General features: G+C 40.2%; 5 protein-coding genes and 1 pseudogene across 7 annotated transcripts; 3 read left to right on the top strand and 3 right to left on the bottom strand.

Moving 5' to 3' along the window:
- Positions 1-2,347: 2,347 nt before the first annotated feature.
- On the top strand, positions 2,348-22,113 carry LOC112572734. Its single transcript, XM_025252565.1, has 4 exons — positions 2,348-2,582; positions 6,091-7,246; positions 13,607-13,728; positions 20,625-22,113. The coding sequence occupies exons 2-3, from the start codon at positions 6,752-6,754 to the stop codon at positions 13,721-13,723; spliced, it is 612 nt and encodes a 203-aa protein (XP_025108350.1). The 5' UTR covers positions 2,348-2,582; positions 6,091-6,751; the 3' UTR covers positions 13,724-13,728; positions 20,625-22,113.
- Positions 22,114-28,208: 6,095 nt separating this feature from the next.
- LOC112572246 (ATP-binding cassette sub-family A member 3-like) lies at positions 28,209-60,350 on the bottom strand. Its single transcript, XM_025251824.1, is given in 27 exon segments — positions 28,209-28,984; positions 28,987-29,083; positions 29,408-29,648; positions 29,921-30,091; positions 30,676-30,863; positions 31,129-31,314; positions 32,257-32,445; positions 38,859-39,025; positions 49,751-49,975; positions 50,536-50,824; positions 51,210-51,518; positions 51,898-52,132; positions 52,358-52,532; positions 52,826-52,974; positions 53,579-53,828; positions 54,042-54,252; positions 54,554-54,713; positions 55,018-55,168; positions 55,332-55,452; positions 55,684-55,721; positions 55,724-55,811; positions 56,248-56,429; positions 56,751-56,924; positions 57,581-57,818; positions 57,952-58,202; positions 58,386-58,608; positions 60,215-60,350. Coding segments are annotated over 26 exon segments (4,749 nt in total). The 5' UTR covers positions 58,525-58,608; positions 60,215-60,350; the 3' UTR covers positions 28,209-28,859.
- On the top strand, positions 37,743-49,515 carry LOC112572245 (methyltransferase-like protein 24). 3 transcript variants are annotated; one of them, XM_025251820.1, is made up of 8 exons: positions 37,743-38,119; positions 41,746-41,830; positions 45,098-45,230; positions 45,828-45,958; positions 47,458-47,586; positions 47,898-47,972; positions 48,645-48,783; positions 49,097-49,515. In XM_025251820.1, exons 3-8 carry the CDS (start codon positions 45,117-45,119, stop codon positions 49,493-49,495), a joined length of 987 nt encoding a protein of 328 aa, XP_025107605.1. In that variant the 5' UTR covers positions 37,743-38,119; positions 41,746-41,830; positions 45,098-45,116; the 3' UTR covers positions 49,496-49,515. The 3 variants fall into 3 exon arrangements, with proteins under 3 accessions (XP_025107605.1, XP_025107606.1, XP_025107608.1); XM_025251821.1 differs by lacking the exons at positions 37,743-38,119; positions 41,746-41,830 and adding an exon at positions 41,984-42,427; XM_025251823.1 differs by lacking the exons at positions 37,743-38,119; positions 41,746-41,830 and adding an exon at positions 43,241-43,263.
- A 12,982-nt stretch (positions 60,351-73,332) lies between the features above and the next one.
- Positions 73,333-92,042, top strand: LOC112572250 (annotated as a pseudogene).
- A 5,353-nt stretch (positions 92,043-97,395) lies between these two features.
- On the bottom strand, positions 97,396-101,451 carry LOC112572908 (UDP-glucuronosyltransferase 2B10-like). Its single transcript, XM_025252896.1, has 2 exons — positions 101,338-101,451; positions 97,396-99,356 (listed from the first exon to the last, which is right to left on the bottom strand). The coding sequence occupies exon 2, from the start codon at positions 99,344-99,346 to the stop codon at positions 97,820-97,822; it is 1,527 nt and encodes a 508-aa protein (XP_025108681.1). The 5' UTR covers positions 99,347-99,356; positions 101,338-101,451; the 3' UTR covers positions 97,396-97,819.
- Positions 101,452-104,310: 2,859 nt separating this feature from the next.
- On the bottom strand, positions 104,311-106,460 carry LOC112572258. The gene is made up of 2 exons (XM_025251838.1): positions 106,177-106,460; positions 104,311-105,833 (listed from the first exon to the last, which is right to left on the bottom strand). Exons 1-2 carry the CDS (start codon positions 106,323-106,325, stop codon positions 105,341-105,343), a joined length of 642 nt encoding a protein of 213 aa, XP_025107623.1. The 5' UTR covers positions 106,326-106,460; the 3' UTR covers positions 104,311-105,340.
- Positions 106,461-114,544: the final 8,084 nt, after the last annotated feature.

The following is a 114,544-nucleotide window of genomic DNA, read 5'->3' on the forward strand; positions in this document are numbered from 1 at the left end:
CAGTCCCTGAATTTTCGGGAGAAGGAACAAATCGAACGAAGTGACCTCGCTCTACATGATGATGATGATCGATGAGGAGGAGGAGGATACGTTTCGTTGGCACTCCAGCAACAACATTTTGACCGCACTGTTGCCTTCCAAGTAATGATAACCATCGGAGGAGGTTTCTTGTGTGTGAGATGGCCGAAGACTAGCAGACATCTGTCTTTAAATGGAGCAGAGTTACCTTCTTCAAATTCTACTTGAGGATTTTATTTTCGTTTGAAAGGAGTCCACAAAGATTTCTTGATGCAATAGAAAACTGTGTGCATTTAACTGGATGTTATATTAGAGGGTGTGTGGAATTTAATCGTGTCAGTATAGTTGTTGCATGCAGGTTCAATTTATGTCTCTTGCACGACTGAGATATTCAATAGCCGGAGCGCTGTTTCAATGTTGAATGACTGTAGGGTCTTTCTACAAGATTTCACAAAAGTATATTATGGCTATGCAAATAACATTAACAGTTCAAAAATACTCACGAGACATAAAATAAAACACAGAGGCTAACCGGAGTCGCGAAAGTCTTGGCCGTAAAAAGACTTTATTTTTAAGATTTAGAAAAACATCCTTAACGCAAGATCTTCTGTAAATTCTTCAGTTATTTGGTTTTTGTTACGTTAACTTTGGAAAGATTACATGCAAGTAAGAAACTAATGAATGGAATAATGTCTAATGATACTCGAGAATGATAGGTTCAAGATAAGACTTGGCGAATTCAAAGTCAGCTGCTCCTACTCTCATGCCACTCCCTACCTCCAACTACAACTACCAGGGTAAAGGAACTAGAAAATCTCAACAGCGTGTAAAGTGAACTGTTAATTTGCTCTCTCCCCTTCTCCATTCCAAATCAATCAGTCAATCGTGTTTACAGAAGGCGCAAGGTACAAGTCAAGTTTGTCTAAGAAATTTGCCCTCAGCTCGTAGAAAACCTACTTACGAATGAATACTACACGGCACACGTTGATTATACATATAAAAATACACATACACGAACTAAACGACACATTTGTGCACATACACACGCACGTACACACGCACGTACACACCCATACACCCCATTTAAATAAAATAATTCTAAGAATATGAGACTACATAAAATATTTCCTGATTACTTATGTTTCTTATAGAAGATGGCGCAAGTGGAGCTTTGTATCGCCGACCACAAGGTTGTAGTCGAAAAGTCGGTGGGGAAGGTGTGTCGGGTCTGTGGTAATATTATTCGCCATCTTCTGTGACAGTATGGTGGTAGGTACAGAGAATGGAACCTATCATCTCACCTGGCTTGTCTGACAACTTTCACTTCGTCTTGAACGAGGAGGCGATGACAGGAGTCAGAGATGTTACAAATAACAAAGGACCTGCAGATCAGAAAAAATGTGTTGTTACTTGTAAAATAAAATATTAAGTGCTTTCTAAATAACTATTCTTCTTCTTTTTGGTTTTTTTTTTGTTTGTTTTTGGTTTTGTTTTTTATTTTGTTGTGCTTTTGTTGTTTCTTGTTTTTGCTTTTTTTGTTTTTATTCTTTTTTTTTGGTTGGTAGTTTTTGGTTTTTGGTTTTGTTTCTTCTCTTGTTTTTATTGTTTTTTGTTTTTGTTGTTTTTATTTTTCTTCTTTGTTTTATTGTTGGTATTTTTCGTTTTTGTTTTTTCTCTTGTTTTTGTTGTTGTTTTTTTTCTTGTTTTTGCTGTTTTTTGTTGTTCTTTCTTGTTTGTTTGTTTGTTTTTTTGCTGTTTTTTACTCTGGTTTTGATGCGAGAAAAACGTATTGCTAGTATTATTATTGTTGGATGGTCATGCGTCTTAGGTATATTTACATATTTTGCGTCTTTTCAATGTCTATGAATATCTCGCTTTCGCTTTGTTCCTCTGTACCTGCCTCTCGCGTGCGCAACGTGGGTCTCTTTTGAAGACGCCGCCCACGGAAACACCAGCCACCAGCCACCTTCCACTAGCCACTAGCACTATCCCATGTCACCACTCAACCATCACTAGCACTAAGTTCACTAGCCATAGCAACTACACCAGTTCACAGCCACACCCAGCCACTAGTCACTAGTCACTAGTCTCCACCCACATCACCAGTCACTAGCCACCAGCCACATGTCACTAGTCACCACCCACATCACTAGTCACTAGCCACCAGTCACTAGCCATCAGCCACTAGCATTCTGTCGTCAGCCTGTACATCAACTGCTTCACCCCCGCCGTCGCCTGCTGCAGCCAGCCCGCGGTGCCCACCACCAGCCGAGTGACGTAACAGTCTGTGGCTTCACATCCCAGTTTCTGAATCCCAGCCCCAGACAATAGCGTATGCGTGCGCACACAAGCACACCACACACAGACGCACACGCAAACATGCGCACAGACCCACGGGCGCTTAAATACAGTCAGGCAGGAGCGTCCTTCTCAGTGCCAGTCTCCCTTTGTGAGGAACAAGTTGCCTGTCTTCGGACAGCCGTTCACCTGGCGCCAGTTCTCTGTCATCAAACATCCGCAAGACAGACAACTGACCGAGTCGCCTCAGGCCCTACATCTACGAGGTGAGCAAACAATTATTTACACCTGAATTTCTGAGACGAGAGGTGATAGGTAGTTATCGGTCTTTTTATTATGATGAATTCATCATCTTGACATAGTTAAAAGAGAAATAAACAAAAATCCACAGAATTATTAAAAGTTTCGTTGTAAATAACTAAAAAGCGAAGACTAATTAGGAAAAAGATGCTTAAAGACAAGAACTCGGTAGTAGGATTTGGCTGCAGTTAATTTTATAATTTTTTTCATTTTGAAATTTTTGTTTTGCACATGCAGTGATACTGAACACGAGCTTTCTTAATCGGGGACAAGAATATTGTTTTTAATACATTCAGTCAAACAAAATATAAAGATAAGAAAAAACCACACATGCTTTACGCGAAAGTAGAAATAAAAGTGTTAGGGATGGTTGTAAAATAGTACATTTTAAAAATATTATCTATCCGCCAGGAAGAAACTCTTACAAACGTATGAGGAATAAATAAATATTTAAGAAAACAGAAAGAATCGAACCAGAGTTGAGTAGGTCTGAGCCGTTTCAAAGGGGAAATAAATAGCAAAGGTCGTCATTGCATCTTCATTATCATCCGTCGGAGAGAATTTGACTTTGACTTCTTAACTAACCAAACCTTTTGGTCTGTTTGCGAAATAATGCATAAAACAACATCAACAATATTTACAGTGGCATCATCTTTGAGATGAGCATTTCCGGTAGTCTATATTAATTTTCTCTATTCTTTTCTGTTGTTAGCTTTTGATACAAATAAGTTTGATGGTTGCCTCAGAGTTATCTAGAAAGACTTGCGTGACGTCATCGATGTACTTCAGCAAACAGTTTTGTGTCTGTAGCTGTCATCAGCAGCACAATCAAACTACATGTGTACATCATAATCAATCTCATGCTTGTATCCGGAGCAGCTTGCTAGAGGGTGCCTCATATTTGTAGCCGTGTTGTCCACTTTGATGGGCAATATTCTGAATAATATTCGCTTCTCTGAAACAAAGTATTAAGATGTTTATATCTCTCAGGCCGTACATAGCTCTTAAAACTAGAATACAGTTTAAATCTTTCACTCATTGTGCCAGTATTATGGGAAACAATCCACAAGTCTTTGTTCTCAAAAACACTTACATCAGATACTTTTGCTGGAGCTGTACATATCCACAACCATTAACACAAAGAAGTTTTCTTACAAAGAAAGCCCATTTCCTTGAAGATAAGATGGCATATTGTAAGCTTTATTGAAAAGTTCGTGTCATCCATATAAATAAGACAAACACTGAATACAGCTCACGTTTTTGTCATCAACAATATATAGCATCCCAGATCGCCGTAGATCATTCTGCTTCCTGTTTGGACAACTGCATGAAAAAATCTCGTTGAGCTTCTGTACTTTTTCAACAATTTCAAACCGGTGATTTTCTAACCATAAATAAGTATCGGAACGACCTGAAAATCAAACATTTAAAAATTCGTTATATGTTCTATTTCCCATAAACATTTCAGGATCTGAGAAATCCTGGACAACATAGGAGAGGAAGAGACAGAAAAAAAAGAGAGACGAAGGTACTTAGCAGTCTCTGTCCATTCTTCCCCATAATATAATGATTCCTGTGAAGCTGAAAATCCACTTTTCCTAAGTCATTTTCACAGTCATTCGGAAATCATTAGCGTATTCTTTTTAAATATTAAGTTGTTTATTAAAGCCGGCAATAGAATATCAGTACATCATCCGCGAAAAGCAGTGAAATGACCTTCACTCTATGATGAGCAGGCTGGACTCCATGACTGCCGTCCTGATACATCTAACGCTAAGCCATTTTGTGAGAAAGAGATAGAGAGAGAGAGAAAGAAAAAAGAAAAACACTTAGGAGAAAACGGGAGGAGGAACAGAAGAATGAGGACAAAGGCAGACGCAGGCAGAGAAAATGCGAAAGTTTTTTTTTTAACAACAGCGGCAATCATTCTGTCGTTATAGTCAAAGTTCACGAACTTTCCTTGGATCACATAAAGGGAAAAGATGATGTGAGCATGTGGAAACAGATGGAACACACACACACGCACACACGTGCGCGCGAGCGGACGCATCTGTGTAACATAAGCTTTACCATGACACGCTGACCTCTCATGTAAGTCTTGATGGGGGACTAAATATAAACAATGTAGCTTTTTCCTTGAGATTTAGCTTCCTTCCTCTATGCTATTTTTTCCACTTTTCTGTCGTTCTTCTCCTTAATTCACTCCTTCCTTCTTTTTGTCCGCTTCATTGTATCTGCAGCTGCGACCTGGCGAAATGTCACGTGACATTTGAGAGATCCTTGATGACATTTGGGAATCATTCGATAGGTGCTTATGAAGCAGAATTAAACAACTTTGACTCGAGGGCGTTCCCACTGGGGCTTCTTACTGGGATGGAACGAGCAGAGAGGTTGATGCAGATCTCGCTATGGAAAAATAGCTTATTAGGAAATCACGTGACAACCCAGAGAGGAGGGCAATGACATTTTAGTTGCCATTAAAGGGCAGCATTCCCAATGTATAATGATTAATGTTAAATGAAAATTTCAATAGTTACAAACGATACTTTGTCGCTTTCAGGCCAAAATGTCGGGCTGTCTATACTGGAACAAGAGATCGTTAGAAAAAAAATTACTGTGTCTTTGTTGAAAGTCTTTTAAAGCTGCTCTGGTTACCGTCCCTTCTCTTTCAATCGAAGATCATTTCCAGGTGATGTCCAAAACGGGATGAAAACAGAATTACTTACCTATGTGTAACAGAAACACAAATTCATTTCCAAAGCAAACGAAAAGATGTTCGTGTGTGTGTGTGTGTGTGTGTTCGTGAACGCTCGATTCTTTGATTGACCTTTGCTCCCAAAAGACTTGCTGAGGCGTGAGATATCTTTACAAGGATTCCAGACACCACCTCTGTCCACTTTGACTCAACAAAGACTGGATGGACTGTATCCCAGAGAGCTCCCCCACCCCTAACAACCACTACTGTTATGTCAGCATCTGAGGCTCAGAAAGTCAGTACCGATAAAGACTATGATCAAAGGACCATAATGAGTCTTCAGGCCGCCCTCGGCAGCCGACTGGTCTGATCAAAGTAAAATACAGTGCTTCCCTCTCTAAGGTATTCGTAATTGTCCTGTTGTATTGTCAGTGGATTTCCTTCATTGCCGTGCAAGCATCTGCAAACGAACACTCCAACATTCTCTAAGTTTGGGAGAGGATATAAGTAGGAGGAAAGGACAAGATGGTAGTAAGAGAGGGGAGGTAAACACGTGCTGTGTATTTTTGTACAATTAAATAATAGTCGATAAATTACCTCCCCCTAAATTCAGGACAGTCTTTTACTGTTAGTATGATCCAGACCACCGTCTTGTCAGCCACAAAGGATGCTATACTCATCATTAGAAGGCAAAGATATTTTCTGCTCCAAAACCTTTTCTTTACTCAGTCTACTTCCGTCCGATCAGGTACAAAATTTTTACTTTCTTTCCTTTCCAGACACATTGGATGAAATGCCAGTTGGATGCCAACAGTGAGCCTTCTCTAACATCATTTTGTGACTGAAGTCCTTGTTTCTTCGTCTGGCAGTTGTCGTCATGACGATCACTTCCCGGGTGCCTGGCAGCGGGTCAAGGTTGCGCGTCTGCGCAGTCCTTGTTGGAGTCCTAGTCTACCTGTCCCCGTGCGTGCAGCTGTTTAGCTGGCATGGTGCTTACACCAGCGTCGTCAGCCCTCAGGGAAGGTCGTCCGTGGGGCGTTCACGCTTGGGACAAGAGCCTGCCTGGTACCCGTCCACCTTCTGGTGGAGAAAGCGCAGGCAATATCCTTCATCCGAGGATGTGGAGGCAGACTTTCTGGGACCTACATCACCCCGGCTGACGTCATCAAGATGGACGGGAAATAGCGAAGCTCCGGTTACGACCTTGCAGGCCCCTTGTGGAGCGTGGAAAAGTCCTCGGACCTCAGCAATCATCTGACCAACGTACCTGCTCATCCTCTTCGCTACCCGCCTGCAAGTTGGGGTTTCTTGCTGCCAAGCTCCACCCGTTTTCAGGTAAAGCCTCTTTTCACCACGTATCCGAGCCAGGTCTCCGTGCACTATGCTTCTCCTCCCACCGTTCCGGTTGACGAAGTTCGGAGAACCCACAGCAGGCGGAAGATGTCAAAGGGGCGCAACCCTAGTGCATATGACAAAGAACGAGAACTCTTAAACAACTTCTTTGACGGTGCTTTCCCCGAATTGCAAAAGTCTGATCTGGACGTCACGCCGGCTCACCACACGGAGTCGGGTCTGCCCACAGGAGGTCAAGGAAGATCAGCAGCATCTCCCACAGACCTCGTCAAGTCGAGTTCTAAGAAAACTTTCGAAGAACCGACTATTCCAAACTCTGCTTTCGAATTCTTCTCCGACGTCCAACCGCTTGAGCATGAATGGGGCTCTTTCGTCGGGTCGCCAGACCATGACTTTTTGGAACGAAGATGTCCAGCGGAAATGTCGAGACTGGCCCCAGAGCTGAGAACCCTCGTCACTTCCGCCGAGCGTGACATTGGTGCGACGTTTGTCAACAACAAGTACCCGAAAGAGATGAAAGCAAAGTCTCTTCCTGACGAACAAGCTTCCTTAGAGCCGTCGGGAGGCTTTCTCTCTGAAGATGTGAGTATTTAAGAGAGACCTGGGTTGGATTTCCTGTCGAGGCAGTAAACTTTAACAGGACTAACAAGCTGAAAATCTTTATCGTGTGTACAACATTGCGTGCGCCCTCACATGACCCCCATTGGCGGGTTCACACGTTTCAGTACAGAGGATAGAGATTATCAGTTCTGACTGGCCTGTAAGCCTCGACCAAAAATCCAGGCCTGGGCAATATGTCAGGCGTAAATAATAAAATAACAATGCTTAAGTAAAAAAAACAAAACAACAACAACAACAACAAAACACAGAAAAACACAAAAATCTGAGTTACATAGAAATTAATTCTAATCTGGAGAGATTACATAAATTACCAGGCATAGAGGTCAACAGTACTGACGTCAGGGTTGTACATGGAAATGCTTGCATTATAAAGTCAGTCAATGGCAGAGCTGAGCCCACATGTTAATTAAGATTGCACACACATAACATTATTATTTTGACCTCTCTTTGTCAAATTCTTTGGTGAATGATGAGATTTCGGCACAAACCTTAGTAGATCGTCTTTAGGGTTAACCAAATATAAAAGTCAGGGAGTGATCGGTTGTCAAGCTGTATTTATGTGTAACAAGACCCACATATGACTGTATATGACTTGAAAACAGCATCGGGCATTCATACTGCCTTTGAATTTGCATCTCTTAGTGCTTATATTGTCTACCACTCTCAGAGCTCATTCAAATCATGGCATGCATGGCATGATGGGAATGCATGGTGTCAGTGTAGCGAAACCAATGTTATGAAAATGTAATCAGTTGTAACTGCTGCAACTTCATCTTATCTATGCCTTTGATGTCACTGATCTTCCGCCTCTCTCTCTCTCCCACACACACGCACACAGACTAACATACACACAATCACACTAAAACACACGCACGCACGCATAAATAGAACATGAAAGTGGGAGAGAACAAGAAATCATATAAAAGGAGGGAATGTCTATGGAGGGTTGTTTAAGACTCCCCGTGATCATTACGAGCTCAGTTAGTTCACGAGCTTGTTACACTGAAAATCAGTAGATGGGAGGATCAATGGGTCAGTGGGCTTACGTAAACCCGACATTATCAAACAGACTATGGAGTACACCGCAGGAGGTTGGCTGCCGTCAATTCTTATTCTTTAGGTCTGAACAGGTTAGTCATACCGGTCTTTTTTCAATAAAATTTCCCGAAAACTTTTTTCTTTTAGCAATTTTGAGTTCGAGGCGTTACTTAGTGCTATGAACGGAATCTTTAGAGCACAATAATGTTTTTTTTTTTCATTCAGTGTGGTCGTTAAAATAGATGCTTGGCGTCCACAGAAGGACAGGATCCACTCCTATAGCCGGTGATGATGTCTTTACGAGTTTTGTGTCTCCCAAGCGTGAATACACGACACTTACACTGACTGTCTTACATTATAAGCAAGGACAAGTACTTCCCTTGCTTAAATGTTCACAGTTTCTAAATACATCAGTTTGACATCATTCACATTCGTGTCTTGAAGTTAACAGTAAGTGGGGGAGAAAGAGACACAGACACACACAAAGATAGAGTAGAATGAATAAACAAATAGCAAGAGATGACACGAAACCATCAAAAAGATAGCATATATACGGGCTGTCATAAGTATACAATTAGTCCGAAGGATTGGTAGAATTCGCTAGTCCAGAAGAAATGTTTTATGAGGATTATTTGACCAAGACAGCAGATGAGCTAATCAGAGGTAATGGTCTCTCGCGATCTCTCTGGTCCCAGTGTCTGCTAATGAAGGAAAAGACTATTGCACTTCATCGCCGCGTCCTCCATTTAACGAAGGATATAACTGGCGAACTTTGATCCATTCATCCAAGGTATCCACAACTATCAACCCTGGATGCTATTTGTTTCTTCTATCTTGAACATGCGCAGAGAGTGGGTGAGCGAGTGTCTTAGACGAAGACACCCCTTTGATACTGAATACTGTTATAGCAATTAGAATTTTCTGTTTTCTTTGAGTATTCCCTTTGATATTCTGCTTCCTTCCTTTCAAATCAAAGCGAAAGGAAGGAAGGAAGGAATAAAAGATGTTACCTTAATTATGCAACTTTGAAGAAATGCATTGGCATAAAATTATTAAGCAAAAAAGGAGAGCAGGAAAATAAACGAATAAAGGCGAACAAGTCTTGCAAACATCTACTATACGAAACAGAAAAAATGACAGTGAGCAAAGCTGATTGGTTTAAGAATTTCTGTCTTTTTTTTTCCTTTGTATGTCTTGATGTCTCCTTTTATATCTATCTTCAGTCGTTTTATTTTTTTATGTGTTGTTTGTCTTTTTTTCTTTAGTATTTTTAAGACATCCACATCAACGAAAATTTATAGTGGTATCGAGCATCCAGCTTGTCAATCTTGCAACCGTTACTACGCAGAGAGAGAGAAAGAAAGAGAAAGAGGGAGATAATGTCCAGACCCTGAAATTACAAATGTGTTACACAGTCAGTGAACAATCGAAAAGGTGACGAACACCGTTCTTCTAAAAACTCGAGACTGCAATAAAAACCAAAAGGTTTTGAGTTCAAATCTCTCCTCAGGACCCATTCTCTGTTTGTGATAGCTGCTTAACCCTCACAGCGTGAAATCCCCACTAGGAGGCAGGATTTATACATATTACTAGAATACATTGTAAGTTGGATCTTGACAGGGACAGAATTTATTTAAAATTGTGCAAATCATATCTTGCTCTGATTTCAGCTCCGTTACTTCAATGTAACGAATCCAAATTGCCCTCCCACAGATCTTCATCCATTTCTATCCCAAATATCGATTGGCCAGTTCTCTCTCCCTCCTTCGTTCCCTCCCATGTTGACCTGCTCCTCCCCTCCACCACTTTCAGACATTTTATCGCTTTTAAAATTCTTTTCATGGGTTTGAGCAGAGAGACCTGGCGACACAAAACGCCGGTGACGACCATTTCGATGCGTATTTAGACGAGACAAAGAATAAAGGGGAGGGACAATCATTTCTCGTTGACACCTTCCTCCAGGGACGGCAGGACCAGTAAAATTAAGAAATATGTCCTGCCGGAGATTTCGATCCCGACAAGACAATCCGTCGGAAACACGAGACTTGTCACGCAGACAGAACGCTTCCAGAAAATGCTATTGGGGTTCGGCACGATAGGTGTTTGCCAGTCTGTGTCCATCCTCCTCTCCCCCCTCGCAAAAGAAAACAATATTTCTTGGATATTTTAATTAGTTTTGTCGGAAAGGAAGCAGCGCCATAGAACCTTTCCCGTTCCTTTTTAAAAAAAAAAGAATGTAAAAATGTGTGGTAATTTATGTTCTTCCTTTTCCATTCCTCAGTAAAGAGTTCAAAAAGGAAGACAATGTTTAAAAAGTTGGATACCACGCTCAGTAAAAGCTGATCCTGAGATAAACGTGTCATCAATAACTTAGCAACACAAAATGTTTATTGAACTACATTCTCTTACACCCCTGTATATGTCATTGTCATGCTAAATATACATAATTAAAACCACCTCTCACCAAACGTTTTGTGATTTCACCATCTAATTTTTTTCTTAATGATCTTAGAAAGTATAAGGACAGTCTATTTAGCTTTCTTTTTATTTATTTTTGGCTTATTTATAAGTTTTCTATATTTTTTCGTCTCTGTCTCTGTGTCTTGAGAACATCGCATTTACGGCCTCATTTATGTAGAAATTTGTACTTTTCTCTAGGTCTTTAAAACATAACACGAACGGCTTCATTCAAAGAAAAAGAAAGAAAAAAAAAAGAAAAGAAAAACACTTATATCAGCAGACAAGGAAACATTTTATGAAAATGTTAAAATATTAATAAATAATTTAGTCTTTTAGTACGGTTTGCCTTTGGCTGTGACAGCAGATTCATGTCTTTGGTAAATAAACCCAAAAACAAAAGTTGTTTTCTTTTAGGACAATTCTCTTTCCTTTTTAATTTGAACCAGTAAAGATTGAGGTACCGGACAAGGGTTAAAAGTGAGACAACATCCAAATAACAGTCTCTCAAGCTTTTCTTAAACAACCTTGAGAGAAAATCTTGAAGAAAGTTTCCTAAATTAGAATGTACAAACTAAAAATTAACAATGTCTATGCGAAAATGTCTTTTTTTCCGTTCAGAGAACACTAACCCAGGACAGCATTTACTTCTTGTGATTTGGCTCACAACTGACCACCTTTCATTCCAACTTATTTCCTTCTGTGCTTCATTTTTTTTCTTCTCCGAACTGTCCTTGCTTCACTTTAGGACCTGTCCTTGTTTTTTCTCATTCTCTCTGTTCCCGTGACCATTTGTAAAGCCTTTTATTTAAACAATTCATGTTCAGATGTTTAAAGTGTTAAATGTGATAAACAAGTATCACAAGTTAAACAACAGCAACATTCTCAGTAAACATGCGACTTGGCTGTCAAGTCCTTCCTGTCTTTGTAAACACTCTCACAAACAAAGAATGCCTAACTCTTGTTTGCAAACATGTTTTACTATTTGCAAAACTCGCTTTGTTTCCAAGTTTTCCAAGTTAAAGGCTGAGGTCAAAGCATGTTTTGACAAACTACTTCGGCTTTTTCAAGATCCATTCAACAAATGTCCTTTGTGATGCCAATCAAAGTCTCTTACATCGGTTGTCAAAGTCTTGAGAAACAGTTTCTTGCACTGTCTCGGGCATTGTAAGGGTCACACGTAAGACGAGCATGTTTGAACTGTTATAAGTATTGTATACTTCTCATCAACACTCTAAAGTAAATAACTTTTGATGTAGTTAGTGAAATTGTTTCCTTTATTGGGACTTCTCTACACAACTCATCATCAGTGTCCTCAGAAGTGTGGTACCACAGATATAAGTAATAAAATTACTTTGATTGCGAAATTATACCTCTTGACTTGCACTGGACAAGTAAGTTTAACAACAGCTCGACTTATAGAAACAAGTGTCAAGCAAAACAAAATAAGTCTTCTGTTTGTAGTCGGTTTTCAAGAAAGAATAAAACTTGCAGGAGTTATTTCCGCTGAGATATTCATGTCTTCTTTCTGATGTCAACTCATCAATAAGCTGATGGACTAGTCTTTTTCTTTCTGTTGGCTTTCTTATCTGCTTGTTTCCTTGCCTGACTGTCTTTTGTATCTTCATCATACCAACGGTCCACAGAGTTTGTGACTCATTTTGTGGAAGTCAAGGAACGAAGACACATCCTAACCTTGTAATTTGATTTACAAATTTGTTTTCGTTTTTTTTAAACGGTCGTAGAAAAACAAGTCTTGAGAAGGTCGACCTCTTCTCACCTTTTTCTTTCTGATGAATACAAATCACCTTAGAAGCTAACGAACTCATTAAAGGCGTGTTGAGAGAAATGCTTTTGTAGGCACACAGTGTAACTGAGAAATACAACTAAGAAAATTGCTGGGCTAGGCCTCCTTTTTTTTTACTGCTATCAACCTCTACCGGTGACATTGATTTTTTTATTTTAAGGTTAATTGTTTTCCGTTTTGCTCTTAGAATTCGGTGTCTAAAAAGTATCACTCAGTACTAAGAGTGGACCTCGATGACGGCGAGTAGTGTTCAGTGACAAATTTATGCATCGAAGCCTTCGACCGATGCCTGCACTGCCCTGTCATTTTGATGGCACATATAATTTTGTCCTTTGCCAAATGTCAGTTCAGTGGACCCAAATACATAGCTTTCCCCACAGAAAGTATGTTTAGTGTGCTTGTAATAGTTATTACTTCAAGGAACAACTTTTTTCTCCATAAAGTCATACTGTAAGGTCATGAACTGGAAACACTTCTGTTTGTTGCATCTTTCGTAGATGGCAATATGGAAATATGCTTTTATATCTCTTACATCATGTCTGTCTTTTTAATTTAAAGAAATATGTGTTTATCAATATTTAATTGTCATACAGATACTCATGCATGCTTACCAGCAAATGCATAATGACAAAAGAAGAAAGGGATAGGTAAAGGAGAGAGAGATGAGGGGCAGAACGAGAGACAACTAGCCGATGTTGAGATGGAGATAAGGGGAAAAAAACGAAAAAAAAAATTCGTTAAAAAAAAATTCAGTAAAAAAAATAATAAATAAAAAAGAGAGATACAAACAAACTGCTGCCTACACTTGTTCATTAGTGCTCAGATAATTCCCTCTGACTTCCTAAACACCCTTGGGGACGATTGTGACCCAGACCTTTGCCACGTCTTCCTGTCTGTCTCCTTGCTTCAGTCATTATGGGATGGACCAGTAATGACACACAGAATGGATTATGAGGGATTGACCTGTGCCTTGCCGTTGCAATGTCCTCTCAGCCTTAATTTCCTGTCGTTATGTGCAGAGAGACTGCGATGTGATCCTGACCAAGCTTTGCCAGTCTAATGGCGACTGTTTGTGTTTCGGCTTCTACACCTGTCAGGCCGGGCAGGTGCAGGGAGATAGACTCGTCTTCAGATGACAGCGGTAAGTAGTGATTATGATCGTAAAGTAATATTTTATGTATGTCGAGATTATTATTGGTCATTGTGATGTACATGTATATGTATTTCCCTCCTCCTCCCCTCCTCCTCATTATTAATTTTTTTTCTAGTAATTATACAAATGTCATTGCCAGATACTAATTCTCCCAAATGTGGGTAAGTACTCGTCTTTACCGAGATACCTATCATATCAACGTGCAAAATAATGACATCACGTGGTTACGTAGATATTTACGTCATGACGTAATTAACATACCGTCCTAGCTTTTCTATTGGCTGAGGCGTTTCGCAACATAAGCATTGCCACAGTTCTAACGTCTGCGGTGGCGACCTCTGTGTGGATGATGATGTTGGATAAGAAATCGTCTTGTCGTGAATAGTTAATCACCGTTGTTAAGAACACTTTACGGCGGCTTGAGAAACTGTCGGGTGTAAGGCGAAGCTGGTGTAAGTCCACTCTAAACATCGAAACACAATCAAAAACACTGCTTTCCACCCTTTTAGTGTTCTTAACATTTGTCTTGCATATTTTACCGAGGTTGCAAGGAACACGAAAAATATTAATACCGTTGTAGGAGCCAGAAAAAAGTTTTTCTCAGAACATGACATGTTCTCGAGAGACAGAAGGGCAAATATCTTGTCTCAGATTCGGGGAAATAGTATTACTGAACTTTATCTAATCATTAAAAAATTGCATCACCTCTACCTTTTCTCATCGAGGATTACTTAAAACAGTTTTCGAAATTTGCTGAACATCGTTAAAAGTTTTGAGAAGACAACATCTGATCCTGTAATCGCTTCTAACACCGGTGACATACGTTACTGATGAGAGCCCGAGGGTGACCCCATCCTCCAAGCTTCCACTTTACCTGCGAATAATCTTTGCGGCCTAGACACTTCCGAAACTCAAGACACCCTCCTCCCCATCTCCTCATTTTCCCTCCCGAAAGTCACGGTTTATGGAAGGATCTGGTTGTAAGGAGATTTGCTACAGTCATTTTCTTTCGGTCCATCTTCTCCGGTGTTTGAGCGCAATGGAAGTTTAAAGAAGCGTTGGCCCAGACCGGATCTGATGGTGGATAAGCAAACTTCTTCTCGTTAATAGCTAACCACTCTTGTTAAGAACACTTTAGACGGGTTTAACAGAAAGTTTTCTCATTCATTTATAAAACGAAGCTGTTTCTAAGTACACTCTAAACTTTGAAACAATTATCAACACTGCTTTAGACCTTCTTTTGTGTTATTAACAAATATCCTCCTTTGCACCTTTTACGAATGTGTAAACGATTGTCATCCGACTGTCACTGAACATGAACGAAGAGACAGAGACGGGGTGGGACGCGAAACGATAGGGGTGGAAAGAGAGACTGGGATAAGACAAACACGGGGATGGAAGGAGAGACAGACGGAATGGAAGAGGGACAGAGATGTGAAGAACGAGAGATCACAGGAAATTATAATGAAAGCAACGCTAAGGGGGTTCTAAACGCACAGATTATTTTTACATTTTAAAGCAAAATAGAAAAACAAACAAACAAACAAAACCAAGAAAACTTTGGTTGCCCGAGAAGAGAAGAACAAAACCAAAGAGACGACGCAGAAGAGAACGTTGGGGGGAAAAGAAAAAAACGAGCATCAGGGGGAGCAGCCATACTTACTGCTACAGTTGCACGAGCAGAGCATCCGCATCCACATCGGCTTCTCTAGCGACAGATCTTCTCTTTGTCTTCTTTTGTTTTCCTAATGTTGCCTCTTCATGACTGGTCTTTACACAATCTTTTGTGTTGTAATTGAATGCGTCGCTGTGGCCAATCTTGTCCTCTTTTATCCCTGATGAAATGCACAAACGTTTAAATACAACTTCTAAATATATATTAACAGGGAAAATTGTATCCTAACTGCAAAAAAAGAGAAAATTAATAATAAGAAGAATGATACAACGATGACGACGATGCAAAGAGCTCTGGTACTTGTTTGTCTTAACGAAATTGAAATGCTAATATAAAGACACTGGAATAACAAAAAATACTGCTAACACTAATAATAACAACAACAATGATGCAAAATTTGTATTTGTAAAGACTTACAATTTGCGAATATTAATTTGTCACGTTTAGCTGTCTGCTAGGCGTTAAGCATCCAGCTAACTGCACCTGGCCCCTGAGATATCAGTTCTCTAGTGATCGTACAGACCAACCCACCGATAATCGATGACGATGAGAAATTCAGTCTAGTATATAGTGCTGTGTGGTATGACTAGTAGCTATAGCTACCCTGTCCACTCAAATCGTCACTTCATTGCATGTGTCTCGGCTAGCCCGCTCGTTAGCTCATGACATCACTATAGTGTGGGTCAGCGATCCTTTAAATATTCTCCTTGTGATATACATGAATCGTATATTTTATTAATGCAGGCTGAGGAGAAGAAATTTTAAAATATATTTTTATAATTGATACATTAACTAAATAAATCCCGATGCAACAGCCATCCAACGAGGTAGTGCTGATAATATACAGACTGGAAAGGTTATTTGTCTGATGGACAGAAAAGGACAAGAATGCTCAGATCGTCCATTCAGTCTTGAGTTCCTTTTTCGCAGTCCATGTAACCCCACTTGGGTCATTTCATGGCTAAAGCTACAGTGCTTGTCACCTACCACGACAGTAAAAGTCAGGAGTCGTGGGTTCGTATTTTGACTCCGGCATCCTCGCTGTATGTGACACCGGTTTACAGCAAGACTATTGGTGGTTTTCTCTAGTCATCTCTGATCTGGATCACACACACACACACACACACACACACAATCTATCTATCTCTCTTTAAGACAGGACTGCTGCACAGAATGCTATGAGCCATACAAATTGAAATATATCGGTCTTGACAGCATGCATTCATGTACACACAGCCCAACAGACTAACAACATTGTCAAGATCCAAACATCTCACTGGAATCGATTTGCCCGAGTTTCGACTGAACCAAAGCACGCACCTCTCACTATTTTAACTGAAAAGCAGAAAGCTGAAATATCTCTTTGTGCATCTGAATTATCATTAAGACGGAAAAAGTGTGTCTAATGTAATTAGGAGACTAGTCAATGGCCTCGTATAACTAGCTTTCTGTAGACGACAATCGATCTGACATTCTGGACACAGACAAGAGGGACATTCCCAGGCTTTCAAGCAGCTACCTGAGCGAAAAGTTGCGATTAAACCGCCGAGCGTAGCGCCCTCTGGATGCTTGACGAGGGCTGCTGCCCTCCGCCTCCCGCCGTGCCTCCTAATGGCAGGATCATGATTCTTATTAGTGATAAAAGTTGAACTTTCAGGACCAGGCTTTATCGAGTCTAGTTTGAATAATGCAGTTGGTGAGGCATTAGTGCAGGGGAACTGCTTCCTTTGCATGTCTTGCTATGATGGAGGTTGGTCTGTGGAAGCAGGTGACCTGCGCAACTTCCGGTGTATCAAATATTCTGTACACGACGATAGCGTATACATATCATAATTTCTACTTGATAAAATTAATACAAGACGAGTAGGTACGCATCTCCAAACACAAATACATACACACACACATACACAATACACTCACTCACTCACTCACTCACTCACTCACTCACTCACTCACTCACTCACTCACTCACTCACTCCTCACTCACTCACTCACTCACTCAGTAACCTAGAATAAGAGTTATCTTCGCTTCCGGCACCGTTGCTAACAAGGGGTCGATACAAAGAACGAGGCGCGGGTTGCTAGTCGCCGAAACAGTCTTTCATGTCCTCCGTGGGCAGTGTTTTTACCTCTTGCTTTGTTTATTTCTTTTTTCCCATTTCTCCCTATTTTCTGTGGGTCTTCCTGCAGAACTATACTTTCAGCAAGCTCCCAAGAAATGAGAGATCTGAAGGGGAAAATGACAGGGTCTTTGTTGTGGTGGCGCTTCTTCGACACTTGCTTTTTGGTTGGAAAGGTTATGACCCCCTGAGAATGTGTGGGCGGGTAGGTGAATTAAGGGTGGGGGGAAGGGAGGAAAGAGAGAAAAGCAGTAAGTAGTGAGGGAGGAATGGAAGATATAACAGAAGGCGAGAAGATAGATAACTGCTCATAACTCTCCACGTCAGGGTGACCTCTCCCTTTTTCTAACTTCTCCATCTGCTGCATTAACTGCCACTGCACTGCCATCAATACAATCCTTGGAGGTGGTTATTATTATTATTATTATTATTATTATTATTATTATTATTATTATTATTATTATTAGTATTAGTATTAGTATTAGTATTATGTGGTGGTTCCATTTCTTTAATAATCGACGTTTCTGTAAAGCGAAAAAGAGCTGTTGAGATGGAGAACCAAGGAGACCATGTTTTAAGTTCAAAAGCACAAGGATGCTACACTAACTGCTGCCTGGTTTAGATGTCAAGGTAAAGGCAACCATTTTACACTGGTTCATAAATTTGGAAAGAGCCACAATAGGCGATCACACGACTCCAAAAGCGAAGATTATTCCTCAGAATGATACAAAATGAAAATCCAGGCGAACATCAAGACCGGAAACTCAGGAGTATCAATGTCCATTATAAGAAATAAAAGTCAAACTAATTTAGTGATATTTGCGATTTCAAATTTGAACATGTTTGAAAATTATTTCCGATAATTTTGTGAATAGGACAGTTAACATGCGTAAAAGTTAAGAAGACAGGGATATTAAAACAATGATGTTCGTTTTCGAAAGAATAACCATTTATTTCAAACCCAATTTCAGCGAGGAGTTAGGAGCCAATATCGGAATATGAAAGATATAAACTTTAGGGATTGATAGAAATAAAAGAGAACATCAAGACAGAGAGAACAGAAACACCTGTTTGTTAAATGAAGAACTATCACTGTATGAGTGCAGGTAGACAATAATGAAACTGCTTGTTCTTATTTGTTTTCTAATGATCACTGTCTCATCTCCGGCACTTCATTATTCGACCAACCACAGTATCGAGCTGCTTCTCGGCCAAAGACACGGAGGACGGGCAAATTCTGATCGAAGAAGCTTGGCAGAAGTAATGTGGCGCAAGCCTCAGTAGAAAAGGTAGTTTAGTGGACGCGCTAATCGAATCGTCCGCTAATTGTCCACAGCTTACTGCAAGTTCTTGCTAGAAAAGAATTTTCGAAGAAGTGCAAATATTCCCTCAGTGGCCGTCGATTGCGCATGTTGCCGGAGCGCGCGCGCTCTTTGATGGCTCCTGAATGTTCACAACTCCTTCCACCGGCCGATAAAGCTGTAAATCAAACGACTGCAATCTTACCACTGACTGAACATTTCTCATCAGAGAAAAGGTTATCAGGTGATTTGAAACTGTTTGCACGAGCCTGGCAACGCCAAGGTTTGAGCAGACCGTGGCAAACTGGCATTTCCGTATCTTTACAACATCAGGGCCACGAGTCATGTCCACATTTTCTCAGATTTTATAAACGCCATTCTTAATAATAAATATCAACGAAACGGTTTGACCCCGTTTAGCTGAGTTTTTGCATGGAGGTTATTTTTGTATTTTATTTATCTTGCCTTCTTGGGTTTTTTTTTATTTTATTTTATTTTTTTGCTTTCATTTTTTCGTTCTTATTTCTTAATGTTAGTTTATTTCTACTTTCTTTGTTTTCCTGCTAACTTTTTTTTTGGTCTTCACTCTTTCTTTTCTTTCATTTATTTCTTCTTTCTTTTTGCCTTCATTTACTGTTTAGTCTCTTCCATCGTTTTGTGTTTAATTGTTTAATTTTTTCTTTCTTTACTTCTGTATCCTTTCGTTCTTTCGTTTTCTTTTCTTTCGTGCATCACTTTTTTATTCTTTTAAATTATTTCTTCGCTGTATCTGCCAGTAGCCAACTCTTCAACCCATCCGTTCATCATCTCTATTTTTCCCTTATCTGGTCTTTTCTCTATCACTCATGCGTCGTCCTTTGTGGGAGCCAACTCCGAAATACAAGCAATAAATCAATTTTCTTGTCATTAGAATTAAAGTTGCCCTTGCATGCTCACAAGGCGAGTTTTAAGAGAGAGAGAGAGTGTGTGTGTGTGTGTGCATATGTGTGTGTGAGAGAGAGAGAGAGAGATACACTCTTTACTTTATTGGTTGGCTCACTGACCGTCTTCAAACATTCCTGTATTTGTCACATTGAATTATTTGTAACTAAACAGCAAACATGGCCCTGGCCTGGTTTGTATTGAATATCCGTCCCTCGGTCCAGTGGAGATAGTTGAGCATCGGCCTCTTTGTTCTCCCCCCTGGGAGGATGTTGAAACATCTGCAATGCGGCCGGTTACGCAAGCTTTCCCAGGGATTCTTAATTCACATTTGTGTTTCTTTGTTGTTTTTACTCTCTCCTTCCTCGGGCATCTTTCTCATTAGCGCCACCCCTTACATTTGGAGCAGTTAATTTATTTACAGCTTAAACGTATCGAAACAGTTAAAATATATAGTTACATATGTTACCAGCCCCACCACATATCTTTGGAAAAGATTCAGAAAATACATAAATAATCATATTAATTTGTTTTAATGACTTCACATCATCATTGTTCGTGTGCTTATTTTTTTTTTTTTTTCTTTCAGTCTTTGAAGTTTTGCTTTTTTTTCTTGATCCTTTCTCTGTTCTCCGCCTTTATTTCTATCACAGTCCCTGGATATTTCACGAGTGCGCAAAAAAATGCATTCAAGAAAGCACCCACAGATGAACGCATATATACACTCATTCCACGCATGCGCGCAGAAGGACAACCACACGTACTCTCTTCCTCGTTCGCTATCTTTCCCAAACGGGAAATTACGTCTTTTTCTGCGCATGCGCATTTCAAGTTAGGTTCTGAAACTGGGTGTGCTGTCCGTTGCAGGTCCCGTGACCAACTACGAGGAGTGGCACGATGCACCAGTAGAAAACCCCGGGCTGACTCGAGACCGGCGAGCCAGCAACAGTCCGGACGACGTCCCAGCGAAAGACCAGCCACAGAAGGTCAGAGAAGGTACTTAATGGACGCGACGTCATTAAGGGCTCAGCGCCTGCGCGTAGAGCTTCTTCCGCTGCCAGCCCTTTGATCAGCAGCCGCCCAGGTACAACAATCAGGTGAGGGGATGGATGGGGGTTTGGGTTTTTTTGGTTGTTTTTATTCGTGAGGCCTTCTCGCTGATTTCTCGGGCTGTGGAAAGCAGAGTTGTCTCCTCTGCAATGGGTGACGTCAGTAGGTGCACCTCCATTCCTGCTAATTAATTACTTTTGATTTTTGCATCAATGATTTACGTTGACGATTAAACAACTCAATGAAGCTATGTGGTTGGTTGTCTTTAATGAATTACTGATTATAGTAATGAATCTGAGAGCAGATAACTTCGAGCTGTTGATGTAATTCGCTTTATACTGGGTTTCCACTTCCAGCTGTATTGTTTGACTGTCTCTCCTCCGCATAACGTTTTAACATGGAAAGTTCTTTGTTACACCATTTCAACGTTACAGGCTGGAGAATGCCTTATGTCAATGCTTGTTTGTTTTGGTTTATCATCCCAAGAAATTTTCAGTAAACGGCTCTCACTTAATTAACCAACAACTACTATGTCCGGATGGAATTCATTCCCTTCGTGTCTTAGGCTTTGTCTCGCTGTGAATGTGAATCACATCTGAGAAGTATTTCTCTAACAGTTTGTTTTCTATTCTGCTTCAAGGATTTTTGTTTATAAATTTCAGTCGATTTCTGTAAGCACTCCTCTTATGTAGATGAGAGAAGTACGTTTCTAACGTTAACCCATCGACTGTGCAATCTACTCTAATGTACACAATTTTTGTTATATATTTATTATGCGATTATTTTCTCTCCTACTGTGTTATTATTGTTCATATACCATCCATTAGATTATTATCTTGCTCGTGTTATTTGTTACTTAGGGAAAAACAATAAAATTTTGGGATTTAACGAAAATAATTTTCAGTCACAATGATGATAAAATATTTCATTAGACACTTGGATTACGTCACACGTGTTATCATTTCTTTATTAGGCACTTGGATTACGTCACAATTGTTCTCAATTATGACATAGCATGACGTAAGAATACACTGTACGAGATCTATGACGTGTATGTAAATTGACGTAACAGTGGTTAATAAAGTTATTATATTATTGTGTTATTATTGCTTGTAATTATTTGTTTTGCTTCAGTTTCTTTGGGGGAAAACTCTTGTGGACAATTACAGAATTATTAAACTAAATTCTTTGAGGAATTACTTTCGCCTTGTCCTTGTGGCGTGAGCAATCAATGAGTTGTTACTCGTGAAAACAGACTGAAGTAGAGACATAGGAAGAGTATTTTTATTAAAGGAATGTGATTCACGTGCAGTTCTGACAGTGTCATTATGTCATGCTAGAGATGTCTGGTTAACACTACAAGAAGAATATTTTTCTTTTCTTTTTTTAAGTAAAATAGTTCGGAAAATGAGAACAAACATTACACAAACCCGCTTATTTACACTTTTGTCTTGCGATGAAGCATGTACCGCTATTCACCACATTCTGCAGGTAAGCATGAACATCTATAGAATGTTTACTCAGGTAAACTAAAAAAGTACAAGTAATATTTCCTCTGTGTGTCAGCATTTTCAAATGTCACATTTTAAAAATGAAAGAAAATCGGTTAAGACCACAGAAGCTCATTACAATAGTATCTTTAAATCTACCGAGTTTCGTGACATTTTACAAACTTCACGGACGGTGAAAAAGACAAAGAAGACCCGGTTCTGGGGTTTAGGGGAAGTAGGCTGAAGGGGGGAAAGTACACATGGATATTTACAGATATTTGTCTAATAGATTAAAGGTGAAGAACGCACTGTAGCTTCTACAAATAAAGTAAACATTTCCTCGAGAGAAGGAGACTTGTGACTAAACTGCTTGCATACTTTTCAAAATATTTGCTTCTGACAATAAAAAAAAATCACACGTTATTGCACATGCCTATGATTTCAGAAATATGATTTTATTGCTAGTATCGTATATTAAAAAAAATCTCATCATCTTACCTTCCGGACCTAATTTTAACCGATGACAAAAAAACCAACCCTACAATATCCACATCATCCGGTTCATTAAAATCAGTTCATTAATGGCCCACGGCTTCCCGCCCAGCTGCCATTTGTTAAAGTGGATTGTACCTGATACTCTGGTTCATTGCTGAACCACATTAACATGGCTTATTAACGACACAGCCACACTGCCCTGTGTTCAATAGGATTGTACGTGATCCTCTGATCAATGACCTTAAGGAGGTTGAGAACTTAAGTCCTCATTCGTTTCTTGTGTTCAGTGTGGAATTAGGACTACCCAGCAACCTCGTAATATGTATAATAACAGTAATACCTGAACAGTTTATGTGGAAGACCGAGCATGTCCTCAAGAATGAAACAAACAAAAAAAGCGATAAAGGAAAGAACAATCATACTCTACAAATCAAAGAATAAATAAACAAATAAAAGCAGTAATAAAACATAAGAGGAAAAGAACTCTCAAAGCAGATATACGAGAGAATAAACAACAAATGCGTAAACACAAAAAGACAAACAAAAAAGAACAAAAGAAAGAGACAAAAATAAATCTAACAAAAAACAAAGAACTAACAAACTAGTTTAGTTTATTCCTTGTTACTCCTCGAGAAGCATAGGGCCGCAAAACAAAATAGAGCGTTAAAGTCAACAAACAGAATAAAAATGCAGAACAAACATACCAAAAAAATGAAATAAAAAAGAACAAACAAAACAAAAATCGGAAGAAATACAAAAAGAAGAAAAACTAGAACAAACAGACTAAATAAATTTAAAAAAAAATTAAAAACCTACAAAATATAACGAAGACAACCAAAACTATTTTAAACGACGTTCGAGAGAATTAAAAAAAAACAACCAAAACAACAAAAAAACAACAAAAAAAAAACAACAACAACAAAAAAAACAAAAAACCAAACAAGAAATAAAACACAAAAATACATATTCGAGGAGTAATTGTCCCGAAGAAGCATTTTGCATGTTTTGGTTTGCAAATCAACGGGGAAGAAGACACAAATCAGACCAATCTACCAGCCAAAGATGATGTTTACTTAAGCCACTAGTATTTTAGAACACTAAAGTCTGTCATCACTTACATTAAACCCAGACAGAATCATTATTACTCACTGCTAAAACTATGTGTAAACGCTGGCAAAAAATGAAGGTAATCGACGAGACACATGGACTTGACCTGACCTGAGCAGAAGTCTTGCTGCGGTGCTCGTAGTAAAACTGATTGGAAAGACACATTTCTGGAAAGCATCGTTTAAGTGGTCCAGCATTTTGTCTCCGTACTTAACTTTTGGTTTTAAAAATGGGAAAAACTGAGCAAGTCAAATAGAAACAACTTAATCAAAAAAAAAAACAAAAAAACCCAAAACAAAAAACAAAACCAAAACAGTAGAACAAAAAAACAAAAAACAAAACCAAGAAAAAAACAGACAAAAAGACAAAATACAAAAAAAAGTGCAGTCGGTCCCAAAAGAATTGTTTGTACCACGGTACCACGTACAGCCAGGAGCTGGATCACCTGGAGAGGTGGTCTACAACTCAGAGTATTAAGACTAAGGACATAATGGTTGAGCAGTTGAGCCTCTTGTTGTCAACGGTAAAGCCACTGAGTAGGTTGATCATTTCACGTTCCTGGGAACTTCATGTTGAATGACTTCAGCTGGCAAACATTGTGGTAGCCATCACGACGAAGGCCTAAGAACCATTTTACTTTCTGCCCAAGCTAAAAATGTTCGTCCTTCTGGTTGAGTTTCACCAGGCGGTGATGGAGAGCTTATTGAAATTTTCAGTCACCGTCTGGTATGGCAGCACCACCCAGAAACAGAAAGTTCAACTGGACCGGGTACAGTCTATGTCCAGCGCAGTTTGTGATATTGTGGGTGACACATCCTCCCCGGCCAGTGGCCTTTTCGTCATATGTCCTCTGAGGACACGTATAGACATGTCCAAGCTAGAACATCTTGCCTTTCAATTTCTTTTCCAATGCAGCGACCTCATTGAGGTCCACTGGGCTAGGACTGAATGCTTTCTGTGACTCCATGATGTCTGCGGGCAATGTGTGTAACGCAACTTTGTGAGGAAACGCATATGTGTAGCTTTTGGTATGTCTACTCACGCAGTCAGTGGTGGATCTGAAATGCGTGGGTGGTGTAGGGCATTTATGTGAGAGAGAATAAGTACATGTATTTCTGGAAGGACTGGACCGCACGTGCTGCCGCAAGGAGATTTTTTTAATTTTCATTTCAGTTTTTTAGGTTCACATACAACAGTGCATGTAGTGTCGAAATCAAGCGAGTGTGGGTGTGTATATGTGTCTGTGTGTGTCTGTGTGTGTGTGTTATTTGCCGAGTAAGTGGCGGCTATCATCAAAGCATGTTCCGCATGTAATGTCAGTGTGGTGATCAATTCCTCCCCTTTGTACCAGAAATGGATGGATGCAAAGAGGCCATTCATTCTGTCCATTAGAAACTGGCGTCTTGTTAACGAAGTAAACTCACACATTTGAAACAAAAAGAAACTGCCGGTATAATTCATTTGTAAGTGCATTCAGTCCTAGACGCCAAGCCAGTAAGAATATTTTCCTTTTCTGTCTTAAGAATTACTTAAAAATCTTCTAGACTTTGTTTCGATTTCGTCATGGACTTGGACAAGACAAGAATTTGTATCAAGTGCTTGAATGTTCTTTCCGACTTGTTCAGTCAAGAACTGGCCTCAAGACAAAGCAACAGCAGTGATGACAACTGTTCAGGGGAAACAACTCCATTTTTGCAAGACTTAACACTGCAAGAGTTATGTCCTGCATCCTTGCTTGTATGATCTGTGCAGGAGCACAGTACATTCATGTCAGGTGCACAAGTTTAATAAAATTACATACACTCAAAACTATTAAAGGTTTGAGATTACAGATATTTTAAATCTGTAGAGTTTCTTTTGAGTTTATATTTAAACATTAAAAATGTTGACCGAAAAGCTTAAAAGAATGCACAAATTATAAAGCTTTGTCATACATAAAGCAGATATTAAAAATCCAGAATACAAAAGGATAAACTTGAATTTATTTAACGATAACAATAATAACAGCAAAAGGTAAAATGACTTTCATGAGTTGTACACAATTCAACTTGCCTTCAAGTACACACTGACAACAATAACAAGAAGATCATTACCTTGACGACTAACCTAACCCATGGATTATTTATTCAGACACCGGTTCAAAGCAGAGGTTCAAAATTTCTCAGTTGATATATTATGCATATTTTGTATTTCAACCAAACAGAAACAACTTTCCATGTGTTGTCGGTTGTTTATGTTTGCTTTCTTGGAGAGGACACTTGTCTCTTTGTTGAAAGACAGAAACGAGGATCAATCCTGATAATGCTGTAGACTGTAAAAGATGCTGCCACCGATGAAAGAAGGTTTGCCAGTTTGGAGACGAGGAGACAAGTCACTGTCACGTCTCAGGAGGCAGCTAGATACGTGGCTGTCATTCATAGTATTGGTGGCTAATAATATTTACTTTATACATCATTGTCGACTTATATCTGTTGAATGTAGACTGCATCCCATATTTATCACAAGGTATGTACGAGAAAGCATATTGCAAGTCATGTTGATAAACATAATATTGCAGCTTGGCCTGTGTTGTTTTCTCTTTCTTTCTTCTCTCTTCCACACTGTCTTGCTCTCCCTTACATCCTCTCCCCCACCCCCACGACACATTTACACGCACTCTCTCTCTCTTCCTTATCCCCTGTCTAATTATCATTCTTGTTCGTTTGCTATCTCCTTCTCTCACTCTAGTTAGGATGGTGGCATCTTAGAGGAAGGAGTACAAGCATTACAGAAAACACGAAGGCGATCCTTCAATCGTAATTCTTGGTTTAAAATTTCTAAAAAATATGAAATAAAAAAGATTATTCTTCTGGACCATCATGAAAGATCTTTTTTTAAAAAATTCATTACAGTCGATTCAGATCTGAAGCAATCATTCCCCGTCTTTGACTTTCGACCCGTATTTGAACTTTCTTCAGAGGACTGTTTAAAAAAGCACAGGTCAGTCACCTATGCTTTAAAGATTCACGTTTTGAGATTACCTACGAAGCAATTAACAGTTTGGCATCTGTCTAAGACACAGGGTCAATTATCTTGATGGGAGGCTGCAGCCAGACCCTAACCTCTGAACCTAAAGTCCAGCTGTTAAATAAAGATGGCTGATGACTATAGGATGTCTAGGCCTCTTGTATATAAATGTATCATTTACTTCTTCACTTAAATATCAGGCCTATTGACCTCCATTTGTTTTCTTAAAGGTCTTGCATGGTATCACCAACAGCTATGGAAATGTCACTAGACCAAATTTAAAAATACCGATTTTTTAATATGTGTTTTAGGAGACATTTTCATCTCAGATCAAAGTAAAAAGTGTTCAACAAACTGCTTATGAGATCATCAAAAAGTATGTCTTACAGTTGCATTTGTTTCATTGAAGCTAAAGACAAACGAGGAGTCGGACTTGTCACACATATAAGTGTCAGAAAAATAAACTCTGTTAGCAAATATCCACGTGAAGTAAAATAACATAAACAATTGTTTCAACACTTGTAAAGAACTTGAAAAAGTACAAACATACCTCACCTTAATCACAAATAGCAACTTTTGCAATTTGCACATTGACATGGACACCATCAGAGAGAAGGCATAATTATTTACATTGACTTTACAATCATTTCTCCAAGAACTCAACTCTTGTAGTCGTGTGGCCCTGCATCATTGTGCAGACTACAACACGAAAGTGCGGAGCGTTCAACTGTTCATCATCATCAAGCACAACATCATTTGTTTAATTAGCTTTAGCAAAACAGTCCCACAGAGCAGTTACTTAACAGAGCAGATGAGATATTTAAGGATAAATACATAAACACAACCCAAAATTTCTGCACTTACATACCTTCAAACTTTATAGATATACACAAATTTAAAAATAGAAAAATAGAAGTAAAATTTTATACAATGGGCTTACACAGTTCTTTTTCTTTCTTTCGAGGTATTTGATACCAAAATGTCAATGTAACCCAGATTCTGTTCACAAATAGTCAAATTTTTGTATTTGAGGAATTCATCATATAAAGATACAAAAACTGGGCGAAAGATTGGGTTTTGGGTTCTCCTTTAAGTTACATTATAAATAAAATAAATCGCACCGCCAGAAAGAGAACTCGAGAGAGAAAGAAAGATGGCACAGAAAGTTATTTTTTGCGAATATCTGAGAGATTAAAAATATTGTTTGTGCCCCGATTATCTTCAGATTAACATAGACTCCTAACGTATGATAATATTCATGTTTAACTTCTATCATTTACACACACACACTTGCACACATACACACACTTTGCACATACACACAAGCGCAATGTTCAATGCACAACAATAAATAAGCAGCCAGGTCTAACAGTAGATAGACAATCAAAAGTAAAATTGCTTGAGGTTGTCAGGCTACCAATGTTCTCCAGGATATGTTATTTGGTGACTCAAAGCCGGAGACAGCTCCAACGATTGGTGCAATATTTATGAAGGACATTTTGATCACATAAGAAATTGAAGATGACCTAATCGGTGTTATACACATTTTTTGACCCGTCCTGTGGTTGTAGACCAAGAAAGACAAAATACGCACGATATGTGCCAAACATATAGATGACTCTCTTGTTAAATAAATACGTAGAAACTTGGTTACTGTCCATAACACCTGAATCAAAAGAGAAAAAAAACATCGCACAGAGTATAACATTCAGTATGACAGATGCACTCTTTCATAAGAAAAATTCAAAGTACACAAAAACTTGGCTTTTTGATTTCTCAGATCATTACCTTTCTGAACAGTCGACAAGTCTAACACATTGCCCTTTCTGATGTTCGGTGAACGGTAAGTACTCTGAGACACCGGTCAAAGATCACAGACATCACTGCAAGATTGACGAAAAACAAGAAGTTAAAAAAAAATCACTCAAATCGTAGTTCCCGCCTCGTGTTTCAATTATTCGTTGGTGCCAGAATCAGACCTACAGCGAGTGCAGCATAACCTCTTAAGCAGTCCAGATCCTTCTTTCTTTATTTTCGGTGCCACCTGCTTGCGTGTGAAGGCCAGGAAGACCTGCTCAGGGTCGTCTGGTGCACTGAGTAGTCTTCCACGTGAAGCTCGACCTTCGCTCGCTCCATCAGCGAGAAGACGTCTGCCACGTGCACGCCGGTGTCCGGCACCTGTGGGTCAAGGTATGGTCTTAATGATGTGTCAATGCGGGGTTACTACTGGTCCTAATGGGTGTGACGGAGACATTTACCACCGCAATATATACCTGACTTTTCATTTTTTTAAACTTTTTTTACTGAAGTTTCCATCAATGAGATTTCCCACTTTCATAATTCTATTGAAACATGACTTGTGAATTATCTTAGGAGTGTCAGGTGTAATGATTATTGTGAGAATTAAATTCTTAAAGAGTTATGACTAAAGATGAGGCTATCCCAAAACAAGCTATTCAACAGTTTGCGAACATAAAACATCGTACTTAAGAGGACACGCACCTGAAAATGGACGTAGCCATGCATGTCGTCAAAGACGCGGGCTCCTTTGAAGTTTTCGGTCACTGCTTGCACAACTGGTTGGTTCGAGGCTGTCTCGCCGTCGTCCTTGATCCCCATCTTAACGATGAGGGTGTAGCCTTGGCCGAACTTGTTCTTCAGATGCTGAGGACTGCCGAGACACTTGAAGCGGCCGTTGACCATGATGGCGATGCGCGTGCAGAGGGCGTCGCACTCCTCCATGCTGAAAACACACGCAGACATCTGCTTGTTGTAGTGTGAAACTTGCAAAATGGAAAGGATTGTGTAGTAACAAGCTGTAAGAGATGGTTACAATACCCTTTCCAAAAAAAACAAAACTTTTTTCACCGATAAAAGAACTGCGATAATTTACATGCTATGTGAAAGCGTAATGCGAGAACTGTAATACTAGGACAACGTTGTTTCCCCTAAAACGTTTACCACCTGAATGATTTATACTTTCTGTGCGATGTACAAGATGATTGTCAACGATACCTGTGTGACGTCAGCACCATCGTCCTCCCGCTGGCTCGGACCTTGGACAAGACCTCCCACAGCTGCCGACGGGCCGCGGGGTCGACCCCAGCTGACGGCTCGTCCAGGAGGATGAAGGGAGGGTCACCAACCAGAGCGATGGCCGTGCTCAGTTTTCGCTTGTTACCGCCACTGCCACGAGAAACGACGAGAGACGTGACATCACAACCGCACATAACCGAGGTTCAAAGATCCTTGAACCATCACCACCTCTATCCTCTCACATTTCTTTTTCTCTCTATATAATGTCCACTTGACATTACCACAAAGTTAAAACAATTTGCGTAGAATGTAGAGTATCAATGTAAGATGCTTATCTGGAAATTTAAAACTGAGCTGCAAATCAGAACCCTAAATCGCTGTAGTTATTTGACCAAATAACATGCTTGTGTCATGTCTTCAACAGATAATTTTATATGATGAAAATGGCTGTCGAGTTCTTAGAAAAGAAATTTTAAATTGTGTGTATGTGTGCGTGCGCATATAAGCACTATAACAATTTTGAGAAATGTTTTTTTTTTTAAACACTTGGGCAATTTGAATTTAGTTACATTTGTTGTTGCATGCAATTCAGAATGAAAGAGGTATGACGCCTACTTTTATAATTATGTAGAGATTGAACAATGACACATAAGCAGCTCTTCCCTTCTCTCCCTCCCTATGTCGTCTGACCCCCCTAGTTGCCCATGGAGATATGCTGACCCCAGGTCACATACCTGTAGTTGCCAGCCAGTTTGTCAGCGTGCGGCTTGAGCCACAGCATGTTTATTAACTCGTTGACCACGCGCTCGATGCAGTTCTCGGGTACTCCCCGCAGTCGGGCGTACATGGTCAAGGTTTCTCTGCCAGTCATCTGCTCCAGGAGGGCGTCAAACTGCGGGCAGTAACCCATGTTCTGCTGCACCTGCACGTGTAAAAGAAAAAATCTATTTACAAAGAAAGTTTATGACAATGAAAATTTTCATAAAGAGTACTTCTTCCTACAGATTCTTGGCCATTCAGGAACAAATTATATAAGCAATGTGTTACTCCTCTTTTCAGTTTGTCGTTCCATGGATTTAATATTTTACTCTTTTGTGTGTATAGACAGCGAGTTTGCTCAAACACGAACGCACGTGTGGTCGCTCATAAACACGGAAGCTGCTTGCGCGATAAAACATAGTACTAACCTGTTTGATCTGATGCACGACATCGAAGGACTTCAGCATGGCCGTGCCACTGGACACTGGGACATCTCCAGTCAGCATCTTGAAGGTCGTGGTCTTGCCTGCTCCATTCTGACCCAGAAGGCCGAAACATTCGTGCTCTGGAACTCCCACACTGACATGGTCGACGGCTGTGAACTTCCCATAATGCTGCAAGGGAAAGAAGGAAAACGACTTATTTAGAGGAGAGATAATGAGAAACGGTTGGTTGGTTGCTTGTTCCGTTGGAAAGTACTTCTATCTTCCATCTTACAATATGAGTGGAAAGTGTCGAGGGGGAGGAAACTGAAATACCGGGAGAAAAGCCCCGACAGCCATGTGTGACATACAGTGGCCGAGACAAGATCTGAACTCAGCGCCTCTCACTGCAGTGGTGACAAGCAAGTGTTTGAACCACTACACCACCCGGCTCCAAAAAGAGAGCTTAAAAAGTGGAGACCGGTTAAATCAAGAAGATACGACGTGAAGAAAGTATTAAAAGACATATACTATAAAACGAATAAAGGCCCTTTGGTCATTGACTCATGATAGTGTGATTAAAGGGAGCCAACTCCTGTCTGACTTGTGTCCCATACGACACAAGTAGTTATGTCCCATGGGAATCACAAATTCTTATTTCTCACAATCTATTTATTTTAACATAGAAACATTCTGAGTGCAATCTACTTGCTGCTATTTTACCTAACAAAACATATACTTTAAAAAAAATTGTATTGTTTGTTTGGGAGGGAGAGAACTTGATTTTTAAAAAAAATTCATTTAATGTTACGCAAAATCAACAAAAAATTTATCGACTACGACACAAAAAGTAAAAGTGGGAAAGGAGACTTAAGCGACGTTTTTGTTCTTGTGAAAAAGGTGACTTTAAAAAAAAGCAAAATTTAACAATCACGGTAACATTATTGTTGATCTTACAACAGTTAGAGAAAAATTACCACAAGAAAATATGCATTAGTTGCATCTATATCTTTTATTCTCTTTGTGTAAAAGAAAATGACGATGATGATAATGACGACGACTACAACAAGGACAATGACTGCATGCCACACAAATGACAGCCATCTGTTCCCGAACTCAGACTACTGTCCTCACCTTGCACAGATTCTTGAGTAAGAGGGAGTCGGTCTTGGCCAGCTCGTGTTGCGGGGTGTTGTTGATGCGCTGACTTTCGTGGGCCACGTCGCTGTCCTCACCCAGGTCGTCGGAGCTGGATTTCACCGACCCATTGATGTACTCCATGGACAAGTCGAAGACATCACCACTGGAGCGGCGTGTGCAAGCCTGAGAGACAAGGAGAGAATAACGGTAACATCAGCACAGAGACAAATTCAAATGTTTATATTTTATATCAGATAACAATAGCAATACTGAGCGAGTTGGTAACGAGCGTAATGACGTAGATATTGCACAAGCACGTGATTGTTCCAGTCCAATGGTGGAATTGGATTTTTTCCGTTGGTGGTGGTTGAGGGGGTGGCGATAAATAGAATGTCGACTGCGCCTTACGAGGTCAAAATGCATAAAGCTGTTGTGGTTAAGTGAAAGGAGAAAGAGAACTCGTTAAGAAAGGTGTAACCTCATAAAAGATTTTTTTAGGAATGTGCGAAAAGGCACATTATTCCAGTCCTTACAGAGCATTTTGAAGTATTTATCGAGGTCCTTAGCAGCTGCTCATGAAGAACAGTTGCGCGTGTATGTCATGTTTCTGCTGTAACATTGTCACATGGCCTACACGTTTCCTTGAAGTTGATGTGCAACAGAAACACAGACTTCGAGCAAAAAAAAAAGGTGTGCTGCACTGAAAGCTATGTACCTGAAAAATATCAACCCTCAGATCTTTTCACCTTATAATATTAGTTTTGTAGGAATTTTGTATGAATACACATTGCTCGCATATATTATTCCACTGTGTATCAATCTATAATAATAATATTCATATACCGCCCTTTTCCATCCAGATTTAAAGCCCTCTACAGTAATAAGAGCATCAAAAAGACGAGCCCATTGCATAAGGGTTATTTCCCCTGATTATTGTAGTCAGCACGAGCTGTCGCCCTTGGCCGTCTATTGGTATGAATGTGTGGGAGTATCAGTTATGAAAGAGAGTATGAATGAACGAAGAGTTCACAGGAGTCCCCTGCATTCTGTCATTCATAGTAAAGTCGATTTTATCATTTCCAAATAAGCCGTTGTGCTAAAAAGACGACGGAGAGATAAGTGAAAAAGACCGGGAATGAGAGTAATTCCTCGCCTAGACTTAGTATTGAATATTTGTTGTTGTTGTTATTATTATCTTTGTAATTATTGGAATGATAATTTGGAATCTTAATCTGGGAAGTTAGTATTGAGTGTTGCAATCCCACGAGTGACACAATATGCATGTGTTTATCGCTGTGTCCCTAACAACTGCTCATGAATATCAAGTCACAGTCCAGAGAGAAAAACCCTGGGATGGGACGTCACGTGACACGATGCGGCGACAGTTTCTCTTACACAAGATGTCGTAAGATAAAGCCTGATGGAGATTAGCGGAAAGAATACGATGTTGAAATAAGTCATCTTCAACTAGTTAGCAAAAGGTACATCACTTCAATCAACGACGACAGATTAAAGATATAAATGTAATCGTTTGTTGTTCAATCGTGCCATCATGGCATCCAAACAACAAGAAGTTGAAGCAAGACGGAAGAATGACATCGTGTAGGTAAGTGTTTAGAAAGCACTGTCTGTAGAACTGAATGCCACAAGTCAGACCGAGAAGGATGGGCGGGATATGGAGACCGTTAGTCAACAAAACTTCATCACAACAACAACATCTGTAAATGTGAAAAAAGGAAAAAGGAAGAAAGCCACAGACAATCTAGCATATCCACGCAAAGGAACTAAAGGAAGTCGATGATGATAAAACCAGAACAGATCGTAGACAGAACAGAACAACGCAACCAGAGTGTTCCAAGGAGGCGAGGGGACATCCCTCTTGAAATTTAATGTTATGATGTTACTTCTGTGCAAAATATAACTTTTAAGGGAAAAACTGCAACTAAATATTGCAACTGATTGTGCAGTGGAACCTGGTATCAGCCTGGGTGTGTACATGTGATAAATTATCAGATAAAATGTTGCCAGAGCAGCAAAGCGACAACGACAGACGACGTCAGGCTGCAAGTAACCACGTGCCAGACATTCACTCATCTTCTGGTACAGACTGGGAGGCAGGACCGCATCCAAATACGATTTGAGGGAATAAACAGGAGCAAGCAGTTCAGACTTCTCCACCTTTCCCGCTTCATCAAAGCGTTGTCTTTAAAAAAAGCTGAGTGAGTATTATCTTACACCTGTATTGTTGTCCTTCTTTTCTTCTTTGCCACGACAACATCCGCGAACAATACTGACTGTGTTTCATGATTGTGTATTTCAACGCTTAGCCGTGTCCTCAGAAGACAAACAGGATTCAGATATTTGAATATTTGGATGATTGCGGAGACCTGTCCAGAGGGATGTTGTATTGCTTAGTTAATTGTCTTTCGGCGAACTGATTTTACCTATTTCAACGATCGGGCATGTTTCCTTCAAAAGAACCTCGACAATGCACTTTAGGGTGACAGACACACTCTGAAAGTGAAAGCAAACTTCGTGAGGTGAGTTGTCGTCTTCAGCAAAGAATGGCCATCGAGCCGTAAGCTGCTCTCCAGTACTCAATGATGTCGAGCGTTTTCCTGGTCGTCCAGGCAGTTCATTGTGATGAAACTTTCCACTTGAGTGGCTCCACTAGAGGAGCACACAGTGGTCTGTTTGTTTTCAGACCAGTGTCCATGATCTTTGAGGTGTTTGTTTTGTGTCGTTTTCTTTGAGACTCTTTGAGCCTACCTTTGATGGTGGGCAAAGCGCTCTTTTAATCAACTTTATTTATATTTTGCTATCATTGTGTCTGCATGTTTCTGTTTATGCCTGTTTATTTGACGCCTGTCCCAAAGCTCTCGGTGTCCAATATCACAATACCGTGAGGAATGGATGTCCAGGGTTCAGATCCCGTTTCAGACACTCTATTCTTTTCTGCAAGTGGCCTCTGTTTACAGGGCTGGACACTTGCCTTAGTTTTATGCGTAAAACACTAATTTCTCCATCCATTCTCGCGAGTCTGTAATTATGTATGTAACGCACTAGAGTCCGACTGCTGCTGGAAAAAGTCGCTATATACATGTGCTTATTATTATTATTACAACGTATTATAATATATCGTGTGATGGAGGGAAACAGCAACATTTAATTTACCTCACTCATTTCGATTCCTAAAATAGATTAACTGTCACTAGCTCTCTTCACAGATACATTTGTTTTGACGTGGATTGTTCGTGTCTTTTTTAAAGTGTGACACAATATTGGTGGGAAAATTGAAACTTCTGACGACTGCACATGTGGTGACATCGCGGTTGTCGCACTCTATAACCCACACTGTCTGTGATGACTGAAAGGTCTGACCCAGCATCACGACCTAGTGGTGGTGGAGCTTTGTAATAATATACTTCCAACGCTAACATAATCGTTTCTTTGAAACGAAAATCAGACAGAGATAAAAAAAAAAAAGAAAATAATGAGACATTTATTTATTAGTGACAAGAAGAAAAGTGGGGAGGAACAATCGTTGACATTGGCAAAGAAATTAGTTAATTATTTTTTTTTATTCTTCGACTCACTCGCTCACTCCCTTACCCTTTCCTGCCTTTATCATTAACTTTCGCATTAATTTACTTAAATTAAGGAGTTGTTCAAGGTTAGACTATCACTATGCGAGGCTGGCTAGTACAGAGACAAAGAGCGGGACGTCCCACGAGCAAGGGTTACTAGGATGATGTAGGCGAAGGCGTAGTTAGTCCAACTAGTTTCTCTGCCTAAAAAACAGAAACCACAGCTGACATCTTACAGAGCTCTTGCAGTCTGACACGACAGCAGCACACCCTCCACATTGTTTGACGTCATGAGTCAGAGTTCATCAATCAACCCCCGCTTGCACGTGCGGACATGCGTCTTAGCACGAACTTGTATTACTGGACTGCTGGCAGACGAGGTTTTCAAGTTAACTATGAAAACGAGGCAGGTGTGTACAAGGCTTCCGGTTTAGTCACATTCATTGTTAAGGTTCGTCGAGACTAACAGCGGAGAACTCTGCAAGAGCGTGGGTCTCGGCTGACATCCACCTTAATTTTCTTGTTCAAATCTTCACCTATTTCTAGCAATAACACGTGAACTTCTGTGTCGTTGAAGTAAATAAATGTATAGGTCTACGGAAAGGTAGGCAGGAAGTGGAGGCGTTTTGGACAAGCTGACGATTATAGGGTATTTTACGCATGGCTGACAGTCAGATAAAGCACCGACAGCTGTGCGTGCGTGACGTACCAATAGAGACGGAAACATGGACAGGTATGGAAAATGTGTTTGCAGTTTTCAGGTAAACCATTCTACTTTTATTTGTAATCAACAATGAAGTGCTGTTGGCTTGGTTTCCAACAATAGCTTCCTGTTGGGAGGAGTTTACGTGGCAGGGTCAGGCCAGACAGTAGCATCAGACAGACGGCAGATGCTTCAGGGAGAGGGAGAGGAGGGCACTCTGTACCTCGCGAGTGTCCTTCCTTTCTCTCATATTTTAACACCTGTGAACTTCGAGTAAACAGTCGCTAAAAGTTAACATTCAGACCGTTGATTGACTGTTCATCTGCACACATCTGTCAGGTTGGTTGGAACGAGCTATCAACGGTGTATAAGCCCACAGACCGAAGTAACACGAGACTCAAGTACAGCAACGTAAGTTTTTACCGAACATGGAATAATAATTGTGCACCACGTGTCATACGGTAAACAATAAGTTTTATTGTCTCCCACTCTACAGGTCATCCCAACCCCAACTGCACATTTTGTCATGGTTACCACTATGAATGTTCTTATCACCTCCAGACCACAGACACGCGACACCCTCCTTATCCTCATTACACACTTCTTCCTTCTTTTTCCAAGAAAGGTAACTGAAGACACATGGTTCCTTAAGCCATATTCCCGCTATTTCCCTTTGTTTACCTCTAGAAATAGAGAAAAATGTTGACCATCCATCGTAACACTTACTCAGTGACTTAGCGCCTCCTGGACCTTCCTAAGAACGCTCTACGATTGCCGCTTAACATAAGTAAACCACTAAGTTCATGCGTTTACATACAGTTATAAATACATAGATAATACTACAAAATACATAGACTTAAATCATTTAATTAGTATTTTAAATCATTAATGTGTTTGTGCTGTTTGTGTACAATTATTTGTGCATGACATTCATTATTACCAAAGGAGTGAAATCAACGTTTTAGAATTTTTCTCTCCACTCTAATACTCTCTCTCTATATATATATTTATAGCGAAACTGGCTGTCATTCTAGTACGGTTATCTGACATTAAAAGGTAAAATCAAAATGTGAAATTACTCTGTAAAAATTTGTGATAATTTTTTTTTTTTTTCATAGGTCAAAATAAAATTTTGAATTGCCCGTGGGGATCAATAAAGTTGTATTGTAAATAAGAAATGAATTTCGGTTTCTCTTTCCCATAAAAAGGACACGGCCTCTGCAAAGCATTTAAAAGTTTAAATCCAAAACACCTAACCTGAATTTTATAAATGCTTCTCTCATGCCTTTATGTGAGAGGGAAGGAGAAAAAAAAAGCTACCACACATTATTGACATTATTGACAAACCCTTGTTTACAGCCATCAGTAAGGAAGCATATTTGCACGACATGTACAGCTGACTGAGGAGATCGAGGGATGCAGCACGGATTGTAGTCGTACCCCGATGTTCACTACCCCGCCCCTCCTCTCGCTCTGAGTTGCTGGCTAACCGCCGATCATTTCTCTTCTTTTTAACATCAAGTGTTCACTCTGTCGAGGCATCATCCATCTCTCAAGTAATTTTAAAGTAAGTGGGTTTTTTTTTTTTTTTTTTTAGTTCTCTTAACCAACACAACGGCGTTTGTCTGTACGTTCGCCGCGTTGTGGGGTGCAGCTGGCCGCTGGTGCGGTTTGATAGCCACTGAGTGTACCACGTGACTCGTGGCTTAATGATGTAGTTGCGTTGTCGTAGTCTGGGCTTTAATTAATATGACCATTATCATTCTAGCTACGAAAGAAAGTTGTGATTTAAGCCTCAGTGGCAGACATTTTGTGAATGCTAAGCGCAAAGGTAAGTTTACCCTGCAGGTCAAATAAACAACCCTCCCCTGACCCCAACACAAACACATTATGAATAATGCCTAGGGACTAGTCGATGCACTGAAACAGCTGTGCACAAAAGATGGACGCAGGACTGAATGCGATAAATGTTGAAATCGATCTTGACATTCCGATCAGAAGATCCACGAAGATCATCTTTATGTAAGTTCTACATAAATTAATATGTGTGTGTTCCTTTATAAAGCCGATAGGTACCATCGCTTTGAGTCTATAGATTTATCTATGGTTAGATAAAGAGTCCATCCTTGAAGTCATTGAGAGGTGTCTGACATTGAGACGATAATTATGAAAAGACAATCAGAGATAGTCTGGTCTCCCATACGGACGATACAAAAATTACTCTGTTACTATTGTGGAAAGCTTTCCGACTGTCGTAGAAACATATGCAATTGAAAGAAATGATATACATATTATTAAATTCGTACCTTTGCGTAAGCTGCGAGTCGTTTGAAGAGGTTGTAGTCAATAGCCAGGGTCAAGATTATGAACAGAAGACTCTGGATGAGCATGAAGAGGATGAACCGCCCTACTCCGGGGGCATCCCACGCCAAGTAGTTCTCGCCAAAATCCAGGCATGAGCTGCCACACCTTCCTGTAAATAAGTAAAGAAAGAAATAAAAGATATTCGACTGCTCCTTGTCTCCACCAAATTTATGTATTCCTGCTTTGGTGATCTCTTCAATGTAGAGAACATACAGAGGATGGACTGTCACTAGGAATAATTGGGAAACCTTACACAAAAGGATCCAGGTATGAACTAAGTGAGGATGAAGACGGCAGCTTACCTGTGAAATGGAAACCTGAACATACTGACAAAAGTGCAAACTTTACGAGATTACATAGAATGTAGATGCTACAAACGCTTGCTTTTAAGTTTCATCCCAAACATCATCACCTCTCCAACGAATGTCACAAAATCAGGTGGCAACAGGCTCCACTGTACAGGTATTCCAGAAAAGCCGTGCTGGACAGGCCAGGGACAGGTGGGGTTAAATTACAGGTGGGACAGGTGGTAACGGAATTTTTTAAAAAAATTTACCCCGTGTGCTGCTTTTTGTCAACATTTCAGGTCTCTGTTCTCTCCACCTTTTTTTTTTTCGTTGGCCAATTGTCAACGCCTGTTCAAATTTACTTACGTCAACGGTATATGGCAAGCGAGGGTGGCAGTGATGTAAAAAGAAACAAAAAAAAACCAAAATAAAATGAGTGAAGTGAGTAAATATGTGTGAGCGTGCACGCGCACGGCTCATGCCTTTGTATGAGCAGATATACTTGTAGTTGGGAGTGTGTTTGTACATAGCTCAGATACCTGGATGGATTTGTGTATAGAGTGGAGAAGTATGTCCTCGAGTATGTTTCTTCTTAAATCAGGAAAAGAGTGAAACTTTTCATCTTGTGATAACATTTTTTTGAACGTTGTCCTGACCTTTAACTTTGTGTGTAAATATACCATTGAAAACCTCAATTATTTGGGCTTAAACTCTTAGAAATGATATCGATGACTTCTGAAGAAAACTTTGTCTTCATTTTACTAACTTTAGTCCCTTTTTCAGTAATTATTTTTTAAATCCTACTTCTAAGCTTGCTTCTGCGCAGTGGTAACGACACTTATGTTATATAATATAATTTAGTCTGGTAATCAAGATTCAAATTTTTACAAAGTCAAAGAAATCCTAGACTACTGCACACAAATACACTTTTTTGAGTTTGCTTTTACGAAAGCTACGATTTAGTACATGACAGCAATGATTGCCAATGAATCTGTTGACATGTCAGTGACAATATTTTAAGTCCTCAAGATTCAAGCGACTATGACGACGTCCAAACAATGTTTTAACAGAAATCGATGTAACGAAGGTTTTAATTTAAAGCAGCCTCCGTGTTAAGTTTCTATGTATCTGTTGCCCCGAGCAACCTGAGGGTTCACATCAGGTGCGAAGTTGTCTGGACCCAGGTAAGCGGTCGTTACTTAGCTCCATGACTAACTCAGCAAAGATAATGGAAGATAAATTGTTTAGCTCTGCACTTGAGTGCACTAGGTGCATTGTTCATGACCCTGTCAAAACCAAACCCATCCACGACAATTTTATCGTCACCTGCAGTTGTCAGTAAAGGTGGGAGGAATGCACGGGAGGGTTCAATGACGGATGTACAGCTCTGGACTGCTTGCAAGCAAATTTTTTACCCCCCTCGTCAACTTTTACAATGAGGCTAATTCACAAATTCGGTTCACGGTTTAATTATCGACATCAAGAAGAGAAGCAGACGATGAGAAATCTCATGTTGACGGATGTACAAAAGTTCAATCTTTAAAAGTCTGTTGTGTTTTTAGTTTAAGGGCGTGAGAAGCGTTTGTCAGAAAGAAAATAAGTGACACGTTTATTGCAAGTCTTTTGTTGACTTTAAGAAGGTTATCGTGGTTACGAATAATAAACTACTAAATGGTTTGCCAAAATCCGGCAGCCGACAACTTCTCGAGAAGCTTACAGTTGTTTCGGTAGCCAGCCAGCAGTCCAGAGATATAAATTCGTGGCTTGATGTTAATTTTAAATTCACAAGTCGCAGAACACGTTCAACCAGTCTAACAACCAAAAAGAAGTTTTATTCTTTTTTTCAAAGATCCATTCTTGATGTTCCGTTATTCTCTTCCTTCTGTCTCTGAAAGACGGGAAAGAAACAATGTACTAAATCCATCTTTCCATCTCTCGACCAGAGAACATTTATTTTTTTTTAAATTAGTCTCAAGACCAGACTTTCATGATTGTCTGCCTCTTGTTGGAACTTTCCAAAGAATGGCGTTCGGTTCGAGCCGTTAGGTCCGATCCTATTCTCGTTGATTCCTTCCTTCACAGATGGAACATTGAATTTTTCTTGGTGTTTCTTGTTATAAACTTTAATTATATTTTATTCTTTTTTCCCTTCTAGAAAAGCTTTTGAAGCTTCAATTCCTAGCTCTCCATTTCCATTTTATCTCCAGCCTCCGTAAAGTAATTTTCCCCATCCTCATCCCGCCTCCCATCCCTGTAATGCGTGTTTGCCAAAGGATCCACACCTGTAAAGTCATCTGGCTGGGTCAGTAAATACTTTTCTTCCTCTCTTCTTCCCTTCTTATTTATTGCTCACCAGGCAGGTTCTATTCCCCGATATTAATGATGGTAATATTAGAAAATCTTTCACAGCGCAAGGTAGATCGTTTTCAGACAGACCCTCGGCTGACAAGAGCCAATGGGTAAAGCCGATTCATTAATGTGATCGCACGAGGAGTTCTTTTCTCGGCGATAATAAGCTCATTGGATGTTTCTCTTCCACCAGGCCACCCTGCACCTTGGGCCAGCGAAATCCACCCAGGCTGTGAAGTGCGGACTGACACGGTTCCATACTCGCTTCGGTAGCTAAGGTTGGTGTTTATTTTTAATTTTCTAAAAATCAGCCATATTTTTCTCTTTCAAAGAATGTCTGGCTTTTGTGAACAACCTATGAAATTGCAAATGAGTTGATGGCTGTACCACCTGTGTGTGTGTTCGTGTGTGTATGAGTGTGTTCGTGAGTGTGTTCGTGTGTGTGCATACGTACCGTGCATTTGTCACCCATCCAAACACTAGTGCAGCAAATTGTTTACCGAAATTAATCTCACTGTCTCGCGTCCCACCTGAGGCTCTCAACTCCAAACAGTTACACACAGGAAACACACCTGAAGTTTTCACCTTTTTCACCTGTCAAGCTGTCGTGCACGGGAAAGACAGACGGCCATTGTGTTTGAAGTTGGGGAGTGGAGGACACACTGTCGGGTCCTGTTAGATGCGACGTTGATGTAACCTTTACTTCACAGGGGAAGAGTAATTAAAAAAATACAAGAGGAAAAGCGCTTGCTCGTCAAGCTATAAATAGACGTGGACATGTTGGTGTGACAAAACTTTCGGAGAGTGTTTGTGTCAACAAATGGCTGCTGTTGACTGGTTTACTATTGGGGATCAATCAGCAGGCACCATCTTAAGTGAGTCTTTTCATTATTTATATTTATGCATCTACCGTTACTGAGCCAGGAGGTTGACTGTGAGATAAGATTCGGCTTCAAACACTAGGTCTCTTCCCTCCTTTACACGTGTCACCTGAGTAGGAGCAAGTGGTCCAGTACGTTTTACCTGAACGACCTCAGTAAAGTACAGCTAATTTAAGAGGCCAGTCAGGGTAAGTTAAATGAAAACAAAAAAAAAACAAAAAACAAAACAAATAAATGTTGAGGGCGGACATCATGGATCACGACGCCCAGCTTACATAAGCACCCCGGGTATGTGCGGTGAGTAGGTGCACAGAACCCTTGCGATTGTGAAACAACTGTAACTCGAACCCTTCCCCTCAAACCCAAATTTTTTTAACTGTTCACCATAGTAGTAAAAAAAAAACCAAAACAACAACACAGTATGCATGATGTGTAGTAGCATAATGTAAGCAATAATGTAGGCTCACACACAACCTTGCACCTGCTCTCTCTCTCTCACACACACACGTAAGGACCTACAGTCTATTGAAAACAAGGAGGAAGGGAGCACAGTACGACCCCGAACATGTTTGGACCGGCCCCGTCTGCAAAAGATGTTGTGGGCTTGATAAGTCTGTCTTTAAATTGTTGGGAAAGAATCGGAATTTGTATATGAACAAACAAGCTTTTTCGTTCATGAAACAGAGAAAGTTCCACCTGCGTTCTCGAAGGACGTACGAGCATTACGCCTCAGTTCTGCGAACTGCCACATGGACAAGCGGGCAGACTAAGTAAGGCTTATGTTCCAGTGTGAGTGATATCAAATAATTTCCTTTTTCACTGTAAATTCGGTAGGTGCTTTTTGTCCTTCCATTTTCACTTGAATTGTTTTATTCTCACATGGCGTAGTGTTTGGTGTCTTACCGGCCGGATGTTTAGTTAAAATTTTAAGACCAGCTCACAAAAATAACTTTGCCCGCGTCTGGCCTACAACTAATACAAAGCACAAGTCGTCTCAACACAGTCTTCAGTTCTTGAGCTCACTAATATTTTGCAAAAATTGTAACTTTTTATAAATTTGTAATAATTAGTCATCAACTTTTCTTGACCTTTTAGTTTTCTTTGCACGTTTTCGTCTACACGCAGAGTCTAAGATTTACGCAGTCGGCTGAGAAAATGAAAAAAAAAGCTCTCATTTCATTACCGATGACAGGCCTCGATTAATACAAATAGTGAATGCAGAAGACCGACTAATTCTGATTTTCTGCAGTTATTATCAATGCCACCTGGTGCGCACGTCTAGTCATTATCGCGGCTATTGTAGGGTTACATCGCCGAGGGACACGTGTGCAGCTTATCTCCCTTTCTCTCTGACACCCCGCACACACACATACACCCACACACACAGGTACGTAACCAGAAGATAGATTATTAGTCGTTGCCTAAATAACAGATAGAAAGATGCAGACGATGACTATAGCTCTAATGTTCAATAAAACGTCTACTCAATGGACTCTTTTCCGTCTGCAATGCGCCTGAAGACATGTAACTTATTACAGGAAATTCTTGAAGAAAACGTCCATTAGAACGGCCATTCGAAGATCACAAGAAGAACTGGGTTTCCACGACCTACTTTGTAGATCTCACTCTTGCACTTGCATCGAAGTTCGAGGAAATTAAAAGATGATTTCTAGACGGGTACCACTGTAGGCGTGTGGTCAGTCTTTGACTTGAGGGCAGAAGGGGCAGGGTTCGAGAGGCCTAGAAAATGGACAGCTGTACTCATCTTTACTATCCACTCAGCACTGATGAGGACCTGATCCTTCAGGAGAAAAAAAAGAAGAAGAACATATGCTAGGCCCCGACATAGGGCCTGGACACAATACACTGATTGTTTTTCGTCCCGTTAATGGCCTGCGTTTTAACACCGAAACCCGAGAGGCCTTGCTTCGAGAGAGTTTTTTTTATAACGCTTGTTCAATTTGTACCTGTACTTTTCTTTGTGTGATTTAAAATTATTTTCTTTTATATTACTGAATAACTTGCACCGTGGATTGTGATGTCATAACAAACAACATTCAATTCCATAGAAAAGGTTGTCTCCTTCAGTTAGACGCCGTCCACACATTCTTCCTCAAGTACTCAAAGTAAGATCACTGGTCACTTCAACAAACTCAAAACGAAAAGTCCCTTAACACAAATATAACCCTCAGCACTCGCCTCTTCACAGCGGACTTTCACTAAATGAACTTTTTTTTCCTTTTCCAAAGAGCAGCTATTACACAACTGTGAAATTCCGAAATTTACCTGTATTTCACATACATTCGTTTCAATACAGATAGTGTGTGGTTAGACGAGAAAGAGATTAAGAAGTTTGCTGACAAGTAATTAATCCTTTGGAGACAGGACAGGACAGCGTTGTGGAAGCGGGTGGCAGTCGAAAACTCGAAGTAGAAGCACTGACTGTCGGTAGTGATCTGCTGCCGACAGGTGGCAGTAACTATCGCGGGGTGCAAGCGTTGTCCAGGTGCGACAGGTCAGTGAAGGTGGATATCGGGAGATGCGAGCTCCAGGTGTAGGGACAGCGATGATCGTGGAGTGCGAGCGCAGTCAGTGTCGAGTCACTAGATGCGGATGTACGTCTCAAGTTTCGCGCTAAAGACCTGGTCCCTTGCTAAATTTCAGGTATCAACTTGTCGAACAGATGAAGTGGACAGCAAGAAGCATAATCCTGGCTACAGCTGCTGTGGCGATCATGATTTATGTCTTATTGATGACACTTTCCAAGACAACGCAAGAAATCTTCTCACTGCCCTTGGTATGATGATGATGATGATGATGATGATGATGATGATGATGATGATGATGATGATGATGATGATGATGATGATGATGATGACCTGTATTTTAATGTGTATTCAGTCTTGTCACAGCTTTAGAATAACATTCTTCAAACCTTTGTTCCTGTGTTCGTTCTGATCAGAGGTTCAAAATGGTAAAGGTCAAAGTCATACACTAACCTTACGGTCATTGTGTGTAAAGAGACCACATTAGTGTCACAACTAACTCTTTTGTTACGATGATATCAATCTCTTCTACCCCGCTGTCTTACCCTCCCCAACCCTCTGTCGAGTCTATTCCTGGCAAGGTGGACTTCGGGGAAGGGGCAGTGGAAAAATAACTAGCTGCACCACACGGGTATCGAACCTATGTGCCTGCTTGTTCTGACGGTTAGTGTTCAATGAGGCGGTTTCTCCATGATCACAGTGTTCTCTATGCATTCTTAGTGACGTGTTTGAACAGACCTAGTGACATGCACTTCCTGATGATGTAATCTATGCAGGTCTGGTTACGTATTCTTTGTATTCACAGCGTATTCTACACAACCTTAATGAGATGTATGTTCGTATCACAGGATCCAAGACCGTTCTCAACCCGACCGCCCACTACAGTTCCGTCGACATTAGCGACTCTTCGGCCTCTCATTCCCGGCAAAGATGTACTTCTGAAGATGACAGAGGCTGATCTGGAGAAACTGTACTACGAGTAAGTGTCCATTTTTACAGTTCAAAACTTGAAAAAAACTTATGTTGAAAATTATTGGAACAACGCATCGATTGCGCACCTGGGCCCTACGAACGATGAAAGGGGCTCAGGTAATGTTCAAGAACTCTCATTGTCGTTTAATATTCACAAACATGAAAGGATGTGGGATGCAGAAGGCACTGTCTGTGAGGTACACAAAGACCTGCAATCGATGATGTAACCGGAGCCTCCTCGTGGTGGCCCTTTGTTATCCCTTATCCAGCATCCACGTCAGATGAAATGAAGACGTGGCTGTTCGGTACAACCGGCAACAGGTGTGGCTGTCAGCAAGTTATTGCTCTGGCTGGGTGAGATGTAAATCAAAACAGAGACCGGTTATTTTCTGAAACTGAAACCTATCCACGTCATATCTTTAATGGCTGTAGCAGGAATACTCAGAGTTTACATGGTCTAGGAATGACACTAGGAGCATCTGGCCATACGAATGACCCTAGGAGCACACGCAGTGCCGGTTACCTTTGCAGTTATTTTTCGCTTCAGTCTGCTCTATTGAGCATCCTCACCCTCATCCCATGTGTCGAATCCATTCCTTTATGTAGTACGGTATAGTTTAACCATTTAAAAAAAAAAACTGTGACGGTTGTCTGACTTAGAATCTGAAAGGACTAAGTTTTTGAACTCTGGAGCGTGAAAATAATAAAAACAAGATATTTTATACAAAAAGTAATAATAAGCACGTGCCTAGTCTATAAGGTCCCAATCACGAACTTTAAGGAAGAATTTGCTGAAAATAAGCGCTTTTTAAGCCTTGATACCCTCACACAAATCTACAATTTTAAAAGCACCTATAAGGATTTACGCACCCTGTCTGGCCGTCGTTTCAAAGTACATGTATTAGGATTCGTTTGTAGGACCTCGAAGAAAAGAGAAAAGAACAGGTTATATATTTTTTTCTCGGTGACCGATGTGTACACTACTTTGAGAGGTGAAGGACGGGGGAAAGAAGAGCGGGAGCCCACGTACGTAAAAGGTCACCAGACACGCACAGAAGGAAAAAAGGGAGGACGTTGAGGGAATGAAAGTGGAGTTTACGTCGAGCAACTAAAGCAAAAAAGCAGACCACGGACGTGTATAGGTGGATGGATGATTGTATGCCGAGACCAACGCTCGGCCTCTTGCGAAGTTCTCCGCTGCTAGGCGAGCCTAAAGCATGAATATAACTAAACCGGAAGCTTTGTACACACCAGCCTCGTTGTAGGAGTTAATTGAAAAAATAATCGTTTCTTATCCATCCAGGGGATACAGATTCATGCGCGGACCTTGTATACAAGAAATGCACTCTCGGGACGAGATCTGAGCCCATGACAACCAATCCCACTCGACTGATAAAGTAGTTATGAAGCTAGAGTATCTTACAAACACACAGTGCAGGTTATCACTCACAACCGTGAAGCACTGATTTCTCTTTCTTGTGCTGTTGAACTCCTGTCTGGTTGCAGACATGTTGAAAATATCGAGGTCCTGTGTGTCAACAAGATACGCATGGGTAAAGCGGACGACGGTGGCTGGGACGTCTGTGACGACCCGGGGTACAGACCGGAGCCGCCGTGCGTCGTCTACTCTTTTGGGTGAGTAAACCAACTCAGGACAGATTTGGTTTTCGCAGACTGTACAATACATTTACATTTCTTAATGAACAGTAATTTGTCATTTTTAATTGGAACAGTAGCTTGCTATCTTCCAATGGCAGAACTTCTTTGTACTTGGCGAATGCACACCTTCATCGTGAAAAACACAGCATCGAATCGCTGCAGCATGTGCTTAGATGATGATGAAAAATGGATGATGACGGATGAATGAGAGACGAAAGATGAGTTGAGTGGTGGATAGATGATAGAGGATAATGATGATGATTAAAACTGTTCGCGTCTTGACCCAGGATTAACTTCGACTTTTCGTTTGATGACGAAGTGAGTTCCCACTATAAATGCACTGTGCACGCCTTTGACCCAAGGTGAGTTTTTTTTTTTTTTTTTTGTTTGTTTTTTGTTGTTTTTTTTTTTTGGAAAAATCGAAAATAGCTGTTAGTCAAACTAAAAACAAATGAAAAAAATCAAGCGTACCACGCTTTTATCACGACCCAGTCGACGATAATGAAATTGGAGATTATTGTTGATGGGGATAATGACCTCTGCATCCATTACTTTTGTTCCGGATGTGCCCTTACAATTTTATTTTCATTGGGGAAGAAAAGTACAGGAACTCCGTCTCATCTTTCACTGTTGTTGCTGCATGCGTGTCGAGGTGCATGACTGATTGTCGTGAAGTATTCTGGGGCTGGTAAAATTTCTATCTTGAAACTTAAGCGTAAGTATGTACTTAAAAGTTTTGGAATTATTATTTAAAAATGAACTTAATCCGGTCATAAAGAAAAAAATGTTGCACTCGTGTTGTCCTTTGAGACGTCAAATAAAACCAGCCCCAAACTTAAAAACGATCATTCTTCTCTACGCTCCTAAAGTGCTTGGAGAGATGAGAAAGACTTTTGATTGGTTGTTGTTGTTGTTGTTTTTGTTGTTGTTACCCAACGCTTGACACGACCTAACATTTATTCCTTCACAGTCTGAGACCTAAAATGTGATTGTCATATTTGTTTCATGTGGACAACAACATCGACTACACTCAGCATGAAGATGAACAGTCATAGGCGATCTGACCTCGTGTTTTTCTACAACACTGGATTAGATGGCTACGACCACGTCACAGAAGAGGGCTGGATATTAAAAAGTTTGCCCACCCTCATGACCGAACTCGGTCACAACAGGGTAGGCATGCAAGATAAATGTTATAGTAACTTCAATGCTCTAGTTAACCTACATCACCAAACTTTCATTTGACGAGAAAACATGTCTGTGGTTTGAAGAGGGTAGGAAAATTGCAGCGAACACTTTTTGTTTCGTTCTTCATGGCTTGCCACCACCCCAGTCTTTTCCCAGATTAAAGTCTGCGATTAGATGATGATGATCAGCCACCCGAGTGTCCTTCTTTGCTTTACTGAGAACAGGGAATCAATGTAAAAATATAAAGACTTCTCGTCTTCCACCAAACCTCTTATCCTGACATTTCTTTCTGTCCCAGATTAATATTCTGAAGATGGATATTGAACTGTACGAATTCGCGTCCCTACCGAACATCATATCTTCTGGCGTACTGAAGAACGTGGACCAGCTTTTGTTTGAGATCCACGTTTCACTTGTGGACACCGCCAAGGATAAGCACGCCAAGATGGTGAAGGGTCTGGAAATCTTCCGAGACCTCTTCGACAACGGTTTTCGCGTTTTCTACTCGCATCGAAATCACTGGTGCACGCATAAGAGCAGCTTCACGGGTCGGTCCCTGATTGGCTGCCACGAGGTTTTCATGGTGAATGTGAACCGAAAAAACAATTTGCACACGAAACACAGCAACGGAAGTGCGCAAGCTTACGACATACGAAGGCAAAACGCTGGTGAAAATGTGAGATCCTATTCTTTTTAATTCGTAATCTATTAGAAAAATGAATGGTTATACAACAAAGAAAAAAACAACAAATAACTAGTCAGGAAAAGAGAAAAACATACAATAGTGCACACACAACACTGTAAAACTAAACAGTTGCAAATTTAAGTTAGGTGCTCCAATCTTTCTTCGAAAACAAACAAGCGGACAGAGAATAATGTTAAATACTAGAAAAAAAAGTAGGACAGTGTGTGAGAGAGAGAGAAAGGAAGAAAGAGAGAAAGAGAGACCTACCGTAACTTTTGCAGCAAGGACCACCCATGAGTGGACACGTCAGTGTGTACCGAAGCTTTTTGCACAAACCCAGCGTCAGGTAGTTGGTGTAGATGTCCATGAATGATTTGGTCATGCAATAATTTGGGAAAATGATCAGAAAGAGCCAATCCAGGGCCTTTGCCTCCGACTTTGTATTAAGGCCGTCGATGCTTAGCACGAAGACGGCCACTGTTGTCACGAGACCTGTTGGTAAACACAGAAACTGTAACTATTGCAATATTTAAAAAAATCGTTCTTCATATGATGTGTATGTGTGCGCGTGTATTTTATTTTTGAGCAATTTTTTTCCCCAAGAAATAAAATAATTTTTTAAGTTTTTCAGGATTCTGTGTATGTGTGTGCATGGGTATGTCATCCTTCTATGTATGAGTATTTATGTACACGTTTTTCAGCTCAATGCAAAGAAAGTGTCCTTGAACGACAAAAATATAGACGGTCTTTCTGTTTATTTATTCGAATCAATATTTTCTAAACATTAAATAAAAAGTGGCTGTCACCACATGTAAAGTTAATCAATTCTCAGGACACACTCCACAGGACACGGTACACATGACTTCACATAAAGAACAGACTTCGGTCCTAGCTTAAAATTCGATTTTTTATAAAATCAATTAAAAATGAGATGTCAAACGTAAAAATTTAATAACTTCGGAAACAAGAGTTTTGAATTCTACATGTTGCCCCGGGACAAAGCCTTTACCTCCTTTTTATAACCGGGACCTTTAAAGAAACAAGTGTCTTACCTGTAAAGATGTTAAAGATGATGAGTATCACCATGGCGGTGGCTGGCGACTTGAAAAAGTTGCTAACGGTGTAGATGAAGGGCAAGATGGCCAACCCGTACACCAACAACACCAGCAGCACCAGCCCCAAACGGTTGTCCTCGACGTAGGCGGTCGTCCGGAAGGCGGCGAAGACGATAAGCATGGCGAAGCAGACGAGGAGGTAGTTGATGTAGTCCCAGACTAGCGTGGCCAGCCAGAACATGGTGGGACTGACGCCGCTGACGACTTGCAGGTGTTTCGAGCCCACCTGTCAGCAACAGACCAAGTACTAGACGTTGTCTAACTACGTTTTCAAAGTTGTTTGCAACTTTTAACTTTGCTATCGTCATTGAATTCAAAGCAAGAATTCGTTTTTATTTGTTATTTTATTTTTAGGGGAGAGGGGGACAACAATAACGGTACACATGTCAACAAAATCAAAACATATTTGCGCAAAGAAATCTCATAATTAGCGTTTTCTAACTTTAAAAAAAAAATCAAAGTGCATCCTTGCGTTATGTGTGCGCGCGTGCGTGTATTTGTGTGTGAAAGAGGGAACATATTTGATTTTTTTGTCTTTAATACTTATGATTAAATTTGAAAGTTCCAGAACGAAAAGATGTCTCAAAAGTAAGTAAAATTTGACCTCTCACCTCCCGCTCTTTGACAAGGAAGAAGACGAAGCTTGACGTCAGGAATGCCATGCCGAAGGAAATACAGAAGCCCACCAAAAACCCTTGGAGGTTGTTAACAGCGCCTTGATCTTTGGCCTCTGACACGGGATCTTTGGGCAAAGGCAGCATAGAGGTGGAGATGGAGTAGGCAGATCCCAAGGTCTTGGCAAGTCCATTCAGAAGCAGGGAGACAGAGATGGGAAGTGCGTGGAAAGGTAGAGTGTTGTAGTAGGCCGTGGCGCTCAAGTTGTTGGAGGCAGTCGTTTCGAATAACGCCCCCACGATCATCTGGAAGGTGTCAATATATACACATGCTTTAGAATCTTGAACTCCCGGGTACAGACAATCAAGAAAGAGATATAAGCGGAGGAAAGAAAGAACTGACAAAAAGAATGAATGAAGAAATGAAGGAAGGGAAACAACTAATAAAGGAAGGAAAGAATGAAGGAAAAAGGAACAAATGGGAAAGAAAGAGCAAGGAAAGGAAGAAACGAACAAAAACTGACTACAGAAAATTGCAAGAAGAAAAAAAACTATAGAAAAAGAGCTATAAAATGAAAGAAAGAGCGAATAAATAAAGGAATAAAGAATAATAGAATAAAAGAAAGGAAAGAATAAACAAATGAAAGAAAAACAAGTAACTGAATTTTATTCGCATTCCTCTGACCTCTTTCTTGTAGGCAGCCAGAGTGAGTTCGTTGGCGCGGATGGCGATGTACTCGCTGAAGTTGTCATAGTTACCACCCGCGAGGTCTACCTGCTCTAACCTCTGACCAGAGAACTGACCAGCGTACCGCTGAGCTGCCAGAGCTGTGACGTCGGAAGGGTTCGAACCGTTGCTGAACGGAATACGAGAGGTACCGAATGCGCTCAGGTCAAAGTTGATTTCCTTCTCAGTAAATCTGAAAAGTAATGAAAGACTATTTAAAAGTTAGTTACGTTTCCGTAAATGCGAGTAATAAGGGTTGTAATTTCTGGCAAAAATTTGGGTTGAAGTAGAAGTTGTAGTCCATTCATCGGACATTACGAATTGTGGATGTAAGGACACACGTCAGGAAGCGAGGAAAGATTCATCCCACCAATCAGATCAGTCATAGTTAATTCCAATAAGTTAGCGATGTCGTTACCTGCTCGTCGTGTCGATGAGAAGAGCGACGATGGTGAAGACGACAGGCAGCAGCAGCTGAACCACAGAGATGACGCGATGACGCCAGCTAAGCAAGACTTTCTTGACGAACATGCCAACGAAGCGAGACCACTGCAACCTCCAGCCCTTCACCTTCTGGTAGCTCATGTTCAGGGCTGCACAGGATTCATTATATTATTTTAATTGCAGGTCATGACCCCTTTTGGGAAAAAAAGGGTTTAAAATATACATCAAAATAACAGCATTCATCATTATAAGATATGTCAGTGACAAATGTCACATCCATCTGCGAGGAACCAGATTCTTGTCATAAACTTTAGAATTAATTCCTAAGGGCTTGTTGTCTGGTGATTGGTTAGTTATTAATCATTAATAGTAAGCTCTTATTAGAATTCCAGTCTGATTGCATGAACTCCCTGAACTTATTCACAAGCACGTGTATACCAACCGTCGCCGTTTGGTTCACGTTTGAGGCCCAGTTCGCCGTTTGTCCGTTTCATAGACTCTACGGCTTCATCGTTGACGAAAGAAGGGTTGACAAAGCTTTCCTTTTCATTGGCGTTGATCTGATCCTCTTCGTCTGCAGTTTCTCCAACCCTGTACAGATTTGTCTATTTAATTGAATAATCACAAAAACCTTTTCACCAGTAAACTCTATCCTGTCAATTAGCGATGGATCATGTGATTGCACTCATTTTGATTTGTCTATCCAGCTTCATATATATAGAGAGAAAGATAAAATTAAATAAATGAATGAAATGGAAGAGTTAGTACAGAAAGGAAGAAAAAAAAGAAGATACAAGAATATATATCAAGAAGGGGGAAAAGAGAAAAAGAAACAAAGAAAAGGAAAGAAAAAAGGAAAGAAAAGAAAAAGAAAGACAAAAGGAAAGAAAAAAGGAAAGAAAAACGAAAAGAAAAAGAAAGACAAAAGGAAAGAAAAAAGGAAAGAAAAACGAAAAGAAAAACGAAAAGATAAAAAAACAGAACAGAACAGAACAGAACAGAACAAAACAGAATAGGAAAGAAAGAAAGAAAGAAAGAAAGAAAGAAAGAAAGAAAGAAAGAAAGAAAGAAAGAGAGACAGAACAAATCATTGAAATAATAATGGGGAAAAACAGTGACGAGAAAAAAAAATAAGCTATAAGATTAAAGGGAACGAACAAGAGAGGTAAAGCAAAGTAAGAGTAAGCGAACTTACTTCAAGAAAACCTCCTCCATGGTAGTGGCAGAGGTACCAAAGCTGACGATGCCGAGCTCTGACTTGTGGTCGTCCAGGAAACGGAAGAGGTCGGCGAACTTTGCCGAGTGCTCGTCCGGCAACAGGTAGGAGATCTCCGCGTTGACCACGCGCTCCAGGCTCGCTGATGGAATCCTGGCCGCCACCACCTCCGTCAGTTTATCCACATTACATTGCTGAGATTTCACGATGACCAAATGATAGCCAGCACCTGTTGATAATAACCAACACTTTCTTACATATCCAAAGCTCATAAATTTCTTGATTTATTCATTTTGCTGTTGATGCTTTTTGTTGACTGGCAATGAATAGTAGGGGTAACATTTATAAATATGAATAATATTTATAAATAAAAATAAAAATAATATTTATAAATATAATGATGAGAGTTTAGGTCTCTCAGAAGATTAACATCAGGTCTTACCAAAGAGTTTTTTGAGGAAGAGAGAAGACCCGCAACACTTGACCGTGCCCTGGCTCATGATGGCGATTCTGTCCCCTAGAACATCAGCCTCGTCCATGTAATGGGTCGTCAGCAGCAGTGTCCTCCCTTGACGATGGCGCTGAAGTAGCTCCCATGTTTGTCGTCTGGCCGCGGGGTCCATTCCAGACGATGGTTCATCCAGTACAACGATCTGGTGGTAAATACAGTTGAGATGTACAGAATATGGCTCAAAGATGAAAGAATATTATTTTGAAAGTCCATCTTGTGTGAATACTTTGTCTGGTGTAAAAAGAGATCAATTAATAAATACAAAAGTCATCAAGATTCCTCAAACGGTTACTTTCAACATTTTATATACCAGCAAACAATCGTTCCCAATCCGAAGGTAATTTTTTTGAAGATTTGCTGGTTACTTAGGTTAACTTTTTTTTATTCAAATATGTTATATATTTTTTTCTGTACAAAAATAATAGCTACAGCTAGTAGTCTACCTTTGATCCGGAAATAAGCGCGATTCCAACAGAAAGTTTGCGCTTCTGGCCACCGGAAAGTTTCTGGGACTGTGTGTTGGTCTTAGCAAGCAGCCCAGTTTCTTTAATCATATCCTCAACTTCTTTATCTACTTCTGAGGACGGTGTTCCTTTGAGCTGTAACCAATCACATAATAATGTTTTTAATCAGTGAGAGTTTTTTCGTTTGCTTCCAGTTAAAGAAAGTATCTTTGCTATAAAAAAGATTTATAAACTGAAGCTGCTCCACACATTTTATTGAATCACAGTAAATAGATGTGAACTTTTAAAGCTCTGGTTTGTCAACCCTTTAAGATATACTTACAAATTAAGGGTTACTGTCCATCTTTATCTACATACAAGCAGATAACAAACCAATGACACATCAAGGAAGAAAGAAAGGATGAAATAGATAGGAAGACGAAAGAAATAGTCCTGACCTTTGCGCAAAGAATGTCAGATGTTCTCTCACTGTCAGAGTGTCATAGAGAATATCATGTTGTGGACAGAGACCCAGACTTTTGCGGACACTGTCGATGTCCGTACGAATGTCGAAGCCATTGATGAACGCAGTTCCGCTGGTTGGAGGTATGAAACCTTTACCATAAGAAACAGTCTGTTACCTTTTACTCCGAGTACAATTATCTCTTTTGTCTGTGAAAGTCTCTCTAGATGCTCAATAGTATCCAGATGGATTCAGCAAACTATATTATTTAGTGCAAGAAATAATTAAGATTTTTAGAAATTAAAAAAAATGTACCTGTAAGCATCGACATAGTAGTTGTCTTCCCTGCTCCATTGTGGCCAAGAAGAACGGTTATCTGCCCTTCAAACATGTTCAGTCTTAGACTCTTCACGGCGAACTTTTTCTTACCGAATTTCTAAAAGAAAGAAAGAAATCAGTTGGTTGTTAGTGTTTGGTGTCATGCCAGCAACATAGACTACATCATGGAGAAGCAGGATGAAGATGTTGAAAAAAGATGAACACACTGATGAAACAGATGGAAATGCTTAAAAAGTGGAACCACTGCAGCTGCCATCATCTGTGTGTATGTATATATAAGTGGATTTAACAGAATTGTCTTGGTACATTGCACACACTGACACAGTACCTTTGTAAGATTGGAAACCTGAATTCCAGGTCTCAGTGGGATGGTTCCTTTTCAAAATGTCTGTCGTCTGAGTCACTGCCATCGTAATCCGTCTTAGCATGTCCACTGCCACCGCACCAGTAGGATTTCTGGGTAATACAAAATGGTAGAGGCATCACGTGATTATCTGAAATGATGACTGTGTGCGAGAGTTAGTGTGGTTTAACACCGTGTCAGCAACTGAGGCCATATCACGGCGATGAGTGAGAGAGAGAGAGAGCGAAACACGAAGATAAAGAAAGAGAAGTGGACAAGAGGGAACAAGAAAGCAACAGACCCGCAAAGAAGGGTGAGGGAGACAGAAAAGGAGAGTGTGCAGATAGATTGATAGATAAAAAAATGATAGAAACTACGATGTCACATAATAATATTTATCGTCACCTTCTCTCTTCAACTCTTCTTATAACTGATATTTAAAGAAACTGGTTGATTCGTTTTGTTATGAGAAGAAGACAACAATCTTCTGTGTTTTTGGAATGTAAGTTTTAAAACTGACTTCATTTGTAGTAAACAAGGTGTATTTACCGTGAAGCAGAAGTAGAAAGGCTTGGGAACGCCGAACTCGCCAGGGTGTATGTTATCCACGTACCACGTGATTAGGAGGTGGATGGCGGTGTCTACAAGCAGCATGATCATTGCGTGGAGCAAGGCAAAGTTGTCGTCCACTGTTGCAGGCCGGTGGAAGTTGTTCCACCTCGCTCCCGCTCCTGGAAGTCAAGATCACATACAACCTTAGTGCCTTACACAACTCTATTTAGAGTTGTACACGTGACAGATTTCTTCTTTATGTTAATAAACTGAGATTTAAAAAGAAAGAGCATAAAGGTGAGTGCACACTTTTTTTTTTTTGAAGGGGAAGAGGTTGTGGAACGACTTCTTGTTCCTAGTCGCCCCCAGTGGAGCATATGGTTGCAACTACATCCCGCTATCGGACCCGGTTTGTGGAACGACTAGTAGAATAAATTTCTTTCCCACCACTATCAGAGACATCAACAACAATAGCAAAGATTGACAGTTTATATACTCACCAGTTCCTTCGTAAAGGCCAATCGTGTTGGACCCAAGCGACATGGCCATGTTGAACAAAAGAGAGATTACAACTTTTTGCCTGAGCGACATAGTCTCGTAGTTTCTCTGCAGGAACAAGTATGGCAAGTAGAAACCAAAGAAAAGGATTCCAGCAACCGCAGCACCGATGTTCGCTGTTAAGAAACAAAAACACAACGGATAGTCAAGAGGTTGTTGCATGAGTACTGGAAAAACCTCTTTGAATAAAAGAACAGCGAGTAAGTGTCCAAAGGTAAACGACCCGATGTTTGGTTTTGTATATGAAGAGAACCCTTATACCCTAGCTTTCCTTAAAGTTTTATATGTGTTTACCTATTAATAATTACTATGACAGCAATATTCTTTAAGCACAATTAAATAGCTTTTTTTAGTTGTTTATGATATTCTGAGTCAGCATTATTCTTGAAACACATCTGAATAAATAGCTTACGTAGCACGAAGACTCAATGCTCCATGTTTATTTGTTTGTGGATGGGAGATTAAGGATTTTCACAAAGTAAATGTTTTATAATTAATCTGAATTTCAGTAGGAAGTTTAATCACATTATCATAGATGAGGCCCATCATCAGTGTTTGGAGGAATTTTTATAGCCTTAGTAAAGGTTTGATAGTGTTTTTCTGTCTGTCCTGCTCTATAAACTTCATCTACTCACTATTCTTACTTCATTTTAATTCCTTTGCATCCATAATGTGTCCTCTGTCGACCAATTTGTATCTATCGACAGACCTCACCACTCCTTTTTCCTTCTCCCTAGCATCCCTCAAAGGACAGGTCCATCCAGATGATTACCTTTCTGAGTGATGGTGCTGATCATGAAGCAGAAGGTGATGAGGGCGAAGGCGTAGCAGAGGAGGAACACGTAGAAGAGGCTGATGTCCGTCTTGTTCAGCACTGACCCGCCTTTGGCCACAGGAATCCCGAACAAAATGGCGTAGAACGCCATGGCAACGACCAGGAAGATGAAGGATGTCAGGAACCACGACAGCCAGTGAACGGAGGGTTTGAGTCCCATCAGCCTCATCGACTCCTTCAGACAAGACAGCAATTAAATTAATAGAGTTTACCAAGATTTTCTTTTAACTCGTAATATTCCATAGCTGTGTTATCGAGCTGAATAAATAAATAATAAATAAATAGAATACATTTAACAAAAATATCACCTTGATTTTCCTTTCTTTCTCGTAGACAATGGACTTGGTGATCTGAATAACAGACAGGACGTAGGACAGCATGATGAAGAGTGGAAGCTGAGCCTGGATGACCAGCAGCATGCCGTCTGTGTAGTACTTGGGGTACGGCATCTCTTGAGCGTACAATTCGAGGTTTGCATAAGTTTTTGAACCGTTCCACGCACTTAGTAACGCCTCGCCAACAAAAGCTTGCAGGTAAACCACTGTGGTGTCCCAGTAGTCTGTGCAAACACAGAACAAAGGAAATAAAATTAACATAATAAAACAAAAGCTAAAAATTATAAAAGTATTTTATACTATTAATTCAACACAAACTTATTGTTGAATGTTAAGTGGTAAAAAATAATTTGTATGGAAAATAAAATAAGTTTCTGTAACCTGAGTTGCCTACAGTGTCCTCTCACCTGGTCCAGTCGTTCTTGGCGCATTGTTCTGGTAGAAGGGGTAGGTCTGGGTGGTGAACCACCTCTGTTCCCCACCAGTTGCTGGTCGGAGACGGTAGGAGACAGAGGTTGGTAGTGAGCTGTTTTCGTAGATCCCCATAAAAACGACCCCAGTTGACTTGAACCGAATTTTCCATGTAGTAATTAATAAGATCCGTCTCAGAGTTGAAGCCCATCACTGTCACTGTGTGATTAAAAAACATTAAAAGATTTAATAAGTAGTGAGTTTAGAAACATTGATGGCATTGTATGCTTTGAGTCTTCGCGATGTTGATGTTGGTATGTTCGTACACACTATAAAGATTGTAGATGAGGGACGGTGGGTAGGCATACCGATAATAAAAGTATTGCAGGTGACTGTGAGCTCACTTCTTGATATAACTAAAACTTGGTATGATTGTTATGGTTATACGATTTTGAAGTGATAAGAAAGGCAAGAGATAAGAAATATTTATTGTCAGGGTGGAAGCCTCCCCCCCCTTTGTAATGGCAGGAAAGGGAGAGTGAGTCATGGAGTGCATTTGTTTAATTAAAGCAGACAGGACCCGTTGCGGCGTATTTGTTGTGTGATTTGTGTTGAAGAAAAGAACTTGTGACTTGTGACTGAATTAAAGGGTACGAGTGACGTGACAAGATAAAAATGTGCATTTAAAGGTTTGTAGATTTACATATACTAGAAATATTGTCGAAAAACAAATATTAAAACTGTTGTAGATTATGGACAGAAATCGTTAGACTTTACAAAACGGTTGATACATAAATATTGTAAAAATAACACAAATCGTTTAATCGCTAACAATAAAATGGTGATTCTACACCTACTTTCCCGAGAAAGGCAAAACTATTTTGCTCAGCAACAACTTGACACAGCTTAGCTTTGTTTTCGGTGACTTCAGCTGAGTTCTGTCAAACGTTATCACCCACGTGACAAAGCTTTGTCAATAGTTCGAGCACACTTAGACGAAACCTCTTGCCGTTGCCGTGACAAACTCTGACAAGTGGAGCCAAAGCTTTGCGAAAGCAAACAAATGTTCTTGCATGGAATTCTTATCTAGATTTATAGGACTGTGTTAAGCAATGTTTTGTACACATTCATTGTCATCAAACACTGCATGATAGTCTACACGATTTCCCCTCTTACATGAAAAATTATAGCAAAGCATATGCTTTCTAGAAACACAAACACGGGAGAAACAGATAAAATCAAGAAGAATGAAGGTTATGGGATCGATGAAACATCAGATAAGGACTTGGCGAGAAAGCAAGTAAAAATAATGGCTGTCGGTTGATTCGAAAATCGACCAACTCGACCACGCATGAATCGATTCGACCACGACCCTCGGTCAATTCGTCCACAACCCATTCCGGCAAAGAAACTGAAAATAATGTTTACTCTCTTTGATTCGAGCCCGCAGTCAATACGACCACCAAGTACAGAAGTTACTGTTCGGTATAATGACACTCGTGGGTCGTTTAATGTAAACAAAACCTAACGATATTTTTTTCTATACAAATTAGTTACGTAACATAATATTTATATTGACTTGGATCCTCTCTCTCTCTCACACACACAAACACACTGAACAAGATGTTTGAGCGTCAATCAAGGATGCAATTCACTAATTTGAGACTCTTCCATCCTCCTAGCCCTGCTCTACAGTTTGTAAATGGACATCTTCCACAAAATAAAGTGTAGACTAAAGAAAAGATTCGTCTGTAACCAGAAAACTCTCAATAGATATAGATAGCAATAACAGTCATGGGTTGAGAGAATAGTCTTCCATACTCACCATTCTCGGTTGCGTTATTCAAGTTGTTGAACTTGTTTGCCACGTCTTCCATGATGCTCTTCGTGTGTGTGTTGTTGGGGACGTAGCCGATGACCATGTTCGGTGGCCTGTACACTGGGTCGTGCAGGGACCGAGCGCTGTAGTAGGTGTCTGTCTGCACATATTCGGCCTTTATAAATCCACGAATGATTAATATAATGATGGCAAAAACCAGGGGCATAAGGATCTCGAAGATGGACGTGCAGGGGTTGCGCCTGTGGAGAAGCCAGTTCTTCCACATCATGAGTCCCAGTTGGCGAAAGAACGCCATCTTGCTGTCTGTGTGTCGATCCCTGACACTCGAAGGTGGAGATGAGGTGTTCTCGTTAAATAAGATCCTTAATAAAAGAAGGGAGAAAGAGCAGACAAATTTAATATTCTTCTGTAAAGAAAAAATAAACAGAAAAATATAAGAAATAAAAATTGCATACACTTGGATACAAACATACATAGAGACACAGTAATATGGAAGAGGGAGGGTAAGGAGAGAGAGAAATAGCAGATCATAAACATTTTGTGAATAAAAATGACACTGCACTAATCGTAATGGTAGCCACGTGACTTTACAGTCGTAGGGAAGTCCTCACTTATGTCTCGGCCAGTATTTGTGTGTGAGAGAGAGAGAGAGAAAGAGAAAGAGAGAGACGCTACCCTTCTTCTCGCTGCCTTATCTTCTCCAACCTTCTTACGGAGTGAGGTACCCGCTTTACATCTGGGTCAACTGGGGAAGGGTGAGATAACACTGTCACACAAGAGACTTGCTTTCCAACCGACCTGTGTGCACTCTGTTAGATTAGCACGCTGTTGCTAGGCTACCCAATATTCCAACGAGTGATTAACACATCATTCCGCCCCTTAAACGATTAGCATAGGAGAGCTTTCCGTTTTATAGAACATTTTATTTTCCGCAACGAACACCGGATTGATTAATTAATTATTAAGTAATTGAAATAATTAATAATTCTTTATTCGTTTACCTTTTTTAACTATTTGATCTGTTTTATTATTTATTTGTTTGTATTGTTTGGGGTTTTTTTTCATTTATTTGTGCATTTGTTCTTTTATTTATCATTCTCTTTATTAAACATTTAATTGTTTTATTTTCATATTCATTTATTCACATATTTATTTGTTTATCTAATCATTTATTTGGTGTTGTAGTCGCTCACACCAGGTGCTGTCGTGTACTGCATTTGACTTTGTCGACACACTCGAGTCGAGCTTAACACCACGACCGACATAGCTACCCAGTCAATAAATGTCAAGGTCTGGACCGGGAATATTTATGGCAATTTGATTTTTAGCCGTTACATAAAGGACAGCCATGTTTGTCCTCAAGATAATACTGAAAAACAAGTGAATATTACATATGTATCCGACCACACACACACACAATGAGGTTCCCACCCTAACACACCCTTAGAAATGATCTTCATTGTAAGAATTCAAACAGAACTTTCATCATGTACACAACTTTTGCAGTAAAACAAAGAACCTCAGCAGATGTTGTGCTGCTCTAGAAACAAAAATAGACCATGCAAGTCACGGGTGTTAGCTGCCATCACGACACAAAAAACCCAAGATACCCGACACCAACATTCCCAGTTCTTTCTTCCAACGAACTCATAATAACCGAGTCAGCGACTTTTATCGTTCATGCTGAGCAGTTGCTGAGAATAATGCTCACTCGTCACATGTCGGGTGTTTGCTCCAGAGGAAGATGTCAAAACACTCACATCTCTCTCTTTCGTCGTCAGGTACGACAATCGATAATCTCCCAGCAACTTCCTATTGATTACCTGGATATTATGCAAATTCACCACAGAACCGTTGCCCTTACATTTCAAGTCCCTGCCTAGGTTGCTCGGAGTACAGACGACCCAACTGATTTCATGATGCGATGTCATGTGTTTAAAGGCTTAGTCGGCTACTAAATCTTTTCCTAATGACAGGATAAAGATATCAGTGTCGGGTATTATTTCCTCAAAACTGGATGAATATCTCCACCCGATCTCGAAACAGACGTCTGTCTATAAACTTCATCATCCATAGAAAGAGGTCAACGGCACATCTGGACCGATTAACAGTGTTTTCAAGCTGGGACCATCAGTTAATTAAGGACAAAACATTTTATGATAAAGGAATCGGGTATTCCTACCCAGCTTATGGAACATAGTATGTTTTACTGATTTTTACAGGGTCTTTAGAAAAAAATTGTATACCCAACGTGACCTTTAACTAGCTCGCTGTTTGTGTGCCATAAAACGATTTTCCCTGCTACCTCTTTCTCTCATATTTTAATGGAGGCGTTCAAGCATGATGGCATAGGTTGGGAGTGCTACAGTACTGGTCTTCGGTTACACTCACTGCACGGTTTGGTAGTTAGTAGCTACTTCGCTTGCCAAGTTTTGAACGGGTGCACATAGGTCTGAACACGTGAAAGGAAAGTAAGGACGTTTTAAACACTTGGAAACCGGTTGTAAGGATCATTTGAGGCCGTCTTCATAACAAAGAGGCCAAGCTAACTATAGGTCATCTGTCACTCATATTTCATTTATTACATTTATACTTCTGTCTTTATCTGACAAACTATTTTCAAAGGTAATTTTAAAATCTTTTAGATTTTCTTGTCTTTTTAAAGATGTTATTGTTCTGTGAAACTGACTTTTATTTTGTCACCACATTTCACTAATTTCCATTAATTAAAATGACAATAACCACTCGTTTGGAAGTCCAGCTTCATTGCATTTTTTCATTTTTAATTTAAAAAAAAAACTATCATAAGGAGGAATTTTAAGTACGGCTCCTGATGACAGATCTTCAAAGAAACAGCTTCTATCACAATCTGTAAACCACATTCTATAATTAGCACACAGAGTTTCAGTGTACCTAAATGAAAATGATTTTTTTGTATAAAAGGATAAATGCACAACCTGATTCAAATGGCAACAAACAATATGATTTAAAAATCCACACTCATATATGGAGCTCTTACCACAGCCCTCCTTGCTTTCTTCATTTCGTGATCCACCACTCCCCCTTCACATGTCAGCCCCCTCCACCCATTAGTAGTCGGGGCGATCTTTTGATCTCACCTGTTTGAGTGCACTCACGAGGCAGAACTTGAAACCTTTTGATATTCTGTCAGTGAGGCTCCTGTCCTTGGTGGGAACAGCTAACAGTCGAAAATTTGTTCAAGACATGAAGTGCTACCATTGTTTGAACTGTCCTCCTGTAGTTCCTCCTCGTTCTCACTGCATGCATTTTCACTGTCCATCTCATCTCCTAGTCATTTAAATTTTATATTCGGTCTCAGGTCCGTCTCGTGATTATTTTTTCTTAGCATTGAAAACATCCGTCCAAGTTTATGGCAGGAAAGAAGGGTTGGACCAGGCAAAGAAAAGAGAACACACGTGGTGCCGGGTCCTTGGTTTAGCTAATTGCTTCACGCTGGTCTTTTGAGTATCCTCATGGTTGTTGTTGTTGTTAGGATGTTTTTGGCATTCTGCTATTAAGGATGTTTACATGTTACATTGTTCGCTGCTTAGATTTGCGGATCCGTGCGTGTGCGAGACGGAGACTGGACTATCGATGCGTTTTGTGCTCGCCCTCCATGAATTTTGCGTTGACTAATGCTTCTTAAGTCCCAGTCATCTTTGTAAGTTCGTGCTCTGACAAGGATGCACTCTTCTGTCACATGTGTCCTGTTTATGAGTTCCATCAACTGTGAACTCTGTGTCTTTCTTTCAAAACACAACCTTCTCCGCCACGCTCTGACTGCTATGTCTTCCTCTTATACCTTGATTCTGTGTTGTTGTGTCTCCGTACGGTCGTTTGTCGATATGGTTGGTCTAGGTTATCAGATATGTTCCTTTTGTATTTATGCTTGTATATATAGAGAATTGCACCTACTGTCAATGAGTTTCCATCATGTACAGAAATTAAAGCCCAAAATTTCAGTTCTTCCTCTATATATATACTACCGTGTTCCCATACGAGACATGACACTATAGCCAGTCTTCGCCTTCTTGGCTGCCTATCAGAAAAACAGAAATATTTCGTGATCTTGTCTGCGTGGAACTACAGTGCAAATGTAGATTAGAGAGTTCACGACAAACTGAGATAGCCTTTTTTTAAAACAAATCTACGATAAACCTGCTAAAGGTAGAGTTCAGTTAGTTTCCTTAAGTTGGTTATGCAGCCTTCAAGAGTCGCATGGCGGTTCTTCTGGAAAGAATTTAGTTTTTCATAAAAGAGTTAAGACAATAATTTTTTCCATTCAAAAACAGGATTAAGTGCATAGAGAATATAGAGAACATGAGGAGTGGTTAACATAGTGATAAGGACATCCGGATCCTCAGGTGTGCTGTTTGATACCTGCGTGGTGCAATGTACTTCCAACAGCTGACCCAGGAGTGGACACGGAGTACGTGCCTCCAAAGGCTATTTTGACACTTCTACATCCTCCATTGTTCCTCAAAATTTATATTATTGACTTAATATATACAACAAGTTTATAGGTTTACTGATATCTGCGATTGCTTTTGCGAGCCGGACGTTTCCCACTCCTGCCTTCGACTGTTGGGAAGGTAAGACAGTGAGGCAGAATTACCAATTATGTCCCTACAAAGGTACGTACATACACAAAATATACACATTAAAATACACATACGAACTGACATATGTACATCTATCGTCAAACAGTTTTGGCATTTGTAAACTGTACTACTTCAAAATGCTAGTCGTACAACACGGACCACTGACAACTCACCTGACAGCGTCAGCTCAGAATAATGCCCCTCAGGTAAAAGTGGTGATCGATGGCCTGAAAAAGCTGTTGACTCACTCAAACGATTCCATTCTTGAAATTTGGAGTTCGAACGATCGTTAAAACCCAGACCCTGTCATCAGATTGAAGACCACAGTGTCCCTGCGTGTGTCCCCGGGTAGAAGTCCTACCCTTGTCCTTTTGCCAGTCCTTTTGTCACGCACCGTTGGTTCAGTTTCATAAGCGTCCTTTTACACGAGGATTGGCTTCCTTGTTCACGTGGTACGCGTTACGAAAGGCGAGACCTCGCGTGCGTGTGTACGAGAGGTGAGTGCGCCAGCGCGTGCGTCATGTCTTTGTGCGACTGCGCATTTTCATTGGGCAGCAACTGTGGATCGAAGTACCGTCACACTACAGGCACGTGACACAGCCATTCACCTGCCTTGCCCTGCTTATCGGGGCGGCAACTTCACCTACTAGCGACTGAGATCGAGTTACAATATTTATTTATATACAAGTGGGGCGGCCGGCAGTGTGCTCACTACTGCGAGGAAAATCTCGAGGTTCGTATCTCACCTCGGGACATTCTGTATGGGACATCTGTCCGCTAGGTGGAAGTTTTTTCTTACTAAATAAACTAACCAACCTTATCGGCATGGTAGTGTAGTGGTTAAAATACCCGTTTGTCACGACTGTAGTCAGAGACTCAAGGTCCATATCTTGTTTCAGCTAGAAAAGTGTAATGCTTAAATTATATTGTAATACAATGAAATATAGTAAATGATCATAAAATAAAATATATTTTAAATATTAATAAAAATATTTTTAAAAATTTAAAGCTTTTCCTAATTATTTGCTCTTTCAAATTTGACCTTATAATAGGTACCGGCACACAAAATTTACTCATTTTGTTTAAATACGAGTATTTTTTTCTATGTTCACAGGAAAGTATAAGGAAATATAATACCGAGTCTCTCAGAAATATTGCTGTTTCAATCTTGTGATTTGCGTAAAAGCTTGAAACATAAGATGTCCCCAAGTACTTGCTATAAGAAATTACCAAAAATGAATACTCAAATGATTCCTAAATTAATTTTTTTTTTAAAGACATACTGGAAAAGGCACAGAAAAATCTGGAAAAACACAATGTGCTTTTCATCAGTTAGCGTAATATTTCAAGTACTCTGTTATCAAAAACATATTTATTTCGAAGTAACCCTTGTATATCATTCTTCCAATTTTTTCTACAAACTTGTATGACCTCTTTTGTGAGATTATACAACTTGTACCTCCACTACAGAATAACAAGGACAAACGAACTGCAGAGAATAAGAAAAGGAGTGTCACCGGGTACCTCGCTACCCAACACGAACGGTTGACACACTCACCCGACAAACTGGGGTCACGTGCCTTTGTTACACAAGCCTCCACCCCGATATAAACTGATGATTTTTTCTTTCTTTCTTGTGATTCTAACGGACGTCCCTAAACTACTTTCACTTGAAAAACAATTTATTTTTGGCCATCGTCTACTTTACACTTGCGGAAACACGTGTGTGCTGGCACCTGCTGATGATTTCAAAAAATAAATTATTGCAGTCCAGATAAGAAAATCTGTCGTTCAGACACCAAAACTACTTTTGTGGAGTCGCGGTCTCGGAAACTTTGCTAAAAAACATTTGAAAATGTTGGATGATGTTGAATGGCTGGAAATGCACATAATTACTATTAAGACAAAGACTTACTCACCCACTCACCCACTCAGGTTTTCTCTCTAATTTTTGGTTAAAATTTTACTTGTAGGGTGATGGGTCCCATAGTCTAGTCATAGGGACAAAGATTTATTTGGAAACTCCGTAAGACTACTTTTCGGGATAAAAAAATACATAGAAAGTTCAGGTAGGAACAGGGTCAATCAAATAACACACCTAAAGAGGGCTATTGTACACAGACAATTGCACATTCTCACACACACTCCACTTGCCCACTCCCACCAACAATAAACTTGCCAACTAGCTTCAGGCGGGATATCGTGGAGGGGTTGATGCAGCTATCTTTATCTTCTTTTTATTGTGCTATATAACGAAGATAATTCCTTGCATATTTTTAGGTTGTTTGTATTTGGAGACATGGCCAACTAAAGGGAGAAAGATCTCAAAGCACTTTCAGGTCTGTCAAGATTATGGATGAAACTGGAAGCATAAATGTGAAAAAGGGAGACAAACTAGTTTTCGTAGTCGCGTGTTAGCTGAAATACACTCAATACCCACAAAAATATTTCTGGTCTCTTCTATGATTTAAAAACAAGTAGATAAATTTTGTATTGTAGTAGTAATAATTAATGCTAATACAGTTTGCTGAAGTCATTATTCAATACCTCCCAATGTTTATCTCCTCGGATTTGATAAACCAAAGATCTGCCAAAACTAAAAAAAAAAAAATAAATAAATAAAACTACCAAGAGCAAGACTTCTCGGTTGAGCATTACATCCAGAGTTTCAATATCATGATTACTCAGTTTTAAGTAGAGAGAGCCAATGATGAACGACGACTGTGACAAACGGACCTTCCTGATGTTTGAGCATGACGACTAGAGGACTTTTCACACCTGGGCGGACTGTTACAATCGCTCACTCGTCACCTGTGAGGCGTGGCTAGACACTGGTCAGGTGGGCTGTGGTCTTCCTCTCTTGTCGCGCTGGCTAGTCAATGATTGGTTAAAAGATGTTTAACGGCATTTTCAGTTGTATGTGTAAATCTATAAAGTTTAACAAAGGGAACAAGAAATCTGCAACCATTTCTCGGCACGACATCAGTTCAAATAGTCAATAGGCAATAAAACGGCAATAAAGCTTTTTTTCAACCTCAAGCAAAGCTTTTTATGGCTGAATAAAGCTCATAGTAAAAGTAGAAGATACTACTTCCCACATTCTGGAGGAATATCGCCTTTAGAATAAGTTTCCAATCATCATCAAGGAAGGTCAAGGTAAACAACTTGGACGTCAGGATTGTGCATGGAGATGTTTATGTTGTAAATGCTTCAACAAATGAGAAAGCTGAAATCAATGTTAGTCGTAACCATACAAACGTGACGTCACAATGTAAAATATTGCACCCTCCTGGACACAAATGATCCCGTTTCTTTTGTCTGAATGTCTTTTGAATTGAATTTTGTCTGAATGTCTTTTGTCTGAATGTTTCTTGTGTGTGTGTGTGTGCACTTGCAAGCGAGCGCGCACACGTGTGTGTGTATATTAGACTCTTTTTAAAAGTTTATATATAATACTGTATTTATTGTTGTGGATTGGTGTTGTAAAAATTATTTGGTTTTATTAACAACGCGTTTGAGTCTACGTGCAGGCGCAACTAAGAACATCCACTCAAACGGTCATCAGCTTGTTCACATACGCAGTTAGGTCCCTTTGTCTCTCTATGCGTTTCTCTCTGTCTACTCATCTATCGACTGAGGCTGGACTGACAACAAAGTTACTTCCCTTTTTCTGCCATCACTCCTGTTCCCTTGCAGGTATAGCAGACCACATGTAGCATTTAAATCGTTAGGGAGGGGGATTCACGGGGTGGTTCCGTTATGAATCTGTTTCTCTGTTTTCAAATGTGTGGTTAACATGACATCCTAACGACTAATCTCGAAATGTCGATTAGAGGCGTAGGAACCAGGGCGGGGAAGGGGGGGCAGAGGGGGACAAAGGGGGAATGGGGCAGCCGACCCCTCAAAAAGATATTAAGGAGGTAAGAATGTGTTCACTGTCAGCGTGGAGTCTCCTCCTCCCCTACTCAAAGCCTACCCGCCTTTTTTGTCAACATTACTCTCTTGCCCTACATAGAGTTCAGTTATCGTGAGCGATGTTGTTGTGTGGACATGGACGGACCTCTTCCCTTGCGAAATGAAATAAAAACAAAACTTTGGCGTTTCAGAAAGAATCTCAATTTATTGCGGAAACTCGCAAAACAAAGGGTTATACAACTGTGATTTAACTGACCCTGACTAGTTTCTAAAAAGATGGCGAAAGAAGAGGCAAGACAAGAGTAAGGGAGATAATGACAAATACATTTATTCAAGTCCTCACTCTCACGTTATTGGCTGTGTTGTTGGCACTCACAGAAAGATGTATAAACAACAAAAAAAGCTAATGTTAGCATCCTTTTGATCTTTGATGCTCATAAACGTCTTTTAATTATTATTATTGTTTTTGTTGTTATTCTTATTACTATGTGCTTATTCAACTTGCCACTTCAGTATGCCACTGCCATTTCATAACGATATATTGATGAAATATCACTTTTCATGCACATGATTAATTACAAAAACAAAATTCGCCCGATGAGACTCTTATGGTTTCTTACTTCAAAATAATGTTAAGACGGTTCGCTTTCATGTCAATCTCAATAATAAATCTTACCTAAGAGTATCATTAAAATATGTAAATGACACAGTGTATTAGTCTAGATAAACTGATACAATGCTCGTAAATCTTTGCGAACAGTTTAAGGTAAATAATGATCGAACCCTTACCTTAGTATACTGACGATGACAACTTATTTTTTTTTTATTTTATCGTGTCGTCACCAAAGATCATCCCAGCGTCGATCATCTTCGAGTTCTTTGCGGACGATCTTTCCAAACAGCTCGACCCTATTAAAATTGCATTTGAACACGACGCATGCGCATTGTAGAGGCGGATGTCTGAGGAGGGGATTGGAGCGAATTTCTGAGCACCCGACACTTGTTATATCAATAATTATGATTGCCGGGCGAGTACTTTCTCGTAACGATGAGAATAATGATAATTGTGGATGACTAAAATACGTACGTCGTTGTTTCGTGATGAAAGCTTCGTTGAACAAGTGTCGCACTTTTAGTCTTTTTTTGATGACTCAGAAAGAAGGCACGTGCAGTGGATCATACACTGTCAAACCTGTTAGTAGATAGTAGATAATAGTTTTGTTAGCACCAGACTCTGACAAGACTCCACACAGGAAAAGAAACAGAAACAACATTATTATTATTATCATCATCATCATCATTATCATCATTATCATTGTCATTACTATTTGTAATGTGCACCACCAGGACCAAGATTGATCGCACTCGCTGCGCAGACCAATAATGATAAATGAACAGATAGTGGAAGGTGAGATAGGTAGAGGCACAGAACGTAAAGAAATGAATGAAAGTATGAATGAAAAGTGTGGATGAAAAGTGTAAACAGTTGAAGCCATACTTGATGATTAACATGATAGACAGTATTACAAGGAAGTTAAAGATAGTAATTAGGGATAGTACTTAGTGAACAGATATATTTTCAGAGAACGTTTGAATGTAGCCTTGGAGAATAAAGGAAAGAAAGCCAAAACAAATTTCTAAAGGTAGAAGAGAAAGCCAGAATGAATAAATATGGAAAGGAACGAAAAACAAAGTACAAAATGATGAATAAAGGAAGGCAGAAACTAAAAAAAATGAGTGAATAAAGAAAGTATCGAAAGACAAAATGAGGAAAGAAATAAATGAATAATATAAGAACCGGAAGACGGACGAAAAAAACCGTGAAGACACAGGCAAGCAATAAAACAAATAAAGGAAACAAAAAACTACCACCGCCAAACACCAGTGTGCTTTAATTCTTGACCTCCTTCACTCTAACGACTAAACTATTTTTGTTTCATAAGGTCAGACAGGGCGTTGCTCGAGTTACTCTATCAGAGTACCCATAAGGTACCCAAGCTGTACCCAAGCAGGATGTACCCATATTGTACCCAAGCGATAAGCTCACTACTGAGTCACTGAAAGAAAGGACAAAACTCACTCACATGCTCACTCAGCGCTTCCTGAGAAACTAAAATTACTTAAATCCTTGTGTACTGCTGTGAACTGGTCTTGGACTGTAATTCCACGAATTTTGTTGTCATTGGTTAATTACTCCCCCTCATAGCCTTGTAGCCTTATAGCCAGGATAAAGAATTGTCACGGTTTTAGTTACTACATTGTCACGGTTTTAGTTACTACATTGCTGTCCAGAAATATTTGTATCTTCAATAGCTATACCACTCAAATTATGTTACTTTGGTGGTCCACCAGCATGGACTTCATTACAATATTTCACCTTCTGTTGGTGTCACAGATGTGATTTTATTTCTTCTCCTGATCCGCTCTGCTGTGTTGTCTTCCAACCTTTCCGGCATCTGCAGTTTGCTGTTCTTGCACGTTCCATGTGATTTCAGGGATGTCTCACCTGTCTGTCCAGACACACCTGTGTGTATTTTGTCTATAATTGGTCCACGCTAGGGTGAACAGTTTGTGCGCGTAGAAAACTTAATAGAAATGTCACATGGCTGTCGCTCCGTCACCAGACTCACCCACCCAACTTCTTTTCTACGTCCATAATGTCAATGGGTCAAAGTTTACAAACACTTCAGAGTCTCAAATCATCGCTACTCTAAAATAAATAAAATACATACTTTTTATCTGTAAACTTATGTCATGTCTTATTATTTGAAAGTATTTATTATTTATATGAATTTCTTTTCTAGACTAATGACAAGCGTCCGTAGTCTAACCCTAACGCAATATTACAAAAATTAACTTGACAAATATCATAAAGAGAAAATAAAAAGTGATCAGTGAGTTACAGTTGAGTAGAATCAAGAGAAACCCTCACCTTCATGAAGAGTAGTCCGGTGGAGCATCGGCGCCTGTCAGCAATACCGTGTGGGTTGGGTGTCCTGGGTTCAGTTCTCGTCTCGGGCACCTGTTCTTTCTCTCCATGTGACATCTGTTTACAGGGCTGGCTGGGTTAGGGTTAGTGACATAGTTGCTGCCTCGGCGTAGAACATCAATTCCCACCCACCCACTCCCATTTTTCTTGGAAATATTCCATTTCTTGACGAGCACAGTAGATCTTGAAATATAATCCATCAAGATTAGTTTACATGTGAGGTCTTAAGGTGGAGTAAACTTTAAGCCCAAGTTTTACGACTTAACTTCCAAAAAGCAGCAGTTTGCAGTTACTAATGTAGTTTTGGTCTTGAGTCTCAAGTCGACAATTCAAATCGCAGTCGACATACATCTGAAAGCGGCGACTACATTCTCATCTTTTTAAAGCCTCGCATGCAAAATCAGCATCACTATCAGAGGACATCACATCCTGGCACTCACGCTTGTATGCGAACCAGCGGCAGTCATGTCTCAGCTTGCAGGCGAACGCGAGCGCCACAGGCGGGCAGTCCGAGGAACAGACAGTTGGGGAAGCGCTCGTGCGCGTCGCGTGCTCGATCAATGTCATTTGTCTGGCAGACACAAGGACAGCACATGCGTGCACGAGCACCCGCTGCTACCTTTTGACCCGGAAAGGCTGTGCTTAGAGATGTCAAAACACCGACACGTACCCATGTGTCACAATCGAACGTTTCTCTTGGTTAAAGGCCTAGTAGGGTGGAATTCTTTTCTGACAACTGGGTTAAGCCAAGTGCCAGATACTAATTCCCAATAATAAAAATAAACGCACCTCTTTCATTTTCAAGATACCTGTGTCCAGACATCATCATGCATGGATGGAGAAAAATTTATGACTTCACGTTTGGTCACAGATTAACCCCTGAATACATGTCCCAAGCTTGTTGGCTTGCCAACGTATCAAACTGTGGATTCCGGAAGTCTGCGTGAATGAACTCTTTCTGTGCATTCTGATGTTTGAATGCCTGTGTCTCGAGAATATCAAGAGAACATTAATCCAGAATATAGAATATCTAGGCCTGATCTCTTTTAAGTCAGTAAACAAATTGCACCCCACTAAGCCTTTAAATATCACGTACCCTTATCAGCACATGCATCTATTGCTATTCAAATGCAGGTTGATCCCCGTGTTCTTTTAAATCGGTCAGTCGATTTCACAACAGTTTATGTTTGTTATTTTAGACTTTAAAGAAATAAAAATATATTTGGGTGATTTTTTTTTTCAAATAAATGGTATAACACCCGATGTTAAACATACATCGATGAAGACGCTGAGCATTGTAATAACGAAAGAACCAAGATTAGTCACTTCGTTCACGTCACCTGTCTTTTATTTCCAGAAAATTAAAAAAATTAATTTATTCAGTATTTTCAGTCTATCATGTTGATCCAAGTTTGCCAAAAGACCAAACATGAGAACTGTCCCATCTGATGAGGAGAAAAGCTGTCACTGTGTTTGCTTTGCGAGTTTAGTAACTGGGACAGGAGTGCTTGCGCACTTGCCTGTCGCCATTATTTGCTCATCCGTGCGCCTTGGGTACAAATCTCGGGTAGCTGTTACGCAGAGGCAGGTGACCAGGAAGTGTGTCACGTGATGCCGGGTGGAGGCGCTCGCACGTCCTTTCCAGCGAGGTTCGCGAACGCGAGGAGCGCGAGGCACAGCTAGGTGGTGACGTCAGAGCTCTCATGGTGAAGCACCGTGTGTGTGACGTCACTACCTAGCCTCTCGCGGTGGCTACAGGCGCTAAGCCAATCACAATGCGCGGCGGCACTGACGTACACACGGACAGGCGCGAATGAGCTGGCGAGTAGAGGCTGACACACCTCATCTTGCGCAACCCCTACAGGTAGTCCACCAGGTGGGCTGCCATATAACCTGTCCGGCGTTTTGTCGGAATCCAGTGTTAGCCAAGGGAACACCAGAAACGAAGGGAAACGGGAAAGTATTTAAGAGTCTGTCTCCTGAGTTGAGACACTCGCTCAGGTCTGTTATCTCACATTGATTGAATAGATTGATTTTTTTCCAAGTAGTTTATGTCAAGTTAACCTGAGAAAATCACGGGAAGAGATAACAGCACCACTTGATCTAAGGTACTGGACTTCAGCTGCTGACTTATCTCCGGTGAGTTTTGAAAAAGTTTTGTTTGAAACCCGCAAAAATTGTTAGTAAATGTCATTGTACAATGGGATGGAGCGGTTAGTATTACAACAGTTGTTACTACTACTACTACTGGTTTTCTACTATTACTATTACTAGAAATATAAATAAAATATATAAATAATGGTTTATTCACTTTATCATTAGAAATGACAAAAGAATGACCATAGAGGTAAAAAGATAAAATAAGAAGAGAAAATGAGCAGTTCACGAAGACAAAGATCATTACAACATTATGCAACATTACACAGATTATTACAACATTATGAATCCCATTATGTTAAAAGTCTGTCTGAAATAGTTTCGTTGAAGTTTGCCAATTAGCTATTGCATTTTCAAGATTCATGGAAACTGTACGATTTCTAGCAATCGTCCACACAATTTTGAATATGTTGATCACACTAAAACAGAGAGGGTCAGATTTATGAGAACTTTTTAAAGGCATTCCACCTTGAAATAACTTTTTAAAAATATTTTCAAAAGCCGTATACACCGTTCAGCGTGTAAACATGATAAAATATAATATAAATGTGTACTATATATATTTTAATATTTGAATAATATTATAATACACATAAAATGTAAAAAAAAAATGATCAGAAAACGAAATGTATTTCGTTGATTATTTGCTCTCTCTAAAAAGAGATAAATTTTAGTAGTCTAGAATCTAGATAAGTAATGATAAAACCGTGTTACACTAACAATCCAAAAGCTAAGCCTACTCGAGTCCAGCAGAAAATTAAACTCATAAGTCCTGACTGATTATTAGAAAGTAATAGTGTCATCAATTTGTCACGAAAATTAATTTATTAAAAAAAGCTGCTTTTAAAAGTCTAACAATACATTACTACGGCAACCAACATACTTTAGGAAAACTTGAAAGCCTTTGAACAGGAAATACTGGATAAGGTTGAATAACTGGAATTTCAGATGAGGTAGATCACTAGTTAGGTACAGACTTACTCAATCAATCAATCAATCAATCAATCAATCAATCAATCAATCAATCAATCAATCAATCAATCAATCAATCAATCAACCACTCATTTACCCACTAACACAGGTTTTCTTTCTAAAATGGGATTGAAATTGTAAATACAGGGTAATGGGTTCCATAGGTTAGACATAGAAACAGACATGGAGGCGGTCCCGCTTTTTTACAGCACGACATTGGTAAGATTAGTTAATAAAAAGCAGCAGTGTGGAAACTCGATAAGATCATATGTCCGAGATAATAAAAAATGATGTAGGTAGGAACTAGGGCAGTCAACGAACTCACTGAAATAAAACTGTTTCACCGAGGCACTTGCATATTCTTCACAGACACTCCAGCACTCTCTTGCACAGTCCTGCCAACAATAAATTTTGTCGACTATTTTATGGCGGAAATAAAGTCAGTGGGTGAATATGCCTAGTGAACGGTTTTCGTGGGGGGCAAGATACAACTATCTTTATTTTTTTGTTGTTTTTTTTTTTCGTGCTACATAACGAAGAGAGTTGCTAGAAGATTATCAGTATGTCTGCACCTGGTGACATGGACAACGAGAGGGAGAAAGGTCTCAAAGTAGTTTCACCTCTGTCAAGATTATGGATGCAATGGAAGTATAAATGGAGGGAAATAGGACAAACGAGATTTTCTTTTTCGCACGTTTTAAGTTACCTGGAATGCGCTCAATACCTGCAAAAATACTTAATCACAAATCTCGGTTTCTCCCACTGATAATAAAAAGTGTTAAATACAGACTCCCTCACTCCCTCCATCCCTCACTCACTCGCTCGCTCGCTCGCTCACTCACTCACTCACTCACTCACTCACTCACTCACTCACTCACTCACTCACTCACTCACTCACTCACTCACTCACTCAGACCCTGCCCTGAAAGATTACTATTTAATTGTAATGCATCTTGCATAGTCCTTAATACAACCATTTTACAACTGCCAGTGCCATACAAAATAAGCATGAAAGATAAAATACATTGACATATGTCTCCCTAGTTCTGATCAAAGAAAGACCCACCTACGGAGATAAAAAAAAACTACCTCAAATCAGAACAAGAACTGAATCAGTGAGAGAAAATAAATCATCATCACATCAAGAGTTTCAATATGGCGACTAGTCAGTTTAAAGTAGAGAAAGGCGGGGTCTATCATCAGTTTTGCCATCCTTTGTTTTGCCATAAACCTCTCAATCGTCAGTTGCGAACATTGCAGCCTTATAACTGTGATCAATCACACCACGTCTCGAGAGATCCCGCGAAATGTCACGTGACTGTCTTTGATGTAGGAACACAGAGCCTTCAGGTCAATGTTCGTTGTTTGCTTTTCCGTGATGAGACAGAGCTGCAGCTTGCGCAATGGCAGACAAGCGAAGTGACATAACTGTGTGATTTTGTCAATGTTGATCTCTGTTAGTGTTAATGTCCAACAAGCGAAATATTTTTTCTCAAAGACAAAAAATACAAATTCTTAGCCAGCTTAAGCGCACTAATAATATAATACACTCACAAACGGTTTAAAATTTGTTATCCATCGATGAAACAGATAAAATATCTTTTTTAGAATCGATGTTAGTGTATGTGTTTAAGAGTTTAAGAGAGAGAGAGAGAGCTGCTGAGTTTATACCTATAGAAAATATAAAGTAATTTAATTCGGAGGTTTTTTTTTCGATTTTTTTTTTCGTAGGACAGGAGCAGCTCCGACTTCCAGAACCTTCTCGATATAGAGCTACGAGCGCCAAGATGGCGTTCTTTCGTCAGCTGGGACTCATGATGTGGAAGAACTGGCTTCTGCACAGGCGCAAACCATGCACATTCATCTTCGAGATCATCCTGCCTGTTTTGTTTGCCATCCTCATTTTAGCCATGCGTGGTCTTGTCAAGCCCAAGACCGTAAACAACAACACATTCTACAGCCCGCAGTCTCTTCACAACACGTCCTTCTTGTCACATGATATAACAATAGGCTTCGTCCCCAACTACACGGTTACCAATAAAATCATGGAGGACGTGGTGACCATGTTTAATAACAGAACAAGTAATTTTTCTGGTAATAATATTTTTTTTTTTTATCTGTCTTTCTGCCTGCCTGTCTCTGTCTGTCTGTCTGCACCTGAGTTTTTTGTGATTTGTTTTTTGTTTCCGTTACAAGAAATAGCCAGACTGGACATCATTTTTGATATTCGAGCACAATATAAAAATGTTTTAATATTAATGTCTCCACAACATCTCAATATGTTAGTGCTTATGTAGCATCTATGTCATGTTGTTTGTGTAAAGATAATGTAATATTTTTATTTTTTCAATGTCCACTGTAAAATATATTTTAATGGTTTTTCTGTTTTCTTACAAATCCACAGTCGGGCACAATTAAGCTTCATCCAATATTTTAAATACTTAAAAATATTTAATCTGTGATCTGGTGCAATCTTTCCACCTCAGTGACATCCATGGGCTTCAATTCGGAAGAGGACCTTCTGAGTTTCTACATGGATCACCCACCGACTGCTGCTTCTAACACCACGACGTTCGGTGTCGTGTTCAATGGCCTGTCAACGACACCTTCTTGCCGAACTCTGTCTCTTATCGTCTCCGACCCGCTACAAGTGGTTCTGACAACTGGTTCACCACTAGTAATTATCAGTTCTACCAAAGCAATGCACCTCGAGAGGGCTCTCCTGGTAAGAATTACCCTCGGTGTACAAAAAGAATTATAACAACTCCAATCTAACGAATGATGACATTTAACAAATGTCCTAAATGTGGCAAAATATATTCCCTTATGATTAACATACCTTCTAGGACTGATTCGAGAAAATGTACATTTTTTCTAAAACCTTTAGACAAGGAAGTTAATTACTTAAAGAAACGAACAAATTTACAAAATAAAAAAATGGGAAGACTACTACTCTCCCCTATAAAAAACTTTAAAACCTAAACTTCACTCGATTGTCCATCAGTTACAATAAATGTTTTATTTAATAACAATGTTCTGTTTATTTATACAGCGTCTTCCCACTATTGAAGGCAGGATCACGACCCTTATTTTTAATGTTTCTGATGTTTGTTTTCACCTAGACTATTGGAATAGCGCGGTGGTGTATATACAAGCGTTGGTTGGTGAGGCGGTGATGAGGTATTGGAATGGGTCGACTACTTGGCCAGTCCCCGAGGTATATGCTGAAAAGATGCCTTACCCAAGTATTATACAGACAACATGACGATCATCATACAGGGTCAGCTTCCACTCTTCATTATGCTGTCCTTCATTTTGTCTGTTATTCAAACTACCAAGGCAATTGTTTACGAGAAGGAGAGGAAAATCAAGGTAAGTTATTTTCGCTGCGACTTCGTGCAAACGTGTGATGGATGTATATTTGTATTTTTGTTAGCGAGATTGAGAGAAAGAAAAAAGAGAGAAAGAGGGGAAGAGATAGACTGTAGCATTTCGGTTTTCCCAATTGTAATACATCATATTGTGCTGTGACAGCGGAATATAAAATTTAAGAAATGCAAGTAAAGCTCAGATATTACAGTGGTGTTATAATTGCTAGTTTCAAGCAAAGCATGAAATATTTTGACAAATTTTGTCTGAAGGAGTCGATGAGGCTGATGGGACTCAAACCCTCCGTTCACTGGCTGTCGTGGTTCCTGACTTCCTTTATTTTCCTGGTCGTTGCCATGGCGTTCTACGCCATTTTGTTTGGGATCCCAGTCAACGGCGGGGCAGTGCTGAACAACACGAACATGGGTCTTTTCTACGTGTTCCTCCTCTGCTACGCTATCTCCCTCATCACCTTCTGCTTCATGATCAGCGCCATCACGCAGAAAGGTAACTAGCGATGAAGAGAGAAGATTAATAGATTGATAAATATTCATTTTTTATATTTTACCTTTTAGCTTAGGTCTTCCCATACAAACAATAAATCAGAAAAATCATAGAGCAGTCATAGGCAATCTATATGGAACTACTACTGTCAGTGTAAAATTGATAACAACTGTTCCATATCACTTCCACTTGGGAAATGATTAGTATAAGTCTGCTAGCAACTGTTATCACTTCTACTTCCGAAATTTTTATCATATTTGCTGACAATGGCTAAACAGGATTGCCAACAATTTTCTATATTGCGTCCACTTTTGTCCTTCTCATACAGCAAATGTCGGAGCTGCGGTTGCTGGAATCCTGTTTTTTGGCCTGTATGTGCCAAACCTGTTCCTGTCGTCAAAATACGAAACCTTAGCTTCTCAGAGAAAATGTCTATATCTCTGTTGTTCAACATGGCCATGGCTTTTGGTTCTAGCACCATTGGTCTTTACGAGGGAACTGGTATGTCCTACTGAAGTCGTTTCTGCCGACTTTGTTTCTGCTAAATCTTTCTTCTAAATTTGAAGACACGATTCAACGCTCAACACAAGCCATTAAAGCTGGGAGCTAGTAAAGGGCAAAAATAGTTAATAAAGACCGCTAGTTGTTGCAGGACCACCAGATCAAAGTTGCTGACCTTTATTGTTGATAAATTTCTTTTTTTTTATCTGTAATACGAGGAGATGAAAGAGGAAAACGTATTTGGTCTTTGAAAGATTTTTTTTTTACGAAAGATAATGGTCTGGAATGTGTTCTTGACTTTCAGGAGCGGGAGCCCAATGGAGCAACTTTCACCAGCCAGCAACAGTGGACGACAACTTCGCCTTACTCCACGCAATGATCATGCTGCTTGTAGACGCGGTTATCTATCTTCTGATCACGTGGTACATAGATAATGTTCATCCTGGTGAATTCGGCGTTCCCAAACCTGTCTACTTTTGTTTCACGGTGAGAACATGTCGTGGCACACACAAACACAAACTAACAAGAATGCTTTAAACTAACAAACTAATAAACAGTATTATCCAGAGAACATAGTGAAATTTATATCTTCATTCTTATATATTTTAATATTTAAAGCTAAGCCTCAAATCTTTCTCGTAATTTGTATGATCTAGAAATCCTACTGGCTCGGTAGTAAAGGGTACGTGAAGATGGATTCTGACACCACGGACACAGATGGCAAACACTTTGAACAAGAGCCTTCCTTCCTGAGACCCGGAATTCAGATTTGCAATCTGACCAAGGTATTATAAATCTTTGTGTATCTTTGTATACCGGCAATGGGATGTACTAAAAGGTTAATAAGACCCCAAGGTAAATGGGGCATAAACAACTCCCACAATTAGGGTCTAGACTAAAAAATTGACTTGTCCTCAGCTAGAGACCACTGAAATAATTAAAAGTGCCTTGGGAAACATGCTTTTAAGGGCTATTCTTACGTTGCAATATTTTTGACTTTTCACGTGCAAGATTTCGCATGCAATGTAGGTTTACACCACCGTTCTAATCACACGTAGCAAAGCCCTGCAGACTTGCAAGATAATGTCATCCTGCAGGTTTCCGTTCACATGATAGTAAAGCTCAAACTTTCTACCGTGTAAGAGAATCTGATATAATTCCTTCATGATTCGAGTTTATCGACATTTTATTTTCCAGAAATTTGGTAAAGGAAAGGTGGCTGTGAACAGCTTGAAACTGAACATGTATGAAGGGCAGATAACCGTTCTTCTCGGTCACAATGGCGCGGGGAAGACAACAACGATGTCAATGATTACAGGTACAGAAATGTAATTTTTTATTCGTTGTGACCACATTATCTTATTATCTTGAATAACTTTGAGTTCTCGTTACTCTTTTCTTTTACACAATTCAACATAAGGGGATAATGCATTACTTGGAGCAAGCACTTTAGGCTTAGAAAAATGATCACTCTTTGACTGTCATTAAAAAGTAATGTTATTGGCTAATGTACTATTTTTCAGATGAACATTTGTTGAATAACCTTACCTTTAACTTTTGTCTCTTGCAGTCTCTAAAATTCTTTTATAGAGGTTATCTTTCCTTGGGTAACTTCTTTTGGTGTGGCGAAAGAGATATATTCTGACAATGTTTGTTACTGCTTCTCGTGGGAAGGTTTCATACCTCCAACCAGTGGAACTGCACTTATGAATGGTTTAGACATCCGTACAGACATCGACACAGTCCGCAAAAGTCTGGGTCTCTGTCCACAACACGATATTCTCTATGACACTCTGACAGTGGAAGAACATCTGACATTCTTCGCGAAGGTAAGCGGCAGTTTAACTGTCTGGTCATTTTTTCCCATCTGTATTACAATCGCAGATATAGATACAAATATGTACAACTTCTTACTCATAGTTACGTTATTACATCGTTACATATTATTACATCTTTTCTTTGACATAGTTAAAAATGTCTAAGGCTAAGAACACCATTTAGAAATTCCATCGAGATGACACGAAGAACGATAACAGAATTTGTAAACCGACTACTCTTTTGTGGCAGCTAAAAGGAACCCCGCCTTCAGAAGTGCAACAGGAAGTCGACCACATGATCAAAGAAACAGGACTTGATGGAAGAGGTGGACGCAGTCACAAAACCTGTCAGGTGGCCAGAAGCGAAAACTATCTGTTGGAATCGCACTTATTTCTGGATCAAAGGTGAATAAAAGCTGGATCATAATATTTGAGGAATAAAATTCTGCACCTTGTTAATTTAATATATAATGCATTTTTATTACCCTAATCTTAATATTTTGACACTTTTTTTCTTGACTGCTTAAAAGCTGTGTATGTTTATACACGAAGAAACAATTAATTATTCTTTCTGCTCACCAGATTGTCGTTCTTGATGAGCCATCGTCTGGAATGGACCCCGCGGCCAGACGACAAACATGGGAGCTTACTTCAGCGCCATCGTCAAGGGAGGACACTGCTGCTGACGACCCACTACATGGACGAGGCTGATGTTCTAGGGGACAGAATCGCATCATGAGCCAGGGCACGGTCAAGTGTTGCGGGTCTTCTCTCTTCCTCAAAAAACTCTTTGGTAAGACCTGATGTTAATCTTCTCAGAGACCTAAACTCTCATCATTATATTTATAAATAATATTTATAAATATTAATATTTATAAATTTTACCCCCTACTATTCATCGCCACTCAACCAAAGAATCGACAGCAAAATGCATAAATCAACAAATATATGAGCTTCATATACTTCGTGGACATATAAGAAAGTGTTCGTTATTATCAACAGGTGCTGGCTATCATTTGGTCATCGTGAAATCTCAGCAATGTAATGTGGATAAACTGACGGAGGTGGTGGCGGCCAGGATTCCATCAGCGAGCCTGGAGCGAGTGGTCAACGCGGAGATCTCCTACCTGTTGCCGGACGAGCACTCGGCAAAGTTCGCCGACCTCTTCCGCTTCCTGGACGACCACAAGTCAGAGCTGGGCATCGTCAGCTTTGGTACCTCTGCCACTACCATGGAGGAGGTTTTCTTGAAGTAAGTTCTTTCAATTCTACTTTGCTGTACCTTCCCGTTTCCTTGCTTTTGAAAGATTTAATTAATTTGTTTGTCATTGCTTTGTTAATTGTTGTTTCCATGATTTTTTTTTATTTATTTATTTTCTTTATTGTTAGCTTTTTTTTCTTTGTTTTCCTTGCTTGATTTTTTTTTAAATATTCTATTCTTTTGGGTTTTTTTTTTTTTTCTTTCTTACTCTTTGTCTCTTTTCTTTATTATCGTTTGGGGTTTATTTATTTTTCTTATTTTTGACGATTTGCTTCCATTCTACTCTTATTTTATTTCCTGATTTATTTTGTTCCTTCTTTTCCCGCGCCGTTTTGTGTGTGTGTGTGTGAATAGCCTAAGAAGAATCCACAACTTTTTAAAACAAATGCTAATGCTCGTATCATTCTTTGTTGTCATGGAAATATTCAGACGTGTCCGAGTATTCGACAAAGAGTTTTGTCTGATCTGTAAAAATATGTAATCTCCACGAAAACTGTACAGGGTGGGCGAAACAGAGGATGAAGAGGATCAGATCAACGGAAACGAGCAGGATGGCTTCACTAACCATTCATTTAGCCGTGACGGGGAGGTCATAGGGAGGTCACGGAACGGTGACGTCAGAGAGACACGTGGAGGAAACGTGAACGGTAGGTCTTCGCACTTACATGTACTACAACTGGCCCACTGACACCAAAACAACTGTGTTAGTCATCTCATACAGTTAAACATTATTTTTTGCAGGAAAACTGTGCTTAGTGCAGATTTTTCAAATCACATTAATTTGCAAACCGAATTTCTCCTTTATTGGTTTCTCATCATTGGATGGGTGTGGACATATTAACGGATTACACAATCCCAGTGTCCGAGCTTGACTTTCATCCCACTTTGTCCAGCACTGACCATCAGCTACACAAAGATGACGGCTGGAGGCTGCAGTGGTCTCGCTTCAAGGGGATGTTCGTCAAGAAGGTCCTCATCAGCTGGCGTCATCGTGTCATCTCTATAGTTCAGCTGCTGTTGCCTGTCCTCTTCACCATCTTTGCTCTCCTCATCGATGTGACCAGCAGGTGGAGACAATTTTGATGGATACATGCGTCATACTCGTAGATGTTGTTGCAGATAACCAGATTTTTTGTAACAAAATATAGCATATAACTTTGAGTTACTTTTGTGTATTTAGATGTTTTTGTGTATTTGCATGATGAACATGTTAAAAAGGCAGATGGTGAAGCACACAGAAAGTGACAGCTATTTCTTTGTTTGAAGCTTCAACACCAGTAACAAAGAGCTGTCCTTTGACCTCTCTCCGTTTGGCTCCACTCGTATCCCGGTCTGTAACGGTTCGAACCCATCAGGCATCACTGAACTTGCAGCTCAACAGTACATGAACCAGTTCTCCAACTCGCAGAGATTCGATATGGCGAGCTTCAATGGCAGTAGCTATAACAACTTCAGCGAGTACATCGTTAACCGAGCCAACGACCTCACCCTGACCATCTACAAAAAGGAGGTAAGGAATATCCTTCATTTTGGTTACCTTTGACCTTTTTGGTTTTGTTTAGTGGTTTGATTTTAATTGACGTAGTTTGATTGGGTTTAGTTTAGTGTAGTGTTGTTAGGAACAGGTGGTTAGGAATAGGTAGCAGGAATTATCGCCCTTACCCGTGTGTGAGCGAGGTTGCTGCGTCGAGGTCTGGCGTCATAATCTGACGTCATAATCTGACGCAATTTTGGATACTATTTTACGTTTTGGGAGAAGCAGACGACAGAAAGAAAAGACTGGCGGCGGACTGAGTGAGAGAAGGTCTTGCTGTACGTGTGGCTACAGGGACTAGGAATAATTGAAGTTCAGTCCGTCTACGTCCTGAAGTGTTGTTCCGCGACCCCGGAGTTCGGAATAGCAGTTTGGAGTGTGTACGTGCCAGCTACGGAGTTTCTGGTGGAATATGTGCCTTAGTGTGTTTAGGAAGTGTGTAAGTGAACCTGTACGCTCGTCGTGGATTGAGTGAGAGCGCTCCTGACGCAGAGATACGCCTGCCTTTTCTGTGTTTTCAAATTTTCTATAAATTATCAGGGAGACCATCTGTATTCTGGACCGAGTTCCAAAGCGGCGATCCTTTTCTTGGTGCAAGACTGGTTGAGTTAGAAATGTACTGTGGGATGATATTGATGAGTGACAGGGGGTGATGAATATCCTGTCTATTTGAGTCAGTTTTGAGAAATTCTTGATATCTTCATTTCATGTATTAGTCTTTATCTTGCTTTTTGTGTGTACACGACCTGTTGCCATCTATTCGCCAAGAGAGAGGATAAGTAAGAGCCAAAAGAAAAGAGAAATCTTACGGCAAAGTCGACAGCGGGCTATTTTCAGTAAAGATTAGACGAGAAGTCCATGGACAGATCGTTGTGTTTTGCGTTATTCGAATGCGCCTAAACACCGTGTGTGAGGCGGTGACGTCAGTGTGTGACGTGGACGTGACATATTATGTGTCACATATGTGTGTGTGTTCGTGTGTGTGCACGTCAATATGGTACAACACTAATGATGGATATATGCACTCCCAGATGATTGTGGGGGCGCTGTTCGAGACGTCTGCCGCCACTGGGATAAACGCCACGGCCTACTACAACTCGCAGCCCTACCACGCTCTTCCCATCTCTGTGTCGCTGCTTCTGAACGGGTTGGCCAGGACCTTCTTCGGTGCCTCCTACTCCATTTCCACCTCCATGTTGCCCTTTCCTAAAGACCTGGAGTCGGAGGCCAAGTCACAAAACAGCATGGACAGCACCCAGGGGTTTATGGTGGGCTTCTGCATCTCCTTCGGCATGTCCTTTCTCACGTCCAGCTTCGTCTACTTCCTCGTCAAAGAAGAGAGGTGAGAGGCTTTTTAAACTGTCATTGTTATTAATTTATTCTCATCGTTACAGTAATCCTACACCAGAACTCTTATCTCTTGTTATTATTAGCCACACAACTAGCCAAGTATGACTTTTTTTTTTTGCATAGTTAAGAAGATTATACTTCAAAGTTATTTACCATTAAAATGCGTTGTGAGTCGACTAACGTTTGACTCCATTAATACCAAATTTCACGCAGGTAAATTTCTACAACTGTAACTGTACGCTCGGAGAGAGTTCAAAGCACCAACACGTTTTTATCTGTTGCTGACAGGTGGGCTCCAAACACCTGCAAGTCGTCAGCGGGGTCAGTCCCACCATGTTCTGGCTGGCCACGCTAGTCTGGGACTACATCAACTACCTCCTCGTCTGCTTCGCCATGCTCATCGTCTTCGCCGCGTTCCAGACGACCGCCTACGTCGCCGACGACCGGTTGGGGCTGGTGCTGCTGGTGTTGTTGGTGTACGGGTTGGCCATCTTGCCTTCGTCTATGTCGTCAGCAACATGTTTAAGTCACCGGCAACTGCTATGGTCATGCTCATCATCTATAACATCTTCTCAGGTGAGACAGCTGGTCAGTTGCTCCTAGGGGCAGCAAGGATTTATGGAAAAATGGAGGTATAAAAAACCACAGAACGTTGAATGACGCTCAACAAAACGACTGAAATTTTCTCTCACCGAGATGATTTTAGCTTAAGAGGAGTAGGACCAAATTCAGAACGTGTCCTTTTTATTATCATTTCTTTATTGCATTATGCTGTGTGCTTTAGAATCACATTACACACACACACACACAAATAATTCTATTCAATCTGTTTCTCAGGTATCGTGACAACAATTCTTGTCTGGATTTTGACTGTATTTGTCTCCGACGCGAAGTCAGCATCAGCGGCTTTTGAATGGATTTTTCTCATCTTCTTCCCAAATTACTCTTTAACCAAGTCGTTCATGGACATCTACTCCAACTATGGGGCTCTCACCTTCTGCAACAAGCTTCAGTACACCACCATGTGTCCTAATCCAAAAGTACCGCAACATCCTTGCTGCAAAGCCTACGGTGAGAATGGAACCACTCACTGTCATGCTCGTTCTCTCACTCTGCTTGTTCCCTCCTTTGCAGTATGATAGACGTTTCAAAAAATAATAAAGTTAATTTGAAATCACGTTTCCCATCATTATGGGGCTCAAAGTTCTTTGCTAAAAAGAAAAACACACGAACACTATAGTAATGGATGCTAGTCTCAGCAACGCTCACTTCCTGCCAGCACCGGACTTTGAAGTTGATCTACACTGTAAGAAATGCTTTTGGAAGCATCTATGCTCGTAGTGGAGACTCAGTGGAAATATTTATTTATTTATTTATTTTTAGGGAAATGTCCCCCTGGTGCATGCCGGGACTTCAGCGAAAATTTCTTGGCATGGGAATCTCCTGGAGCAGGAAGGTTCATCTTCTTCCTGCTCCTCCAGGGCTTATTCTTTATGACATTGACCCTGGCTAAGGACTACAACCTCTTCCAACGACTCGCAGCTTACGTAAAGGTGAGGGTCGAGTATCGTCTTTACGATAATAACTGTGAATTCTCTCTCCACCATTAAGGTAATCAGTCATACACCACGTTGCGCCTAGAGACCTTGAGTTATTTCCTTCTAATATTTTTTCTCGGGTTCATGGCAACGTACAGGTGATTGAAAACTTCACATAAAGAGCGCAGTGAATAGCTTACAAATTCTAGCAAAGAAGAAAAAAGACATAAAGAACTATGTGAAATGTGTTATAAAAGATTGTGAAATACATATTTTTGTACTAACAACCGTGAAAGATATATTCTTTTTTCTGAATTTGCTAAACATCAACGATGATATTTTGTAGTGCAACATCATTTTTATTAGTAAACGCGAAGATGACAACAAAAACAACTCATAAAGTAAAAGGAAAATGTTTAGCGTGCTTAGACTCGGTTCACGTTGCGAGCTTTCTGACCGTCCAGCAGGCTTGCACGCGCCGCTCCAACGCTGATGTCTTCGACTTGTCCATGGAGTATACAAACGGGTCGCCGATGTCGAGCTCCGACGACTTGGGCGAGGACAGCGACGTGGCCCGCGAACGCCAGCGCATCAACAATTCCTCGCAACACGAGCTGGCCAAGACCGACTCTTTGCTTACTCAAGAATCTGTGCAAGGTAAGGGGCAGACTACTCTAAAGAACAAATTGCACTCACGTTACTGGGTTTGTTTGTTTGTTTTTGCATCTTTTTGAAAAAATAAGGCCTGATGTAGCTTTAGTGTATGTTTTAGCATATCACAACTCTATCAGGGGAGACAATAACAGAGTTATATACCTTTCCTTGATCGCCTTCTGGATACCCAAACTCGTCCGGCTAATGCTGGAGGAATATTGTTCTTCATCCATATCTTCCATCACCATGCTCCTTAACTCTCATTCTGTTTAATTTCTTAATATTTGGCTTTGAGGATCATCTGTCCACAAGACATCTCGGTGAACAACCTTATCACGTCCTTTAACCCTTGACTTGCAGCACTATGGCAGATTCACAGCCGTCAACCATGTCTGTGTGGGAGTTCCGGAGAATGAGTGCTTCGGGCTTCTGGGTCAGAATGGAGCAGGCAAGACCACGACCTTTAAGATGCTGACTGGGGATGTCCCGTGTCCAGTGGCACGGCCAGGCTGAAGTCCTTCGATATTGTCCATCAGATTAAAGAGGTAATGGCAATGTTTTACATTGAGACAACTCTCGTGTGTGTGTGTGTGTGTGTGTGTGTTCTTGCATAATTACTAGGCATATTACAGAATGTGTAGAAAGTGGAGACACGTCGTACTATTAGTTTCCATTGTAACTTGTTTATAACGAATAAAAACAGACTTTCAAGTAGAGCAAACTTAACCTGGGTACTCCCCCTCATTGTGCAGGTGCAGCAGAACATGGGTTACTGCCCGCAGTTTGACGCCCTCCTGGAGCAGATGACTGGCAGGGAAACCTTGACCATGTACGCCAGACTTCGAGGGTTGCCCGAGAACTGCATCGAGCGCGTGGTCAACGACTTGATAGACATGCTGTGGCTCAAGCCTCACGCTGACAAGCTGGCTGGCAACTACAGGTGTGTGACCTGAACTTGTTAATAACTATTAGTAAGCAGCTTGCAATTCGATACATAGGCTTCTAACACTTCAACACTTCTAGTATGCGCTAAAGCCACGTAGACATTTTCACGCTCGAGAGAGATTGTGTGTTGGTGGCCAGAGAGGCTAGAGCCACTCAATGTCGTCTCACTATGACGTCACACCTCTCGTCGTTTCTCTTCGCAGTGGCGGTAACAAGCGAAAACTGAGCACGGCCATCGCTCTGGTTGGTGACCCTCCCTTCATCCTCCTGGACGAGCCGTCAGCTGGGGTCGACCCCGCGGCCCGTCGACAGCTGTGGGAGGTCTTGTCCAAGGTCCGAGCCAGCGGGAGGACGATGGTGCTGACGTCACACAGGTATCAATCGCAATCTCCACATAGAACCCGTGCATGCGTGCTTGTGTGTCTGTGTGTGTGTGTGTGTGTGTGCGTGCACTCATTGCCATGAAACTACTTCTGATTGTGTGTGATGTCACTGGCAGCATGGAGGAGTGCGACGCCCTCTGCACGCGCATCGCCATCATGGTCAACGGACGCTTCAAGTGTCTCGGCGGCCCTCAGCACCTGAAGAACAAGTTCGGCCAAGGCTACACCCTCATCGTCAAAATGGGGGTCAATGACCATGGCGAGCTCGCTTCTCACAATCCTGTCGTGGCGGCAGTCACAGACAACTTCAGAGAAGCCCGTATCTTTGACGCTATGGACGGCTACGTTCATATGCAGGTAAACAACAAGCATATATATATAGAGAGAGAATACGTGGAACAATACTTCATTAAGACGTAATCCTAAGCCAGAGTTACATTACATGCCACTTCACAAAACTAATCCTTGAGACTCGCTACTAGTTAGGCGCTACTTTAATCCTTTTCTACCAATGTCACACGTCCATAACCTATAATCATAAGTCACTAATTTGATAAACATCTTATCAATAAGCTTGTCAAACGTCACGTCACGTCAAACGTCACGTCACTCATTACCCATAGCTACTCATCATTCAGACATGTTTCTGTCATTTAATCAATTGTCACTAAGAACTAATATTAAGTCACACTTCACTAAGCTCATTCCTAGCTTATAACGACACGTCACTAAAACCATATCTGAACATTCAGGTGCATGTCACGAAGATCCATGTATACCTTATACTGTAATATCCCATGACCTGCATCGCCAATGCGAAATCTTGACCCGCGAACAAATGTTATCAAAGTTTGTTTCCACGTTTGGCCGCAGGTGCCGGACAAGGGCGTGCACGTGGCTGACGTCTTTTCGCTGATGGAGCGAGCAAAGGTAGAGCTTCACGTGGAAGACTACTCCGTGCACCAGACGACCCTGGAGCAGGTCTTCCTGGCCTTCACGCGCAAGCAGGTGGCCGTCAGGAGCGACAACACAGGAGACGGGCTTCTACAGAAGCTGAGGTGTGCTTGCTGCAAAGGTGGCCGAGACTAGTGACCCTTGACCTTCTGGCTTCTTATCCCGTCATCCGTAAAAAAATTCCGCTCTGATGTGTGAGAGTGTAAAGAACAGAAGTGCCTGCCTGCTATAGGTCAGGTGAGTGGATTCATGCTCCGAGGAATATGACGGTCTTTCATCGAGTTGGGAAGAGGAAACCTGCTCGCATCGAGAAGAAAGTTTCTGATTGGTCGGAACCTCTGAACTCTGAGTGTTATGTTGTACGTCACTCTTTTGGGGCGCAACGTAGTCTTACGTATTTATTGCTTTAACATTCCTTTTGTGTGTGTGTGTGCGGTTTGCGTACTTGTGTGTGTGCGTGTTTTGGGGTGTTTTTTTTTACCGCAACGTAGTCTCACGTATTTATTGCTTTAACGTTCTCCTCTGTGTGTGCGTGAGTACGTATTTGCGTACATGTGTGTGTTTGGGTTTGTTAAAAAATAAGGCTCATGCGCTCTATTTATAGTCGTGGACAGTTTGAGAACAAAGACTGTACAATACTTTGCTTTATTAACAACGCTTTTAGTGCTCCGTGCAGGATCGCACGCACAGTTTAGAAAATCCTCTCAAACGCTCGTCACATGCAACTGTCTTTTTGTCTCTCTGTGCCTGTCTCTGTCTCTCTGTGCTTTTCTCTGTCTCGCTGTCTACTCATTTATCTACTTGACCGGCTATGTTTTCGCTTTCTTCTGAGGCTAACTTCCGGCAAAATTACTTCCCTTTAATATGCCATCACTGATGTTCACCTGCAAGGATCTCAAATCTCACTTTGCATTTAAATCGTTGGGGAGGGGGATTCAAGGAGCTGTTGATTCAAGGAACCTGTTTCCACGTTTGAAAAATTGTAGTTTACATGTCATCCTGTCCTCTAATCTTTAAATAATATATAATCAGATCGGTAGGAATTTCTAAAAAAACAACCATTTTACAGATTTTTTTTTTCAAAGTACCCATTTAAATAAATTTCACAGTAATCTACAGCTTATTTCATTTTTTTAATTTACTAGCTATTGAGATTTTAAAAGATTTTTCAATCAATAAAATGTCAGAGAATCAAATTCTAGGATCGATCGCTGTTCTGCTTTTGCGAAGGGAGGTAATTTTGCCGTTTTTTGCGAGATGGTTGGATTGTCTACTTTTTGTCAATGTGATAATTATTTATGATAAATTTGTTAACTTCGTTGTAAACTGTACGATTTTAACACTCTATCCATGTCTTTGTATACTTGTGCAATGTTAACTATGTAGTATTAATCTTTTCCTTGCTATTTATCACACTTTGTAAGAGAAATGTGCCGTTGAATAATATTTTAAATATGTTGAACTCTTTATGCAACTAAAAGTAGAACAAAATAATTTCAAAAGTGAGGACACAGAGGGCCATTCAATTTGAAGCAGACAAATTTAGCACAACAGACATAAAAGTCGCTGTTCTTTCTAACAAACGATCAGTAATTATTACTTTTCGAGAGTTGAGGATGGTGGAAAAATCCGATATTTCTTTATTATTGTTGTATTATACAAACAATGCTTAGATGTCCGTTGTCATATTAGAATGCACGTTTTGTTGTGGAATTTTTTTGCATTTCACTAATTTTATTTCCCGTGGTTATCTCTTTTAATGTCCATTAATGCTGTCCTTATACTTTAAAACCTTATGATAATGATCTTATATTAGCTATTCCTATTCCGCATCGCTTTCTTACTATTCATAAGTAATACTAAAGATAAAATAACTATCTAATCAGTTTCCAGAATTATTCCCAAACTGGACCTGATAACGTTTTATAACAGGTTTCTAGATGTTACTGGCATCAGTCTTCTAATTAACCCTTTCTTTGAAGACATGCAAACATGACGACGGGCTAGATGTGAAATAATGGTTGTGGAATGTATAAATCTGCTAAAAGTACAGGCGTGACAAATAAATAACGGGTAACACACATTGCTGTCATCCAAGTCTTTAAGACATTTACAAGTCCCTCAAGCAGATGACCTTTGTCCTTTATATCGCTTTCAGAGACGCATAATAATTGTGGCGCTTCAGCCTATCGAATCCATGACAGCTTTTATATCTGCAAATTTTTTAATAGAAGGTCTTCATCAATAATTTTTACACAATTTTCTTCACCAAAGATTTCGCCAAATTTCCTTACCAAAGATTTTTAAAAATTTCTTACAAAAGGTTCTTACCAAAGATATAGTTCCGAAGTCTTTCACATAATTATGGTCATTAGCAAACACCAAAGAAAGAAACAAGAAAAAAAAAGAAAACTAGTCATTGTTTTGTTATTGCATGAAAGCTTTAAATATTAATTTTTATAAAATACAAAACTGATGTCAAGTGTATTTAACATTTAAGAGCACTAATTAAATCCTTTCAGAAACCCAATTTTAAAAGGACAAACAGTTTGAACATGATCTGGATATTTCTGAAGTAATGGATACAATTTAAGCAACCTTTCAAGGACGTTAAATGCAAGAATGCCTGAATCTCTTTACATGTTTGTGCATACCAAACATTGTTTAAAAAATCTTTTAAGCTCTTCATCACACAGTGACCACATTCATAATTATTGGCAATTATAATATTATCACTAGCACTTTTATTCATAAGATATTTTTTTCAAAATCTTATATCTACCATCGTTATTTTACGTGGAAATTTGTGGGCTAAGCACTACAATTAGCTTGAGTAATAAAAGAAATACAAAAATTTAACAATTGCTTACAAACTTTTGCAATTTCATAAAGTGTGTGTTTATATAATGTATATTTGTGACTTCTCATGACAGCGACTAACAATAAAGCGATATTTGGATTGAGTGAAAGAAAGAGATGTAAATCTTAGTGTGTGAATAGTGTTCAGTCTTTTCGACCGGTATTTTTTTTAATTTATATTTAATCTCCTACAATAAAACCAACTTTCTGTGACACTCGGTTTTAAAGACCATTATAACACATTTACTTGGTGTAAATTGTAACAAATATACTTTTTGTTGTCTTGTAGTAAAATTAACTGAAAGACTGGAACTGTATAGGACGGAGAACTCACAAATCGGGAAGTAGGTAAAATGTTTGACAATCAGAAAAAATATTTATAAAAGCACAAAACAGGCATTTATTTTATTAGAATGTACCTTTGAATTTGATCCATTAAAACATTTAAATTATCATAAAATAATGAACTGCTAGGAAAATATCATAGTTCTGACAAAGTATCAGTGGTGGATGGCTGAAAGGTATCGAATGAGTACCTAAATAAACTTGAGATGACTAGAGATAAACCGATAATCTTGCTTAATTCAATACAAGAGAGATGCTTATCTTGGAGTTGAAATATTATTGTTTCATAATAAAACTCGTTCATGAATAGTCTGTCGATGTAAGAATTTATTGTGGTGAAAACGGGCAGGAAAAAGTTCACAAAAAGTAAGTTGCTGTATTTATGTGATCCCTCATTACATCTACCTGCCCCACTGTGTTTAAACAAAAAGCTGTTTCTCCAAACACGAAAAGGTAACTGTGATCGTATCTCGACCTGTGAAGCCTTCTGTGTGCTAATGTTTCTCAAAGAATCGCGACCGATGCCGGGAAACCAGGTATTCATAAATACACGAATAGAATGAGACAAAGAAAGCAAGCAAACTTTAGCAATGAAAGGAAAAATAATATAAAAAAATGAAAACAAGTTTGACGTGACAGCAATAAAAGAAATCCCTCGCTAGAATAATTTAGATGGACTGGAAAGGAAGGAAATAGAAGGCAAGGAAGCAGACGTGCCGATGGCTGGCTTTTATGCTCTTGCCAGTTTACTGATTTCAAAGAAACACAAACCTGGGCATTGATCTGATTTGTGGCCGTTACAAGCGGAGCAGGTAGCGACTGGTTACCTGGGCAAGGTGCTTTGTTGACAATCAGGACTTTGTTGCTGACGGTGTTTAAAGCCAACACAAGAACTTATATCATGGCCACACAATGATGACCGGAGCACTTGAGCTGCAAACTGCAGACAAGGTTTGTACCATGGCTGCTGGGAGAAAATGTCTTCGCTGTTGTCCTTTGGCCATTGTGGTTCGAACCTGGATACTAAAAGGTACATTGAGTCTTTTTTTTTCTTTCTTGTTATTGTGTTTCTCCTAAATGTTTTGTTAATTTTCTCATTCGTTGTTTTGTTATTTTTTTTTAAATCTTTCTTGTGTTTATTCTTTTATTTTTTGTTAATTTCTTTGCTTTCATTCTTTTTGTTGTCTTTCTTCTCAATGTTTTGTTTATTTGCTATTTATTTTGTTAATTTTTTAATGTTTCTTGTGTTTATTGTTTCATTTTGTTCATTCCCTTATTTATTTTTTATTTCTTTTCTTTTATTCCTCTTCGTTTTATTTCTGCTTCCTTTGGTTCAATATTTAGTCCTTTTTTGTTTGTTTTTTTTCACCAATTTTTCTTTTATTTTGTTTCCTTTACGTGTCATTTTTCTGTTCGTTTTGGCTTTCATACATTTTAACATCAATTCCTAGTTTATCTGTCTCTTCCATTTCGATAATTTTTTTCATTAACCCTTGTCTGCTTTTCATATCACAACATCATCACCAGTAGCACTGGTACATTAATTCTCAAATACATCAATACAAATTAAGAAGAAAAAGTTTTTGCTTTTTCTATTGACTTACCCTAAAAATGTTTGATGATACAAGTCTTCTGGCCATCATCTCATAGGGGCATTAGGTGCGTGTGTACAGTACGGTCCAGATCCTTCTAGATGTTTCGAACCTAACAGTTCCCTGACAACGTGGGAGTCTGCACGTGCAGCTTGTGAGGCTGTGGGCATGCGCCTAGCGGTGGTCGAGAACCAAGAGGTCCTGACCTTTGTGAGCAGCCTGTTGAAAGCTCGAGGGTAAGGCACGTACCTCTTTCGTAGACAAATGGCTTCTAAACTCTGCTTCTCTAGGGTAGGACAATACCATATTCCTAAGATTAATTGCTTATTACGTTGATGTGTCTATGGTAAGACACAATATATTCTCTCTCCCTCTCTTGAACACACACACAAGGTCTCTCTCTCTTATATAAACATATACACAAGCATAAACACTGACACATACATGCGCAGACATAATATTTTTGTAATTTTTAATAATTTTGTATATTATACAAAGATGCACCTAAATGCATCCTCTCCTTGAATACCTCTTTTATCGACTTGGCATTGAACTATAAGCGTCCAAAAAAACACATGCACTGCCTGTTAAGACCATATACCAACAACACACGCAATTTCTTAATCTGTTCCAGAGTTTGTTTTTTGTTTGCGCATGTCAATGTTTGTGGAAGACAGGTTGTCATGAAAGAACTCAAAGAATGTCAGTATGATTGCAAAGGTAACTGTTATTTCTCGTGGTATTTGCGAGGACTGTCTGACCACCCTTACTTCTTCATTTCTACGTCCTCTCATACTAGGCAGGTCGCGACCTGGGTGGGTCTTCGCTGGAACGAGGCAAACGAGGAAAGATGGCCGACAGGACAGTTGTTTGACGTCAACAACTACGATGGCGATGTGGTCTTACCGCGCGCTGATGGCTACGACTGCAGATTCATCCACAGTCAATACTACCTTGCAGTAGGAGCCTGCGGTTCCATATATGGACGGTTGTGTGAAGCAGCAGGTGAATGTTTCCACGTAACTTGTTGACACAATTTTTATTACCTTATATCATGGTATATTTATGTTGCATTTTAATTTTTCCCAATATTAATATTATTGTTTATAAAGAACATTAATAATTTCTAGGCCAAAGACAATTTAAATACCGACAATAAAATTATATTGAATCGCTGGTATATATTTTATCAATAAAATCTCAGTTCAGAGTTTGTGACAGAGCAAGATGTGCCAGTCTTTGTTTCCCCTCATCATGTACCTAAACATGTTTGTTTCCATTGCAAGCTGAAAAGTAAATACCACAGTTAGCACTTGATTTAATAAAAGGAGACTTTAGGAACTCTTTAAAAATCGGTAGTGTCATAGCAATGTTATTAAATTGCTTTGGGTAGTGCTAGTAGTCTGTTATTGTGTTGCTGTTGTTGTTACTGAGATATTGCCGACGCCATATTTCACCAGACTCGCCGCAGTCCACCGAACCACGTGGTCTGAAAGTCTTCAGTAGAGTACTGGAAGGTGTGGTCATGGCTAACTTGGTCCGAGTGGACACGGACGTGGACCTACACCAGTCACAACTCCCGCTGTTCGCATGTGCTCGAGGGTGCGTGCGCAGCCAGCAGTGTCGTGCTTTCAGCGTGGCAGAGGACACGTGCACCACGTACGTCACCGCTGCCGGAAGTAGCGTCACGTCCGGCCCTGAGCTGGTCATCTACGAACGGCTCTTCTCATAAAGAAATTGAAAAAAAAAAATAGCGAGCATCTTAATTGATCTCCTCGTCTCCAACACTAATTGAAAATTAATTACTTAATAATTCCGTGAATTTATTAGATTAGAGACATTTAATTATCACAATATTTTTAGATGACATGGTCCTGTGCATAGTCTGCTATTTATATACAAGTGTCATATTTTTAATTGTCCTAATTTTGTTTTAACTATCCTAAGAATTTTCGTGGATTTAATTAACTATCTCGTTTTAAAGTCCTAATTTTCATCGGTCAATCAATGGCTAACATTAGCACCAAATTAAACTCTACAACATATTTTGCAAAAGTTTTCTGGATTTTGAATTGAAAGAGTCATGGTTACGACTGCTGTTTGTTCCGCGCACAATAACATTCAAATCTTTATTTTTGATCATTCATCTAATACAATATTTACTGACAAGAGGCAATTCTTTATAACCTCAATTAAATTTATAAAAAATAGTTCTCAAATGTTTGAGAAACTAAAGTATCTTTGCGAGCATACAGCGATTTTGCTTTAGTCAAATGATACCCGAGATGGAGGATAAGTTGCACAACTCTTCATAGACTTTCTTCAGAAGAAAACACAGAGTTATCGTTCTTCAAACTGTATTTAAGTGTAATTTGCAATATATATCGCTGTTTTTTTGACTGTACAGAGACATCCAGAATTCTCTTCTAGCTTTTACTTGGCACTTAAATTTGTGGTTGATTTCATTGCCCTATTACGATATTCCAAACTTCTATTTATTTTTACCGTCTCTATCACTCTCTCGCTCACACACACACACAAAATCTCTCATAGTGCCCAATGTAAATATAAAATAATCAGTGACGTGGAAAAATTTACGCCGATGTCAGTGAATTCACAAAGTTTGCTCTGTGTTGATCTTCAGGAAAAACCACCGGAACAATATCTTATACTGGGTAATGTAAATGCTTGGGGGTAAAATTGAAAAACACCAAAAAGGACCTGCAAACTTCCTGCATACATAAGAAGTACAGGTAGTCCTCGACTTACGACGTTGATCCGTTCTTACGCGGCGTCGTAAACCGAATTTCGACGTAAGTCGGATCATACGTTCATACAGTACTTTTTTTTAACTGGTGTACAGCTAGAAAACACAACGTTACAAGACTTCGAGATTGGATGTGTACGGGGTACATGATAAGTCAGCTTGTCAGGCTACTGTCGAAGATTATTTCTCCCTGGTTAAAATAATAGTTAAATGTTAATTGGTTAATCAAGATGGAGAGTACCCAGTCAGTAAGAGCCTTGGTCTGATCTCCTGATCTTGCTCCTCTTCTGATATATGCGCTCCTCCTTTCGTGCTTTCCGTTTTTGTTTTGTTTACTTATAGATTTGGCTTGTGTCATTTATTGTTGTTTACGAGGAAGATCACGTGACATGTCACTGCTGATGACATTGCTGTGACGCGGCGGTCGGGTGTCCGGTGTGCACGTCATCAACTGATGTCGCGGTGGTGGCCAGTCAACGAACTATATCAACGTTTTATTTTGTTTCTTTGCCTTTTCCGAGAACTCTGATCACAATCTCAAAATTGTTTTAAGATTTCGTGCTTAGTCAGCTTTTGATTTTCGTTGAAAGCACTTTCCCCAGAAACACCACAGTGCAGCAGACATCAAACACAAACAAAGAATAAGCGCAGCGACGATGAAGAAGACAACGTCCAGTAATAAGAACTGATACAGTGGAATCTCTTGGCCCGCAGACCTCATGTAACCGCCGCCATACTTCATCACGTGATCAAGCCAGTAGGCGCCTCGTTCTGCCGGCACACCCATCTGGTCGCGGAAGAGGCGAGACGCGCGTGCGATGGCGTCGCGGTAGGCCGAGCTTTTCCACAAAGTCATCAGGGCTCTGACAATGTCCGACACCTCCGCAGTGCGCAGGTCCAGTGTCAGCCCGAAGCCTTTCTGTCGAACTCTTTCGGCGTTGTAGAATTGGTCGTAAAACAACGGGATGCTGAGCATTGGCACAGCGTGATACAACGCTTGGGCCTGGCTGCTGGCTCCACAGTGGGTCACCAAGACCTTGGAGTTTGGGTGAGCCAGGAGATCATTTTGTGGTATCCAAGGCATGATCAAAATTCTCCCGGGGTCTGGTGATGTCCTGTTGGCACGAAACACAACTTTCATTGGCACGCTCTCCAGAGCCGACAGCAATTTGCTGAACGCGCCCTCGGGCAAGTCGAGAACGAGAGAGCCGAAGGAAACAATGACGACACCGTGCTTGGCGTTGTCCATGAATTCCTGAAGATCCGCAGACAGAGGTTTTGCTGGCGAAGCCGCTATCCCGCCAATGACTTTAGTATTGGGTAAAGATGGTCGAGGATAGTCCAGAAAATGGTCATTCTCAGACAGGTACACCTCCGCCTTGGCTCCCAACATAGTCATTGGAATATAGGGCATCTCAGGTGCATACAACTCCACGGCATTTTCCGGACAAAGAGGATGCCCCATGTAGAGAGATACATAGGACAGAAAGTTGTTCAAACGCTCCGCGAAGGTCATGTGCTGGCCGAGGGGAAGGAACTCGATGGGGTCGACGGCGGGAGAAAAAGGAATTCTGCGGAAGAAGGGGTCCTGTGCGAAGTGCAGGCCGGCAAAAGGTATCCCCATTCTGTAGGCGAAGATAAGGTAGATTCTCGAATGATCACCATCGTCGCACATGAAGAGATCTGGCTTGACATCTCGCATTGTCTGAAACAGCGACTGGTTGGTCATGATCTCGTCGTTCAGCTGCCACATCAACTGGATGTGATTCTCTATTTCTGGTTCTCTCCCCTCGAAATATGGTTTCAAAAACAAGGGCAAGACAATGTCGTCTTGCATGGAGATGCTGGTGGTGTACTCGATGATGTGCACTCCCTTCAGGTCATGGTAACCCTTTCTGACGATGTCGGTAGACAGAACGACCCACACCTCGTGACCTTTGGCCGTCAATGCTTCCGCGAGCGTCAAGTGCATGACGGCATGACTTGAAATAGGGAGTGGCATCAGCATGACACGCTTGGTTTCGCATGATGCCGAGAACATCATCATGACACACAAACACAGATGCCAACACGCTGTCTTGCGTTTCATTGTGTGAATCCTGCAACAAATGATGTGTGTCTAATTAATACTTTCGTGTTGTATTCAACCCAAACTCACACAAAGACACAGCCTGCAGTCAGTAGTAGTATTAAGTAGCTCTAGAGTTCACTTTCCCCTCTACAACCCAAGGTGGAGGCCCTCACAAGCAGGGATGGGATGGGAGTGTGAACAACGATGTGCATGCGATTCAGCATCAAACCGAAGCTACCAGTTGTGTAGATGAAACAAAGCAGTCCGCAGCTCATAAAAGCGATGTACAAATATAAATACATATTAGGGTAATCAAATAAAATGAAGAAATTTTTATGAACGTGCCTTTGGAGCAGGTAACTATCTACTGAGAATCTGTCTAAAGAAAGCGCCTGGGGCCAGACTTGGTTATAATAACCGTCTAAGTCAGTGGTTCTTAACCGGGATTCGATCGAACCCTAGGGGTTCGGTGAGTCGATCTCAGGGGTTCGGCGAAGCCTCAGCCACGGAGGTCAAGACACACCCGCAATTCGTGATGACACTAAAGAAGGGTTCGGTGAACGTGCATATGAAACTTGTGGGTTCGGTACCTCAAACAAGGTTAAGAACTAAGTGTAAGTGCTACATGATCGTTAGCTGTAACTGTATCTTTCTTTGTCACCGCTAGAGACAAGTGAGGCAACATATTGTGGCTAAGGACCTAGATAAAATTACTCGAGGTCAAGCCAGCTCACTTCTCTAACCCTGATAGTGTAGACGACTTCAGGCGACAGAGCAGTTGAGCAAGTACCCTGACAGTATTTTTCTAGTGCTGTTGACAACTCGCATGTCTTTGGGTACTTACATGGCCTCGTTTCTTTCTTCGGACAATATTTATTCATTAGGTAATATAGTGCCACATATTTTGACACTGACATTGCTCATGCTACTGACAGAATTTAGTACGTGTCCCGTTAGTCTACAACGTGAATTCATTCTAAACTGACGTTGCTTTCGAATCCCTGGTAACAGATGATGATGATGATGATGATGATGATGATGATGATGATATCTATTTATAATGCGCAGGTATCCATTCAGAAGAATGCTCATTGCACAGAAAAAAAAACAAACAAACAAAACAAAAACAAAAAACAAACAAAAAACAAACAAACAAAAAACAAAAAAAAAAATAAATAAATAAATAAAAAAGAAGAAAAAGATAAAGTGAACAAATATATAAAACACCAGAAAAGTAAAAATAAAGACAGAAGTGTTGCTGGGTTGTTTAAGTCTCTCTTAAATAAACAGATGGGTCTTCAGTCTTTTTCGAAACAATTATATGCACAATAGTCAGAGTTTTCAGTTTGATTTATTTAAAGAAAAGTATGCAAGAAAGAAGCGATCAAAGAAAAATTTTTTGGTGGGAAATGGTTGATTTACAATTGCGATGCTTACTGGTGTGTGTTGTGGTGAATCTGCTGTTTACATGGGTTGATTGGTTCTTGCAATGAGTCTGGCGGAGCCAGCTGCTCATATCACTGGTACAGCCAATGAGATGCTCATGGGATGAGCTGATCGTGTGATGTGATGTGTTTGGGGCAGTAAAATGCTCACATGATGAGATGTGGAATCACTAGTCACCCCTAATGGCAAGCTTTCGTTCAAGATGGCTGTGTCAGCGAAACAGTCTTGTTCTTTCATACAAGTCCACTTCTTGTCAAATAGTGACGATGCTGACTTTTTTTTTTCATTTACTATTTTTTTACTACAAAATGAAAAAAAATCTTTTTTAGTGTTCCGTATTGAAACTGAAAGAAAGAACTGTATTTTGTGTGTGACTTTTTGTTCGATATATCCAAGGTCAGAACTAAGAAGAAGTCGACCCTAGCCGGCCATTTCTTGTGTGCTTTGCCATTTGACACTGGTCTTAGATAACTGTAAGAGTTGGAAATACAAGTAAAAATAAACGATACACTTTCATTGTTAGAGGATGAAATTCAGAAGTAGCTGTACTGTGTCATGCCTACCTTGTTCTCGCGTAGCAATTTCCCTCGTAGTCCTCAAACTTGAATTTTGTGGTCGACCTGTCAACCTGTGCTTTCTAGGTTCTTCGCTCTGTCTTAGTGCGTGTGTGACAGAAAGATCGCGAGAGGGATTGGTACATAAAGGTCATAGGTCATTGCCGCAGTATAACCAGAGAGCTTAGATGTAGAGAGGGTGCACTCCTTCTTTGTCCTTACTTGTTAAGAAAAGTAGTGACGGAGTTGCGTCCCTTCGAAAAAAGATGCTACGCCGCAATTGCTACTATCAACCACTACTAAACAAAGTCGGCGCTAGCAGTGTTTATCTTTGGAGTAAATGTCTAGGTGTTTGCGATATCAAATGACCTTTATCTAAGAACAGATTTTTGTGTCTTTTATTGATGAGAATTGCTTAGATGAGGGTAGTTTGGGAGAGTTTTAATGCATGTATGACAGCTGACTATATTTAAAAAGGATAACTTTTATAAATTCAAACAGCACATCCATGAGCACAAATTTGCATTTATTTAAAATCCATAAAAATCTAATTTATGAGAATTTATTAATATGAGAAAAGCAGTTAAAAACAGAATTACACATGAATATAAACAAGCCACATTCAGAAGACTTGCTCACATCTACTGAGACATATAGATTTCTGTTTACATACAAGCATGGGCAATAAATTCTCACACAAATCATAATAATCATAATTAATAACAAATCATAATACTACTATTAATAATAATGTATATATTTATATACATTCATATCCCTTGTTGTTAGAACATTGGTTGACAATTGAAAGATAACAGCTATGCTTACTATGAAATATACAGCAAGCAGATACTCAAAAGGGATCATTCTCACATGTACTTTAAATGAAGATTTATAACATTTTCTTTCACACTTTTCTATAATAATTTTAAATTACTTTAGCTTAAAAGCTACAAATGATGTAACTTCAACATTTTTTGATTTCTTTTTGCTCCTTTTTCAAAAAAGGACACAGAGCTATCTTTCAAAGAAAAATGAAGGCGAACATTGATAAATAGATTAATCACACTTCCTTTCAGATCACATGCACCAACTGGACAACAGAGGTCAATGCTTTTTAGCTCTTCCCACAGAAGTCGAATCAACTGAGATTTAACTTTTTTCCCAGGAAGTAACTGGTCAATATTTTTACAACATGTACACTCTAATATCTTGACTGTCTCACTCAGAATTTTTGTTTTTTTGGTGGTGGTTGTATGGAGAAAATAGTCAGAGGGTCACTACAGTTATCATCAAAATTATTGAAAGTGATATTTACTTTATCAATAATGTCTTGTCATTTAAACAATCGATGTCATGGTCATAGTCATTCTCGTCAATATCTACATTACATATCATTATGTCCTGTTGTTTGTCAGTGGTCACAGATGTCAGAGTCAATAAAGAGCTGTCATTGTCCTTCTGGCAATTAGTTCCACTACTGTGATGAAACAGGTTCTCAATCATGATCTGACGGAAGAATAATCTAAACTGTTCTGCGGTGGGATTATGTAGATGCTCCCTTTTCCCTGAAAGCAAGAAAAAAAAGTCTTCTAAGCAGTCTTGATTCAGTTTTTCTGTAAGAAGTAATGAAATACCATGATTTGTCTGAAGCTCATCAAAAAGCTCAAGCAGAGCCTGCACAGTCATCTTCCACCCTGTCAGACAAGGTAGTGCATTGGATGAGGGTGTTTCAATAGTGTCCAACCATTGCAAAGTGTCACAGAGAAACTTTTTATGCCCAGATGCAAGCTATGATCATCATTAGCCTTATGTGCCAGTTAGAGTGATCTCTCATGATAAATGTTAATTAAAAAATAAAATATGACAGAAAGAAAGGCCCATGATGGTAAAATGTGGCTTAGTAATATATATTGGAATATATCATTATCTAATAATCATAAGTTATCAACCTTGAATGGTGGATTTGGAATGGCGAAAATTGCGGGTACTGCATTCCAGACAAGACTTTTTTGGGGGTTTGACAGTTGTACTGACTTTCCTCGAAATGATCCGAGCAAAGACAGTATCCTTTTCCATACACATCAGATGGTGTAACATGGTCAAAATCTTTCCTTCTCGTAAAGTTCATCCATATTTTGCACCTGTTGTAATGATTTTTTCAATATATTAATAACAAATCTTTTTATAACACCTCACCCCAGTGACAAATGCCTTAAATGAAAATACTATAACAAATTTAAATAGGTTTGTAATCAGGTAAGTGAGAATTCATCACACAGTTTCACAGTATAATCAGTAAAGTCGTTTTAATAATCATAGAAATCGAGCAAACGTGTTATAGTAGACTGCTCTCAACTACAGTACACTAATGGATCGTAATTTGAGAATAAATTTTTAGCTTACCTCTCTTCGTCCTTTGGGAAACTGTGGAAACGTTTTTCTTTTGAGGTTGATTTAAATCTGGCGTTCTGACAGTTAATTGCAGAACAAAATTGCCCACCTTGCCTCAGACGATCGCCTTGTGTCATGTTGTTTCGTAGCATCCAATTACGAAAGATAACTCTAACCGACGAGTTTTCCCGCGGTCACGAGTGAATCCTCTCTACATCTAAGCTCTCTGGTATAACTCGGTAGAATTTGTATTTCAGGTGTCAGTTAGGAGTGAAAAACAGATAGAAATATAGTACTGCTATTTTTGTCTGTTTTTTCGTTATTATTTTGCTTTCAGTCAATAAAACTATGAAGGACGGATCGACTTGTCCACATGACTGTGATGTCACGGTGACATATTACACACAGCCTAAATGGATGCGCCTCGACAGACGGTTTCAACTTACCGGTCTCAACATCTCAGACTGATTAAACTCAGCAAAGAGAAATTTCGAAGTAATATCTATTTAAGTTGGTTGAAATTAGCTTGAACAGTAAGGAGACATAAAGAGGACACACAAATCATATTCAACAGTTCTTCGTTCGTTACAATAACAATATAAAGCCATAAATTTTTCTAAAGGTTAATTTCAAAGAAAAAGAACACTGAATGCTAATCTGCACACTGCATTTTATTGCTTTCTTTTCGGCTTTGCATCAGCACCGGGCTTTGCAAAACCACTACACACCCACTCCACACATTTCTAAATAATACCTTTTTTTGTGAAGGGGAAAATTACTTCCAAGGATGTAATCTATACAGTTCCTTAATATATGGAATTTAAAATTAGTAATACAGAATCTTATTTTAAATTGGCGATAAAAAATTAATTTGCATTCACAAAATTTTTTAAAATCTTTATTTAATAAAAGCAGACAACTATACATACCTGGTCAGAATTATTTTAACGGTTTTCAGGATAGCAACGTTTACTCTTGTTTATTTTTGTCAAAACTGTGGTTGAGATTAACAGTGTGGATTTGCCGCAAGTAAAACACACACAGAGGGGAGGAGATATAGTAAAAAGAAGGAAAACACACAAAAGCAATGAAGCGGGCTAAATTCCTTGGCGGTAGTATTTTTATATAAATCCGGATATATCCTTAGAAGCATTTTTGAAACTCTATTACACGCTAGCCTGTCTTGGTTGATGCTGCTTTATTAACCTGTACTGTACTTGTAAAACCGGTTTTTCATCTTGACTGAACAGTTTGATCAATCGGAGCGTTCAGTCATAAAGAAGGAGTGGACAAACACCGTCACCCATGGATGAACCATGAAGCAATGTCATTAATGTAGACCTATCGCATATCTCTGGTGTTGATGATACTTAAGCGTGGATGGTAAAGATAACAGTGAAATAACAGTAAAGTATGTTACAAGGAAAGAAGCTTATCTGTTTGGTTGGTTTTTTTTTTTTCATTTGTGTCGTCGATAACGGATGGCCGGGTCATTGAAAGCTACACCGAGTGGTGGAGCTGCAAAGTGTTGCCATGGAAGTAAGCATAGTATTTTGACACAAGGGCAGTCAAACACTACTCAGCAATCATCCCAGGTGCAGCCTCGTCACCTCTGACCTCAAGTCAGTCCCACGTCCAAGCTCTCGCCTCCGTCAGCCACCAGAGCTCGCCGCAACAAGCTGATCAACGCATTTTCATTGGTCAAAAGTCGCTCGAGGGCGCTGCGAGCCACCGCTAGTTGCTTGGGGGTCAAGGCCGCCCACAGGTTCACCGGCTGGAGGTCAAAGTGCGGCAGGTTCTGTCGCTCCAGGAAGTGAAGGAGGGTGGCGAGGATGGAGTGGACGCAGCCCTCCAGGGTCCGCCGCTGCCAGCGCGGGGAGAAGTCCACGTGGAAGTCCACGTCGTGCAGCACGGCAGTCTGCAGGTGGTAGCACGTCAGCGGCCGCAGGCGCCAGTCACGTGGTAAGACGCGGCAGAGGAGGTGCAGAGAGCGCATGCGCAGGCTTCCATCCGTGCGGCAGATGGAACAAAGGAGCTGGTACTCCCGCGAGCTGAAGCATGGCTGCCAGGTCAGGTCACCCTGACCCTGAGTCTCAAAAGAAGCGTAGTCCCTGGTGCAAAATAATAAAAATAAAAGACAGAAGAAGAAAAGTGAGCTGCTTCCTCTAACGTCATCAAAACATTTCACAACAAGTATCTACCTCATTTGTCCATTTTAAAAGTATTCGTCAGCGTTTTATGGCTTTTAACATCCTTTCCCACAATTTGCGTACATAAAGTCATTTTTCACACGATGCATTTTAACCTTTTTATGTTTTACTTGCGCTATAGCATTATCTGAGTATTCTTTGAAATGTCCACCTTTTTAAATTTTATTGTGTTGCAATCTGATTCATATTTCAGATAATGTTGTCTGTTGTTTTGATTTGGGTTGCTGTATCTTAATATAGTTACCTGGTGACGTAATAGATACCGTCGTCCTCAGGTAGACACAAGCAGGGCACGAGATCGGCATACCACCCACATGGCAGCCTGATGCTAAATCTGAGGTCGCCAGGTGCGAGACTGACTGTGATGTCGGCCTCAGACACTCCATGCTTCATCAGCGCAGTTTTCCACAGTCTGGCGCAGGTGACGTGCAGTTTCCGTGGTGACGCCAACTGACCATCGCTGGTACGCACTTCTCGCGGCAGGGTGTGATGAAGCCGCCTCGTGTTGGTTGGTAGTCTGATTAAAAAACGGCCGGCTTGTGTCTGGGGAAACAATGAGTGCAACAGGTCAGGCCTTGATGCCAAAAGTTTGTTGTTGTTGTTGTTGTTGTTGTTGTTGTTGTTGTTGTTGTTGTTGTTGTTGTTGTTGCTTACGCTCCCTAATTGAAACAGAAATATAATCTAGTCACTAAAAATCATTCCTTTCTCTTTTTCTCTCCCTCTCTCTCTCCTTTTTTCCTCGCTGCTTTCTAGCTCTCTCTCTGTGTTTTCTGAACTGCTGAGCACCGCCGATAGTAAGCGATACCTTGTCTTACTGTAACTCGACACCTTGGAACCTTTCTGTTTATTAACACACGGCAGACACACGAGAAACATAAAATGTCCTGCCCACAGTCTCTCGCCTTTTTCTCTTAACTGTTATCTCCCTTCAACAAAGGGCCCGCAATAAACCATGTCTCAAATAATGGGTGGCGTCCCTTTACATAAAGCTTCTACCCGACATTACACGAATTGACGGACATTAAATAACGGAGCGTGAACAGCGTTCGTTGACTGAGCTACCGTCTACATGTAAAAAATAGCACAAAGTTCAAAGGTGAAGGTCTCCATAGCCAAGACGCAGTTGGGTGGAGCGGCAGTAATTTTGAGTGGTTCAACGTGTCTAGGTACGACATGTGCCGCCTCCTGCTTCTGTGGTTTTTACCTCAAGCTGCTTGAGTAGGGATGGCACTTTTTTAGTCAAATGACAAATTATTTTACTTAGGAGGGTAACAATAAGCAAAATTATGTTTTTTTCTACTTAGCCTTCGATCTAAGGAAAGGAAATTAAAACACTACTAACTATCAAAACAAAAATATTAAAGAGGGAAAATTAGAATCCGTATAAAGATTGAGGTTGTCTAGTTTGATAGGGATTTTTGACAAGTAAATAAGTAACATAAGGTTAGTATACATTTTTATTGCTAGTAACGCGTGTTGACGTGGAATGGTAGGTCTCTGCAAGCAGCCAAAGGTTTAAAAATAAATGTTTTTCGAAGTCCTGCTTTGAACAGGTATACACTGTATAGTCTGTTTGTTGGAGGTGTGAAAGAAGACTGTTCCACAGGACGCTACTCGAATACTTCAGACTCGTCTTGAATAAGTCGATTCTTGGTATGAGAGCATTATGTTGAGGCAATCTTTTCTTTATCTTGGTATAAAATAGTCTATAAACTCTAGGGGACATTTCGAGTCCTAGTATTGAATTGAAGAAAAGTACTTTTGTTATAACTTTTGCATGAACCTACCGGCGAGATATCATGAGGGTATAGCAGAGATCTCCAGAAGGTTTTCTGCTCCTCAGTCAAGGGTACTTACCGTTTGTATACTCTGTGATGTCTCATGAACCTTTTACACTAAGGAGGATTGTGACATGTTTCGTAATCAGTTTTTCGAGATGAGCAGTGCCACGTTTCTTAAATATTTCGTAAACATGTTTGATGTGAATCATCTTTTAACCTTTTGTAAACATGTTCACTCAGGTGCACCGAGTGATGTTTCTTCAATATTTTCCACTGACGGGAACAGTGTTACGTTCATCAAACATTTTAAGATGCACTTCTATGTTGTGCGAGTAGTGAAGTTTTTATAATATGTAGACAGATACATTTCCATGTTGTGCAGGTGTAGAGAGAAACATTTAGATAGTAGACGACATCACATACCGGCACCAGCGCCGCCTGCTGAACGTTGCATGGCATCAGACAGGTGACAGTCGTGGTGGGCCTCACCTGCCAGTGGGTGTAACACTGCACGTGCACCGGCGAAAGCACGTCCAACCCCACACGGTTTCGCCGCAAAGAAAGCTCGATCTTACGACAAGAAACACAAATACTATGAAAGGTAGAAATGAATCGTTAGCAGAACAAGAAAGATCAAACTATGTAAAATATTTTTTTTTCTCCGTCTCCATCTTTCTGTCTTCTTCCCCTCTTTTCTTTTTTGCTTTCTTTCTCGAGCTGAAGCATAATGAAAATGTTTATTCTTATTTACTGGTCTTAATATGCTGCTTTACTATTAACACTGTGCTTGAATCTCCTTCATTATCTAACAATAACTTCCTAAATTGTTCTTCCGTTTCTTGCTTGCTATTGGGTTCCACTTTGTCTCCCCTACACCTTTGACAGTAAACAAATAAATAAGATGAAATGAAAGAGGAACTCCCTCAAATTTACCTTCTTAAGAATGTCATGTAGCTGGGCTCTGGCAGTGGCAACAGCTAGTGGGTCCTCTGCCTCCCCAGGCCCCAAGTCCACAAACCTCTGCAGGGCTCGACCCACAGGCCCCTCAGGTGAGCGTTCGGTCAACTGGCGATGTAACTCCGGCAGATACACGTGAGTCAGTCGGGGAAGAGTTACTGGTCCTTCCACAAAGCGGACATTACCGGACGGCCCTCTCTTTGGCAACGACATTACTTGCGTTACACTGCCAGGAGACTGTTACCAGGGCATTACAGGAGAGTTATTTTAGCAGCAAGAACATCTGAGTAACATAAGGCTACGACTTAAGATAAAAAGATTAGATTTTTTATAGACTAATGACATATTGTATTTTAATGCGTTCTCCTCACAACCCACTAACCTGTCTTGAAAGAAACTGCAAACATTTGTCTGCTAACTAACATTAAATGATTTATAGGTGGCAAGTGACAAAGGGATGTCCGTGACATGATGATTACTTACACTGATAGTAGATAAAAATTACTTCAAAGGAACAAAGAGAATGAAAGACATCCAGTCAATGTCCGCCATTTCATAAAACTTCAAAGGAAAAAACGTTATCAAGTTATCACTCTTGCAAATTAAACATCGCAGTGACAGTCTGAGACTGTTTGTACCGAGTTCCCTCGGGAGTGAGATTTTACAACCCAAGGAAAAATATCGAATATTCAAATACATTAAAATTGCATAATGTGTACCTGAAGCAAAAAAAAAAAAAAAAAGAAAAAAAAATAAATAAAAAAACACAAGTTGTATTTACAACACATTGAATAATCTTGCTGAAAATATTTCTTAAATTTCAAAGGGAAAGTGTAAATGTGGGGCATATCAAGGATAAAATAAAATAATAACAATTTTATCGTCCAATGCCCGACTTCATAACAGGTCAGGAGATCACTGAGTGCTTAAAGATCACAGTGTTTGCCGAAGCCAGGTACAGAAGTGTGTTCGTGGTTTTACAGTAAAGCGACGCCTGAGCTATACGGTTATAAATATATATTATTATTGTTCATATGAAGCCGAATATTATGTCACTCACAAACATCTTTTAGTGCACATTGTTGTTACATTTGAACAGCTAAAAGGTTAATAGAAACAAACATGCGTGTGTGCGTGCGTGCGTGCTCGGGAGTGTGTGGGTCTGTGCGTGTGTGTGTGGGGGGGGGGTGTGTGATGGACGTGTGTACCGCGACATGAAAATGAAAGTAGGTAATGTAAATAGGCCGCAGTTTTCTCTTCTAATGTTTGTGTCGTAAAATTTTATGACCTAATTTTATGAAGAAAAAGTAAATCGACGTGATAGCAGGAAAGAAAGAAAGACAAAGAATAGGAGATAAGAAAACGAAAAGAAAGTGGGTAGATATGAGAAATGAGTAACACACATGATATAAACTATGTAAATCATGAAAAGATAAGCTTGTTGTTTTCATGAAACATTATTACTTACCATTAGAAAATGCGGCTTAGAACAGACTGGTCATGGCTGGGGCTGATGAAAATCCAAAGAAAGACACTAATCTTTTAAAAGCGACAACATGATATCAGATAAAGAAGGCGCCTGTACCCTCTTGCCACAAGTAATGGCAAACTCGTCGGCTTTTATACGGGTACCAGTGCTGCGCATATTCAGGTGAGAGAGAGAGAGTGGGGTGGGGAATACATTTAGGTGTCCTGACTGTGTGGTCTTTATACCCTCAAGGCGACACAAGACTGAATTCTTGTCGTCACCCTTCTGACCTTTTGGAGAATACGGTTAAATAGATCAGCCGAGTTCGTCTTTGCAGTTGCTTCATTCATGCATGTTGACAATGTAAGCATTGAGGGAGTTGGGAAAGTGACTGGCGCTGTGCTGTAGTGAAATGGGTATACAGTAAGTTACGATATTGACACATCAAATAGAAATATTCATGCACTGCAAGATACGATTAAATAAACAAATACATGGACACAAATATCTTCAAACATAAAATTATACATGTATGTACATGTCGATAAATCAATCTCTACATATACACGTACATACATAAATCGATACGTGTATAATTCGATACACATATAGATCGATATATATATAAGACACACACACACAGAACCATTCAAGCTATTTTCTTTATGAAGAATTCTTTTTCTTTTCATGTCTAAGAACAAGTCGCGATCTCCAGTAAACACTCGTGCAGATTACAGACAACAGGCGTTGCTGCTAGCAACGTGCCCACAATGGTTCTCAACGAGATTATTGCTGCACATTCCTGACTAAATGTCACATGACACGCGATGATTCTGACCGTTGAAATTCTTGCACATAACATAGTCTACAACTTAAGAAAGAAACTGTGTGCCTGGTTGTCGTTTTAATATGTACGGAAGCAAAAAACGTTTGACATTTTTCATTGCCGATAAAACCGTCTCATCAGTTCAGGTCTATTACGTCCCTTCGAGTTCAGCGAGCCATAAAATCCGATTACCAATGTCACGGGAAATAACTCTTATTTTTGACCTTATAGGAATTGAGTGGGAGGTTGTCTCCCTGTTAATGTTGCGTTAGCTTCCTACAGTCATCCGGTTATGTTATAGCTTCTGAAATAAAAATTACGGAAGGATGACGGGACGGTCAAAGTGATCAAACCTTCTTTTTTGTTCCTTTGTTTCCTGCTTCAATTCGTATTACTAACGACAGCCAAAGCACACAATATCTAGTTCATCCTACGTTTTGTTTGTTTTTATTTTTATTGTTTAGGGAGAAGAACGGAGTTAATTATTACAGCGCTACGTCAAAGACGGTTAATACTACACAAGAGACCGGATCATTTTTACACTGTAGAGGAGTAGTGTGAAGAAAACGGAGAGAAAGAAAGAAAAAGAGGAATGACAGAAGGAGAAAATAAGCAGACAGGAAAACATTTCTAAAATATGGACTGAGGTGTTGCACTGCGGGGTTGGAAGTTAAGTCCTTTAATTTTGGATGAGGTAACATTTGGGGCCCTGGTGAAGTGTGCGTGAGAGTGAGTTGTGGATGTGTTTGTTGATTTGTGTATTCTGTTTGTGTTTGTGTGTGCGTGCTATATCTCTGTCCTCATACAGCCAGAAACTAAAGCAGTATCACAATCTATTGTTCCACATGCAGAAAGAAATTAAGTGCGACGAACACGATTTTCTGCATCGAATTGTCAGACGTATGACTTGTGGCGCCTGAAGGGAGTGTTAAGCCAATGTCTGATGTATGATGTGTGTGAGAATAAAGTTCTGTATTATCCAGTATGTGCATATTGCATGCACATAGAATATTCTTAACAAAAACTAACTAACTAGTTAACTAAGTAAATAAAAAGTGCCTAAGCAGTCTGGACTACATCTCACCCAGGTGAACCTATAAATCTGTCAGCAATCCTATTTGAAGATCTTAAAATAGGTTTTGCCCATCGGCTATTCGTGTGCCTTTAGAATATTTATATGTTTGATTGATATGGAGGGTCGCTGAATGGAGTAAGACTGGTCACATTTTCTCACAGACACATTTACTTACGCATACACGCACACGCATACACTTGAACGCGCACTCGCGAACACACACACACCAGTGTCACACACGCAGACACACTATCACACACATGTACGTACATTAGAACTGGTACAGCAGCGTTTGGAGGACTGACAGCCCCACGCCTGTGGTCACATAATAAGCGGCTTCCCTTGTGTCACCTGCAACACTCATCTCCTGACATTTCGCCGTCAGCAGCCCTCGTGAAGCTCGCGGCATCATGGCAGGCTTCGGGGAGCGTATTACCGAGTCTCCATTCGAAGGACCGAAGGTAGGGAGAAGTTTTCAAATAAATATATTTCGGAACTTTAAAACCTTATAAGTGGAAGCCTAGCGAGGCTTTGATGTCTTTAAACTAAGCTCCAAACTTCTCATTTTGACCGTTTTCTGGTGTGTGTGTGCGCGTGAACTTGCGTGCAAGTGTTCGCGAGAGAGGTGAGGACTTGCCACCTAGTCTGTTACCTTTTTTTCTCCACACTTTTCTGTATTCCTACCGTCACCTTCCTGACCATCTGTCTCTGTGTGCTAATTGTTTTCTCGGCTTTTATACACACTCATGTCTGTTGTATTTTTCCTGTCATTATTTCTCAAGCAACCTCATCCACCGGATTTTGCCGTTTTCTTAGCAGACTTTTCCCTTCCCGTGATCTGTAACTTTTCCTCTGTAAGTCTTACCGCCGGGGGTGGGGTGGGGGTGTCTGTTGCTGTTTTTCTTGTCATTCATAAACCCTACCCCTTCCCAAGTCTTTTTCCACTTAATGTTGCTTCAAGTCATTGTTGCCTCTCTGCTTCTCTAGTTTTTCATTGATGCCACCTTGTCATTTCTTTGCTGCCTGTGGTTTTCAACCTGCTTCTCCATCCCTTGGTCTAATTCCATTTTTTACTCAATCTATATACTTTTTTTGTTTGCTTTTTAAAGTCAGAATTAGCTTTGCCGTCCTGTGTTTAAGCTGCTTGAAAAGCAGACCGCAAATTGGCTGCTCCTGTCACATTGTGTGCGAGTCGCACGTGTCTCCTGACAACCTCAGTGCACATGCGAGGAGACTTCTGCGAGCGGACTTCAGTTTGGGAATTGAATGGGAAGGCGAAAAGCGGTGGAAGATGTTTACATCAGCAACAGTCTCTTTATTCGGGGGTGGCTAGGAGCTTTGCGTTGCCTACCTTTCTACCTTCTCTTTTTTCTAATTCGAAAAAATAAATATGTTTAAAAGAAAGAAGACTCGGGAGTCGTTACATTTTCTATTCAATGTTTTTAAGTGTGCGTCAACGCATTGACCTCACGTGAAGCCCGTGTTTCCATGACAACACCCACCTCTTTAACCCACGTCCCTTCGTCTCTTTTTCAACCTGGTCGGTAACACCATGCAAATTTCACTTTACGACAACACAAAGCCACCACACGAGTAGTCGGCAGGGTAAGTAATTACGGAGGAGACAAGCTTTCTGGAAGCTTCAGACATGGACAAAGATCCATATTCGGATAGCGTTACAGAAGCCTTTAGCAGGTCGACCACGAGCTGTTCACCTGCTAGAGAGCATATCCGACAAAGGTCGATGGACGGTGTTGGAAGTGCACGAAATCACACCCCCTGAGCCTGGAGACTGGAGAGATTGAACTACGAGATGACCGTTCTTGATCGCCTCTCCTGCAGAGAGAAAAGAGTGTCAGCGTTTGAGGACGGAGGAGTTGTGTGACTAAACCCATGAAAATAGTTCGATGGTCTCCTGCTGAAGGTAGAGATGCGATGATGTGCAAGACAAGGTTGGGGGAAGAGACAGGATTGTTGAAGAAGATTATGCTACGTTGGCAGACGATTTTCCTGCGGCTTTGTCATTTTATGCAGTTTTCAAACTCGTCCTTTTCTTTCTTGCGTTCTATCGATGGCTTCTTTTTCAATTAATGAGCATGGCTCTTCTTCGCCTGCTCATATCTACTTATCCTGAGATTCGCTAAAACACGGCCCCTTTCCAGCTTATCTAGTCCTTGTGCTTCAAACACTGCCTTTCCATACTGGCTCAATTGGATCGGGATGAGTAGTATGGTCATAAGAGAATCCATGATAGATCGACGCTCTCCGTATCTGGAAGCCGCATTGTTATTCATCTTTTCAACCTCTTCATCTTTTCCTGTATTTGAAATTTTAGACGTTTAGCATCGATCGTAGATGAACTGTTTGTGAGAATTGTCTTTTCTTAGGTCATGTGTTATTCGTTTGTTTTCCTGTCCATCGTATACTGTCCATGTCTCGTCCTTGTTCTTAGGCGCTGAGAGCATGCTCCTTAGGAGTGTGAGCATGCGCTTTACAAATTTTCCC

Source organism: Pomacea canaliculata, linkage group LG9 (genome assembly GCF_003073045.1).
Source record: "Pomacea canaliculata isolate SZHN2017 linkage group LG9, ASM307304v1, whole genome shotgun sequence".
NCBI classification, from domain to species: domain Eukaryota; kingdom Metazoa; phylum Mollusca; class Gastropoda; order Architaenioglossa; family Ampullariidae; genus Pomacea; species Pomacea canaliculata.

Excerpts from the sequence above, each read along its gene's own strand:
- LOC112572908 (XM_025252896.1), bottom strand. The coding sequence starts at position 99,346 with ATGAAACGCAAGACAGCGTGTTGGCATCTGTGTTTGTGTGTCATGATG.
- LOC112572245 (XM_025251820.1), top strand. The coding sequence starts at position 45,117 with ATGAAGTGGACAGCAAGAAGCATAATCCTGGCTACAGCTGCTGTGGCG. Across the intron at positions 47,587-47,897 it reads TGCGTCGTCTACTCTTTTGG|GATTAACTTCGACTTTTCGT; the intron begins GTGAGTAAACCA and ends GTCTTGACCCAG. Across the intron at positions 47,973-48,644 it reads GTGCACGCCTTTGACCCAAG|CATGAAGATGAACAGTCATA; the intron begins GTGAGTTTTTTT and ends GACTACACTCAG.
- LOC112572734 (XM_025252565.1), top strand. The coding sequence starts at position 6,752 with ATGTCAAAGGGGCGCAACCCTAGTGCATATGACAAAGAACGAGAACTC. Across the intron at positions 7,247-13,606 it reads GAGGCTTTCTCTCTGAAGAT|AGAGACTGCGATGTGATCCT; the intron begins GTGAGTATTTAA and ends CGTTATGTGCAG.
- LOC112572258 (XM_025251838.1), bottom strand. The coding sequence starts at position 106,325 with ATGAAGCATGGAGTGTCTGAGGCCGACATCACAGTCAGTCTCGCACCT. Across the intron at positions 105,834-106,176 it reads GGTATCTATTACGTCACCAG|GGACTACGCTTCTTTTGAGA; the intron begins GTAACTATATTA and ends ATTTTGCACCAG.